This window comes from Zosterops lateralis, assembly GCF_965231275.1.
Source record: "Zosterops lateralis genome assembly, chromosome: 4".
Classification (NCBI taxonomy): Eukaryota; Metazoa; Chordata; class Aves; order Passeriformes; family Zosteropidae; genus Zosterops; species Zosterops lateralis.
This window is the reverse complement of record NC_139765.1, coordinates 3,506,067-3,650,245: the sequence shown is the minus strand read 5'-3', so window position 1 is coordinate 3,650,245 and position 144,179 is coordinate 3,506,067. Positions and strand designations below refer to the sequence as shown.

The following is a 144,179-nucleotide window of genomic DNA, read 5'->3' as shown; positions in this document are numbered from 1 at the left end:
AAAACTCAGGCACTTCAGTGGCAGGCAAGAGCAGGGTCATTTTTTAACCTCCCTATTTCAGCCCTGGAGTTTTTTTTTGGATTGCTATGACCTGGGGTCTTTGGTTGCTGTTAATGACAAGTGCAGGCAGGCAGAGTTCAATGTGCTGTGGAGTGTGTGGTGTTTGAGATGCTCCAGCAGTGCAAGGACTGCTGAGGAAACTTCCCTGTTTCTTTGGAAACCAGGCAGCTCTGGACATCAAACTCTGGACACCCTTCCCAATAAATTGTTCCTGAATAAAAGTAAATTTGTTTCTCCTGAGGATTAGGTGCTCCCTTTTGCCTGCACTGGGGGTTCAAGGTGTTAATTAGATTAATGTGGTGCTGCTTGGCTAAAGTGGGTCAGCAGTGAGGGAAAATGTAAATGGAATGGGTGGCTCCAGCACCCACATACATGATCTAAAAGAAGAGCCATTCAGAAACAATTTTTTTAAAAAATTTGAATTGTGATTTTTGAGCCGTTTGGTTATTCCAGTTAAACAGCAGGTGTTGACTAGACAAAGCACAGGGCAGTGCTATCAGTGAAGGATAGTGTTGTGGTTTGAAAGCAAAAGGAGTGAGAGGCTCCAAGTCAGAAATACAATTTAATAAGAAGAAAGGTAAAAATAAAATAAAATAAAATAAAATAAAATAAAATAAAATAAAATAAAATAAAATAAAATAAAATAAAATAAATGCAATAACACAAAGGATCACTGACAGAGTCAGAACACAACCTGAGCAGGGTGGTGGGAGCAGTCCAGGTGAGGGGCTCTTCCTGAAGCAGTGATCCCACAGAAAGGTCTGGGAGCTCTGCTCCTCTGGGAATCCAGTGGGTCAGGGCTGCTTGTCCTGTCCCAAATCCCAGATTCTCTCCAGGTGGGAATGCTTGGCTCCTCCCCCTGGGCATTGGGAGCATCTCCCAATGGGATGATGAGTCGTGCAGTGGCTCCTTGATGGCCCATTAAACAGAGAGAGCTCCTGGAGGGAGTTCCCTGTGAGTCCTGGGCAAGGCATTGATGGGCCATGAGCAGAGGAGCCCAAAGGAGGGGCCTGGGAAAACACTGCCCCACCTGGTTCCAACAGCTCGTGAAGATGGTGATAGAATAAATACTTTGTGTACATCCTACACTGCAACCCAGGAGAGACAGCATTTGTGGTAGAGAGGCGTGGTCTTAAAAACATTACAACCAAATCTGAAATAAGGCACCTCCCTGATCTTAGCATTACTTTTGGCCAGCAGAGAGAGAAGATTCCCTCATCCTCACAGAATTATGCTGCTATTTCAGCAGTTTTTTCAGTTTTTTCAGTTATCACAAGATGTGTGATCTCCAAGCTTTTTTCCAGAAATCTGACGTGGAGGGAGGAGGGTGCTCCTGAATGCAGGTCCTCTTTTTACAGTCAGAGATTCACCTTTTGGGTCCCCTCTGTGTGCAGCTCTTTCAGCTCTTTCTATCAGAACTTGACCCAAAAGGGGGTGATGAGTGGCTCCAGCCCCATGAACATCCAGAGAGTTGTTGCACCCTTGTCCCATATCAGCTGTCCTTCACAAAAGAGACAAAGGTGGAGGCAGCACACGGATGGAAATCCCCTCAAGACCCAGGAACAGAGACAGGCTCAAATTCAAACCTTGGATCTGAAAAAGAAGAGTGGGATCCCAGTCTCTTGCACAAGTACTTGCTTCTACTTGCTGCTCCCATCTTTTTTTTTTTTTTTTTTTTTTTTTTTTGCTTTTTACTGGGAAGATTGGAAATCTCCTCTGGCCAGGCTGATGGAAGTCCAGCACCTCACTGCAAAGTGATAACAGCAAAACTGTGATAGCAAAGATGAGCAGGAAAATTACTTTTTCCCTTTTTTGTCAGGGATGAAGAGTTATTTTTTAATTCTACATAGAATTATGTAGGAGTGTTTGTGGAATGAAGGTGGTAGGAGGGGGAAGAACAGAGGGAAGGAAGGAGGGAAGTATAAATAAACTTAATTAATGATGTGCACAGTTTTTCTAGTTCCTTAATGAAGCTGCTGATATAATTGACTTGAAGTCTGTCTCTTTTTTCTCATTTGAGCCACATCAAAGCATCTCTTTCTATGGCATTCCTTGCTTACAAAGTATATAAATTATCACTGGCCAACTTCACTTTTCTTAAGCAGCAAATATTACTTCACACTGAAAGCCTTCATTATATTTAATGGAGGTTATGTCTGGCAACTAAAGACATAGATGCAATATTTCACTTTAGCCAACAATGCTGGGAGTGTGTATAGGAATTTAAAGTCAATAACTGTAATAAATATTTTAAATGGCAATCATAAGTAGCAGTGATCATATATGTTCATATAAAAGATGACATAAGAAAAGAGAATTTTAATTTTTTATTTTTTTTTTGCTAGGATTCACATAAGGAGTCCATGTCTTTGGTTCCAGGTGTTTGATCATGATCAAAGTTTTGGAAATCTAATAGATACTATCAATGCTGGGGTTTATTAGGCCTTAATTAACCTAAATCTCTCACTTCGTCCATATTACTGAAGTTTGCAATTCCTTATTCTAATATTTTTTTACTTTCCCAGTCACCACACTTCACTATTGCTTTGTCTTGCCACTTTCTAGCTCTATCCAACCATTCTTAAATTTTTATCCATTATTCTGCAGCATTTTGTGTGCTGGGCAGGAAAAAGTAATATTCAAAATACAAATGTATGTGTAGGGAAGGACAGTAAAGAGCATCAGTGTCTGCTTCCAGTGCCACTGGTCTTTGGAATTCATCCTTGCCAGCAGATTGTTGATTTTGAGTCATGAGTAGGTTAAAGGTCAATATCAGTGCAGTGTTTCTTTTGGTTTTTAACAATTATGGTTTAATCTGAATAGAGGATGCACATAGTTACAGTTCTGGTCAGTACCTCTCCTTGGGGAATTATCAGTTCTCTTTGAAGGGGCTGTAATCCTATAAAATCTATTTCAGCAGCAATCCCAATGATCCATAGACAGTGGAGTCTAAATTAAAAATTTCCAGAGAGGGAAGAAATCACGGATATTTTACACAACCCTTGGAATGTGACAGCTCAGAGACAAAAAAGTAGAGAGAAGTAGATGACCTGGGACATGCAGGTTTTCTCCTGCAGTGCTGCTGCTGCTTTCCCTGAGCTGCACAAAACACAAAACCTGGGCACTGCTCTTTGCACGTATTGGTCATTTAATCTCCTCCGTCTCCTGAAACTTTCTCTGGGATGGATTCAAGGAGCCAAGGACAATCCCCAGGTTTTCTGCAGAGCCAGAATGGCTCCTCAAGTGCTTAGACCTCACAGTCCAGAGGACTTTGTTGGGCCACCTCACTGCAAAGCTCTCGGTTTTCCTCTCATCTCTGGAACAATCCTGTTCATCTTCTCTCTCCAGCATTCCCAGTGCATCTTTTTTGCTGTCAAGCCTTTCCAGTCTTTTCATTATCAATTGTCTCATTTGGGGAATTCCAGAAGCTGGTGGCTTGTCATGTCTTGACAGTTTTTTTCCAGGGATTTCTCAGAAATCTAAGAGCTTTACATAAATTTTTGCAGGTCACTCTGGCCTTGTCACAGGTGTTGGTTTAAGGTTATGCACTTAGGATTTGAAAATGCTCATTGGTTGAAAGGAAGGACAAAATTCAGAGGGTTTGCAAACAGTCAGAGGGTTTTATTAGTAAATCACACACTTGGCATGTTTGTTCCTCACCTACTACACGGGCAGCAGGCTTTGGATAAAGGGGCAGGTTGAAGGGAAAAGAGAAATTAGAGGGGTTAATGAAAGAGGGAGAAATAAATTAAAGGAGAAGAGAAAAAGAGAGGAAGAGAAAAAAGAGAGCAAAAGGGAATCAGGCTGCAGGCTGCTTGCTTCTGAATGCAACAGTCTGTTCAGATGAAAAGAAGAATTGGATTTTTTAATCCTTGCTACTTAATTGTTAAATGGGTCTTAACCTTTGGGTGGATTTTGCATTGTAAAAATTTTATGTTTATTCATAAAGGTCCCAAGGTTCTTACAAAAAAAGTCCTTTTCCTCCCCCATACACCAGTGTCTTTTGTTTTACCTACTGTAGAAGAGGGATACTTGTCTTTGAATTCTTTTTATTTCTAAAAAATTTAATACAAAGGTTTTGGTTTATATTGGCCTTTTTAGAAAGTTATCTGATTCAATTCTGAAACTGTACAATTCTGACCTTAGTTTCCTCATCCTGCATCTCAATTAGAGAAATATTCTTTTCTAGGAAATTAACCTTTACTGTCGCTTTTCTGACTGAGTCATCAGCAATTATTTTGTCCCTGCAGAGTGTTTTCATGGCTCTCCAGAAATTTATGGGTAACCACCTTAGAGGAACACAGTCACAGAAAGGGCTTTATTTTTCTACTTTTTGAAGAATAAATTGGGCATACATCACCTAGGGAAGGAGTTAATGAGCCTCCAGGAGCTGGGAGATGAACTGGTCATTTTCTGCAGGGGTAGGTAGGGCAATGAAGGAACACTTTGCAACCTGACGTTGTTCTGTGGGTCCCCTTCTGGTGCTTGGGAGGCAACTGTTTTCAAAATATGTTCTGCAGGCAGCTAAAAAAACCCGGGTGTAATTCTTCCTTTTGGCACTCGTGTCACTGTGACTTAGTGATTTCATGAAATTAAGCATCTGTGAGCCCTGTCTTGTGAGTCCTCAGGGAGCAACTTCTCTGTGATGGCAGGGGAGGATGTAGCCATAATCCCTTTTTTTCAGATGAGGTTATAATTCCCATTCTGGTTGGAGGGCCAGCTAGATAGAGGCTTATGAAATTTAGGGAATAATTATCAAGACATATATTCCATAGCTCGGAGACAGTAATTCCGGATCATAAAGCTCAAAGAGCATTTAATCCAGCTGTGCTAGACAAGAATGGGATTTATTGGCATAAAACTTGCAATCCCCTTTTTCCCAACCTCCAATTCAGTGCAGGAAAAAAAAAATAAAGAGGAAAAAGAAAGGAAAATGACTGATGATCCCTGCTAAATCTTAGTGTTGAGCTTGAAGATGTAATCCTGCTTTATCTCCAGTCTCACTGCCAGAGGTTACCAGCCTTCCAGCAAAGGAAACTGCACTTTTAGCAAGGCAGTTTCCTGACAGATTTCAATATTTTTTCAGAAACCAGTAGCAGGGATGAGGACACCAAGCTCTTTTCTCAACTGGTTCTTTTTTGCTCACTTTATCCTGAAGCAACTTTTCCACCAAGAGAGTTGGGCAGGGAGCTGGGACAATTTAGGGGTAATGTGAACAAGTCCCTTGTCCAAGCTGTGTGTGTGTCATGAGGCTGCATCTTGCTTTTTTTTCTCTTGCACATCCACAGGCTTTGCCACCATGAAGAAACAGAACAGGAAATAAAAGGGGTGGAAAAGGAAAACCAAGGTTAAACACCTAGCAGATGTTTCAGTTCTAATTACAGTCTTGACAGAAACTCAGGGAGACTTGTTTGGGCTAAGAAAATGTATCCATAATTGTAACCCCTGTGACCTTTCAGATTGGGAAAAGAAAATTAAAGGCAGGTTGTCTTCACAAAGAGAAAAATTTTGCCCCTTTTGAAATTCTGTTGCAGTGAGCAGCTGATGTCAGCACATCTGGAAGGAGCCATCACACACAAGGAGGATGAACCCAGCCTGTTATCCATGACAGAGTCATGGGATAGAACCCAGAATTATTTCAAGCAATTTGCTTTTCTTTTACTCCAGTTTCTCTGGTGAAGAGAAGTTGGAGTATTTTTGTTTCTTTGTTTGTTTTATTCTTTCTAACTTCCTCAAAAATATTAATAATAACTTTCTTCTTTCATTCTTTCCAGGAGCAACTGCTGCCTATTTGGACACTGTGAGGAATCTGGATCCCACCTTATTTTCAATAAGATTCAGCCACTTGAATGACCAAACAAATCATGAAATAAGATTTGGGGCCCTGCTTCCATATCCACTTATGGAAGGGTTTAACCTGACCACTTCTTCGGTACTGCAATTATTATCTGCTGAAGTTTTATAATCCTGGTATAAATATATATAATATTATTATGTATAAATGTACATAATATTATACAAATACATTTTTAAGGTATGCCAGAAGTATAACTAACTGCATTGGTCCAAAACTGGGTAATTTTAGTAATTTCTGGAGGGCTCAGTCAGGACTCAATTAAATTATATTTTCAGGTCTTGCTATTTGTAAAAAAGATAATTTTGGGAAACTCATGGGTATTGAACATTTGAGGCCTTTATGGTAGATTTTGGACATTTTCCCTTTTTGTGACAATAATATTTATAACTCCAAAACCCAACATGGAATTTAGATTGAATACAGCTGTACCTGATTATCCTGTGGCATAAGCCTTTGGCTGGAGTAATTAAACTTAGATGGAAATATATTAAACTCTATGGAAATATAGATCTGGAAAAGCAAAATAACCTACCTGGAAGCAATGATGACTAGCTAAAGACAAGGTATATTTTATGACAGACTTTTCAGAAATTTGGTTATGTTGTTTTTACACAATTTTCCTTCTCTTCCAACCGACACATTGAACATAATGCCCAATCCCCAAATGGACACTGACATGAATAAGGTTAAAAAATGGAGCCACAAGTTGATAACTTCTTCCTGTTTTAAACCTGGTGTAGTGTTGGATTTCTGTCCATGCTGGGTACTGTGAGCCCAAATTGGATACACACAAAAAATAACCATAATTTGTCATATCCAGATGATGAGGTGATAGGAACAGTCAAAATTTTCAGATTACAATTGGCTTTTTTCCCTATAGAATTGGGATGGAAATTTTTTTTTGCCTTGAAAATATTAGGATTTTTTGTGGAATAACTGGCAAAGTGGTCACCATGACTCAGTGATGTTACATAGTGACCAGAGGAAACAATAATAAACCCCATAATTGAATTCAAAGGCTTATGTGCTCAAGATTTCCTTATTTGACATTCAACCTTTTAATGGGAATTGTAAAGTGTAAACAATACAATAAAATCAGAAACAAAGAGAAATCGAACTGTCTTTTACCTTTGGCCTCTGGAAATTCCCTTTCTGGTTGCAAAGAAACCCCTTTTTGGTTGTTTTGGGGTTTTTTGGGGTTTTGTTTGGTTGTTGGTTGGTTTTGGGTTTTTGGGGGAGTTTTGGGGGTTTTTTTGTTTGTTTGTTTGTTTTTTTGTGTCACTTTAATAGGTAAAGTGTCAGCCTTTGTGTATGGCAGTGCTGTGTTACCAGGAGATGACAAATTCTGGGTGAGAGAGGAATGTGAGCTGACAGATCACCAGGGTTTCCACTCTGCCCATTCTGCTCAGGCACTTTTGGCTCATCTACAATGTGTTGCCCCAGAAAAAAAAACAGGCAAATTTGTTCCTAAAGATTATAAAGGAACAGCACGAAATAAAGAAATCAGGGAAAACACTAGTTTAAATGTTTAATGCAACGTATTTTATACACTCCTGTTATTTACTTGACCTTTATCCCGCCTGGATCTTCATGTATTTTTAAAAGCTTTTAACAAACTGCATCCAGGACTGGCTGTATCAGCCCACAGCTGACATAAATAGCATGCCTGGGAGTGATAAACTACAAGCTTTCTTTAAAGGCCTTGTAAATGGATGTGTGGCAGAAGCAAGAGTTACTATTAAGCAGCTTTTTTTCTGAGAATTCACCCTTTTTAATGCAAGTTTAGTCTCGGTGTTAAAGGGAAACCTTTTACAACCTCTTGTGCAGTATCTCCACACACTCATTTTCAGGATGCTATTTCTCAGACTACTCAGCCTAGTAGAGGTAATAGTTTCAGACTAAGAGCCTTTTGAGACTGAAATACCTCTGGTGATTTGCTTAGTGCTGCCACTGTCCAGCAGTGTAGGACATAATTATGGCTCATCTTTCTGTACCCACCTTCCCTCTGCTGTGCAGCAGCTGTGAATGGTATGAAATATGTGCAGGATGTGCCAGGACTTCCCCTTTTTCTGCCCTAAAAGAAGAGCTGGACACGTATCTGGCATGTTTTTAAACAGCTGCAAAACATCCTGCCCCAAACACTTTGAACACTTTGGGAGGATCTTTAAGCACAAGGGTAATATTGCAGTGCATACATTGAATTTAGCGCCTCGATCCCCTCTATTTATTTTTAAAAGATCTCTGCCTTTTGATATGTTGTATCTGCATTTTTTTTTTTTTTTTTTTTTTATTTGCTGCAGGTCCCTAAAGCTTCTGGCATGGAGAGAAGGAATTAAAGACTTGAGACACAGGAAGGGAATGCTCCCTTAAGTAAGACCTGGGATGGTTTGTACTTTGCAGAAACAGAATTAAAAGGTCTGAGCAGCTTTGAGTCAAATAGTGGGGGATGCCTGGCACTACAAACCCTCCCCTGGAAATGTGCCTTTTGGGAACTGGGCCTAAATTCTTCACAAAGTGGTAGAATTCTGTGACAGCACACAAAAACCAGTTAAATAATCTAGTAAATTAATAAAGGATCTGCTTAGAGCGCCTATAAATGAGGATAAACTGCTAATGGAGGTGGGAGTGGGGTGGGGAGCTGAGTGCTGCTGGGTTGGGAAGTTCTGTTTCAGAGGGGAACAGCAAAGAGTTTCTGTATTTCCTGTTTGCTAAATAGTTCTGGGATGACTCTTACGGTGGCCTCAAAGAGCAGATGTACGAAATAAACATGGTCTGTCTTGCTAAAAATCACGTTTGGCAATGCCTTTCCCCCCATACCACCTTGGTGTTGTAAAGTTTGAGTTGTAGCTATGAGGTCAGCCAAGAGTACTGGTGGATTTACAGATGTTTACAGATATCTGCATACCTTTAACCTGACAAAATCCACATCTAAGTGCTTGGTTAAGGAGTGATGATTGTAAGATTGCGCTTCATGTTAAATAGAAATAAATGCATTTAAGGTTCCCTGTGGTTATTTCAGAGAGTCATGGCAGGAAGAACCACCAAGTTCCAAACTTACCATGGCGTATTTTTATTTCAGTTTATCATACCAGAGGCTGAAACCAGCCTCAGCTCAGATGGTGGCTGAGGAGCAGCCCAAGTTAACCCAGCTGGAGGATGGACAGAATCCTGGGAGGCTCTCTGAGCCCAGAATCCTGTCTTCAGGGATTTAAAACAAATATGCCTGGCTGCTCATTTATTTCTCCATTCATTGTAAGCAGAGCAGTTGAGGGACACAATCAAAAAAGGGTTTCAGTGCTGGGGCCAAGAGCTGTGCTTTTCCCACCTGAGGCTGTTGGATAGATTGTGAGGACAGAGCCCAGGGCTGACAACAGCAGGGTTAAGAAAGTGCCCCTGGGTGCAGGACAAAGGAAAAGATGATCCCCACAGCGGTGTCTACTGGAGAAAAATGACTTGTGCATGTAGGAGCTGGCATTACAGAGAGAGACAAATGATAAGAAACTAAATTAAGTTGTCAGAATAATGATAGTGTACTAAAAGGAGAAGCCTCCACCATCTCTCTTTCTGCTTATAGCCTGGAGAATTGTGTCTGAAAGGGAACTTTGCATTAATGCTTGACAGTAGGAATGTTCAACTCAGATTTATGAGATGAATCTGTCAGATTTACATTTGTTTACTGTAAATGGGAAAACAATGTGAGGGGGATATAATGTGATGCAAACATCTGAGAAGGGAAAAATAAAGGGGGGAAGGAAATAACTTCACTCTTGGCAGCAAACATACAATAATGGCTAAATGATGGTCACTTAGTGCACCAGATTGGGGCCCAGCAGGTGTCACTCAGCCCTGGCCTCTCTGCAGAGATCTGCAGTCACCCACTTTGGCCCAAGCCTTAGAACAACAACACCCATTTTGGCATTTGACTGCCCTGGAACCAGCTCCCAGAGGAAATTTGGCACCTCCTTCCTGTGTGCCTCACTTCCCAGGAAACTGGAGACAATACTGGGAGAGTCCCTCCAGCTGCTGAATTCCAAACCCTTGGGTGGGAGCTCTTCCATGAGGCCCTTTCCAGGCAGGACTGAGCTCTGCTCCCAGCCTGGGCCTCCTACCACTGTTTAAGGAATAAAAAATTGTGTCATGATGCTGTGATCATGTAAAGCAATATCCAATACTAAGGACATTCTCAACCCTCTTCCTAATTAGTACTTTAATTAGTTTTCTGCTCACCACCCTCATCAGCCTTGCCTTGCTAAGCAAAAGACCATTTGAGTTACTCATAACTCAGACACAAATCCTGTCAAAATGTCATTGCTATTGGCATCTTCAATTTTTCAAGCTGTCTGTATCAATTTCAATTCCAAGGAAAAAAAAAATTCTGATGGCATTTCAATAGTTAAATGCTCTGAGTTGCTACAAATTCCTTCCTTGTATTTGCTGCATGGCTGAGTTGATAAAGACAACGTGTCTTGTTATCTTTAGGCTTCAGTATCAGATAAACAGGATATTTCAGACTTTTGAGCAGCTGCTGTCACCAACACCCACCTGTTGCTGCAGATGAGACAAAGCAATGCTGCTTTGCAGGAGAAAAAGTTCTCCTGGAGGAGGAGAAGAAGATCTCCTGATCTCTGAATCAAGGGCAGACTTTCCCCCAAGCTCAAGATGAGCTGGCCACCAGCAATGTGGTTTCTATGTCTTAAAAAAAACATGAATTTGAGGAGCCAGGTCAGATGGTGCAAAATCATTCCTGAGGTGTTATTGCAAGAGAGAAAAATGGAAGTGTCCAGCTCAGATGAGCTCCCTCAAGCACATTGTCTCGCAAAATCCTAAGCCACACAGAAGAAACAGTTTAAAAATAATATCATGCTGATGCCAGGCTGAGAACTTTAAAAACTGAGGGCTTAGGGCGATGGAGAGGGGAGGAAGATTTTTCAATAAAAAGAAAGGAACACAGGCTGTTTAATAAGCAATGAGACAGGCCCTTGCCAAAGAAAATATATAGCCAGTAGGAATGCAAAAGAAGATAAGGAATACAAAAGAAGATAAGGAATACAAAAGATATGGAATATATTTCACTTAATTGTCCTTTGACTGCAAACTCTCTTTGCTGTGGAATTATGTGCCTGGGATGTGCAGAGCTCCACCAAACTGCACCTGCATGGTCTATACTACCCATGAGTGTGCCCAATTTCCCAAAATTCCTGTTGGGAAAACCACAGGGAGAACTGTGGCTCTCCCACGTCTTCTGATCATCAAAGTCCTCACCCCTCCCTGTGTGTTCTTGGTCCTTTATGAACCCTTACTGCCAATGTGGACTTTGATAGCAGACTCAAAAGGCTCAGAGAACTTTGTGTACCTTAGTGGGATTCCCAAAACACAAAGGAATTTTGTCACCACAAAACATATACATGCATTAAATTTTAAAAAAAATGTATAAACATAAAAATGAAAACAAATGTATGTTGGAGGCAGCAGGTTGTTCGCACCTTGTGATATGAATTTCTATATTGTCTCCTTAGTATGATGAGGAGAATAAAAGAACTAATCACAGGCTGTAGGTGCAGTGTGTTCATGGTAGTAACACAGAACTGCAAAGATAAATGTAACAGTTTTAAAATGAGGTCGTGAAATGTAATAATAGGTTTTCATAACATAGGAACAATGCTAGAATGTAAATGAAATTAGTATAATTGGGCAGTTATATCAACTTGGAAATGAACTTGAAAGTAGAGAATATTTTAAACATCCCTAAATCTTGGGGAGAATGATTTTTTTGGGAGCAGCTTTCAGTAATTTATTTTTTTTAAACAACATGAACAGTTGTGATGATATATAAAATATAAAATATATATAAAATATGTAAAATATATAAAATCCTGAGTAAAGAAAATCAGCCAATCATAAGAGGTCTCTTGAAATTAAAGGTGATGAAAAATTCTGGAAATACATCTTGAACCAAAATGCAAACCTTTGAGAAAGAAACAAATTATCAACTTCCCAGACTGATGAAAAAAAGGCCAAAAAAAAAAGATCTTTTTTTTTTAAGTGACGGAATTCCCAGAAGTTTTGTTTTCAGTTCACCAGCTGCTCACTGCTCACCAAGGTATTTTGGTTTTAAATATTTAAAGATTTTTTTTATCTCTCTTTTGCAAAATTAAAATTCTCTCCTTGAAGCGTTCAAGCTTGCAAGAACAGCTCTAATTTGTTACACCTGTTTAGAGCTGTGTTTTACTAATGACTAGAGATACAGAAAATAACTCCATAATGGGACTTAATTTATTACAAGATCATCTACACGTGAAATCCTCTTGAAGGAACAGGGTCTCTGTGAGGTTTTTTTATATAGATTTAATAGAATCTATTATGAATATGAAGATAGATATTAGAATCTGAAGATTAGTTATCTTTTTTTTTCTATCCTTGTTTAAGAAGGGCTAAAAATTTAAAATTTGTGGAATGTTGACTATAACATCATAGCTATTGTAAAGGTCTCTCAGTCATAAAATCCAGATGCAACCTGACATAAAAGCTTTGACTCTTGCCATTGCTCTTGGCCAGGGCAGTTCTTGGTTTAGCATAGAATAGTTAATTAATTCCCAATTAAACATCTCCCTAACACATAACAGTTTTCTTTTAGGAGGTGATAAATAGTAAAATTCATAGAAATTAGTAGCAGAATATATCAAGGCAGGCTTTCTTTCAGGAAGAGATCTCTCTGATTAGACCTCTATGATCAGAAGAAATAATGAATTATTAAAAAGAGCCTTTGAAAGCCAATGTGGCCTGGAGTGCACCCTGGGGACACAAAAGGCCTTTAATCTCACCTGAAAAGCACAGCTCAGCATTTTGTCAGTGTGAGACTCCTTATCCAAGGATAAACTGATGTTCTGACAGCACTCCCTGTGTGTTTTGCTGGTCGGGAGCCACATGTGCAGCCTCCTCTGGTTTGTTTGCTTGCTCTGAGGAAAAAAAAACAAAAACAGCTGATTAGGAACTCTGCCAGCTCAATGTAGTCTAACTTTCTACTCTTGGAAAAATATGTTCTTTCAAAGGCACTAACAGATGGACACCTAACAATATTAGTTACTTTGGGGAAAATGAAATTCCAGGCTGAAAAAAAAATTATTTAAGGAGGAGCACACAGCTCTGTTTATAGAGCTCTTTCTAATTGGAAAGTACCCTCAGCAAAAATGTTCACACATCAGTGTGAGTGAAGAGCGGAATATCACACACAATAAGCTGGAACCACAAGCAAAAGGACATCAATGCTCTTCTTTTCCTGAGGTTTCTCCCTCTCAGAATAAGGGGATGCTCTCCATTCTCCTCCAGGCAGCAAAGGATGCTGCTCTGAGTGAGGATTTGTCACCCTGGGGGCTTTCATTAAAATAATGCAAACCCACATTGATCTCAACCAAACACCTCTCATCTGAAAAACGGTGAGGAAAAGATCTCCCAGTCCTTCAGCTGCCTAACAGAGCAGAGTACAAAGGCACAGCTTTAATACCACAAACACACACAGCGAGCTTGGGAGCAGATGCTGCAGTGAGAGAGAATTTTCCACAGCTTGGCATGAGGGTGTTAAATTGTTATTGAAAAGCTGAAAACACTGAAAAGTGCTGCAGGATGAGAGAACTATATGAGATGCAAGTCTTTAATTAGTATTTAGCATGGTAGGAATATCATGGTAAATGCCTTCTAGCCTTCCCCTAGCACATCAGGCTGGTGTTTAAAATGATTTAATTGTCACCTGTCTGCTGTGCAGCAACCGCCTCTCTTTTTTCTTTTGTTCATAAATACCTACAGCCTTTTACAGTGTCACCACATTGCTACAGCCAGGATGTCAGCTTGACTCATTCTGAAGGCATTCAGCAGTAACCAGACTTTGGGTACTTTTGATGCACAACCACCTGTTAACCCTCAAAAAGAGGGGAAAAAAAATAAATAAATCCCTGTTTCCCAAGAAACAGAAACTGGTCTGTCAAACCCAAATGAGGAGTGTTTCTCTGCCTGGATGGACTGTGCCAGGGTAACCTGATCCAGCAGCTGCTTTTTCCTCTGCCCTTGGCTCTTCCTGAGAAGGGCAGGAGCTGTGAGCAGTGAACTGCTGAGGACAGGGATTTGCTCCGTGCTGAGGGAAGGAGAATTTTGCACTTTGCCATTTGCAGAACGCCCTCCTACTGAATCATCTGCCTTGCAGCAAAACGACCTGACAGAGCAGGACACAGGTCACACAGCTCAACCAAAGCAGCACTGGCAGCTGGGCATTTTCCAACCCCTAAAGCAAAAGTTCATCAGATCAGACACATGAACTTGGGGGATGGTTTCTTATAAGCCACACCAGCTCTTTAGTGTCTCTTTCAATTAGAATAACTTAAATATACCGAGTTCCACGAGTGACATAAGGTTCATAGTTGTAGAAGGAATCTTTTAGGCACTGCTGCTCTGCCTGGTTCCTTGTGATGCTTTGCCTGATACAACTTTGTGATGTTGGTGGTTCCCCTCAGCTCAGCTCTCTGTGCATAAGTCAGGGAATAAAGGAGATTGTGCCCATCCAGCCCCTCTCTGATGCTTATGAAAATCAAGAGTCTAGAGCCAGTGTTTAATGAAAGCCATTAGCATTTATATGTGCCAAGAAAAGGCTGTGCAAGCTTATTGCAGTCCCAGCATATTAAGTGACAGAAGAAGCAATGTCACCCCTAACAGTGTTTTCCCTTAGTTCAGTATTCTGATCTAATACAGATTTTTCTCTATAATGTCTGTTTTACAGAGAAATGTACTTTAATGGAGAATAAAATCCCTTGTGGGTAGAAAGCTGAATTTGCCTTAAGAAGCATAAGCTCTAATTCCTTGTGCTGAGGTTGTCTGCTGAACAGCTTGATGCACAACTGCATCTCACCAGGTGCCCATCCCTGTCTGTAAAATGGAAACATTTATATGTTCTCCCTCTGCAGAATATTGAGATAACACTCTGGGAACAGTAAGCTTTGCTTACATGCAGCAGATAACGCTTGTTATCTACTAAATCTTGTTTATCATGAGCAGGGTTAAATAACAAACATGTTTACAATAACCATATACTTCACTCCCAAAGCTCCTCACCTTTTTGTCACTTCTCCATCAGTACTCCACAGTGATTTCCTTAAACTGAACTGAAGCAAGTTGGAGAGATCAAAAAATGTGAAATGGCCATCAGCAGGGCAGAACTACTTAAGGGCTTTTTCCTGATGGATTTGTATCTCAGCATCTCATTTATATTAACTATATCAGTGAGCTGAAATGACTTCATGGCACAGAACTTCCTGAAACAGTGGTCCCCTGAAACAGTGGCCAAACTTGACTTTTCTTTTTTTTTTTTTTTTTTTTTTTTTTTTTTTTTTTTTTTTTTTTTTTTTATTTGTCATGAAGCTCAGTTAAAGCAAAAGACAGGAAGCCAAGAACTACAACTGAGTGTTTTCTCCAGTTAACTCCTGGCCAAAGCCTTCTGCTCTGTGTACACAGGAGCTGCAAATGCCTTCACCTCATTGTCCTGATGATTAATGCTTTCTCCCCCTGCCTGCAGTCCCTGAGGCTCTTGGTGTCAGCAGAAGAAGGCAATAACTTCACCAAATAAATCACTGTTTTCTTTGCAGGGCAGCAGTGGTTTGTACCAGTTCCTTCTCTGGCCAGCTCAGCACAGGGAGCAATTTTTCACCCCCTGTTTCTGGTCAGTGCAACGAGGTGATAACTGGGAGCAATCAATATCTGCAGTGTCACCACACCCTGGGGATCACAGTTTGCTTCTTCAGGTCACCAGCCCAAGTCTCTCATCACCAGAGAATCTGTGAAAAAACAAGGCACTAATGGTCACTGGCCAGAATCCAAAGTGAGCTACCAGCTGAGTAAATGACACTCAGCAAAATGATGGATTTAAAATTTTTTTTGCTCACTCCTCTGTTGTGGTTGCTTAGAAAATTTGCATATTATTTAAATGAATGTCTTTTGCAGTTCATACATCAAAAAAATGCTCTTCAGCCAGAGCTTTTGACAAATGGTAACTGCATTTTAACTCAAACATTCAATGTCATACAACGGAACCTTTTAAACATTTTTCACTTTCCTACACAAGTGACAAAAATTCTTTTCCCTGTCTGGCTTTCAGTGCTTTGCTTTCTAATTTTCTTCCTTCCCTACCTCGATTTTCCACACTTAAAAAAGGGAGAAGGGTAAGGGAAAGGAGGAAGAAATGTAAAAAATGTAAAATCTTTGGTGGGTCATTTTTGGCAAAAGTATTTAATAAATTATTGATTTGTAGTGTATGACTTTAGAAAAGGTTGTTAGGAGAAGTTATGAGAATTCAAAGCAGTTAAAGCTCTTAGACCATTAACAAAAGAACTTTAAAAAGGGAGAACATTCAAACTGCAGTAGGTGAAACAAACCCCACGTTGTGACCAAGCTTCCTCCTCTCCTGTGTTCTGCAGGCCAGGTGTGTAGACCTGATATTTTCTGAGCCTGAGAATTGCTGAGCTCTTCCCAAGGGAGATTTTTCTTTTTCCCAAAATGATCTTGTATAAACAATGTTCCTTTCCCATAACAACAGGTGTTGTTTGCTATTCCTGTTACTGAGCCAATGGGAGAGGTGTCAGCCCTATGGACCAATAATGTGCCTTTAGCACAGCGTGTTATAAAAGGGCTGAATGAATTGTAAATAAACCTTCTGATTTCTACTGCCTCCTGACTGGAGTCAGGCAACTTTATTTCATGTCCTGTTGCCAACAGAGGTGCTTTCCTCCAGCCCTGCTCAGTGTCCACCAGCTTTCTGTGGCTCCTTAGCCCACAACAAATCCCACATTGGCACCTCCATGGATCCCTGGGGAAACAAAGTATTTATTCTATCACCATCTTCATGACCTATTGGAACCAGGTGGGGCAGTGTTTTCCCAGGCCCCTCCTTTGGGCTCTTCTGCTCATGGCCCATCAATGCCTTGCCCAGGACTCACAGGGAACTCCCTCCAGGAGCTCTCTCTGTTTAATGGGCCATCAAGGAGCCACTGCACGACTCCTCATCCCATTGGGAGATGCTCCCAATGCCCAGGGGGAGGAGCCAAGCATTCCCACCTGGAGAGAATCTGGGATTTGGGACAGGACAAGCAGCCCTGACCCACTGGATTCCCAGAGGAGCAGAGCTCCCAGACCTTTCTGTGGGATCACTGCTTCAGGAAGAGCCCCTCACCTGGACTGCTTCCACCACCCTGCTCAGGTTGTATTCTGACTCCGTCAGTGTTTTTTTGTATTATTGCATTTATTCTATTTTTACCTTTTTACCTTTCTTCTTATTAAATTGTATTTCTGACTTGGAGCCTCTCAGTCGTTTTGCCTTTAAACCACGACAAAATAAAAATAACAAAATAACAAATGTTACAGAAAACAAATTAAAGGCGCCCACAAGAAATCTCTTGCACCTTGCTACAACACTTCAAAAAACGTGAAGTTTCTTTGTTCTTTCTCTTCAGTATTTAACAGCTTAGGTGGGCATTTTGGCCCTTGGCCCAATGAGATGAACAAGAGTCTTTGAGTTTCATCCTTGGAGTCCAATCCACACTTCTGTCCTGGCTCCAGCCAATTACAATGAGAAACCCACAGAACTTTCCAGCTAAACTTCCTAACACGTTCAAAGGTAAATTGAGACTCTTTCCCTATTTGGAAGCACCTTCTGGGGGAGTGGGGTGCATCACTACAATCTCCCTTCCCTCTCCAGAGACTCAGGCCACATGGATCAAGTCGCTTCTCAAATATTATGGCAAGGAACAAATGATGCTTTTGGGAAGGCAGAACAGAGGATAAAGCCTGGGATGTATCAGATAAGGGAAAGGGACAAAAGAATGTGATGGGAGTGAGCAGAAACCTGCATGTGAGAGGCTCAGTCCATCTTTTTTATTTGGTTATTCCCTCTGCCACTTTTTTATTATTTTATTTTTAATGTGGTACTTCAGTGAAAATCTTTTTTATGTGATGCAATTGTCTTGCATTCTGTTTTGACACATGACAATCCATAACAGCTTTCTATTCCTTGTAGATATATTGCCCCTCTATATTTTTCTTATGTCAGTAGTTATTCAGAATAAAGGAAACTGGATAGTATTGAGACATATTTTAGGCAGAATGAAGGATTTCTTTTCAATGAAAAGCCACTTCTGTGTTTTAAAGAACAAATATCTGTGTGTCTTGTGATTTGGAAATTCTGTGACAAGTTCAAGAAGGTTTTTTTCATGATTTCCAGTTAATTTATGGCCCAACCTAAATCCATCAGAGCTGGTGGGAGCCTTTGCAGTGACGTTAATGTGCTCTGAGTCAGGACCTTGGGCCCCAGATTATGTCTCAGTTGTACAATTAATTAATTCTTGAGATGTCTTGTTTTTATCCGGCATATGTTTTTTATATTAAAAAGGGTTTAGAGAGGTAGAAGAAAAGCTTCGTTCAGCCTCTGTTATCTGATATGTGCTATACCAATTTACCCTTGCTGTGTAAAGCCATCAAGTCTAATAGGAAAGAAAAGTCTCACCACAATGAGTGACACTAATCTCAGTGACTAAATTTAAATATGCCCTGTATGCTTCTGCAAGATCTTGCATTTTCTAAGAATTCAGGTATTCACCAAAATGATGTTCTAGAAACTCGTGGTCAAGTAAAGAGGCCAAAGACCACTCAATGAATAAGGACATGTAAATTTGAATTTTTGTTTCTGTCAGACAGCTAAAAGATCCATCTGGAGAATCCTAAACTGACACAGAAACTTCCAGGGGTTCAAAACACTTTAACATATCCTCTTCCTGCTGGCTTCCTTTCCTTATTTCCACTTACCTTATTTTTTAAATTCTAAAAAAATTCTGTAGTTTCTACTGGAAAATGTTCCTAGTAGTATAAATCATGGTCACTGCTTATATAAGCTTGTTTTCCTATTTGCATATTCATAACAAGGCTGAGAAGTAAGGAGCCATTAAAGCCAAAGCTAAATGAAAATATTTCAAATTTATAGGCAAAATATTTTTCAGCTTGCTAATAGTGTGCAGCCCTTCTTAGCAAGCAGTGTTGGTAAATTAGAGATTTACATTAACAGCCTTGCTAATAACTTAATTTCCCACCCTCTACCCAGGGGCTCTGAATCCATAAAGGGAGTTAATTACCTCTCTACTGCAAACAGTGGTTTGGAAAAGGAACTTTGGTCTAGTCAACATTTTCTTGGTTTTGTTTATCAGTAATTGAAAGGGATGGAGCTTAAGAAGCAAGCACATATTACTGCTAAGATTCCCACAAGGAAAAAAATATAAAGTGTCTGGGATTTTTTTTTTTTTATTTAAGTTCAGTCTGTCAAGGAGAAATTTAAGCTGGAAGCCACAAAATGTTATGCAATTAAAAAAAATAAAATAAATAAATTAAAAAAAGGAAAGAAAAGAAAAAGAAAAACAAACCAAAAAACCAAGAGACATAAGTGGGTTGAACAGTACTTAAAGTACAATTATATTCTTAGAGGTGACTTTGGGAAAAGTCATGATCTGACTGAAGAGTCCTGCTATTGAGACTTCTTTGAATCCCGTCTTGTTTTAGACCAAAATTATGTGTAATTTTTGAGTCACTTTGAATATATTTCTCTTCCTCTCATATAATTCAAGAAATTTACTCAGTGTTTTAAAATGAATGCATTTATAATGAAAAAAAAAAAAAAGATGAGTGTACCTAAATAAGTAGTGTCAGTTGAACCCCTAATATTTTCCTGCTGTTTTATCTACCTTTGCACACACAAGAATTTATAAATAACTATATTATATATCGTTTATAAATTGTGATAACTGAAGTGGTACAAGGGCCCACATATAAACTGTATATCTTTGATCATATCACCAGCAGAAATCTGGTAAAAACTCATTCTCAGTTACAGACAGGTCTTTCTGCACAGCTGAAGCCAACTGAAAGCACAGGCACTGCCAGCAGTGTGGGCATAAATGTAGCCCTGGTTTGTGCCTGAGGTGGTTTGCTTTTTTGGAATTCTTTTCCCAGGGAATTTTCTGTAAACAGGAAAAAAGATTTGTAACTTTATTATTCACTCCTTTCCCTAGGAGGGACTTCTTCTTGATGTCCCTCTGGTCTGACCAATGTGGTTGAAGAGGTTTGTCTTTATGTCACCAATCAAATTGGTCTGTGTAAAATAGTATAAAAGGGAGACACATCTTAAAAATGAAGGAGTCATTTTCAGCCTTCTGGTGTTCGGAGTCTGTGTCATTGTGGTGTAAAACAGCATCAGACAAGCACCTGGAGCTTTCAGGGGCTGTGAGTCAGGAGAGAAATCCAGCTCACACTTGTCCTCCAGCAGAGCAGCCAAGCCATGCACACCTTAAAATTGAGAACTCAGCACCTGCACTAGACTGGAAAGAGTCACCCACACTGCTGAGGACAGTCTCAGATCTGTACAGTTTCTCTAATGTTAATTAATCAGTGTATCTGACAAATATTGTCTAGTTAAAAGAGCAGTTGGTTAGGTAATTTCTGCCCCATTGGAGCTGCCCTCTACATTTTAGCCCTACATTTTATTATGTCTATCATTTATGATGGAAAATGAAGTGTCTTTGCTGGCTGAAAAAAAGCAAAACAAAATTCCAAGAAGGTGGCATAACATGTGAGAGAGTGCACCTGCTGTGCTAAGGTGACAAAGACTTAGAAGTATTCAGCTATAAATTAAAATCTATAAAGCCACAGATACACATAAAAAGAGAAAAAGGCATGTGTCATGCCAATCCCCTGGTGCTTTTGTGATGCCCCAGGCTGCCTGGGATATCACAGTGGCAGGAACTCTCCTGGGGTGGCAGCTGGTGCCCAGGCAGGTGGTCTGAGGGCAATCCAAGAACTTCATTGCTTTAAACTTTCTTTATTTGGACAATTTCAAAATCAGATTGAGTTTTAAAAGCCTAATCTCCTGTTCTTTGAACATCATCTTTGAAACACTTTCCACAGTGAGCTTCAAACTGCTTTGGATGGGGTGAGTTGGCATCCCTGAATCTGTCCAAGCAGATGTGCCAAATATATCCCAAATTTAAAAATCCATTTGTAATAGAGCATTAAAAAAAAAATAAATAAATAAAGCTGACACCCCCGATTGCAAATAACACTAAAGAGTGAAGTCTTCCTACTGCTGAATGTATTAAACACAATTACAATGCTCTCACTAACACAAACAAAGTAAGTAAGGACAATTATGGGAATTTTTTGGCTTGCATTCTTGTGCAGGCCTCTCCATCTCCTTTTCAACCAACAACTCAACGCTGATGTGTTGGCTTCAGCTTAATTTGGATGTAACAGATCCATCTGAGGAGTAGCTAAGGCAACCAACCAATTGCAACAATTGCCAAGAAACTGAATTAAATTTTACTTCCCAGAGATTCTCAAGGGTTTTAGCATCTTGAACTATCAGACAGCTACAAAAAATGCTTTGTAAATAGCATACATCTCTCATTGTAGCCATTTAGTGCATTCCTAAGTTGGCATTGTTATTTTTAATGACAGTGACACAACAATTGAGGACTGCTCCATTGCAATATCTATCTAAAGTGTTGCAAAGGCTGTTTAAAGCCAGGAATGGAATGTGTCTAAGCATGGTTTGTCAAAATTTAAACAAATGAAGAGACATTCAGCCAAGACAATTGAACTCTACTGTACATAAACTGATTTATTTTTATGAGAAGGCAATTTAAATCTGTTTCATGTATGGTGTGAAATGTTCTCTATTAAGATATTTGCAGGACTTACGTTGTTTCCAAAGTCTAGGAAGAGCAATTAGCATTTGACAATTAGCACCAAGAGGGTTTTACTCATCACACAGGACCTTTGGGCAGCTGTTCCTGAAGTCACAACCCTGTGGCAAAGACCTTCCAAACCAAACAGAGGTGATGGTGCCTCTGAGGATGCAGAGTCCCCTTCTCTGGACACAGTGGTGGTGGCAAAGGTGTCCCCTTGTGCCATTACAGCCCCTCTATCAAGGTTCCTTTGAGGGGATAATGTGGGGACATTTCCCTGGCCATGCAGACCCAGGGAAGGCAAGGTTCCCCAAAGAGAATTGCCAGAGTGCTTCAGACTTTCCAGTTCTGAACTGGCCAGCCACAGCAGTCCACAGCCATCCTGTTCTTCCATCTCTCATCCTTGTTTTGTCCTAACTCCTCTTCCTCACATCCTTCTCCATCCTTCCTCCTCCTCCTCTCTGACAGGCCCATATTTTATCTTTACACATTACCCTTTTATGTCCCAATGGGACACAAAATAAAGATGTTTGACTCAGTCAGGAGGCAGTAGAAATCAGAAGGTTTTATTTACAATTTATTTAGCTCTTTTATAACAGGCTGTGCTAAAAGGCACATTGTTGGTCCACAGGGCTGACACCTCTTCTGTTGGTTAAGTAATTAAAAATAGCAAACAACCTGTTGTTATGGGAAAGGAATATTGTTTACACAAGGTGAAAAAGAAAAGAAAACTGTTGAACAGTTTCCCTTAAGAAGAGTTAGCTCTTCTCAGCCTCAGAAAATATCGAGTCCACACTTATGTAAAAAAAAAAAAAAAAAAAAAAAAAAAAAAAAAAAAAAAAAAAAAAAAGCCACCTCATTGCTTAAATAATTTTAGAGACGTGATTTCTTGAGAGATCTCTTGCCTCTTGTCCTGACACATCTGTGTGTGGGGCTGGGGTGCTTTGTTCCTACACTGTGCAGATATGGCCAGATATGACCCCTGGGATACAGGGACAAAGCCCTGTGGGCTGTAAATCAAGGGTGATACACTCAATCCATGGACTCCAGAGAGGGATTCCAGCTTGTTCAACTTGCAGTCCCATCTCAGAATAAGTTTGTGCCAGCAAACAGTGAAGTGCTGTGGACCCGATATTTTCTGAGCCTGAGCTCTTCCCAAGGGAAACTTTTCAACAGTTTTTCTTCTTTCCCGAAACAACCTTGTGTAAACAATATTCCTTTCCCATAACAACAGGTGTTGTTTGCTCTTTCTGTTACTCAGACAATGTTAGAGGTGTCAGCCCTATGGACCAATAACGTGCCTTTAGCACAGCGTGTTATAAAAGGGCTGAATGAATTGTAAATAAACCTTCTGATTTCTACTGCCTCCTGACTGGAGTCAGGCAACTTTATTTCATGTCCTATTGTGACAAAGTGCTACCAAATAAATCACTTGTTGCACGCCCAACACTCCCACTTTGTTTCATCCCACTTTTCCCATGCAGGGAGGGATCACAGCTGAATTTCCAAATTTCCAAATGAAAGGAAGGCCACCTTGCAGGTGGTATTTTCTATAACAGCAGTAACTGTGAGTGGGCTGAAGCCTCCAATTAATCTATCAGCATAGCAGAGCACAGCTACACAAATTATTGCACAGGCTCATCCCATTTATAACCAGGTACACCACCTTCTCCTAGTTCCTCCTGTAGAGAAAGCCTACTACTGTCTTTCCTATTTTTATGTAGATTTACCTGTTTGGTAGCCCAGATAAGTGAAACAATCCAAATGAAAAAAGGAAAAGTTGGTGTAATCATGGGTTTATTGAGTTTTTTCCAAGCTAAGCATCACACAATCCATTCTCTGTTCCTTCACCCATCCACACAGATCCATTATATCTGCTGGCAAATGTCCTGGGCACTCAGGTTGTATAAGCTTCTCCACCAATTTCTCTGCTCTGCTCTGCAGCATTCCCATCTTCACCCATGACACTGTGTTATCTGGAATGTCAGATTCTGACCATCCTGACTCAAGGTTTATCCATGGATGGCACTGTCAGCCTCCAAGTCAGTGTTGGAGGAAGAAATGCTGCACAGTCAGCTGGAATATTTTCAAAAGATGGAGAATTTGATGTTCTCAGTGTTGAAATCTTTTTGCCTGCTCTGCTGGGTTAGAAGCTTCCTACCCAAATTCATCCCAATGACAGACTTTGGCAGTTCAGGGCTGGTCTGGATGAAGCTCCCCTGTGACAAAGCAGGCTGGGGATTTAAAACACTGCTGCAATTGCAGTGGGTCGGTGTGGCAAGAGAAGGGAGGGAAGGGACTCACTTACCTCTGTAATCCTCATAGTGCTAGGACATTCCTCTTCCTCTTCCCTTTCCATTTTTTCCTCTTTTTTTTCTTTTTCTTCCTATTTTTTTTTTTTCTTTCCTTCTGTCATTTTCATGCTGTGCTTGTGGCTGCATGAACAGGCTGTGTGCAGGCTATTTTGTGTACGTACTGCATCCTTCCATACAATGACAACAGTGTAATTATAATGTTCAACAGGAAACATTGGCTGAGCAGACAAGGCTGTAATAACAGCCTGAGAGTTGTGAGTTTATCCACTCCCTCTGCTCCACCACCACATCTGGGTCTATTCCCAAGAGAAAAAAAATGTTTTTATCAGTCATGTTCACCCTTTCCCAAAGACAAACAATCAGTATCTCCCATGATCTAAATCAGATATTTAACCCAAGTCAGGAATTTACCAAAATTAAAAAAATAATAATAATTTCAGCACTATTCAAACAGCAAAAAAAAAAAAATGTTCATCAGCATTATGATTTCAAAAGCCACACCTCAGCTATATTGACATTTAGATGCTTGTGCAGGTGTTGCACCATATGCTTTTATATCACTCTTGCCTCACTTTTAATTGGGACCACATAAAAATTCCTGTCCTTGGAGGGTTTGAAGGTCCCAGCCCCTCTGATGCTCTCAAGGAGTTAACAGATCTCGTTAACAGTTGCTCCATTATCTTATCTAACAGAGGACTTTATGGCTATATTTAGTTTAATTGAAGAACATCCTAGAAAAGGACTAATAACACTTTTCATTATAAATATACCCCTTCACATACCAAAAAAAAAAAAAAAAATTTGCAATGAAAGAAGACAGGAAGAAAGTTGAATGGAAGGAAAAATTACTTCTGGCAATTAAAAACCTGTAGTGTTTTGTTGATGTGTATCTTGGATCATTTCACTGATATGATCCATCACTCAATTTTTTCATTTAGTCATTTTGAATCTAATGGTCAAAACCATGCTGACTTCCACTGGATAAGTATTATTTCCTTCACTAATCCCACCAAAATGACATTAATTCCCAGTAGAATTAATCATAAAACTATAATTATATATAAAACTATTATATTATATATAAAACTATATTAAAAAATCTGACTTCTAGATAAAAAGGCTTTACCTTGCCCTGAACCTGTGAGAAGACATGTTCTCTTCAGGGGGAAAAGCACAGCACAAATCAGGCACACACTTTTTACTGGTGGGGAAGTAACTCTGCAATGTCATTACCAGATTTCAAAAACAGGTTGTTTGACAGTATCATGGAGAAATTCAGGAGGTCTGTGGCCAGCCTCCTGCCCAGGGTCAGCAGATCTCAGGGCACATTTTGACAGGATAAAGGATGAGGCAAACATTAATCTAACCCATAGGGTGGGAGGTGAATCAGCCCTGAAAAGGAGCATTTTGTTAATGTAGCTCTGCTGCTCTTGATTGAGAGCTGGGTGAGGCTTCTCATCCTCTCTCTCTCCCTCATTTTCTGATTCCAGCAGCTGGGAAGAGGAACTCCAGGGAGGTGCTGGTGGAGACACTGCTCAGCACACCTGACCCTGCAGTGTCTCCCAGTACCAACCCCACAACACATTAGTGGACCTTGGCTGGGAAAAGCTGGGACTGATTGATCTTCAAAGGTTTGGACACTTTTTATAGCTCCTGTAGATGGACATTTACAAGGCATCATCCTAAGCCTTTCTGGATACTCTGAAATTGTTGCTTTCATCTTTTTTACTGGTTCTCCCTGAGATAAGGGCCACTTTTCCAGTGTTTTATACACCTTGTGAACAGCACATGTTGCTTCTTTCTGTAGTAGCCAGGTTTCTATTCAAGAACCCCATGGATCTTGGGAGAGCTGCCTTTGCATTAGCAGAGTTTGTGCTGCAGGTCCTCCTGTTGTCACCTCATTTATGTGATGCTGCTTTACACCACAACAACACAGACTCCGAGATTCAGAAGGCTGAAAATTACTGAAAATTATTTTTGGGATGTGTCTCCCTTTTATACTATTTTACAGAGACCAGTTTGATTTGTGACACAAAGACAAACCTCTTCACTCACACTGGTCAGACCAGAGAGACATTTTCCTTCTAGGAAAAGAAATTAATAACAAAGGTACAGTTACAAAAACTTTTATCCTGTTTAGAGAAAATTCTTTGGGAAAAAATTTCAGAAAACCAAAACATCTCAGGCACAAAACCAGAGCTACATTTATGCCCCTCATGAATGCAGTTCCTGCCCCAGCAGGTGCTCTGCTATTCTGGCTTCACAGATGGGGGCAGCTCCTTCCCCTCACCCCTCTTACTTAGCAGGGAATGGATGAAACACGATGAAAACTGGACACTTGGTGATTTCAGAGCCTGCAGCCTTGAAGCTCACGCTGTGAAAATGTCACAGGCTTTAATCCTTCAATCTCCAGCATCCACAGAGTCACAGCAGAGGAAAGGAAGGATTGATGCTCAAAGAGGATGGCACAGGAGCTGCCACTGGTGGTTCACAGCCTCCTTGTCCCTCCCTGGGCAGCCTTACCCAGCTCAACATGTCCCTCCCTCTTCATGTCACTGCTCAGGCACCAGCTGCCTTTTATTTCATTGTCTAAACAATTAACACATCCAGTCCAGCACACAGAAACCTTCTCACTCTGTTGTGTCCAGCTTTGAAGCTTGTGCCTTCCACCTCATTTTGTGGTCAAAAGCTTGTCTAGTTTTTGTGCCCCTTATTGGCACTCATGTTTCCATAGGGTAGAATCCATCTGGCATTGCCTGAAAACAAAATTCTCATAGAAATCACAGAATCACTGAGGTTGGAAAAGACCTCATAAGTCATTGAGTCCAACCTGTGACTGATCCCCACCTTGTCACCCAGCCCAGAGCACTGAGTGCCACTTCCAGTCATTCCTTGGACACCTGCAGGGATGGGGACTCCAACTCCTCCCTGTGCAGCCCCTTCCAATGCATGAGCACCCTTTCCATGAGGAAATTCTCCCTGATGTCCAACCTGAACCTCCCCTGGTACAGCTTGAGACCCTGTACTCTCATTCTGTCCCTGATTGTCTGGGAGAAATCCTCAGGTACAACTCCTGCTGATCCTCAGGTACAATTCCTGATCTCAGCCTTGTTCCTTCTCATCAAGCCCCTGGCCCACTTAGTCAGGTATCTCATCTCTGGCACTGCTGCTGTCTGATGCTTCCAAGGAAGACCAAGACATTCCCTAAAGGACATTCCCTTCCTCCCTGTCCTTGCAGCAATCATGTCTGTGCCCTGAAATAGAGGGCCCTCACATCCTAAGGAAAAACCTAAATTGCTTTTAAAGTAGTATTAGAGCTATTTAGATATTTATGAAAAATATATAAAAATATATAAGAATATACCAAATATATATATTAAAAATAGAAAAAATATTTTTTATATATATATATATATATAAAAATATATATTTAAAATCTGATATCATTTTACTAAAACAACTCTTCTGTCTCCTGGAAAGGGCCAGTGGAAGCCAAAGATTCCTATTTCCATTTTCAGTGTGGCATTGCTGAGTCGTGTTTTCATCTCCCCACAGAGGGTGGAGGTCATCACAGACTCTCACAAGAAACTCACCTGGCAGCAGGGACATGGGCAGCTCTCACAAACTCCTGACTGGAAACCTGGGCTTGTTCTCACAGCAGGACTCAAGGTCTTCTCTTTGGAACACCAAAGATAAAGTGTGAGTGATGTAACGATAGGATTGTGGGGTAGGGTCATGAGGCTCTGGATGTCAGCACGTTCCCATATCTGCACAGAGTTTTAATGCACTTCAGAAGCCAGAGATAAGCCTGAAACTCATGTGAAAATAGCGATTTTTTTCTTGGTGAATCCGTGGCTGTAAGTAAGACACGTTGCTTCGGCGTCAAACCAAATCTCTCAGGATTTAGCTCACGCAAAGGTGTATGTACATCATCTTTGTGCTGAAGGATTTCTGGACCCCAGGAGGAGAGAACAGAGCTGGGATTGAGTGACATCCCTGTGGAAGCTATTTGGATCAGCTGCCTTTAAAAAAATCTTGATGTGATAATAACCCTGATAGTCAGAATGCTTATCCAACTGCATAAATATGAATGCCAGCCCTACACTCAGGCATAAATAACTCTCTATTCCTGGAGTTTTCTTCTGCGTGTTGTCAGCTAGGAAATCAAATTATCCATTTATTTGTTTTGTGATGCTGAAGCAAGTCAAGACATGGGATGGTGAAGATGAGAATGCAAACATTAATTCTCTAAATTCACTCTTCCTGAAGAATAAATTACTTTAGCTGAAAACTCGCCAAAAATTGAATTATTCCAACAGAATAGAAGCATTTTTCTGTATCTTCGTGGTGACCAAATCCTTGCTGTGCTTCACAGGTGTTGGCTGTGAAGTTGTTATCTCCCAGAAGGTACCAGAGGATAAGACTTCTGGCAATTAAAGCCCTCTCTTACCATGTTTGTGCTGGCAAGGCAGGGAGTGTTGTGTGTGAGTGGGCGGCAGGAAATGTGAAGGATGAGCTGTCAAGGAGTTTGGTGTGAGTAGGCTGCTTTCATGTCCCTGAATTTTGTCTGTCCACATAGCAGCTTTATTTGATGCTGCAGCATCATGCCAACCTTTGGAAACTGGCAGTGAGGCTTCAAGGGAACAGGAGCAAGGTGGGTATCATCAGAGCAGTTCATATTTTCTATTTCCAGCTTACCCCATGTAGTGGAAGATGGCACTGTTGTGTATATGGTCCTTCTGGGGAATTATTTGCATCTTTTGGGGAATTTGTGTGGGTGCATCTTCTAAGGAATAGGGGAGGAAGACAGTCTGCTTTTAATTGTCCACATGAAAACCTGTCCTCTGGAGAAGATGCTGAAACACACACAAATAATGAGTCTTAACAACACAGCAGGCTTTTCCACATAGCAATCAGCAGCACAACCTCTCTGTGTACATTTCAAATAACAAATGCAAACTGGTAGATTAAACAATGAGAAAGCAAAGGTGAATAATTTTAAAGTCACATGAATTGCTCTATAAATGTCTGTTATCCTCAGCGAGGCTCGTGTGTCACTGCAAAATGCCACACGGTGTAGCAGAGTTTGTTTGTTTCCTTCTGCAAAGGCCAATCCTCAAGGCAAGACAAATGACAGGTGAGTAGATCCTGGTGGCCAAATATTTGCCAAAAGTAAAATCAATTTTTTTTTCCCTTTTCTGCTACAGTTCACTTCAAAGCTAAGCAGAAGCTTGAAGTAATGTCCCTTAATTCCTGTGCCCCTGTTCAGGCAGCTTAGTTGTTCTAGGAACCCTTGTTGATTTATGTGGTCAATAACAGTCCATAAAAGCTCCCCAAACACTGCTTTTGAACCATTATCTAAAGGTGGGCCATGGGAACCATCCTGTCCCTGATCTCCCCTCAGAGGAGGAGTTTTCTCCTTGGAATAAGCAGGTTTTATCCCTTCAGCATCTCCATCTGCTCTCTCATGTCATGCAGGACCCCACTCCAGATGCCTCCAGACCAAGGAGAACTCTGGGGACTGCCTTTCACTGGCCTTGTGGCAAAGGGGTAGATGATTCCAGAGCTCTTTCCCTCCCTTCATTATAGTGCTGCCCAATTCCTGAACCACTTTATAGGAAGCAAAACATGAATTTGGTTCAGACTGATGTGGTTCAGTGTCAGGCTGAAAGGTGGGAACACACCCAGAAGTGTCACCAGGTCACAGGAGCAGTGGCCAACAGCCAATACCTTCACAAACCAAACTCACTGGATTTGATAAGCCCAAAATATGTGAGATTTTACCCATTTACTGAGCTCTCAGAATTAAAGCAAGTGCTGAAGTTAATGGAAAGTGGGGGGAAAAACAAGAGAACAAAAAACCCCTGTAGCTTTGTCCAATTCCTGTGTTTCCTGGAAAGTTTGCATAGTTTTGCTTCTTATAAAAGACACCCAGTCCTACCTCACAGATTTACCTTGAAGACATTTAATTTCTGTCATTCTAAATTCCTTTCAAAAAGAAGGACAAGGGCAGAGATGTGCTTGCCATAAGGAGATTAATTCAAGATAGTAGCAGAACATCCAACCCATTTATAGTGAAATGGCTTAATATTAATCTCATCATTAGTAGTGTAATTCTCTAAAAAATGTGTGATAGAGAAGACAGTGAAGTAGAGCAAACATCCAGGGTCTAGAGGTGAATCTTGTAAGCAGCAGTAGCCTTTCAAAGCTTTTGAAATTTAATTAGGAGGATACTGATAATCTCAAATCACCTGTAGAACCTGTGTCTCTTTATGAATGGAACATGGGGAGAAAAATCACCTGAGGGGAGATCACCTCTCCTGTCACCTCTTTGGAAATATCTCATTTACCCAGGTTGGATTATTAATTGACCCTTAGCAAGATGCCTCTGCCACAAAAACAAACCAAACCAAACCACCAAAACAAAACAAGAAAACAAACAAACAAACCCCCAAGGAACAGAGCATCTTCTCTAGCTCCTATATTTGGGAAGCTATGAAGACTTATGCAGTTCTGGATGTTATCACTTGTTATCCCACAAATATCGCATATTTGGGAAAAAAAAATCAAAGTTTCACACAATATATACTGAAAAACATCCACAAACGTTTTCCATTATTTTGGTCATATGAGAGGACATGTATCCCATACAGTAAAGGAAATTCAGTTCAATATCAGAAGCTTCCAACCTTAATTAGCGAGTTAAGACCTTGCTAGCACAAAATCAAGGTATATTTTTTTTTGTTGCATTGTTGCTTTCAGACTGTATAATACCTTTTTTTTCCAGGATTTTGACACTAGGTGAGTTGGGTTCTTGGTTTGCCACTTTGAAATTCAAATTTCTATACCTCCCATGTCATGATTTACAGAGAAGCTTCCCTTTCTCCCAAACCTCTGCCACAGACTAACATTCTTCTCCTCCATCCCTGCTCAAGGAGAACCATCTCTGAGCTGGAGCAGAGCTCAGTGTGTGTGCAGGGTGTGAAGGCACTTGGGCAGCTGCAATCCAGAATAAACTCCCAGTGTTCATTCCACTGTTTATCCACTTCCAGGGCACACACAGTTCTCTGGGGGAAGGAGTATTTAGGCATGGCAGAAAAAGTAGTGTTGATAGATTTTGCCTACCTGCAGATGGCTTAAATCCTGCTGAGTTTTGGGGTCTTTTACAAGCTCTTTAATTGCTTTAGCAAGTACTCTGTTCCATATTAAAATAATCTTTCTCAAGACGCTGGGTAATTGCCCTTCTCTGTTTTAATTCAGCAGTTGTTTATTACTGCAGTAAAGCAGGAGGCTTGACTTTGTTTGACTTGGTGGATACCTCACTGCAAGGCCCTGCCCCTACCCCAAAAAAAGCAATTTTCTTCCTTGGCACCAATGGCACTTCACCCCAATCCTGACAGGAGGAAAAAAAGTGGGATACTGCTTTATGACTTGCAATTGTTAAATTACCACAGCTTTGCAAAATTCCATTTGCATCTGCATTTGTGAACTTTTTAATCCATCCAAGAAGGAAAATCAGCTTAAAGAAATTGGGCTATGAATTATCATGGTGCCCAGGTGATGGTGCAGTAACATAAATTTATTTGGATTTGTTTTGGATTTATGTGACCAGAGGTTTAGAGCTGTTTTAGCAGTACTGTGCTAGTGGAATTATTACAGGTCTCCATGTCTGTAATAGCAGCCTGTGCTTTGTGTGGTTTTTATGAAGTTTGATTGTCTTTACACCAATGAATCCCACAGAACTCTCTTTCACCAAAAAGTTACTAGATAAGCTTGACATTCTGTGACTGGGGGGGTGATCACTGTCCAGTTCTGAACAGCAAAGACAACTTTATCCCGTCTTATTCCCCATCTTTGACAATTGCCATCCCAGCTGTAAATCCTGAGAGTGTCCAGAAACCCTTCTGAAAGGCCCCCAAATACTTTCCTCCTGGTTTAGCTTCACCATCTCAACTTCATCATGTCTCCTCTGGAAAATCTGTTCACCTTTCTGGAAGCCTCTCTGCAAGCTACTCTATTAATAATGCATAATTTAATTTTTCTATTAGTGACTTAAAGAAATAAAATTTTAAACACTGCATTAATGTGTGATGTATGAGACGAAGGGTGCTTAGTGGAAATTCATTAATACCCACCATTAATTTTCCGCTCTTCCCTGCTGCCTCCACTTTGTATCCGTGGCCAGAAGTAATCCTGACCAAACTTTCTTTAACTGGACTTTGTCATGGCAGTGACAATCAGCAGAGATGGACAGAGAAAACTTTTTCACCCTGAAATCTGTGTTTGGGCATAACATGGAACTGAGACCCCCCCAGCCCTGATTTTCACAGCACACCTTGCTCTTTCTAGGACACCCCTTTGCAGGGATGTGCAGCCTCACCAAGCTGCCTGAATGCCTCATGATTTTCACCCTGTGCTGTTAAATGAATTGAGATTCAATTGCAGCTTCCACAGCTGCAACATCACACAGGCACAGCACTTTGTATGCCACAGTTTGAGAGCCCCTGAAAGATCAAGAAGATGCAGTCAGAGGTGAAATCTACTTCAGAGACTCTATTGATTCCTGGGTTTGTTTTGCAGGAATTGGGCCTGGTAGCTATTGAAAGCAATAAAAAAGATTCTCTTCTGCAGGCACTACAGCAGGGTTTTCTGTGTGAGGAGCCTGCCAAACTGATGGCTGTGCAAACCAAACTCTGTCTTTCATGGAGGAGTGACATTATGCACAAGTAGAGGCAGTAGGAGCTCTCACTTCTCTTGCTAATGCACTGCGTTTCACACCCAAAGGGCATCCTTTGCTGGGAGAGTAAACATTTTGCACATACCCCAACTGCAGTTCCTGAGTATTTTTACTGTTTGAGAAGCCTGGAAAAAGGGTTTGCTCTTTCCCTTAGTGTGATCTTTTGTTAGGTTTTGTGGTGGTGCATCCCCCTCCTGCTTGGCCTGCACTATGATATCAGAGTGACTAAAATGCTCATTTCACAACAGATTTTAAATGGCATGTGCCTGGGTTTCCTTCCTTCCATGTGGTGTTACATATCCCTGAAAAGCATCTCTTTTTCTCCCTTCCACCAAACACAAACTGTTAAAGAAAACAGTTTTTCAGCTCTTTATTCCATCGAATGTTTGAGAAGAGATCTTCAATCTTCCATCTTAGTAAGAGCTCAAACTTAATTACACACCTCCTACTCTGACCAGCAGAGGTGAAGAGAAACTCTTCAAGATATCTGGAGTTTTTAAATTGAAATCAACAGCCTGAGGTAAAAATCTCAGTTGGATCTCCAGTGCCCATTGGGCTATGAGGGACTGGGGATTATCTCATGGGTGTGTTGCTCTCCTACAGAATTCAAGCAAGTTCCCACCTTATATTTAATGTAGAAGCTGAGGAAAATCATAAATTCAAAGGCAAGACACAGAGGAATGTGCAGCATGTCCAGTGAAGCCCTGCTCTCGTTCCCAAGCTGTAAGGTGGCTTCATGCTCATAAAATCCAGCCCAGTTTTTCTGAAACTTTTATGAACTTCATTCAGCCGGGAATTAACTCAATTTTCAGCCAGACAACACACCTCGACAGACAGTGTGTGAGTGGGAGGATGGATATGTGGCAATGACATAGGTTTTCATATCTGCTTCAAGTAATATTTTAGAAAACAAGAACATTAATAACAGCTTGAAAAGCTAACTTCAGAATCAATTTTGTTCAACATAGCTTGGTTCTAATATCTGCAGCCCAAAGCTGGTGGGAGTTTGTGTCTTTGATGCCACAGCCTGGAAACTGAAAGCCAATATTCTGAGTGCATCCACAGAGGGATCTGCTTCTTGGCACTCAACCCTTTCTCAATAGCTGAAAATTCCACAAGAGAGATTGCACATTTTTTGGCCAATTTGTTTCTGACAGAGGACCAAATCTCACTCTCGGAGATGATGAAGAAACTCCAATTATGTTTACCAAGGAAATAACCAGTACAGAAGTAAGGAAATTAAGGCAGTGGGAATTCTTTCAGCCTGGTGTTGGAAATGGGAAGCTACAAAACAGGCAGGACAATTCCAGCTTTATACCTCACCTCTCATAGCTGCTCTTTCAGATTGTTCTTTTCTGATAGTAATAATCAGATCCACTGTAGTTGCTGGTGCTGCTGTACTTGCCAAACCCAAAGGAAAAGGACTTTCTGGGTGTGTTCTTGGGGTCCTGGGCAGTGCTGGTTTGTGCTTGTTTTCCAGCCATGCAACCCCTGAATAAACGGCACGGTGTCGTGGTTTGAAAGCAAAACGAGTGGGACGCTCCAAGTCAGATATACAATTTAATAAGAAGAACGGTAAAAAGGTAAAGTAAAATGAAATGAAATAAAATAAAATAAAATAAAAATAAAATAAAATAAAATAAAATAAAATAAAATAAAATACCACTGACAGAGTCAGAACACAACCTGAGCAAGGATGGTGGGAGCAGTCCAGGTGAGGGGCTCTTCCTGAAGCAGTGATCCCACAGAAAGGTCTGGGAGCTCTGCTCCTCTGGGAATCCAGTGGCTCAGGGCTGCTTGTCCTGTCCCAAATCCCAGATTCTCTCCAGGTGGGAATGCTTGGCTCCTCCCCCTGGGCAGAGCATCTCCCAATGGGATGAGGAGTCGTGCAGTGGCTCCTTGATGGCCCATTAAACAGAGAGAGCTCCTGGAGGGAGTTCCCTGTGAGTCCTGGGCAAGGCATTGATGGGCCATGAGCAGAAGAGCCCAAATTAAGGGGGCCTGGGAGGAACACTGATTTCAACAGCTCATGAAGATGGTGATAGAATAAATACTTTGTGTACATCTTACACTGCAACCCAGGACACATGGGACTGGCATGTCTGGAGTGCCCTGACAGCTGACACACGTGGGCACAGCTCAGCCTGTGAAACAGCCTGTGCTTTATGCATATTCAGCTCCTGATTAAATGTAAACTCGTTATGTAAATGCAGAGGCTTCGTGGAGCGTTTTCATTTGCTGGGTGTTTTCTTTGGTAGATCATAAATCACTGCCACGTTAAAAATCAGTCAGTGTATAAACTATGTCAAATCCTTCATGCAATGAAATGAGTTTCAAAATTATATTCGTTGTCATTAGGGCAATTTTTCCACCAAGAAATCATTTTTTTAAATGACATGACTCAACAGACAAAAGAAGGAGTTGCAATAATAAGGCATCATTCCTGTGCAAGAGCTGATTGGAAAGCCAGAAGACAAGAGCTCTGTAATGTTTTAAATGATTGAATTTTGAATTGCAGAAAAGCTATTTTTGCCTGCTACAAAACAAGCTGGTTGGTTTTTTTCAGGTGTATTACCAGATTCTTTCTACAGTTCACGTGTAAAATGTATTAAAACTATTGCATCCTGATTGAAAGGGAATTGTAGCTACTTTTAATTACTGCAGGAAGAAAGGTTGTCCTTCAGAGATATTTTTTTTTCCAAAACTACAAAAATGCAAATTTACTTCCAAGCTTCCCTTTGCTGTGATTTCCAGCAAAATGTTGGCTTTCAGTCATTAAGAAACCATATTGCAAAACACACAGGAAATGCTGTTTTTCTTGCTTCTAAAAGATTCGTGATTGCTTTGGGGTCTTTTTTAACAGACTGGGACACAGGTGGTTTTCCCTGAGAAGTGAGAGGAGGGAGTCAGGAAAAGGATTGTGAGTGTGGCTCAGCTCTGGAGCAACCCTTGTACCATCCTGAAGATGAGAACTCATCACTTTATTCATTCTTTCTCTCAGTGTCTTGGGACACCTTGACTCAGACTAAGGCACAGCTCAGTGTGGTTTCAGAATAGCAAGAGTAATATGTGGTGGGCAAAACAAAAATGGTTTTGTGGTTGGGCCAATGGCTCAGGTTAAACCAGGGCTTTCCACACTTGAAAGTAATTTCAGATTCAAGTGAACACAAATGGAAAAAAGTCATTTTTTGAAGCAATGCCCATGGCAGGTGTCCTTGTTCTGTAACAGGTGTGCCCATTTTGGCATTGATTAATCCTCTTGGAAAACATGCTACATTTTGTGTGGAAAGAATGAGGGCACATGCAGAAGAGCTGCTGCTTAAGAAACAGCTACAGCACAAAAAGGGCTCCTTTGGCTGGAGTCCTGCTGCAGATGGGCACAGGCAGCTTTCCTGGGCTCTCTTCTGGAGGGCTGTTTGCTCTGTTTTTCCCTGTTCCCAGCACACACCCGACACACCAGAGAGTTAATTGTCAGAGCCATCCTTGGGAAGTTGCTAAGCAACATCCCTGGGCCCCGGCACCAGCTCTGCCACCAGGCACTTCTGCTGCCACAGGATGCCTCTGGACCAGCAGATGATTCTGCAGCCCAGCAGGGAAATGCTCAGAAAAACCAGCTCACCTCCTCAGATCTCACAGTCCAAATCGAGCTCCCCTAACCAAAATAATTCAGTCATTTCATTTTTTAACTCCAGCCGCTTAAAAATTATTCCCAGTTCTAAAATTTTTATGGTGAGACCAGTTTATTCAGTTACCAGCCAATCATTCCAGGTGTTCAAACCAATCACTCCCACTCGACATAAGCTGATTGCCTTTATGATTTTAAAGTATTATTGTAGGAAGTGAACACGTCTTGACATTCCATGAGGCTGCAGCAGGGTGAACACCCATTCAGTCACTGTAGTTATGCTTCCCAGAACTGAGCCTGAGATTTTTTCCCAATATTATCACAGATTTTTTTTCCAGCCTGGCATCCTAATCAAAGCCAAGGCTATTGGGGAACTTGCAACCTTTGGATAAATCAAGTTTTACAGTCACTAAGAAAACACAAGGCTGTGTGCTCTTTTCACCCCAGCCTGGTTACAGATCAGGAATTCTGGGCTGCATCATCTGCTCTTAATGGAGCTTGTGCCCTGCAGAGTTTGCCCTCTGTGTGGAAGGTTCAAGTCCTGAATACCCTTGAGACAGCAGCAAAACTCCTAATCAGCCATGCAATCCATTGTTACATCTATTCTCAGAACAAATAATTCTAGGGCTGCCAGAGGTAATAAAAATGACATTTTTATGGGTTAGTGTCCTGCAGTGATTTTGAGGTCTGACTGAAGACAATGGCACTTAGTGGGTTTGTTTTCTGTGTCAATTCTCTGTCATCAAGCGAAGTAAAAGTCACACTGGAGCTTCTCTCCCTTGCCAAGGGGCTTGTGCTCTCTCTTCTTCTTTTTGCCTCACTGTGCTTAAAAAACTTGTAGGAACTTAATTATTGGTCAAGTTTGGCTGAACTTGGACCCCTCAGAAGCTACTGGTGAAAAGATAAGATAAACAAGCACTCAAAAGCTATGACTAAAGGAGCTTCTGATTTCCTTAGGGAACCAGCCCTTGTAGCCAGTCTTAGTAACTCCAAAGAATCCATTCTTGTACCTGTTTCCAGGCTATCAAAAGTACATGGATTTCAGCCTGAAGAAGGGACCTTGATAGGTGGATAGGTTTTCATCCAAATCCAAGCCCCTTGTTAAAATGGTTTGTTACTCTTTCTTTGGTTTTGTCATAAGTAGTATTTTGCATAAATACTACTCATTCTCATTTTCTACTTACAACACCTTGTTATCAAGTTTAGCAGTATCACTGTTTTAACACATTTGATTTTTTTAAATTTCTTTGAATTTTTGGATTCTCAAAAATTCTCATGGTCACTGCAGGCATTGGCAGAGTGAATTTCATTGACTGGCCATATAAATGCTTCATTTAATTGCCATTTCTAGGCTTTTAGGAATATTTTATAGTGATATAGCAGTTTTTAGGCCACAGATAGAAATGGCTACTCTAAAGTTTTTGTTTTGTATCATTTGGTTTTATTATGTTTATAGTAAGCTGCATCCTGAAACTATTCTCAGCTGAAATCTGGACAACATTCTGTAGTGTTAAGACAGAATTTTTTGTGTGTTTTGATTTTTGAGCATATCTGTACTGCCTTAGTCTGAAAGAGATGAAATATGTGTGCTGCTCTGGGAAGTGGAAACACACCTCTGGAAACCAGTGAAAATAATAAGGGTAACAGCAAAATAATCCCAGGGTCAATCACATTTTATTGATGATTACAGCAGAGTTTAATAGTGATCAGCACATTGCACAGTGACAAGGACACTGTGAGAGAAATTCCAGTTTTCTTTAGGTTAGTGGGAGTCTTGCCATCAACTTCAGTGGAATCAGGATTTGCATTTTATTATTTTGGAGTTTAATATTCTTACATCATTATGCTCCATAGAAAACTGACAGAAATTTGACATAGTCTACTTTTGTTAGTTTTGCTTTGCCTCTCTTTTATTCTCAGTGTTTTTAAAAATTCACTGTAACCTTCCCAGTAGCCTTTAGTTTCTTACCTGTACTAGGCAGACTCCATGCACCACTTTACTGTTCACCAGCAGACTTTTTTTCTGTTGAGCAAACAGCAAATATGTTGGTTTTTTCCTCTGTTTGGATGTGGAACCTGAGCACCCCTGAGGTCATCCAAGATCCATGAAGGGGCAGCAATAGCACAGTGCCATGGCTGGCAGCTAAAAACTGTTCTACATCAGCCTCTTTAGTGCACAAGTGGTTTGTTTACCTTGGGGGACTGGTAATGACATGAGGATCCTTCTCCACAAATGTGCTGGAAGGGGCCTCACAAGAGCATCTTGTTAAAATTTCCCTTTTATAAGTGGAAATTGCTTTGCCTTAAAGGTCAGCCCCTTTTCACGTATCATTTAATCATGACTGTGAAGGATGACTTATCTCTGAGGCTATAAAAATGTTTTGCCTCCTGATGTACATTACATTATAATGTTTTGGGTTAAAAAAAAAAAAAAAAAAAAAAAAAAAAAAAAAAAAAAAAAAAGCCAATAAAAATGAGATGCCAGGACACTGTAAAATTACCAGCAAAAGGAATCCAATATTACCTAAAAGCATCAACATTGCAGATTCCCAGATAAATCCCCCCTACCCCTCATAGCTAAAACCCCAAATTGTGAAAAACACCATCAACATGAAGACCATTTCCACCCATAAAATGACTGCAGATTGGTGGCCTTTTCTCCACTGTTTGTGACAGGGAGGTGACAACAACTTTCTATCATTAAAGCTAATAAACAGAGAAATCATTGTCACTATGGTTCTGCTTTCACTAAACAAACCAAATTTGTCACTGATGGCTCATTGAACATTAAACTAAGCAAAGAGAAGGTCCAGGGTGAAATCCTGGTCCCTCTGGAACCACTGGACCTTGGAGCATGACTTGAACATCCCTAAAAGGGAAGTTATTCAGTATCTGAGCAAAATCTCTTTTTTTTTTCTCTTCTGTGCATCCTGATGATCAACACTTGTGGGTTTTAAGTGTCCTTCACAGGCCCAGATGATCAATACTGCTGGAATACTTAATAAATCTTTTCTAAGTATGAGCAAACAGTCATTTTTGGGAGAATGTGAGCAAATGGGAGAATGTGAACAGTCATTGTGGCAATGCGAGAGTGTTGAAAGTACATGTAAAAATTAAGTTGATAAAGACAAAAAAGAATGAGGATTCACAGAAGATTAAATTCATCAAACCCCTTTAAAAGTAGGGTCAGTTTTATAAGACAATCATAAGTCAAAAAATAAAATTTTCATGTCAGCACCTGGGTCAATCCTTGGTGTTTTTTTACAAATAGAAAAGCCTCGTGTCTGCTCCTTAAAATTGAACTCAAATTTATTTGACTCTCCTATTTTGTGAAAAGTGGCTGTCAACTTCCTCAGTGAGTATTTACTCAGTAAAAGCCAACCTGCTATTTAAAATGTTGCAAGAGTGGTTTAACTGAAGTCTTATTTTCAGCCTGTTTAAATCAACAACTGCAGTTTTGTGTAGATGCACTTAAATCAATGTATAGCTGCCATATAAAACTCCACCCTTTGAGGTGAGCTAGATCAACATAAGTGAGTTGTAAATTAATTTAACTCTGTCCACATGTGGATTTGCTTGATGTTTCATTAAATTGGTTTAAAGAAAAAAAAAATCCAACTGAAACCACTGCCACTTTCCTTTGCAGGCAAAACCTGTATTATGTTAATTTATTTGGAACTAGAGCTCCTTTGGCAAATGTATTGAATGACCAGCAGAACTATGTAACTGAAGTGCTGAACATCAACCTCAATTCTTGGTCTTGTTATGAATTTGACTGATTTTTTTTTTTTTTCATGAAGTCACGTTTCTCCCTCAGTGAGATTTAACCCATTGCATTTCTTCCCAAATGGGTTTGAATTTTTTTTGTTGTTGTTGTTGTAGAGTAAGCTGATTAAACTTGATCCAAACAGGATTCCACCTTATGTTTTCACACTGTCAGTAGTTGCAGAGGCTCCTCACATCAGCAGTTATGTTCTTAATGAAATAACCTGGCCTTTCAGTTTGATTTTTGAATATAACCAAGGAAAAATTTAAATTCAGTCAGAAAAACTGTCCATGTATTGTCTAGCCAGGATGTTCTGTAGGGTTTCCTTTCTATCTAGGAAATTGGTGCTTCCATGAATTTATTGCTTCTAATGACAGTGATCTTCAGTCTGGTGCTCATGAAAAAACATTAGTTTGAATTAAAGCTCCCACTTTTTGTACTTCTGAAATGTGTGTCAAGAATAATCATCCTTGTACATGTATCTATCCCTTAGTGAACTGATATTTGTTTTCCTATCCAGAATTCATGGTGTTTCTTCTATAAGTGACTCATTTTGGTGAATACTTTCAAAAGGCAGCAGGAAAGGAAAAGTTCAGACTTGCACAACCCAAATTCCCAATGTCTTATCTGAGAATCACAAATCTACAGCCATGAGATACATATACATAAAAAGCCTCTATGGCTTTGTCTAGACTTTTATTTCTCCCCAAATATGGGTGTTATTCTGATAAAAACTGTTGCTGCTCCCTGCAGACTTCCCCTGGCCAATAGGCAAAGGCAATTCCAGCTACAGTCACACTTCTCTTGGTGTTGTGCTCATCCCCATCCCATGCCCTGCACAGCACTCAGAAATCCAGTAGGAGCATGAGAAATTACTGGCCTTTTACACCCATTTGACCTGGAATAATGTATACATCCAACAGCATTAATTTTCAATATGCTCATTATTTCCTACCTGCACTGCAGGGCAATACCAGATTCCCCAGTGGCAGAGCCTAATGAATATTTTTTGTGGTGTGGAAAGAATTATTTGTCTGTAGTGGACTCCACTCTGAGTTGTGGTTTTCTGTAGGCAGTCTGAAGGGAGCTTCAATAAAAACACAGATATGGAAAGAAAACACACTGAGGATGTACCAAGGGCAAAGCCCTCTCAGGGCTGTTATTCCCAGCACAGGGTGAGTGTAGCCCTGGTTCCATGCCTGAGGTGTTTTGGTTTTCTGAAATTCTTTTCTCAAGGAATTTTCTGTAAACAGGAGAAAAATTTTTGTAACTGTAACTTTGTTTACATTCTTTTCCCTAGGAGCGGCAACTTCTTGATGTCCCTCTGGTCTGACCAATGTGATTAAAGAGGTTTGTCTTTGTTTCACCAATCAAATTGGTCTGTTCAGAACAGTATAAAAGGGAGACACATCCCAAAAATAAAGGAGTCATTTTCAGCCTTCTGAAATCAAAGTCTGTGTCATTGTGGTGTAAAACAGCATTAGGTGAGCACACTGTTCTCAGTGTAACACCACTCCAGACGTCCAAATGCTTGGAGATTTTTAAGGTGGTTTAGAAAATCACCTTGGATTTTCTGCAAGTACTTAAAACCTGCACTAGTACAGTTATTTTCAGTAAAATATCTATATACTGAAAGAATGCAACCAGGAGAATCAAGAATCAGACTTGACATGTTTCATTACCACACGTGGAAGTTCACAATGTCTTGTTTGTTGGCATCAGCTCGGAGATTCAGACCACTCTAACCTCTGGAGACAGCCCTCCATTATTTTGATGCTTTTCTGCCTCTTTCTCACCTGGACTCAGCCTTGCACTTCCCTTAATCCTTGTCTTTTGTACACATTTTTGTCCTATCAGCTCAGTCTCTCAAATCAAAATGTTTTCCTCTTTTCATCTTCCTTCCCGATGTTTTTTGTCCCAGATCTTACTTTTTCCTCTGACAGAGCTGAACATGTAAAAATTTCTTAAGAAAGGATGTTCTTTGTTGTTTGAAACTTTCAAGCCTAACCAACAAGAGTGGAGATTTAATTGGTGAAACAGAGAGCAGCCAACAAGCCGCAAGTGATGCTCAGGTGTTAAAAAACATTTAATTACTTCTGGGTAGAACTACCTTGTTAAGGCTTAAGGTTTAGGGCTGGACATGCCTCAATTATCTCAGCCCAGGGGAGGCTGACAAAGCTTGGGAAGAAGGATGTCCAGTGATAATGGACACAAAGAATACAGAATTTATGGAGCACAGAAACATCTGGCAAAATTCACAAGATAAGGAAATTCTTGCCCAGCTCCTGCTGCCACCTTTTCCTTCAGCCTTGTGCCCTCTAAAAATGCCTCCAAAAATAGTTTGATTCTCACGCTACTGGCCCATGAGGCAATGGTAAATAGTCTAGGAAATAATTTAATTTTCAGATAAAGTATGTTTTTATTCAGATGGTCACCCACAAGGAATTCAGATGGCTGAGAGGCTTTACTGAGCAGCAGACTTAGAAATTTCCTGCTCCAGAAACTGTTTCCATGGTTAATTTGACAATAAACTTTTTCTTGCCTCTTATGTGACTTTCTGAGTATGTAGAAAGACCTTTTTTCAGCCTCAGATTTACAACCCGTTGGGTTGGCAAAATCTTTGATGAATTCCTCAACTGTGCATTTTGGCCTGACTTCATCAATTCTATTTCTGTTCCCCAAACCCATCTATTTTTACATGGGGGCTTTGTGTGTTCCTCTCTGCATGGTCTTGGCTGCCACATCCCCAAGCCTTCACCCAGCCCCACATTTTCCAGAGCATTGTTTTCCCAAAAAAACTCCTGTTTCCCGTGGCCCTATTTCCAAGCTAGCAGCTTCTCAGCTCCTGCTATTGTCTTTAGTCTCTACCTGGCACTTTTCCCACTGCTTCCAGGCACAAAAGTCTTTTCCTTGTCTTTTCCTTTTGCTTTTCAGAGTATTCCTCCTCTTGTTCCTGCAAATTCAGCTCCCTCCTGGTGCAGTTTCTCCTGAGCTGAGCCTCCCTCTCTGCTCTAGCCCCAGCCCTTGATTTTTTATGCTGCTCTTCCCCATCACTTTCAGCAGAAGCGAAGAATTCGTGTGTGATGGCAGAATAAAATCATACATTGGGTTGTTTTGTTTTGTTTTGTTATTGATAAACAAGGTTTATTCTGTTCTCTTTGGAGAATTTTTACTCTAGCATGTTTGGGGAAGCCTTTTAAATTGTTTCAGAAAGGCAAACGGTGCCTTTTCCTCCCTCCCCACGTTCCCAAATGCTGCCTGATTCCCAGGATCTCAGCTAGAACTTTGCAATTAGGCAATTTTCAAACTTGTCAAAGCTGCAGACAATACGAGGCCAGACAATGCAGCACAGACATAACACATTAGAGTGAGTGTTCCAGTTATAAAATAAGACAAGTTGTGCATAATAGGGGAAGGAGTGAACGGGGGCAGAGGGGGAAGTGAAGGGCTCCAATTCCTCCCTCAGCCTCAGTGGTTCTTAAGCAATTGGATGGAGCTGCAGGCTCCAAGTGGGTTTGAATTTGTCTCATTACTCTCAAGGGTGGAAAGCTGCTCCTTCTGTCCTGTTCCCTCCCCAAACACACATTCTTTTTTTCTATTCTGAGCTCAAGTTATTTCTCTGTTCCCTGTGAAATCATACTCTTCATGCTGCCACGATCCCTGCAGGTCTTAAAATCCAGAGTCACGGTGACCTGATGTCGTACAGTTCAGCAAATAAACAAAGTAAATGGGATTTGTTCACAGATGTTTTTCTCCTAAAGGCCATTTTAATCCTTGTGCCTCTCTCTGCTCCTTCAGCTGCCTGACTGCTGGACAGTCCCAGGAAACACTTAACCACTGCCCTATTTCCTTTATTGTGGCACTCTCAGGCACTGGAGAAAAAGGACTGTGCCAGTTCAAACTCTGTATTCTATCTGATAAAATTGATACTTATATTTTTTTGTGCAAAGACATCAGGGAGCCACAAAAACACCTCTTATTACAGCATGCTCTGCCAGCAGGACCCTTTCATGGGGTGAACTCCTCCCTCAAAGAGCCTCAGGCTGATGCACTTCTTCCTTAGTAAAGTGTTGTAGGGCCTTCTGGGTGACTGTCCAGGTGTATCTGATCTAATTTCTTAATTTTAATTGTTGCTACAGGAGCAAAGGCAGCAATTCAGAGCAGTGTTTAGCACTGGGGGAAGGAGAACACATTCCACTTGGCCTGAAATAATTTGGATTTCTTCTTGAACAGGGTGCTAAACCAGAACGGCACAGGAGACCTCTACAAATGTTATTAATTTATTTTTAATATGGTAGGATGGTATATACGGAGAGGCAATAGAAAACACAGAGGTATTTATGCAGAATATTAATTTTTGTATTTAAAATTCTTTCTGCGGCAGCTCAGAGGTAGATGACACTCTCTGCTCACCTCACTGGGAGAACTCAGGGTTTAAATAAGGCTTCTTTAACTAGCTAAAATTTCTTGGCAGTTTATTACCTCGGTCCTTAATTACATTCATTTCCCTATGGAGATTCCTTTGACAGAGATTCTCCATCACACGACTGCTGGAAGATTTCCAACAATTCACATTTTTTCCCCATTAATTTCAGACTCAAATATCGAACTCGTTTTGGGACTGAAGCGACAATAAGACTGAATTTCTGATTTGTAGAGCTGGATATGCATGTCCTGGGGTATCGTATACACCATTAATTCATGCCCCACTGGATGACTGAAATGTCTGCTGTCTAGGAGAACTCTCAAAGTTTGTGCTTCTGCAGCAAATCAAAAGGAATAATGTGATGATGGCTTAATGCCTCTGAAGATAATGGAAGTGTCAGAAACCCTTCAGCTCATGATGTGAGAAGCTGGTGAGAGAGTACAAGACCTGAATGCTGGAACTGAGCACAGGCTGAAACACTAAAGTTTGTAGATGGTGGAGGATAAACCTCCTTTTCTCTGTGTAAGCCACACTGATCACTGGAATTTTTTGCAGTAAGTTTCAATGGTTGTGGAAGTTTTGAACAAATCCAACTGGACTTGGGAGGCAAAATGAACCCCAAAGACATTTTCAGACTCATGGTGTCTATAGCAGTTCCTAAGCAGCTGCCTGCCAGCACTGCTGAGAGGAGATCCCAGTCTGAAGCCACAGCACAGCATCACTGCTCCACCCAGGGCTTTCCTCAACCTAACTCTTCAAAAATAATTCCAAGCACCTCTCAAAAAAAAAAAAAAAAAAAAAAAAAAGCTTAAGGAATGTTATGTGGATTCCTGTGACAGGAAATGTCCTCCAGGCTTCCCTTGCTTTCAAATTACGAATTGCCTTCTCATCTGATGATGAAAGTGCCTGTGCTGTGCTACCACAATTTGTGGTATGCCAGAAAAGCTCCTGGGAATTTCTGGATAAGCAAACCCCCCATGGCAGTGTGCTCCTACCCAGCAGGTGCTTGGGTTCTGAGAATTGAAAAAAAATTCTTTCATTTCCTCAGAAACCTTTGGATGACCTTAATAATTTACCATGTTGTATTATAGAGGGCTACTGTTCTACTCAAAAGGGCTGTTTAATCAGGCCTTTCAACTATAATCGTATGAGAAATGCCTGCTTTTCCAGCCAATTCCCAGAAATCATGACTGTCCATAAAGGAGGGATTGAGCCTGACATGAATGAACTTTTTGAAATCATATTGCTATTAGCCAGAGCTTGTTACATATCTGGAAATAGAGCCTGCAATGCCAGATAGAACAGAATAATAATTAGCTTTTATTTCTGAAGGACTCCTAAAATTTCTCCATGCTAATTTAACTTTTTATTAGGATGTATCTGGTAGTTTCTGTGTTATATAGGTTGAAGGGTGGTGGTGGGAATGCTTGTTTAATTTTCACTGGCAAGTTCTTTTTCCTCTGTAAATTTTTTGAAGTATATTTCTAGCAGGAATGTAAAATCCCCAGTGTCTGTTCCTTGCATGTGTTTCCATTCAGGGGGTTACAGATGCTCAATCACAGGAAACAGTCCTGGCAACACAAGAGATAGAGAACAATAACAAGGCACTGCAAAGAAGGAAATCTGCACGAGTACAGAACCCAGAAAATGGCAAAAAAGACAGATAATCTACATGGATTGGATATATGAACTTCCAAGTATTACTTACCTGTATACCTTGCAATGTAATTCCAACACAGTTGTAGTTTTAGCTGGTTTATGACTTTGGGGTCAGATGTACCCAGAAATGAAATTAAAACACAAAAGCAAACACAACAGCCATGAATGTGATTTAAGGTACAGATAGTAGAAAAGCCAATTAAAAAAGGAAAACCCTGGAAAGGCCCATACATCATAAATATGTATATATATATAATTATTTGAGATGGAGGCAGGGCTGGGATGTGGTAAGCAGATATGATGTAGATGTCCTGATGTCCTGGTCAGGAGCTTTTCCAACACTCAGTACCTTCCCCTCATCACTTGGTATTACACCAAGGAGAGCAAGTACTTAGAAGGAGACAGGGGAAATGGAAACTTGGAAAGCTTGGTGGGTTTTAGCTGATGTCAAATTGTTCCTATCTATTATTTCTTTAGTAAAAGAAATAATAAATAGGAATACCTATTTGCAATATGCAAATGAAGCATATTACTTATAACAGAGATTTAGGCTTGAACTGAGGCATTTGACACTGTGAGAGCTCTGTATCCTCACTAAGAGACTTTACATGCAGAGATTATTTCCTTTCCCATCAGAAAGGCAGAGAGAAATAACTGAATTTAAACAAGCCCATTGCCATGAATCATGACCTTTCCTATTAAGACTCCTGTCCTGTGCCATGTTGTTATACTCAAGGTCTGAGTGTTTTTGAGGAGCTCTGACTACAAAACAGGGACAGGGAATCTCAGATTCTAGGTGAGAGGAATTGGGAAAACAGGGGAAGAGACTGGGTCTGTGAAAAAGAAGGGATGGGCAGGAGCAAAACAGGAGAGTCTGAGACTAAAATGAAAGCTAAAGGTAGTACAGTAAAAAAAAAAAAAAAGAACAGCTGCAGATGGGTAGAAATCACAGTGCTTCATACTCAGTAGTCTTTCTTATCTTTATTTCCTTTCAGCCATCAGTGCATCACTCAGGTTATTCCTGCATCAGTTTGCTTTGATGAGCCCAGGTGGATTCACCTGCCCCTACGGGCTCTGAGGAAGCACACAGGGTGGCACACCAGGTTTTTTTTTTTTTCTCCAGGCACTCCTCCTCTAAAGCGAAGTGAGTTCTTTCCTGCAGGGAAACCATCTCTTTGAGGCACTTCAGCTCGGAGATAACAGCGAGCTATCAGCAAACAAATTATCTTTATTGATCTGCCCACTTAGGTGTGCCTGCCAAACAGGTCATTAACTCCCGGCTAGGGCTGGAGGAACCTGAAACCTGATAGCAGGGTATAAATGCATCCTTCCTGCCACGATTTCATCGCCTCAGGAAGGAGAGCTCTGTGGAATTGGCCTTTTCTCTCTCGCTGGACTATTCCACATCCCAGTTTGCCATACCTGTTCCAGGAGATAATAAAGAAAACGTCCTTGAAGGGGGAAGGTTTTTAGATGTACCAGTCACAGCCACTAGTTAAGGTTTTATATACAAGTAGGTGTAGCAACTAGAAGGAGCTTGGTGAGAAACAAACAAACCGGAACAAATATTAAAGTTTTTTTCTGCTTTCTGCAAAAGATGCACTTTGTAACTGGGTTGGAATTGCAGCTGGGTGTAAAAGTTCATTGAGAAACATAGTGTTTTTTCCTGCTTAGCATTTCTCCTGGAAAATCTGAGCTGTCTTCTTGCTTGTTTTGTGCCTAAATTTTTTTAAAAATAATTGTCTTAATACACTGTGTTCCCTAAGAAAATTTCTTTTTTTAACACAGACTAACTGCATTCTCTCTTCTTCTTTTTTTTTTTTTTTTTTCTTTTAAGGGAATTTGTAAAACATTCCAATCAGTTCCAGAGGCTCACAGTTCACTGTTGGTTTAGAAGACAGTAAGACCCATCAAAATTACTTCTATTTTTATCAAACAGGGTAAAAACTTCCTCAGGCAGTGGGGAGAAGCATAGTTGAGAGGCTGCTTTTATCTGCCCTCTCAGGAGCTCTGGCAGCTGCAGGATGACCTCTTTTGAAGCTCCCCAGTATGTTGTATTTAACAAACCCATGTTAAATTTTCATCTGCCTACAAAGATCTTGCCCTTAATCCATCATAAGTGTTCTCCCTTCCAGGTCATTCTTCCCTGGTATTGGTGTTTATGAGCTTTTTTGTGTGTTTTAGCAGCTTCTTCAAGCCAGGCAATTGTGTCCTCTTGAGAAAAAGAGAGAAAAAGGTGGCACCATTCCCAAAGCCTTCCAGTCACTCAGGAGTTTGCACCAGTTACCTCCACATCCTTCAGAGGTTTTAAACCAGGCAAGGGCCATCGAGGCTTCCTGGTGCTGATTGCAGAAGGACTGGGGAACAGAAAACACCACAAAAATCAGAAGAAGCAAAGGGAAGGCCGAATGTGCAGCTCAGCAGTGCAGTTCCTCAGCCCAGGAAAACGTGGGTGACAAGAATGGTGTTGTGGTTTGAAAGCAAAACGAGTGAGAGGCTCCAAGTCAGAAATACAATTTAATAAGAAGAAAGGTAAAAAGGTAAAGTAAAATAAAATAAAATAAATGCAATAATAAAACCTGAGCAGGGTGGTGGAAGCAGTCCAGATGAGGTGCTCTTCCTGAAGCAGTGATCCTGTAGAAAGGTCTGGGAGCTCTGCTCCTCTGGGAATCCAGTGGGTCAGGGCTGCTTGTCCTGTCCCAAATCCCAGATTCTCTCCAGGTGGGAATGCTTGGCTCCTCCCCCTGGGCATTGGGAGCATCTCCCAATGGGATGAGGAGTCGTGTAGTGGGTCCTTGATGGCCCATTAAACAGAGATAACTCCTGGAGGGAGTTCCCTGTGAGTCCTGAGCAAGGCATTGATGGGCCATGAGCAGAAGAGCCCAAAGGAGGGGCCTGGGAAAACACTGTCCCACCTGGTTCCAACAGCTCATGAAGATGGTGAGAGAATAAATACTGTGTGTATATCTTACACTGCAACCCAGGACAAGCAGACAGAGTTTGAAGAGGGCATTTGGAAGATCAGTGTAACAGAAATACAGTTTCAGGTTGTTAACTGCACACGATGCTCACCAGCCACTGACTGTTAAGACATTGGAAGAATGTTGCAGAATTTTCCAAACTTTTGCTCCCCCACAGGGAAGTAATTCTGGCTGTTGTTGAAGACCTTTGGTCTGACCCAGGATAGGTGGTCTTGCACTCCTGAGCAGGTAACCACCCAAACCAGGGCAGGAGGGTGGGGGGTTTACTTTTGGCTTGGGCTCTTTTTCTAGAATGGAAGGTCAGGGGCCAAAATGGGGCACAAAGAATGAGGGACAGAAGTTCTTTTTTGAGGTGTTTAGTTTCTCTTCTTATCAAGACTTCAAACACCAAGTGTGCTTGGATTCTTTGAACACAGCAAGACTTCCCATTTCTTCTTGCCTCTTTTCCCTCTCTAATCTAAACTTATCTATCTACCTAGAGAGTCCTGGATCCCTTTTAAACTAACTTCAAGTACCTGGCTGGAGAATCTATATCTGGATCGAGGTCACTTGGAGGGTGCCTTTGCAGCCAGTCCAGTGGGTGATTCATTTCTGAGGTGGGCTGCACGAATTAACCATGTGGGAAACCTAACCTGACCTTGTTTCTAATTTAAGCACATCAGCAAAGTGTCGAACTTGTCAGGGCCTCAAGTTAGGTAGGATCAAGAGTTACTGCCCTTGTACCTTCTGTCCTTTCAGAGATTTCTTATTCTCATTTGTCCTGAAAGTTATCAGCTCTTTGCAATTTCTAACCCATAGAAACCATGGCACAGCTGTTGTGACATGAGTATAAAATCAAAGTCTATGATAAATAAAAAAATAAGGATAGGGGTTGGGAGTCTCCATTTCTAGATACTTTTCATATACAAAGAACATTATCAGGGTTAAAACAGAACAAGTTTAATAGGCAGAAAGGAGATATTTAATTCCTCTTGAAATCCACAATTTTGCACTCTACAGCCAACAATGCAGGACCTGCCACAACATGTGTCCGATCTTCATTTTCTAAGTAAGGGAAGAAGGAGCCATCAGGATTTTATTTGCCAAACTATTGTTGTATCTGTTTCTATTGGAATTCTTGCCTGATTTAGTAATCGAGCTAATTTTGCACACAATAAAATGTTGTCATGATGACTTAATTTTGCATTTTCCTAGGGGGAAAAAAAAAAAAACAAACAAAAAAAGCAGATGCATAAATGAGGTTTTCTGTAAGAAATCTAATGGAATGGGATTCTTAGAAATGAGCACTTAATTTTTTTTTTTTTAATAGAGTACCACTATGGTTACATCAGCTTTCCTTCTGGAAGCATGCAAGAAATCACAAAATTATTCCACCACAGGCAGCAAAACTCTACAAAACATTGCTATGACTTTTAGTTTTCTCCTCAAGAATTTCATCAGATGAGCAAGAGCAGCTTTGAGTCTTCAGTTTTGGCAGCATCCACACAAACAGTGTGAGAGTTAAATGTCTTCTCTCAAGATTTCACAGTTCAGCTTTCATTTGATGAAGGGATGATTCATATATACTTTATGTTTTCAGAGGGAAAAAGTCCCCAGAAGAGATTTTTCTTATTTTTCATGCTTCTTTTGTCTGGAAGGTTCAAGTATCATCATTTTGCAGGTGAGAAGATTCCTGTCCGAGCATCCTCAAATGTACACGCTGAAGTCTCACCCCTGTTTATTGACTAGTTATTGTCCCTTTCTCTTGGGATGGTCACAAAACACCAACCAGCACAGCTCTTCCTAAAAATACTGGTGGCTGCATGTTTGTGTTTTAGAAGGACCAAAATCAAGGGTTTTACCAGAAGTTGGAAGGAAAACTCTTTCAGCTTGGTTGTTCTGAGCTCCTCTCTCATCCAGCTTTGTCCTCCTCTTTAGAAACCTTTGTGCTCTTGTTGCAAACACCTGGAGAAAAGTTCCATGGGAAAGAAACCAGACTTTACTGGAGGGAAGGGAAGGGAAGGGAAGGGAAGGGAAGGGAAGGGAAGGGAAGGGAAGGGAAGGGAAGGGAAGGGAAGGGAAGGGAAGGGAAGGGAAGGGAAGGGAAGGGAAGGGAAGGGAAGGGAAGGGAAGGGAAGGGAAGGGAAGGGAAGGGAAGGGAAGGGAAGGGAAGGGAAGGGAAGGGAAGGGAAGGGAAGGGAAGGGAAGGGAAGGGAAGGGAAGGGAAGGGAAGGGAAGGGAAGGGAAGGGAAGGGAAGGGAAGGGAAGGGAAGGGAAGGGAAGGGAAGGGAAGGGAAGGGAAGGGAAGGGAAGGGAAGGGAAGGGAAGGGAAGGGAAGGGAAGGGAAGGGAAGGGAAGGGAAGGGAAGGGAAGGGAAGGGAAGGGAAGGGAAGGGGATTTTCCTGACCATTTCCTATGGTTCTACTGCCATTGTAATACTGAATGAGTACAAAACTTTGCACAAAGCACTGAAAATATTGGAAGCAAAACTGATCAGTAGTGTCAAATATTTGATGCTGTTTTACACCACAACAACAGAGACTCTGAGACTCAGAAGGCTGAAAATGACTCCTTCATTTTTGGGATGTGTCTCCCTTTTATACTGTTTTACACAGACCAATTTGATTGGTGACACAAAGACAAACCTCTTCACTCACATTGGTCAGACCAGAGGGACATCAAGAAGAAGTCCCTCCTAGGAAAAGGAATGAAAACATAGTACAGTTACAAAAACATTTCTCCTGTTTACAGAAAATTCCCTGGAAAAAGAATTTCAGAAAACCAAAACACCTCAGGCACAAAAATAGCACTACAAATATTAATTAACCAGACCAGACCCCTGCTTCTTCCTGGAAAAAGGCTCTTGGTGACTGAAATGTGTCTCAGACTGCAGGTCTGGCTTTGTCAGTGAGGTGCATGAGTAAGTTGCTGCATGAGGCATGAGATGGTGCCTAAAAGAGCAGTGTCTGCCTCCTTGAAACAGCTCTTCACACTCCTTCTCTGTGTCACTCTACATGTGATATGGCTCAGCTCAGTTATCATCAACCAAAGACCATAAATAGAGAGTAAAAGCTAGTATAGAGAGTAAAAGCTTGCTTCAGAAAGAGAGAAACACTGATGTAGTGAAAATTTATTTATACGCAGTCTGTGCAGACAGCAGAAATTTCAGATACATTTTGGAGGGAGGGGGGCACAGTTCTTGGATCTGCAATCCAAAGAACATTATCTTATCAGATTACTTTTTTGTTCATTATAATGAAAGGTAAGACTGTAGCTAAATCTCCTTCCCCTACGTTTTTTACTCATGATCTCTTATTTTCTTCTTTTCTCATAAGTAGCTAGGTTGCTTTTATCAAATAAGTGTTCTTAAAAGCAATGATATCCATTCTGTTTGCATGCCAGCTAGAGGAAAAACAAATTATCTTTCTCTAATGTTTCCATGTAGTTTCTCTTTTGTATTTTAGAAAAAATTGTTGGTTTTTTTTCTCCTTTCTTCCTGGGAATTTTATTGTACATCAATACTTGAAATCTCCCAAAGAACCTAACATTCCAAATAGAAAAGAAAAAAAAGAGAACGTATTATGATTAATACCTTCCAAAGAGATTTCTTCTTTTTTATTTTTTTATGAGAATATAAATACAGACCCTTTCATCAGAATATTATAACTCAGATCCTCATAATGCCTCTGAGCCTGTCATTATTTATAAAAATAATGATGTGTCATTGTTATACACTCCTGATTTCAGCTGCAATTTAAGCCCTCCAGGGAGGCACCAGCAGTGCTTAAATCACAAACTCTTTCCACAAAGTGCTGTTTCATTTGGGCTCTTCTGCCTTGTCCTGCAGCAACCTCCAAAATCAGCACCCAAAACGGAGACAGGGGGGATCCTTGGCTCAGCAGCTTCTCCACCCTGGGAGCTGGGGAAGGATGGAATAACAAGTGTGGTGGAATAACAAGTGTGGTTTGCCTTTCCTGGCCAGGAAAGATCATCCTTTTTAGAAAGGCACTGCAGAGGGCCTTGGGAGCCACTGGTTCAGTCTCTGATCTTTACCTATTTCTTGCAAAATGTGAGAAAAATAATTCACTCTGCCTTTGTTTTTAGCACTAAACTTCTGACGAATCAGGTTTTTCCTTCTTTTACTCTCATCTTTTTAAAGCACTCCTATTGGGAAGGATTCTAGGCAGAGAGATTGGCTTTATTTGCCCAAAATTTAATCCAGTGGGAGCCTCCTATCAGTGGGGATGTACTGTAGCAGCAGTTATGGAAATATTAGTGACTATTCAGCAATTGCTTATGTAATTCAAGGTTAGATGTGCACTCAGGGTTTTACAAACAGATGAAAGTCAACCATAGTTCTAAACGAAGAATGATCTTAGAAAATTGTGACAAACAATATCTGGAGTGGAGTGAATCAGACTCATAAATTTTACTAATTACTTATTTACCAAAAATGCATTTGTTGGACAGTCAGAATTCTTCACTGATTTGGCTGATGGTTTAAAAATAGAAACGATGTTATAAATATAAATATGCTGAATTCAAACAAGATTTTTCAACTTTTGCTTTCAAAATCAGTTTGAAATTCCCAACTTTTTTTTTTTTTTTTTTTTTTTTTTTTTTAAACAGAGGGGATTAAAGAACTAAAGACAGCACTTCTCTTCTGGTCAGCAAAAACATTCAGGAATTCCAAATGATTCTTTTTGCAACCTGTGCTACTGAAAAAAAAAAAAAAAAAAAAAAAAAAATTTAGTTTAGCCCAGTGAAAATGTGAGGTAGCAGATATTGAACTCATCTGGCTTAGACCAGGCAATTAGCAATAAATTTGGCATTTTTTTCTTGGCTGGACTGTACAGCTGGCTGGATGTCCATGTATTTTTTTCACAAACCAAACTACTTAGAAACTGTCTCTCCACATTTCCAGAGCTTTAGTGCCATGGATATAAGAGCAAATGTCAAGAACCGAGTCAATTTTCTCAAATAAACAACAGAGTGTCTCAAGATGTATCAGGAGCTGTGTTACTGTCTGGATTTTTTACTCACTGGAGGATTTCAACTTTCTTTTTTTCTTTTGTATCAAAGATGAATTGGATTATCATTTATCACGGTGTCATGTTCCTTACAAAAGACAATGTGGTAATAACAGGATATTTTCACGTCCCTGTTTTATTTAGTACTTCTCTTTCTGAGCCATTAATTATTTTTGACAGTGCCTGGTGTTTCAGGTCATAGAGACAAAATTGGCAGACTCGTCTCACTTTTGCCCAGAAGGGAACCATTTCTGCTGCCAAACAGATCCCACACATTTCAGTGGCTCCTACTGATCCTGAAGTTGGAGACAGGACTGAATTCTGGTCAACAGAAATGGTAGGAAGGATGTAGAGAAGGGAGGAAGGATGATTCTCCCAGGACACCTTTGTCACAGTAGGACATGAAATAAAGTTGCTTGACTCCAGTCAGAAGGCAGTAGAAATTAGAAGGTTTTATTTACAATTCATTCAGCCCTTTTATAACATGCAACGCTAAAGGCACGTTATTGGTCCATAGGGCTGACACCTCTCCCATTGGCTGAGTAACAGAAAGAGCAAACAACACCTGTTGTTATGGGAAAAGAATATTGTTTACACAAGGTTGTTTTGGGGAAAAAGAAAACTGTTGAAAAGTTTCCCTTGGGAAGAGCTCAGCAATTCTAAGGCTCAGAAAATAGAGAACCCACAGACCTTTCTGGTGTCTTGTTCCCCAGGCAAGCACCAAGGCCTCATTCTGTGTGCCTTGAGGTGATGTCCCCTCTGTGCTGTGACAACGACACACCAAAGATTCTCTCTCAGCATAAACCATCCTGTTGCTGACAGAGTTGCTGGCAGAGTCTGAACAACCATGCACCTGCATCTTACACAAATGGAAGGGAATGAGGTTATTTTACCTCTGTAAAGAGGAAAGGAAGTCACTCCATTCAAACTGAAGCATCACCAACCCAGCCTACCATTGTCTCTCTCCCTGCTGAGCAGCTCAACGTGGGACAATGAAAATGGAGTTATTTGAAACACTACCTGCCCACCTTGTGGTCTCAAAACCCCGACACCTCTCCATTCCCTGTCCCCTGACTGCCACTGAGGTTTCTGTTTGCCTGCCAACACTTTTCTCCCAGTTTGTACTAGGTTTGACATTTTGGCAAAGCAAAAAAAAAACTATTTTTTTTCCCCGATGAAGGAAGGAACTGGACACCACAGCAGCTTTTTGTCATGGGTAGTGCAAGTGAACCACAAACTTGAATTTACCATAAACAGCATGGACATGCTTCAGAGAATGAAAGGTCCAGCACTAGCCGTGGCTTTTTGTTGAATTCCCATCTCAGTTGTCATTGTAATGCCAATTTAAGCTACTGCCAAGAGCAAAAAGGAATGAGATCAGTAACAAGATTTGCCTCTAGATGAAGCACATGGTGTAAGTCTCTCCTAGAGATAAACACCAGACTCACTGAACTATGAGTATGACTTATAAAAAATAATGATTCTGTATAGCCTCTAGGTCTTCCTGCTGCTTCTACATTAGTAATTGGATCTTTCCAAACTCAAATAGTATTTCAACTGGTGCTGCTCCGAAACAGCTTTGTATGTGTATTGTCTATAAAAAGGAAAGAAATGAACCCTTAAAAATACATTCTGTAATAAAGGATAGAAACCTCCTTCTTCCCGGTATTATTGAAAATGTAGTTAGGAGAACTTGCCATGAAGGGAAAACAGAAACATCGTTTAGGGGAGATAAAGAACAGAGGAAATCCTACTTATGACTCAATTGAATACAGAAACCTCAAAATTAAAACATCTATCACAATTTAGTCTGAAATCAAAATATTGATTGCAGTTTACGAATGCAGTGAGGGAGTGGGAAAACGGGGGGAATCCTACTACTAAAATACCACTTGTCAGGAAACTGAGGAACCTGAAATTTGGGTTGGCTTCCTGATCCATGCACTGTCATTGCCACATCCCCTAAATACAGCCAGAGGCAATCAAAAGTGGCAATGTGGCATGTGCTGCATGCATCGACTTTATGACAGCAGCATAATCTGCTCACTTTCATCTGCAGCTCTGGTCATGTTATATCACTCAGAAACACAGATCTAGGCATAGTCAGACAAAATCTGGATTCTTGACGCCTTCTGTCTTAAGTTTACAGCTCACCAAACATAAGGTACCAATATTCTATCAACTAACTCAAGGGAAAAAAAGTAGCTGGAACCTCATTTTTTGTCAAAGGGCAAATACAGAAATGGAAAGCAATTAAAGGACATTATTCCTGTGTTATTTATGTTGATATCAGGTTGTTTGGAAACACTGGTCATAAAGCAGAGCAGAAAGCTAAGACTGTTAGGTCTTATTTCTGTAACATGAGGTTTCAATATGATTCAGGGTTCCTTTTCCATCTTTAGCACCTGTGCAGCCACCCAGGCTTCTGCACTTCAGTTCAAGGAACTGAAATCCCAAGGTTGCCTTTGTTCCTTTTCCAGAAAGGTTAACAGTGCTTGCACCCATGGAAAAATGCTTCACACTCTCCCTGGAAGAAGCTTGGGAAAATTGTTTTTCCCATGTGGGATTTTCCCATTTTTCACCTTTATCAGTATTCTCTGTGAATTTGTTATCTGAGTGTTGGAGAGGTTTTTGGTGTTTGTTTTTTTTTCTTTTTTGTACCATTCCCATGAGCAGCTGGATGCTGGAGAAAGGATTTTGCATTCTGGGTGTTTGTGGACTTGTGTTGACATGGTTTATACTTTTCATTCAGACACTCTTTCTTGTTCTTTTTGGAGTGTAATGGACCACAGCAGGAAATCTCTTTTTGAGTTAGGTACACTGGGAGAAGGGCAGGCAGCTGGAAAAATAGGAGAGGAGGCAATTTCATTATAGGATCTTCCTCTTGAATTCATTTAATAATTTAAATTGCATGGGTGTCAGACAAGGTTGCTCTGAGTGCCCAGTCAAGGGAAACTATCTTTGAGAACACGCTGAAGTTCTTGCACAATAGTCAGATGTTTCTTTCAAAAGCTTTGATGGAACAGTTTTCCAGGGAAGTACATTAAATGTACTCCCTTTCTTCCTCACTCACGGACACAAACCTAGTTGAAAAGCACCTGAGAAACAGAATTAGCCCTCACAGCAACTGAAAACATTAGGAAGATACAGACACACATACACATAAAATCCAAAGGAAGTGACTACCTTTAATAAACTCTTCCACTATTTGCAATTCAAATGTTATATTGGTGTGTGAGTGCCAGAGAGAGCCCAAAAATGAAAATGACTGGGAAGTCACTGTTTTTATTGCAAACAGAAAGAACGGTACAAGGTAATCAAACAGCATACACAATGAAAAGCAAATTAGATTTCTGAAACTCTTCCTGCTTCTACTGACTCCCGTGTGGCACTTGCAATATGTGCAAGCAAACTTGTATATTTTATAAGTAGCATGCCAAATCTTTACACCCTTCCCATTCCCCTCATGGAAATCTAACATCACAGGTGATGATAAATTGATTTATGAGCTGCTTTCTCAGCCGGCCTGGAAAGGGATGTTACCTCCCTTCAGCTGGTCCCAGTGAAGAGGGTGAGCTAGAGAAAGGAGGAGGGGTGGGCACAGAGAGAACAAAATTTTCTGGTTTGAGCTGGGTAAGGGGCAAAATCAGGCACAGTCAGCTGGATTTGAAATGTCTGGGCTGCTCTGAAAAGTCAAGGGTAAGCTGAAATTTGAGCTGTTGAAGAAAACAGAGATGAAGTCCACCAGGGATATTAAGATATAATTATTTTCCTGTACAAAAGATAAGATACTGTCATAGTTTGACTATAATACCCAATTAGATGGGAGAGAGGTGAGAAATATTGCAGGGTTTATATCTTGGTAGGGATAAATATGCAAATTGATCACCCCAGACAGATTGCCTGGAAGCCACTTCAACTAATGGTTCTCATTTCTCAGTGTCCTTCAGCACTTCTCTCTTCTAAGTACTTTTGACTTTTTAACATCAGGGAACTTGGCAGTGACTCATGTAATCTGTGTTTTACCCCTGCCTCTCCCATCATCTCCCTGGGTGACCCTTGAACAAGTTACTTCATTAATTTTAATTGGATGCTGTCATGAGGAAAGACTTGTCGGGGCTGGGCTGCGAGTCTGCACTTATTCAATCCTTGTTCACACAAATCCCTGTTAATTCTAGTGGGAATTTCCTCTGTGTGAAGACTGCAGGATTTGCCACGACTGCACGTCCTTAAAAAGGTGGCGACAGTTGGATGATGTGGTGCCTGGTCACTGGTAAAATACAACTGCTGCTCCCTGGATGGAATGTGGTTGGAATGCTCAAAAGCCATTCTACAATGATTCCCACAGCCACAAACTGCATCTACATCCACCTGGAGGGGATGATGTTGGTGTGTGTCCCTGAATAAGTCAGTCCTGATCCAATAGGACTGTTCAGGGAAAAGATCCCCAAAATGGGATGGGACTGGTCAGGCACAAAGGGTCTCAGCTTTCCTGGGTGCTGACAGACAAATTAAACACCAAGGATCAAGGAAATATCCCCTTTTCACATGACACAAGAGGGTGATGGCTCAAAGTTGGACCCAATGATCTTTGAGATCTTTTCCAACTCAAATGATCCTGTGATCCCATGAACCACTGGTTTCTGTTTCATCCCTTACAATTCCATGCGTGTTATTTGTTGAAAAGGAAAAAGAAATACTTTATCCAAGAGAAAGCAAAATTTCCCCAAGAAGCAGCATGCAGAACAGTCTTCTATTGTTATGAAGATTATGGAATTGCAAGCTTAATATTATGACATCAAATGGCTGCTGTCTCCTACTTGCAGACAGTGATATTATTTAATGTATTTCATCCTGAAAAGGAATGTCACCAGCCCTGGTATACAGAACCTCATAGGTTTCCAACCATTCTTTAGCAATGCACAGGAGAACCACAACACCCATTTAGGTTTGTGTTGAACAGCAAAACACTTTAATTTTAGAAGTCTCACTTACAATCCATTCATTTTCCGTCAGTAATTTGTGGTGTCTTAACATAGGTGTGCCATCCCTAAAAAGATATTATTTTCCTCAGGATAAAGAGTGCCCCAAAAATTAGTGGTTAAGGACTGAGGTATTAAGTAACCTATTTCTGTTCCTTTCACAAGCAAAAAGGTTTCTGGTATAAATAAACAGGAAGAGAAGGAGCAGCAGGAAGAAAGCAGATTTGTATTGAAGTTTGACTTCAAAGTGAAGATAACATTTTCTAATATATCTCTGACCCAGATCCTCAAGGATACAGAGCAGTGTTACTCTGATGTTTAAACAACTTCATGGGTATGGACAGAGATAGTTTAGGAGGACATGTGTGAATTTGTGTCCTCCAATCTGCCCGTGTTTGGTGTGTCAGTTTTGGCAAAGGAGAAAATACACAAGTGAAGTGTAGAAGGGAGGACAGAGCAGTACAGTGAGGGAGGAACATGCTGTCAGGGGAGAAGTGGCTATCCCAGATCCCATTTCAGGCAGGAGAAGAATTTGCCAGTGGAGTTAGAAATTTCCTTTCCCAGTCCATCAGGAAGAAATCCTAAGCAGGAGGATGGAATACTGCTGTGGATGTAATCACTCATTAATAGAGAGGGGATTTTGATTATAAGCCATACCCATACAACAATAAAGGCACATTTGCTGTCTGCAAATTCTAGCCCAAGGAGGGCAATCTAAAACCTGTGACCACAGAATATTGTGAAAGAGAAACCTATTTACATTATGTTTTTTTAGGTTATTTTCTCTTGTGTGTCTGTTCTGCACTGACAGAACCCTTGGAGTTGAATATAAAGGAAACCATAAGCAACTCTGCAAACTGTGCTTCAGTCTCTGGGTTCCACTGACATTAAAACCTCTTTCACTGAACTTTTGATGTTCATTCCCACACACAAGAAAAATCCTTTTGGTGGTATGGTTCAGTGTTACATGGCATGTTTCTTAATTCAAATACCTTCTCTCATTTTTATTCCTTTTTTCTTTTTTTTTTTTTTTTTTTTTTTTTTTTTTTTTTCTTTCTGTGCATACAACTTCAAGGACTATTTCCAGTGAACTGCCGAGGCATAAACAATGTAAATCTTTATTACAGTATAAAGAGTAGGGAGATCCAACACCTTGGCCTTTTCCATGCAACACAGCATGTTTTGAAACTTTCCACGTTTGAGGTCCTCTCTGTAATAGCAAGGATTAATATGATGTGCCTACAAAGAGATTACGCCAATGAATTACACGGAGGATTAGAGAGAAATCTCATTTTGTGCGCCCATCAAAATAAAACCTTTTCTGACTCATTGAAAAGCGCCCTTCCTTTGCTCCCTCATTGCACCAGATCCTTAAACATCCTGAAAGAGACCAGAAAACCCAAAGCCAACTTATATTTCCAGCAAACTTCCAACCAATCTGTCCTGAAAAGGTCATTTGTGCTGACAAACATGAACATGAGTCAGTCCCATGTGTCTCTCATGTGCCACCCTGCAAAAACCTCCCCAACGTGAGCTGGTGGTGATGGAGTTGGCCCTGGAAAAGTTCCTGCTGGTTTCTAGTAAGCAAAACACAACAATACAAAATTCCTGCTCATTTGGAGAACCTTAAAGTACTTGACAAACAACATGTTCTGCAGCACATCTGGGAGACCAGATATTTTTGTGTTTATGTTGTGGGTAGCTAAACCAAAACATGTTCTACTTGTCAGAGACCCAGGAAGGGGAAAAAAAATAAAGATTCCCAAGAACTTTGTGCTGTAAGTACAAAAAAGCTCACCCTGCTGGCTCTCTTCCCTGCTTTGGTTAGTATTTTACAGTAAAATATAGTCATTGCACGTCTCCATAGCTTTTTCCATGTCAAGGATCTCAAACTCCTTTAAAAATTGACACAACTCAGCAATAACAACCCCTCCCCTGAAGTGCAGCCATATTTGGAATGAAATGTAGCCACTGTTCAAGAATCCAAACCTATGTAATGATCAGAACAGAAAGTGAACAGTGACAAAATTGAACTTGTGGAAAAACTATTAGCTGATATGTATTGTACAATAATTTAAATCATAAATTGTGAAGAACATTAAACTTGCCCCAGAATTTGCTTTCTTTTCTCTTCACATTTCCCATTTGGTTTGCATAAATCTACTTACATTGCAATTGTTCTTCCACCACTTTTTTTCTCTTATTAAGGATTCCACATCCAAATCCAACTACTGCATGGAGCTGCATCTCTTTCCTTCATAACTGGAGGCTTTGGCTGGACACCGTGGCCACAAAGATCTACTTGCATTTTGCAGAGCCAAATTCTCTTTCCTTCTTTTCTTTTCTTTTCTTTTCTTTTCTTTTCTTTTCTTTTCTTTTCTTTTCTTTTCTTTTCTTTTCTTTTCTTCTCTTCTCTTCTCTTCTCTTCTCTTCTCTTCTCTTCTCTTCTCTTCTCTTCTCTTCCTTTCCTTTCCTTTCCTTTCCTTTCCTTTCCTTTCCTTTCCTTTCCTTTCCTTTCCTTTCCTTTCCTTCTCCTTCTCCTTCTCCTTCTCCTTCTCCTTCTCCTTCTCCTTCTCCTTCTCCTTCTCCTTCTCCTTCTCCTTCCCTTTCCTTCTCCTTCCCTTTCCCTTTCCCTTTCCCTTTCTCTCTTTCTTTTTCTTTCTTTCCACTTCCTCCCTCCTCTCTTCACCAGCACAAAGTTTTCCAGTCCCATCCAAGTCAGACTCTTTTGGAACTGATAACTCCTCTTGCTGTGCACAGAATGACTCACAAGGTTGGTTTGTCTTTTTACAGAGAACTGTGGAGGCACCTTTGGCTTTTAATATCAGACTGTAATGCAGCTCCAGCTCTCCCCTCTCTACTTTACAAGTGCATGGTCACACAGCCTAACAGCACAGGTCTGTCAACCTTCTGGCAGCAATCACACATCCTCTCCTTGGCAATCAGACACAGAGGAAGAGCAAAAAAGCAGCTAAAGGAGAGTGGGGAGAGGGATGGCCCTGCTGAGCTAGGCAGGGACAATCCACAGGCTGTGTAATATTTCTGTGACAAGTGTGAATGTGTTTTAAATGTCATTAAACAGGCACTGTAGCAGAACCCGCTGTCTACACACAGAAGCAACCAGTATTTTTGATTTGCTGAAACAAAAATTCCCCTCTTGCCCTTCTGAGCAGCAGCTGCCTGGAGTGCATTTGAGGGGGAGAGAGGTGCTGCAGCCTGGCTTGCTCAGGAGTCAGGTGGAGGAAAGGGCATTGTGAATTCACGGCAGGCTGCTCTGAGGGAGGAGGAATGAACGTCCTTCCCTCTGGGATAACAGGATTAACGCCAATCCCACACATTTTGTGTGTGTTCTGGGGTGGATCTACCAGCACAAGCCATGGAGTGGCTATCTGCACTGTGTAATGTTGTGACCCACTCTACTTCCCTGGATGTGAGCTTGAAAATGTGTATTTATCTACATGTGCCTATATGCATGCACAGATAAGTGTCCTTATAATTACTATTATAATTAACTATGGTTTTGCCTCTTGTTATTTTCCATTTTTTTTTTTTCCTTTTTGGAAAGCCCAGCTAATTGAAGCAATACCCAAGTATTTATGTTATAGGTAGTCCTTTTCAAACTCACAGCTTCAGGAATGTTTATAGAGGTATATGCCAGAGCTCTTGGTTGTGATCCCCTTTTTTAAGTATAATTCTTTTCCTGAAAATGAAACATACACACATTTATATACACATATACTGCCTGGACAGCAACAGTAAGGCATTTCTTTTTGGAAAACCATCTTTGGCAATCTTCAATGACCATGTGGTAGCCAGGGCTATGTCCAAACCACCTGAGTTTGGACTGCCCTTCTTGCAGTCAGCACTTTGATTGTTAATTCACTCCAGATGCCAACACTTGTCATCTGGAAGGATCTAAAGCACCTTGTCAACATGCAAGTCCCTCACAAAACAAAACCCATGCAGGTTCCCCCCTAGGTGATCTTTAAAGATGAGTTATGAAAGATGACTGAAACAATATTTGAAACACTGTCTTACTCACAGTATTTTCCAAACAGTGTGGAAACAGTGCTTTTCATGTCATAATAGTCCAATGAAAACTATTAAGAATGCTGGAAGGTGAATTAGCCTTTTCAAAAATGAATCTGATACTGGCATGCTGTACTTCTGTGCATATAATGTATTAACAAGATTTCCTGATGTTGCCAAGGAAAAACTTTTTGTGAGACATGAAGTTTTTCATCCTCATACAGAGGCTGAAAGGGCATGGAATTCCCAGGATGGAAAAATAAGGCTTTTGGCTTTTCATCTTTAGTGAATACCTGAGAAAATTGGGGTCAGACCCACAGAGGCTTAGACACAAAGTGCTTATCTTCATGTGTAACTCACCAGGATCTGTACTGTAAAGCCTGGGGTGTGAACTTGTCCTTGCTGCAGTCAGTGAGATGTTCCCTGGGACCAAAGGTAGTTTATGTGAGCCAGCAAAGCTGCCCTCTAAGGGCTAAAATAGCAAATTAACAGCTCAGATGTTGTGAACTTTAAAATAGTGCCTTTCTCTAACTTCAGAATTCTTATTCTTTGAATGAGAGCTTTATGCTCTTATTTGTCATTATTTTACTATTTAGTACTATTATAATAGTACTATTAGTACTATTTACTATCATCCCAAGGCCCAGATGGGGTTCCCATTTAAGGTTTCTTTGCATCACATTAAACAAATGATCACTTTTGGATTCTTAACCATCTTTGGTATTTTTATATAGAGCTTTAACTTCGAAACCTTGAAGCAGTAGAGGCTTGACTGGGAACACTGCCACACCCAGGGTCATTGAATCCTAACACCAATTCCAGCACTGCTTTGGGCAAGAGTGATAGTTAAATCACCCTTCTTCTGTTTGGTGTCACCCTCCACACCAAGGCAGGTACTTGAAGCTGATTTCATGATTTTAAATAGTTTTTATTGCCTGCTAGAGCAAGAAGACTTGTAGGTATTTTAAAAAATAGAAAGTGTCTACCAACTCACTAAAATGCAAGATTAGTTTTATTTTATTTTGCAATTTTGCTGCAAAAAGAGCCACACAACATCAAGCAGATGATGATGAGGCTGTTGGGACACAAGCATTTGGTTGCTGCATCTGGCACTAGCATGGGATGACAGAATCATTGATCGGGATTTAATTTTAATTTCTTGTGCTAAATTTGCATTTCCCTATTACTGTTTGCTGCATTTCAGCCCTGTGGGTTTGGGATCTGACCGAAAGCCAACTGAAAGTTCAAACCATTAAAAGTCCAGCATTTCTCCAAAATGCTGAGTAAAAATAAACACCCTCCATCCTGATCTTTCTCCTCACACTGGAAAACGCCTGCTCCTCACAAAATAAGCATGAGTATAACAGAATTTTTTGTTTCATATTTATAGGAGACTCTGGCCACAGCTTTTCCTTTGGTCACTCACAACAATGAAATGGGTGAGAGTGTGTCGCTCTCACAGAAAGAGAAGCACAGAACAAAAGGAGTAGCTGAAGCCTGAGTTCCTCGCAGGGATGGCTTTGAATCTTTGTGTATGTGTGGGAAGAGCTTCCTTGATACCATCTGCTTGAAAAGAAAAAGAAAAAAAAACCCAATGAAGAACAGGGAACAGAACAGCTTATTGCCCTTTACTCTCAAGGTTTAGTAAAATGGAAGAATTGACAATTCTTACAGGACTGTGAGAAGGAAACAAACACATGAACTGGTGGTCCACCATTTCTTTGCTCTGTAATTATTTCATGAAAAAAATAACAGCAGCCCATCTAGCCATAAGGAGGGTTTTTTTCGGTGTCTGGAACAGAATTAGTCCCGATGGGATGGCGAAGCTTAGTTTAACACAGCCTTGTAAATGAGACATCCTAGTATGAGAAGCTGCCACGAGCTGACAGGGTATCTTCATTTCTGTTAGAAATTGTTGAACTTAACAGTTTTTATCTGCTAATGCGCAGAAAGGCATAGTTTACATTCCTGCCTGATGTGAGAAGTGCATCTGTGATAGTTCCTTTCCACATGTAGTGCAGAAAGAGCACTCCACCTGCTAGGAAATTCAAAATTTATAGTTCCACACAAGACTCTGAATTAAAACTGTGTCAGGGAAAGAGACTGGGGTTAAAAAATTATGCTTTACTGTCTCCAGAACATAATTATAAGGAAACAGTTCAGAACATTCAGCTTAGGTTATCAAGCACCCTAATTTAAACACGGTCCCATCCTCAGACAATAAATAATGTACATGTGGTGGCCATGAGTCATCACTCTCACAGCAGTGTCTGGAGCTCCCTACTTTGCATGATTTATGCATTAAAATGTAAATGAAAAAAAAAAATCTTTCTTTTTTTTTTTTTTCCTTGTAATGTGAATTCATGAGAGAGGTCATTTATAGACATTGCTTAGATTAGCTCGGAACTTCTCTGAGGTCACGGCCACCTGTTGGGCTCTGGAATTGTGATGCAAAAAAAAGGAAGGAGGGGGAGAAAATGAAGCTTTAACCATTTATTTTTTAGGTTTTTTTAGCCATTTTTACTCTCAAATCAGTGTCTATCCTCCTGTCCCCATCTCGGAGATGCTTCAGACCCCTCTGATTAAACCTGGAGGGTTTTCCCCTCCATGCCTGGAGGGGATTGCTTCTTAACACGCCGGGTGGATGGATGGATGCTCGCAGAGTAATTGAAATTCACCCCAATCTCTATTTATTCATATAATGCTCTTAAAACTGAACGCACACTTAATCCCCGGTGCCCGGTGGGGAGGGGAGGGCGGAGTGCGGGAAAGGGGGAGAAGAAGAAGAAGAAGAGGAGGAGGAAGAAGAGAGGAGCGGGCTCGGATTGTAGCCGGGAAAGGACCAGCTCCTGGCTGGGAGCCCGGGGGAAGCCGCAGCACCGTCTCTGCTGTGACAGAGCCCAGCTTTGCCCGGGGAAAGCCGATCCTTGTGCAGCGCTCCGGCCGCGCCTCATCCCTCCTTCCATCCATCCATCCCTCCCTCATCCATCCTCCCCTCAGCTCAGGAGGGCTGGGAGGCGGCCACCGCAAGGGGTCCCTCACCGAGAGCCCCTCAGGAGGAGCAGGACAAGGGAGAAAAGGCAGGGAACCTCCCCGGGAGCCCCGCAGGAGGAGCAAGACAGGGAGAAAGGGCAGGGGGAGCAGGACAAGGGAGAAAAGGCAGGAGGAACGCCGGGTTTCACCTCCATCGGTGATGCCGCTGCCAGCGCCGCCTCCACCCTCGTTCCCGGAGGGCGCTGCCGGCTTTTCCTGAAGGTGAGTGGCCACCTCCAGGCGGTTCTGCCCATCCCTGAGCCGGGATAGAGCTCCAGGCTGTGATATCCCCGGCTGAGACCAGCAGGGAGCTCTGTACAGGACCAGCAGAGCCGGGGAAGTTTCCGTGCGGGAAACAGAGAGGCGGAGCGGCCCCGCCGAGCTCCGGCTGCTCTCAGAGACCCGTGTGGGAGCTGGGAGACACCTGGAGAGCCCAGCCCAGCCCAGCCCAGCCCAGCCCGCCCAGGTGGAGCCAGAGCAGCTGCTTGGAGTGGGGGGGGCGGGGGGAGGAAGAGAAGAAGGTGGAGAAAGAAGCGGGCGGGGACAGAGGCGATGGGGGAGCCGGGGAAGGAGGAGGTGGCAGCGGCTTTTGTGCATCCCTGCTTCATCCCGCCGCTCTCCGGTTAAAGCACCGCGCTTTGCTCCCCCTGAGCTCGGAGGTGCGCTCTCCTTTCAGTGGATTCGCCTCCTCCTTTCAGTGGATTCACCGCGCGTTTATCAGGAAAAGTGTCTGTGCGCGGGCAGCGACTGAGCGCCAGGTGAGAGAGGGGCCGTCTGTCTGTCTGTCTGTCTGTCTGTCTGTCTGTCTGTCTGTCTGTCCGTGTGTCCACGGACTCCCCCCGAGCCGGGTTGTGGCAGCAGCAGCAGCAGCAGCGCTCAGGAAACTTTGTGCGGTCCCTTTGTGCGGTCCCTTTGTGCTCAGGGATGATGCGATGGGCGATGATGCTGCTGCTGCTGATGCTGGTGGTGCTGCTCGCCCCGACCCTCCTCTGTTTGTCTCTTCGCCTCGGGAATCAATGTTTATTTGCGGGGTTCGGGTGTTAATCGCCGGTGCCGTGGGAAAAAAGCTCATTAGCGACTTGTTTCCATGACAACGGGACCCCCTCGCAGCCTTCGGGGTTTATTTATTTGTTTGCCCGGTTTTCTCTCTTTTCGTGTTTTGTCACCAGGGAGAAAAAAAACCAAGCAAATAAACCCTGAGTGATGCTGTAGCTTCTTTTCGCTTTTCCTCCAATGCTCAGCGATTAACCCAGACTTAATTAACGATAATTAATGTGGATGTGATTAAGCAAGTGTGAGAGCTGTGCAAGGCTTCTGAGTACTTTTACCTCCTTTAGCTATAAAGCTCAAACTAAGACATGGCCAGACTTGTCTCGTGTTCAAAACTACTCCTGAGGAACGTGTTAGTGCTTGAAAAAGTGATTTTACTTTTTTTTTTTTTTTTTTTTTTTTCTTTGTATGTAATTTTGGCAGCACAGAACCCTTTGAGGAGCTTCTTGTTGCAGCCTCTGCTCCAGCTGAGCTGGGAATCGCTGGTGACTTTTCTCTGTAACTTTGTCATGGTGCTGTGGTTGTGACCTTGGCAGGTCTCTTTAACTTCTTCCTGCTTTTGACTCTGCTCAGCAGGGAAAGGAAATGTGGCTCACTTGCACCTGTGCTCTGAGCTGATCAAGGAAAACACTTTATCTGAGATGGAGAGCTCTTAGAACTGAGTGTGTGAGTGTGTTGTCCTCTGTTATTAGAAGTAAACATGTGTTATACATTCCTTTTCACTAATGGTAGAGGTAAAACCCCTCCTTTTTAACTCCAGCCCTTGTTTAGCATAGCACAGTCCTGCTGGTCTTCAGGAGGTGTTATCTGTTACCATCCAGCTGAAAAAAGTGGTTCTAATGCCATTTTTAACTGGTTTCCTGGGTTAACTTTATTAGAATCGGGTAAAAACAAGGGTCTAACATGCTGAAATTTGTAGGAATATCCAGTTAGAAAGAGTAAACCTCCAGTGAGAAGATGCTGGAGCGAGGAAAGAAAATGCTGTGAAACTAAATGACAACCTTGATCACTTGCCTCTCTCTCTGAGAGAGACTTAAAAGCATTTTTTAGAGAGAATGAGCAAACACGCACTTCTAACTTAACTATATGTTAAGTTAAACACCTGAAACTCTCCTGCAAATTTTCTTGGTTTTGCAAGAGACAGTTTAACGTGTAGGGTTGTGTTGAGAAGCACTGGGAGTGTGTAAGGAATGGTTTAGAATATTCAGTTTTGAAATACTGCCCGATAGACGTTCAGTTGTGACTGTTTCAGATTGCAGGAGTAGGAAGTTATAATAGCAGGGGAACTTCTGTATGAAGCATACAGTCTTTCTTCTTTCTTGAAACACTCCTCCTGAGTGAATAAACTGTTGTAAAATAACTGTCTCTTTCATGCTGTGAGAGAGAATCTGTGCTCAGCTCAGTCCAGCAATGTGCTAAAACATCTGCCTCGTTCCAACTGCATTAGAGTAGGCAAATCCCACTTCCAGCTTTTACTGAAGCAGCCTAAAGGTATTTTTATTGGAATACCCCTAAAAGCTTGTGGCCTTGACTTCTGTGTTCTGTTTTTTAGCAACTCAGTAGTGAGATACCTGTCTGAAAACATTTCTTTGAGTTGAGGACCATCAGCAACCCATAGTTACGAGTGAAGTAACTTTATGACAATCCCATGAATAGAAAGAAAGAACAGAAATCTTAGTTGTCACCTTGTCTCCTTTGGATGTCATTGACTTAAACTTCCATGTTGAATAATTAAATTTTTATTACTTAGCGCTGCGTGGGTCAATACAAGTAGAGAGAAAGTGATGCAGGTTTTACTCCGTGATTTACATCCTCTGTAAAACTCAATCTTTTATTGTTGGTGGTAGTCAGAGCAACAGATATTCCAGTTCATTTTGCAGACCTTAGGTGCCACGAGGGGGCAAAAAATTTTTCTTAGTTTTATTTTTAAGATAGATAATTTGTAAAAAGCCCTTATCACTTTTATAGATATTTTCAGAAGAATAATCACTTAAGATTGTGAGGAGACATCTGAGTACATAAAGCTGTCACTGATAAAGGGGTTTTGTTTGAGAGAGTGGGGAAAAAAGTACATAGACATGAAGGCTAAGTCTACAAATATGGATAATGATATTGGATTACATTGTATTTTACTCAACATTATACCAAAGTAACTTGGATATAATGTACACTGGAGTAACTTCCAGTGCTAGTTCCCCAGCATTCATCTTGCTGAATATATTTGAAGGGAGCAGATTTCAGAGAAAAAGTTCACAGATCTGTACTCCCAAGGACTTGAAAATAAAGGATGGATCATCAGGGCTTTACCTGTTTGCTGTCAGGTTGAATGTACTGGTTTTTTGGATGGGAAAATAAAGCCATTGTGAATTTAAAGTAGGAATGTTGGCAGCGAGGTGCTCGTCAATGGCAGAGACCAGCACTCAATGAACAAAGTGAATTTTTTAGATTTTATTCTGTGTTTTTAAGAGAGGATTGGGCAGGTGAGTTTCCAGGTATAGTTTTTGACCTTATAAAATGCACAACCTCATTTGACAGGAGTGAGTAGCGGTGTCAGGAAGGCATGAGAGATGTTTCTGTTATTCCAGTTGGAGCAAAATTATGTTCTTTACAAGCTACTGTGAAGTGTTTATGCTTCAAATGGTGGTGTACTTGATGTAGCTATAGGGGTTTTAGTTTTCAAAATCACACTAATAATCAATACTTCTGATAAAACAGTCTTTTAGATGGAGACAGGGTTGTTTCGTATGAAAGATTTGCAGATGAAAAACTGACTTTCAAAGTGGTATCTCTCAAGTATGGTAGATTTTTCCTCTGCTTTTCATCAGAATTTACTGGCCAAACATAAGATAAAAAATATATTTTTACATACCAGTGGTAATGTAAAACTTTCCTGTTGCCCTTCTTTTATTCTTTTAGAAAATGAAACTTTTTTAACCTGAAGATGTCAAAAAGCTCCTTGCTGACCTTTCCACTTACTCGCCGTATTTTTAACAAACCACCTATAATAATTTCAAAACTACTTAGGCTTTTAAGGCCCAAGTTTGAAACAACCCAAAGAAATCTGCATTTTAAAAAATGCATTCTGGAGGGTTGCCTCTCCCCCTGTCTCTGCAATGCCTGATTACACACATGCAAATTCACACACTCAAACTCCCAAGTCATTTTGCAAGTTTTGGACCTGGGTGTGTTTTCTGCTTGTCAAATAGAGGTGTCAGCTCAAATTGCTTCGAAATTCAAGTTCCTCCCATACCTGTGTTGCTCAGAGGAGTGATGGGGTTCACCTCAGCCATGAGATGCTGCTCTGCCTTTTCTCTTCAACTCCCAGGATGGGCTGGCAGGGGGAAGGAGCCCAGGAGTGGATTTGGGATTTTTCTCTGGGGATATAAGGCAGGGAGAGGCCTCCCCTCTGCATGTGCTGCAGCCCCCCTGTTTCTCCTGTGGGAGTCTCTGTATGTGTAGGCTGACCTTTCCACACCAGTGAAGCTTAGCAGGCCCTCCCAATTTTCTCACTTTTATGCCAAGATGTCTGATGTTGCAGACAGGGAGTCTGTTCCTGCTCTATTTGGAGGCAAGGGCACAGAATTCTCACTGATTTCCATAGGAACAAGATGTATTCCTAAACATACTTCAGGAGCTGGAAAGAAACTTCCTAATAAAGAACCAGACTCACATAACACGGGACATGAAGCATTGTTCTGAGCTTCACTTTGCAGTGACATCTCTGCAGACCAAGCACTGCAAGCAGCACATCTCAGGGCATTCCTGGCAGCACTGACAAGGATTATCCACTCTCATTCTGCACAGAGAAACAACTGAGGCTTCAGCATGTTACTGATAAAATCTTATTTATTCTCGTGGATCCTGTTTGAGCCCCTTAGGTCGTTTCAGGAGTGGGACTCGAGCAGTGAGGTGTGATGTAGTAGCTGTTGCACAAAAGGATTTGCTACATCAGGCAGAAAAGATTTTAATTTACCTGAAGAGGCAAAATGCCCTCTCCCACACTGGTGTGGAAGACTCTTGGAAGTTACCAAGGAAAACTTTGGAAAGCAATTCTGCTGCTCTGAGTTGTCATATCTAACTAAAACTTTTTTTTCTTCTTCTTTATTTGGATGTTATTTCTTTTAACATGGAGATGTTCCAGCCTTCATTCTACTGACATTCCTGTGTTGCTGTTTTAACAACAGTGAATCCTTTCCAGTTAAAGGCTTTTTCTTTTAAGAGGGGTTAAAATGAATCACCTAAAGCTGGTTGGAGGCAAAGGTTTCCAAATGTAACTCATAGATATCTTCGATTCCTTCCTTTCCCAAATCCACGTATTCCATTAATTCTGCCACTAGAAAGGCACTGTTCTGTGCAAATAGAGCTGTCAGGGTGCAGGGAAGTGGTGGGAAGATATAGATTAGTGATTTGCCATTTGCGTTGCATTCCCATATGTGAGAGCCTCAGGGCTGCTGCTTTTTCACACAATTTTCAGCTTGTGGTAGTCAGAGTATCATTTCTCTGGTTATCTCCCATCCTGGGCTGGTTCATTTTCGTGGTGAACATTTGAGAAAATGCATTTTTTTTTTTTTTTTCTCTGTGATGTCTTTACAGCATCAACATTTGTTAAATTCTTCTTTACTTGCACCTCTGCCCAATAGTTAATATACTTATTAAAATTTCAAATAGTCTTGTCTTGTGAAGCATGTAGCATACGTGCTTTCCCTTTTAGTCACTTTTCAGGTAATTACTATTTTAACGCTTGAAAATACAGACAAAAGTCTAGAGTGATAAACTTTTCCAAGGAAATTGCATCCACTTCAGACACTTCATCTCAAATGGCAAATATAAGTGTTCAATATGCATTAAAATCCAGAGTTAAGTTTGGGTTCTTTGTTCATGTCATGTTTTTTTCAGTATTACCATTGCATATCATTGGACAGAAAGCTGCCAAGATAATGGACCAAACTTCCTATCCTCAAGATACAAAACATTTCTGTTTCTGAAGGTGGAAATACCCCAAAATGCAGAACTTGAACACAACACCGTTTGAATGATTTATCTGAAAGCTGTAGCCCAAAATTTCATAGTCCTGGAGAACTTTTTATCCCAAAGCAGGGAGTTGTCAAGCGTGTGTGAATGGAAATTAATGGAAACTGAACAACATCTTCACAGGATGGGTTTCATTTCTATTTTGTCATGAAAACGAGACATTTGTTCTTCTAACATTCATATTATCAGTTAAATTCCCCTTATGGATTAGTGGTGGAGGAGCTCTGACCTGAATAAAACACTGGTTCAGTATCTGAGTAGATTCCATCACTGATGGATAAGGCTGGAATGCAAAAGTCACAGCAGAAATCAGTGAGTGGCTGCTCTTCAGTACTGAAACTATTTTTCAGAGGCAAGTTCAGTATAATGCTCAATATCCCTTTTTAATCATGTGGAGTTTTAAGAGTAATTCATTGTGATTCTGCTCTAAAGTGTTGTGATGTAGCAACGTTTTGTTGATTAAGATACTGCTGGAAATTTCATTTTTAGCAATTCTGTTGGCAGGGATTTAAAAACCTGGGCTCCAGCCAGGAAGGGAACAATCACTGGAGGCAGCTCTACCAGGAGATTCTGCACACACACACACACACGTTGGAGATTCGTTAATTATTACTCTGCGTTGCAGCCCCTCTCATCCCTGTTTGGGCAAGTCTGTGAATTTTTGTGGGAAATAGTGTCAGGGGTTTGCTGTAGTGCAGGGACATTGGCCAGGACAGTGGCACTGAGCCATGTCCCCTTCAGAGCAGGTGGCAAATGGACCAGGTCTCGTGGCCTTGGTGCTGTTCTGTTGCTGCCCTGTGGTTTTGGACAAGTAGTTCCAGTGCTGGAAGAGCATCAGGGTGCACAAATCTCTGCAAAGATCAGGCCCTGTCACTCTTCCCATTTCCCTTCTTCCTTTTCACTGTTCACCTCCCAGCAAGAGTGGGTCAAAGGCAATTCCTTGAAAGTCCAGAGGGTTGACCTCAGAAACAAGTTTTTTTATATAAAAAAACAGCTCATATTGTACATTGCTGGTGATAATTGCTCTTTAGGAGCCTCATACATAGAACTATATTGATAAATTAGGAGCTTGTCTTGCAACAATTTGCTTTTATTTTAGAGGTGCACAAGTGAAGAATTACTGAACAGGGCTCTAAGATTTCTTTAATATGAAATAACTGTTTTCAAGACAGGAATCTTACTTTTGCAAGTCCAGGAGCAAATTCCTGTCTATTTCAATGGGAGCAGGGTTAAACCCCATGTGCCTGAGGGCTGCTATTGTGTCCCCTCTGCTGGAATCAGGATGCACTCCTGGGCAGAAAGCTAAATATAATAACGAGAAATTAATGAGGAAAGGAATTGGCAGCAGTGGTGCTACTTTTGCCTTTCTGCTCTTTATCACTGGGGCCATGATCTCATTGCAGCCACAGAGACATGGCAGGAATAGAGTCATGGATGGCAACGTTCCTTCTAGGAAAGCCAGGGCAGGAAGGCAAAAGGTGCTGGAGCTGCTGTTTATCTGGGAGAGCAGCTGGAATGTGTTGAGCTCTGCCAAAGAGTGGGTGGAGAACAAGTCAAGAGTGTGTGAGGGTGGCAGAGCACTGGAAGTGGCTTCCCAGAGAGGCTGTGCAGTCTCCTTTCCTGGAGAGATTCCAAACCCACCTGGATGCAGTCCTGTGGATCTTGCTCCAGGTGACCCTTGAGCCAGGAGTGTTGGCTGGATGATCTCCAGAGGTCCCTGTCAGCCCCTTCCACTCCCTGTTTCAGTGTTTAGATTTCCACACTTTGTCATCCAGTCCATTAATTCAGCCTTTGGTAGACAGTGTCTCCTTTCTCATGGTAACGTGTTAATAGCAGGGAAAGTTCTATCCATCAGTAGTCATTTAAGCCCTAAGGCCAGAATCTGAAGTTTCCTGCCTTTTTTTTTTTTTTTTTTTTTTTTTTTTTTCTTCCTAGAATCTATTGGACAAGAGAGAAGTAAATATGGATCTACATGCTCACATAGCTCTCCTTAAAATTAATTTGTATTACACATGTTCATTTTGTGCTTCTCTATTGGTCTGCTCTCTCTGTGATGAGAGCTGCAAGAAGGTTAATGCTTATGGCAAAATTTGGTTCAGTTTTTAACCTTTAATACTATTCCCTAACTCCATCTGGCTTCTTCCTAAACCTTCTGAGTTTGGACTGCAGTGGGAAATTTTCAGTAGCGTGAACAATGAGTTCAAGTGACTGAGAACTCTTAAGAACACAATTCATTCCTTTGTGTTGAACATCAGTAACATTGCTCCAAACTTACTGCAGTGATGGAAATGAAATACAGAATAAACATGTTCACAAGGCTTCACGGTTTGAAACATTTAAGGCGTTATTTTTCTCTTCTCTGATCACTGAAATTTAATCCAGTAGTCTTAAACCTGCAATGGTAATTCAATTAAAGCCTCAAGTCAGAGCTCCCACCAGAATTTTCAGGAGCATCCTATACTGTGCCTGTGTCATAGAAAGCCCCAGTCACAGCTCTTGGTGCCAATTGCTTTTCAAGAAAAGATAAAATAGGAGCAATATTCTCAAGGAAGTCAACACTTTTCTTAAGCAGGATGTGTTTATGCTACTGTCTTTTATGAAAATTAGGCATAGAAAGCAAGCATTGTTTTTCCTACCTTCTGCATATTACATCAAACAATTAAAAACCCAGTGTGAAATAAATAATGGAAATGAAACTGTAGTGCCATCACTCACCATGATCAAAGCTAAGATTTCTCCTTAGTTTCTGAATTTGCTCTGCCTTCTCTGTTCTGTGTTGTCAGCCCTGTATCCTTTTTCAGGTGGGCTTGGGCAGGCAAATGGAAATCTTGTGATTTGCTTTAGTCACCAAGGTTGGGATTGACTTTTGCAGTTTACTGCTGGCCAGGGCTGGCTGCCAACAAACTTCCAAAATGAACCAGGCTTCAATCTCAAAAGTGTTTGTTGGGCTCTTCTTCTTCTTCATGTCTTCCATGGGAAGTGCTGCTTCCATGTTTCAGGCAGTACTGATCAGACCTTGGAAAATCATTTTCCTGTTGCATAAGCCTAATTCCTCTTTCCTTTGCTTCTTTTCCTTTCTGCCTGGTATGAAGTAAATGTTCTGGTGTTTTAGTTTCAAGCATCAAAACCAAACAAACATTTAGCCCGTTTAAACATTAATTTCTTTTCTAATTTTCTTCCAATTCAACTGCCAAAATGAAAAAAAAAAAAAAAGCCTGTCAGTTGCATGGCCCTCATGGAGAATCTGTGTCTGGCACAGAGTGGCCCTCCACAAGAACATGTTTTTTCCTGTGAATTGAGATGCTGAGCACAGATATGATCGGTTTGTTTCCAGAGCCACCATCATTGCAAGCCCTCAGAAATCCTATCCTCTTGCACAAAAGCGTTTTTCCATGATTGAATAGCCAGAGACTTGGAGTTTGAAGAGTTTAGGAAACCACTGGAAAAAAACCCCAAGGCTTTGTTGAAGGGAGTAGATTACCCATGTCCTTTTCTTGGAAACAAAGTTAAGACATGGTCCTCAAGGAATTTGGTATCTTCACTTCTTAAGTCCCTAAATGGGACCACTTATGACAGAATCACAATTTTTTGAATCTTCTTTCTGTAAGTGTAAAGAGTGTTTTGTGATAAATACCTCTTGGGTTGTAAGGTGGAATTATCTTGCAGGTTGTTTCTGTATCCAAGCTGAGTGCAATCCATCAGAATGATGGTTTTATTCATTTGGGGGAGCAGGAAGAAGGATGAGACCAAAATTGAATTTTCTAGCTATGAGTAGCAAAGCAGACTCAGTCAAGTGAGCCATGTGTTCTACTGCCTGCTGCTGATAAATGTAGTGGTACACCAAAAACAAACTCAGTGACCCAGCAAGTATTCAAAAAATCAGAGCCTGAATTTTGAGATACCAAATGACAATTGGAATTAATTGGAATGGCAGTTTCTTTGGCCTTCCTTCCCCTTTGAATGAGGTCCAGAATTCCCAATAAGGCTAATTTGCATAAAGACAAATACCCTTAAAATACATAAATCAGCACCTAAACCCGAAGTTTGTTCTGTCACAAGAGTGAATGATCTCTGCAAATGTAAAGATATGAGTAGTGAGGAGCAGTTCTGGCACATCAGAAGGATGAAATAATGTGTGAAGAACATACTGCTTTAAGACAGAAGTAGTAAAGTACCATTTAAATTTTTTAAAAATAGATTCTTCTAAAAATAAATTAAATTAAATAAAATTATTTAAAAATTCTGCATAGGCACATGAGACAGGAGAAGGGTGTAAGAGTGGATGTTTGGGTCAGGTTAAGCATCCTTCTAGCTTGTTACTATTGACTAGGTATTTTATTATCTAAGTATAGGGAAATTATATTTCTCCAGATGTATCCTCTCAGCTTTAGGCTGGCTGCCTCACAGGTACATTCTGTCTGGCAGCAGAGTCCCAATTTTGTGTTTAATAGCTGTTGGTGGGAGGTTTTTTATCCACAGAATTTGTCTAATTGTTCTTGAAAGATAAGCAAGCTTCTGTCATAAAGAGAACAGTTAAACTGCATGCTGTGTGGGAAAACCACCTCCTTTTGTTGTTTTTCAAAGTACTATCTGATAATTCTTGTGTTATGAAAAGGGATGCAGGATTGCTGTCTGTTCAGTTTGTCAGTGCTGCTTGTAAATTTTTGAACAGACTTTTTATCAAATTCCTTCCCAGCTGAATCTCCCTAGTCTGTTCAAATGCTTTGCATACAGAAAACATTTTACATCTTACTATACTTGTCATTCCTGATCCTTTCCCAGCTCTAGAGATATAGAAAAATCATACCATGATATAATAAGCTTTTCTTTTCCCCCTTTTTTTTTTTTTTTTCTCATCAGCTTTTGAAATTCTATCTGCTACTGAGCACTAAATCACTCTCTGCATAGAATTGATGTGCATAATTTCATTATAGCTTTCCTGTCTCTCTGAGATGCAGTAGCCCACCCAGTGCTGAGGGAAAGGGATTTCCCTGCATTACTTTGCATTTACCAGCATGAGTTTCATTTACCATTTTATCCCCCAGTTCCTCAGTGAGTCGTGGATCCTGCTGGAATGATTTCTGGATGAAGGCAAGGAAATGTTCTCCAAGCTGTGGATGCTTTGAGGAGGGAGTCAGCTCAGTGTAAGGGAAAGTGTGTCGTGGGACTCATTGTAGTTTTGAGGAATTGGAACTCCTAAATTCTCTGAAATAAGGTTGTTGAAGAAATTCTGCTCAGCCTGTGCAGTTCTTTGCCTTCTGGCACAGTCTTTGAATGGGCAAAGCTTGACAGAGGAACAGTGGGAATGTGGAAGTTCTGCTTTTTTAGCACCAAGGGCAGGAAAAGAGACATGGAATCACAAAAAAAGAGACAGAGGTTGGTCCTCACTGGAAATTCCTTAACTCAGGAACAGCATCATGATGACAGCTGTGGATCCACTGACAGCAGAGACATTGATACCTTACATGCACTCTGATCATCAGGGTTATATTGATGTTTGGCTGTTCTCAGGTGGCTGCACTAAAGCTCTTTTCCACTATGGCCTTGTGCTGTGTTTCTTGTCCAGATTTAAAGTTTCTGTGACAGAAATGACTCTTGGTTTTTGCTCCCTGTGCAGTGTTTTGGTCAGCAGTAGGAATTGGGTTTCCAACAGCTTTATACATAACCTTGTGCTGTCTTAGGATACAGGGAATACATGGAGTCATTTATCTCTCCAGTTTTTTTTCCCCTCATTCTCTTATTTACATATTTGATTGGTTTATATCAGTCAGTATCTAAGTTCTACCTATTTTTGTGCTCTAGGGGCATTCACCATCTGTTGTACAGGTTATTCCAACAGATATGTGACAAAAAAACTTCTGCTCTGTGTCTTAAGGCACACAATGCTGAGTGCTTGAATTTTTGAGATCTCTTCTGTTATCATGTTAATATTGTCCTTGGACCCTGGGTTAGCAATTTGATATGTGCCGGAATGGCCTGGCTAATGAGCAGTCAGTTAATCTCAGTGATGGCTTAATTCCTCCTCCATTATGTGCTGCACCTGTCTCAGTTCATTTACTGAAACATTTTATTCTACATTCTGCTACAGCAAAAGCAAAATGCTCTTGAACCTCAGTTTAACTTCTTTCTGTGAAGTGCTTTTCCTTTGAGTTTGGAGGTCATGGTTTGGCTAACTGTGCTGCTTTGGCTTAGCCAAACACAAATGTAATAAGCAGCCTGTTTAATTTCAGGCTGATAGTCTTGCTTATCTTCCCCTAAAACCTTGTACGTAACTCTGAAGTAGAATAATTTTGAATTAATTCTCAGTCATATTATGTAAGCTCTGGTTCTTAAGTGCTCTCATTAAGAAAAGTAATCCTCTTGTAGTCCCTGTGTCTGTCCTTCACATGGCAGGAAGTTTTAGTGCTCTCTGTTTGCAAGAGGTCCATGGGCAACTTTCAGCATCAGATTTCTTCTGCTTGTAACAGTCTGAGTTCTTTGCCATTTGCAATACTTGCTGTCCATTGTGTATAGCTGGCTTTTCTTCACTTGGCACATCCTCATTTCCTCAAGAAAAAGTTCAACGGTGCATCTTCCAGTGGTTTTCCTGCATTTCCCTGGTCTCTTGTCAGTGCACTATTACTTGATGTTTTCCTGCACAGTGGAGTTCTCTCCACCCAGTGGAGTCAGCAGCACCTTCTTTATCTTCCAAATGGAGATGTTTGTATTGATTTTCATGTGCAAAGCCCCTCTGCACTGAACTGAGTCTAGACACAGATCTGTGTGCTGCAGGAAGTTTCTAAAGATAGGTGTAAAATCTGTAACTTGTTGCCATTGGTTGGTCATGGCTGTTTAATCCTTTGAGTTCTCTGGAGATGAGAGACTGGGGAGAGGGGATATATTGGTAAAAATCACAGAGAGGTGCCTATTGTGTGGTACCTATTGAACAGATATGGGATAAAACAAAGCAGACATCAGTTGTTTGGATCTGAGAGCCTGGGCAGCAAAACTGACACTGTCCCAAGTGCTCAAGGAATTCTTTCCAAGCCATTTGTAAAGCGATTTAAAACTTTCCTCAATTATAAAGCATTATATGATGATTATTATGAAATAAAAAAATACCACCCTTCCTCCTGTTTTCAGTTACGTTCTTCCTTAGCTATGTTGAGTCTTCAAATAATTGGAACAGGCTTTGAATTTTCATTCTGCATGACTGGTTTAAATTTCAAAGTGGATTCAGGACAGAAGACTCTTTTTAACTGTGACAGTGCACAAAAACACCTGCCCCATATCTGGTAGTCCAGTTACCAGTAAGTGCTAATGTTCTTTAACTAAGTACATTTTCCTATACATGTGAAACAAAAGCTTTTTTTTTTATTACTCAAAGGCAGGTACTTGTTCAATTGTACTCCAGTCTGTGTTTTGCATAAATTTGCTTCCTGTGTGCAGCATCCTTTTCATTCCTGCACCCTTATCGTTGCTAAGTGGCTTTTTCTCAGTTGTTGATCCATCTTCCCACTCCTCATTTTTATTAATAGCCCATCTTTTATTAGAGTCTTGCTTCCATTTATATAGTGTGCCGTGATTCAGCATAGTTAATAGGTGATTTTTACTGAAAAGGCAGTAAAAGGGCTTTTGGAATAGCTTTTAAAACGTACTCTAGTACGTTTGAAAATGAGATTTGTCACGTTTAACGTCTTGAGATTAAATGTAGCTTAATCCAGGTGGATTGCAGAAAATCCAGCTATTAAGTGGAGAATTTATATGATATTTAAAGTTTTCACTGAACATGAAGTGGGTATTGTGTTAATGAAAATCACTGCTTTCATGATTCTTCAGGGTCCAGGACTGCACAAGGTTGTGACCCATCTTTTTTTATCTAAACCTATTCCTTCTTCAAATACACAAAAAATCCAGAAAACAGGTGAGCTTAGTCTATTCTTATGAGGATGTCTCTCTCCAAAAAAAGTCCTGTTATATCTCATGTATATACACCATATTTCATATATATTATAGATGTGAAATTAATAATAATGTTTCATATTTCTCACATATATTGTGGATGTAGCACATATTGTATGTGCCATGAATGATTATATAATAGATGGTTTTTGTAATCATATTGTCATATCTAAGATGTCATGTGTCTTGTGTCATAGATCTGTTGTTATATGTGTTGTGTGATACATGTCACAGGTATCAAATCCTGTGTATCATGTCACATTTATATCACACATATCACATCCTTTTCAATCATTTTTGCACAACCAGCTGAGGACAGCTTAAGCAGAAAAGTCTAAAACACCATTTCCATTTTAGTGTGAAGTGCAGCGGAAGAAGAAACTTTCAGGGACAAGTTTTCTGTAATTCAGTTAAACCCAGGAATGTTTCAAAATCTTTGAAATCAGTTTCTATTCCCAGGTGTTGGTTCCATGAAGTGTTTTACCTTTGTCCAACACAGAATCCTTCTGGCTTGACCAAAAGCACTAACACAGTGATAACTCTGCAAAACCCAAAGGGTGAAAGTCAAGCTGCTGTTCATGGGGACTCTTTTCTTAAGGAACTCTGAATTTACCTGTCGGTTTTTTAAAAACCCTTCAGAAATACTTCCAAGGAAAAAGAATATCCAAGAATATTTCTTGTCACTTAAGATGGATGCTTGAAAGCACATTATCTGGAAAGGCTACAGAAATCTTTCAAATAACGAAGGAAAAATCACTTTTACATCACTTGTTCTCCAGAAGTAAAACTTGTGTTTGAGCCCAAGTCGTTCTACTTGTAATTATTGACAGAGCAATTTTTATCTTTAAAAAACTTCACCTTAGAAGAGTGAGGCATCAAAGAGGTCCAAGTCCATTAAGAGAAGGAGGATCTTTGAAATTTTTTTTGCACTTTGGTTCTTAACTCTGCAAAGAGCAGAGGGGATTGTGTTGATGCTCAAGGATTGCCATCCTGTGCCAGAGCTGTGCTTGTACAGAGGAGGAGGGAGTGCCTGCAGTGGCATGTCAGCACTGTGGTGGTTATTAGATAAATCTGTTACACTGATTAACACACTTCAGGCCCAAATTGTTAGTTGCTTCTGGAGTGCTGAGCAACTGGGTAGAATTTTTAACCAGTGCTCAGCTGAGTAATAAAGTACCACTCCAGGCTGTTGGGTGCTTGTCTGCAGACTGGGCTTAAATATATGGAAATTACCTGTATGCACACGTTCAAATTGAATCATAATTGTAACAGTGAAGAAAATACTAATGTTTGCATCAGTAGTTATTTTTTTGTTGTTGTAAAACTGCTGATTTTCCTGATGAAAAGCAGCACTCTTTAATTATTGGATTACCTTATCCCAGTAAGAGGGCTCTAAGGGATTTAAATACTCATTTTTTGAGTTATATTATGGGTAACTTTTGAGGGAATTAAGTTTCTCATAGCACTGAGTCAGTGGGAGAATAAACATATTTATCTTCATGTGAATGAGCAATCTGAGCCATATGTTTACATGGTGGAACAATATAATTTACACAGAATGTACAAAGAATTTTTATTTTCAATAACAAATTTTATTAAAAGCAAAAAAGCTTTAGTCTGGCTTTTAGCAGTAAAAATAGGTGACATTAATATATATATATGGCACAATATAAATACTTAATGCTCATAATTATTTCTTCCCCTTCAGGCACAACAAACCTCTCCAGAATGTTTTTCATGCTCCAAATGCAGAGGCAAATTGAAATACAATGCAATTGCTCTCCTGAGTGGAGAAAAGCTGGGTAATCTAGGTGTTTTCCCTAGGTGGATAATCTAGGTGTTTTGGTTGTGAGACCAAAATGGAAGTTTCCATTAAGTGTTCCTGGAGGTTCTGGTGGGTTTTTTTCTGTGTGAGGAGCCTCAGAGAGCCACTGATGTGCTCCTGTTTGGAGAAAGGCTGAATTCAGTTGGGTCTTGTTCCCTTCCACCTCTAAGACAAACATTTAAATAAAATGAACACTTGACTCAGGTTAGGAAGCACCACTTTCCTGCACTGGTATTTTCTGAAACCTCTCCTTCTGTGAGAGATCTCCCTTTTCAATAGCAATATTTGCTTTCAAAAACATGCTGATCACTCTCTTCCCAGCCAAGTTTGAAGGTGTCTGTGGGTGGTCAGACCCATATGACTACTTTGATTTTTTAAAAATTATTGTTTTTGTTGCAGATGCTTTGTTTGTCCTTCACATGGACATTCTCTTGAACTGACTGCCTTACACAGTTATGATTGAGATGGTTCAGTGGAAACTGCTTGTTTCTAGTTCATTGAGCTGATATCCCCACAGGTCTCTTCTTAAGTGCATCTCTTTGTCTTGTATTTCAGGCATTTAGCAGCCAAGTCAGAGACCTTCAAAAGTCAATCTATTGCTGTCTGGTGTTGTGTGGTTTTACCTGTCAGGATGCCAGGGACCCATCAAAGCCTCTCTTAGCTGGACAGAGGGAAGAAAATTCTCTGGGGTTCAGATGGGGGCAGGGAGAGATCCCTCCCCATCATTGTCGCAGCCAGACTCGACTTGGGGAAATGGATTGAATTTATCAACAAAGAACAGGATAATGAGAAGTAAAATCAATTTTGAAAATACCTGCCCCTCATCACTCCCTCCTTCCCAGGATTAATCCTGATTCTCTCCCTCCTCCTCTCCCAGCAGCACAGGGAGGTGGGAATGGGGGTTAAGGGCAGTTCATCCCATCTCAGCCCACTCTTCTCTGCACCCAATTACAGCTGTGCAGGAACTTTGTTTTTATGTTGTTATTCTTAAATCCATTATCTCCAAGGCATTGCCACCATCTCTGCTGAGCTTGGCCTTGACCAGTGGCAGGTCTGGGCTGGCACTGGCTCTGCTGGTTCTGAGAACTTTTCACAGCAGCCACCCCTGTAGACACCCCACTACCAGAACTTTGCCAGGCAAACCCACTATCTGTGTGGTGGATGCTCACCAAGCTGCTCTATATCACTCCTCAGCTGGACAGGGTAGATAAAATGTGATGGAAAAGAAGGAGGATGAAATAAAGCAGTTTATCAAGGCAAAAGCCAAGATTGGATGTGCACAAGCAAAGGAAAAAGCCCAAAGATTTTATTCTGTTTTCCACCAGCAAGCAACATCCAAAGGAAGCAGGGCTCTGGTGTTGTTAATGGTGATTAATCAGTGCTCCCCCTTCCTCCTCCTTTTCTTAGGTTTTGCATGAATCAATGCCACATGGTCTGGAATATTGGGTCACCAGTTTGGGTCACTGGCCTGGCTGTGTCCCCTGGTGGAACCTTGCCCACCCCCAGCCCACTGCGTGGGGAGTGTTGGATGCTGTGCCAGCCCTGCCCAGCAGCACCAACCAAGTCACCTTTAATTGTCTTATTTGTCTTCATTCCTAGCCAGTTTCATCTCTGCTTGCTTTAAGAAACAATGCCTTCTGGATTTCTTGATGGCTTGTTTCATCTGTTTGAAGATTCCAGGTGTTTTTACACTAGAGAAACAAACAGAGTCACTCTTTGATGTGCAGCAGGGATTCTTAGCACACTCTGATGTTTCAGCTCTGGTTGCCACCTCTGGGCTTCCCTTGAGGAAGGTCACCACTTCTCCACATGAATCTTGCTCTCCTCTCTGAGCATATTTTTACAGCCCTCTTCATTTTGAAGAGCTTCTTTTTGACGAGGAGATGGTTTGGAAGGTAAGGACAGCACCGATGCCAAGCCTGGTTATGGACCTTGCTGGGATGGGCTGACCTGGAATTTGGTGCTCACAATATTGCAGAAGTGTTCCCCTAAGCGTGATTTTTCTTGAATTCCTTTTTTCATCAGTGCTGTGCTTCAAGGTGAGTTTTCTTCTTAGATGGAGAGATATTTCTGTAATTCAGAACGGCCTTCTCAATTACTGTTCATTCTCTTGTAATACAAAGAAGATGACTAATTGCATGACTTGCTTGGGAAATTCATTGTTCAAAATGGCCTTCAGAAGCTGCTGTGCTTAGAGCTCATGAGAATGATGAAATTGCAGGTTTGCCCTTTGGTTTGGCATTTTCAGTACACAATTGAGGTAAAGACAGCAGCGGAGAGGAAAAAAGGTATGACAGAGAAGCATTGTGTGAGATTTCTTAGCTAGAAATACATCAGGTTAAGAACAAGGCCTCCTTTTAATTGACTTTCTTGACTCACTGGATGGTGTTTCTAGTTGATAAGGTTTCTGACCTAGTGTGATGTACCTTCCTTCTCAAAGAAAACACTATTTTTAACCTGTGCGTAAATATCAGTCTAATGTAAAATATTTCCTTGCTTCTTCAAATTAATTGGTGTTTCATTATTTTATTTTCTAAGTGCTTATTTGAAATAAGGATTATGATCCAAGCTTACTTTCCTTATCAAAGACTACTGAGTTTTTTCTCACAGGATGAGTGATACAAGACTTGTCCCAAAGAGGAGGATACTGAGAAATTAAACTTTTTTGGGAAGTGGGATGCAGAAATAGTGATGCAGCAAGGGCAAACCAGCCCTTTTGTAAAGCAAGAATAAGAGAATGTTAATCTGGTCCAGTAGCATTTACTATTTATTTACAGCTGATAATAGAAATCATTGAAGTAAAAGACGCATGATGATTATTTTACATTTTTAGCCTTGTTAGAGGAATGTAAAAGAAATTTATCACTAAGACAAATTTCTCCTCATGCCCACATAGGTGGAAATCAGTTCTGCAGGAGGAAGACTGGACTGATATGGTCTTCTACTGAACTAGATACAGCCATCTGATAGTCCTGCCAGTCAGCAGAAAACTAGGAAGATAAACTGAAGTTCTAGCAGTTGTAAGGTGTAATTCTGCCAATCAGAAAGCCCTGTTGCAGTTCCAGTGATTAGTCTAATGCATTGAGTTGTGTGCACATGGAATAAGATGTTATTCTGGCCTTTGAAAATTATGTAAACCATTTTATGGGCAGATGACTTCTTTTAATTGGTAATCTTACAGTACTTCTTCCTAAGCTTTCACTGTTGTGGCCAGGACAATCAAATTTCTACATTGTCTTAGTGCAGAATGGATAAGATGCTAAATAAAAATGAATTATGTCTTTGCATGAAAGACCTTGGATTGGTTAAGACTTCTTTAGGAGGGCTGTGTTTATTTGTTACATTTTGCTGTAACTACAAATCCAGGTTATATTTCTTAAGTAGAATTTATTGACAACATATTCAGAAGTTTGTTTGACTTGAGGTTACATTTAAGATCTATAGTAGCTCCAACAGCTCTTCAAGAGCCCTTGGAAAGCCTCCTTTGACAGTGTCATGGTTCCTGAAAAGGACAGTAATCCTTGGTGGTGATTATGTGATAAGAATTACACCAAACCATGCTGCAGTCTGTGCCTACCCTTTTAACTGATGTTGAAGTCCAGATAATAAAACATGAGGATTCATGGATAAGTGGTTTACTCAATATAAGGGTTTGTTTGAAGAGGGGAAAAAAAGAAAAAGGACAACAAGGGGAAATGAGAGAGACGTATGACCTTTGCTGAAATGCCACAAACCAGAGCAATATGTTTATTAGTGTAGGAGATAGTTGATTACCAAGGAAACTGAGGAATGGACTGCTGACTTTGATTTTTCGTAAAATAATTATCCAGAATAAAATTCAACAAGGAAAAGGGGTTTTCAGATCTGATTGTTTCTATTCACATCATTTTTGCTGGAGGGACTAAATAATGATATAAGTAGCTGAAAGAAGTAGAAGATGGGAAGGAATAGAATCAGGTTATCTGGCTGCCATTTACTTACTTGGACAACTCTGTTTCCCATTATGTTGTCATTCAGTTTCTTTCTCATATAAATGAGAAAGAAATTAAATAACTTTATAATTTTTCCTCTTAAAATAATAGTTGTCTTTCCCCCAGAGATGTCTGTGTGAGTTGTCATTCCAAGAAAAATAAGGAAGGCAGATTTCAATCCTTTCTTCTCTGTATCAGGCCTCTCTCTGTGGGGAATTCTGGTTTGTTACCTGTAACTAAAATGGGTTAATTTTAAATATAAAAAGCCTCTCTGCTCTTCACAGACTACAATGTAACTGAACTGAATCTAATTAAGTTTTTTGTTGTTGTTGTTGTTTTTTGGGGTTTTGTTGGTTGGTTGGTTGGTTTTTTTTTTTTTTTTTCATTATCAGCTTTCTGTGTTCCCCACTGAAGGGAAATAGCTAAAACTATCTGTGTTACATCGTAATAAAATTGCTGCCTACCAAATGTAATTAATTTCATGTTGCTGAAATACCCCAAAGAGTGGGTCATTAGGGGAATGTGAGAAACTGATCCCTGTATGACTAAAGGCTCTTTTATTTTGGCTTTGATGAGGTAATGCATGTAATGTAGTATTATTGCAGAGAGGAAAACAATTCTTCAGCTAAAATTTCCAGACAAAAAGCATCTAATTTTTAAAATAATTCTTGTTATTTAAAACTCTGCATTCTTATTTTACTCCATTACCTAATTTTGAGCTGTTCCTCACTATCTTAATGTGGCAATTAAGTGTGGTCCTTACTTAAAGTGATGTTTGTATCCCTGAATCCTTTCACCACAAACTTTCAATAAGTTGAGGTGTGTTATTAATTATACAGAGGCATAATTAATTTTTCAGTTCTTTGGGTCAGAGACTTTGTAAAGTGCATCTCAAAGATGCAATGGCTGGTATCTGGTATTGATGATTGGTAGAGAGATGGGAAGATTGATTTGGTGATCAGAATTCAGTTTAACTCAGGTTTTCCAAAAGCTTATACACCATTTCAGGGAGGTTAATAATTTCCCACTGCAAAAATCAGGTTAAAAGCTCATACAGACAACTCATATATTTTACATCATGTTTTGATTGCAGAAGGTTGATTGAAACTGCTGTAAACAGGTTTAATCCCATCTTCTGTAATCTTCAGAGCTCTGCTTATTCCTGCCGTGGTATCTTGGTTATCAGACCAGCCATGCTAATTAAATCCGTCTTACTGTCTGTCTTGTGTATTCCCACAATCTGGTTCCTATCAGGAAGTTGCAATCAACCTGTGACCTCCACATCTCAGCTTTAGGACTTGAGAGTTGACCATTAACTAAATTGGGTGCAGCAGAATTCCCAAGCCATGCTCTCTTCTGTACATAAACTTCATGACAATGTTTTAAACATCAAGTGACTTTGTGTTCTCATAGGTGAAGTTCTTTTTGCCTATCTCTGATCATTTTCCATGATTTTCACATGTTTTTTTAAATCAGTGTATTCTGTTTAAAGCATTAGGTCTAGAAACTTGATGTACAGTCCTCAAGTCTGTTGCATTCCTCCTTTATGACTCTTAACTGCTCTGAGCATCATCATCCTTTCTGTAAACTAGAAATAGTGCCACCCCTCCACTTGTCTTTTTTTTTTTTTTTTTTTTTTTTTTTCTTCTCCATTTGTTTGGACTCCAAAATATCTTTGACAAGGAACAGACTGCATGACTGCAGTCGTGCTTGCTGGTAAATAGCTTTGCTGGGTTACTTATGTGATGAATGCTGTCCTTTCATCCTTACTTACCAAATATTCAGACTTCAGAGGTTCTCTTGGTGGTGTTCTCTAAGGAAAACAGGGAAGTTCATGTAACTTTTTGCTTTTACAAGAACCATTTCAGAAAGTTTTGGCAAATTTGTTCTCTGTGTGTTGCTGTAGTTACACACCTGTTGGTGGGATGTGTTTCAGATGGAGGCCACTTTTAGGGATGGGGCTTTTTGAAGCCAAAATATGATGTTGGTTGTAGTAGCTGGAACACTCTGGATTATGGTCTGTGTGAGAGATATAAACCTTCCCACTGAGCATATATCAATAAATATTAAACAGCTGTGGCTTCAGTCTGATGCTTCTGGTACATTCCATTTGGCTCAGCTGTGCTGGGCTCAGTGAGGAGAGAGGGGTGTGGGAGGCCAAGAATCTGAATTTCTGTGGAATTCTTCTGTACCAGCCTTTGGATGCAGCTCCTCTTGCACCCACCTCTGTGCTCAGCATAAAAATCTGCAGACACCCCAAACTAGACATAAAATGAGCAGTTCCTACCTCTTGTAAAAACAAAAGGGTGTGAAACAACCTTTGATGTCACCACCAGCAGCACAGCTTTGTTGTTGTTTTTTTTTTTTTTAACCTGGTTTTTCAGGTACAAAAATTGTATGCTTGAAAAAAAAGAAGAAAAAGATAAATTGTTGAAAGCCCCTTTTCTGTTGCTCTGCTTGCTTTATCTCCTCCTGCTTGGCAACCTCCACACCTGCTGTTCTGACTACTAAAAATTGTCCTTTCTTTTGTCCTGCAGGTATTTCTGCTTTAAGAGGGGAGGACAAAGGATTCACTAGAGTTTTCCTTGGCTTCTCTCTGTCTTGTCACTTTCAAAATTAAGCTTTTGTTAACAGTCCAGTGTTCTTTGGGTTGAAAATTCAAGGATTTTAATTAGAATAGCTGTGAGTTAGGATGGTTGCAGTAGTACAGCCATGAACTGCCCTTAAAACCAGATTTTTATTGTATTTATGTGTGCAGCAGTGAAAAATGGTGTTTTTTCCTGAAGTGTGAGGCTGGTTGTTCAGTCAGAATGAGGCAAAAGTAGAGGTGAAAAGGAAGTTACTCCCACCCTTCTACTGTGCTTTTTTTTTTTTTATTTTATTTCCAGCAGTTCTTGGTTAAGGCTCCTACACAGTTTCCTTTTTCCTTTGCTGGTGCAGTGACAGCTCCTCTTCCTGTTGGAGTCTGCTTTAGGAACAACCTTCATTTGTGATGTTACTGAGAAACATTTCATCAGTGTGTATGAAACACTTGCAGATGTTTTAAGAGAGGCAAATTCTGAACTTGCTGATGCTTTTGGGTCCCTTTCACCTCAATTCTCTGATTTCTTAGTTTACTTTACTGCAGGTTTTTCATTATTTTCTTTAACAAGAGGGTGAGGAAGATTTGACCAAAATGTTTGCGGGAATTCAGAGTTACTTTCCTCTAGTTTCAGGTTTTAAAAATGAAGGAGTCCTGCCTTTTGCACACTGAGGTGTTATCCTTAGGAAAGGTGGAATAATGTTGCCAAAATATTTGTAGTGCAGATCCATCCCTGTCAGATAAGCTACACTTTGTGTTGGCATGGTTAAATGATCCTCATGGCGGGAAAGAAAAAAAAAAAAAAGTGGGTTTTTTTTGCATTTCAAAATGTTTAATTCGATTGTAATGGAATGGAGCAATAATTTGTATTCATAAAAGGAAACATAAGCTGATGGAAAGAGGAAAAAAAAGTATTTATGAGAATTCTGATTTCCTTCGATGTGATCAAATTAATGCCTGAGTTGACTTCATTTTTTGTTTAACTTGCTCCTCATATTTTTTCACTTTTGAACAAAAATAACATTTGAAAATGTCTCCAGACCCAGAGAAGGTTAGAAAACCATCTGATTAGATACAGATGTTGATAATTGATGTTGAAGAAAGTGAGAATTAAATAAAATGTAGGTGTTAGAGACTTTGCACTGGAAGGTTTCTTTTTCAGAATAGACCATTTTGAAATTAAAAAGTGTCAAAAATGTTCCCAGAGAGACTATAGGTAGTTTTTGTTTTATATATATACACACATACACATATATATACACACACACATATATATATATATACACACACACATATATATATATGGGGAAGCCAAAAATGTGCTCACGTTTTTCACTAGATAAACTGCTGATATATTACTTTTTTTCTCAAATGGATATTAAAAATACACCAGCCAGGTTTACTGCCCTTTTTACAAGTACACACACTGACAAATTTTAGAGCTGTACTGTAAAGCAGAATGAGGGATTAGGTCTGGGAGTTTTATAAAAACTGGATGTTGTAAAACCTCTAATCTTACTGTCAAAACTCAGTTTATTTCTTAGTAACATCATTAAAATTACCTGAACAAACTGTTCAACATAAACTAGTAGAAATTGTGTTATTAATTTAAGACTTGGTAATATTTTAAATTAAAGCACATTTGCTCTGGTTCCCTATTGAAAGTAACTAAAAAAACACAAGCACAAGTTTCCCTAGAGAAGAGCCTTGCATTTATTTCTTCAAAAACTGAAACTAGATTAGGAGTAGAGATTTGCAATCACCTAAAAATGTATCTTATCCTTTTCTTAAACTCTCTTAGAATATTATTACACAACCGTGTATATTTCCTTGTCATTCCTGCCTCATGGGAGACCAAGACCATTCATAAATTCAGAGTGAAAATTCAGTTTTCTCAGATGGATAGCATAGGCTGATGGTCTCACCCTGGGAGATTTATGAATTCATTAACAAAGCACTCAGTTGAGCTCCCACAGATCATAAATGTTGGGTTGTACAGAATCCCTTCAGCTGACTCAGGTGTACATCTGAACTGAGTTATTTCATTAAAAAATAAGGGTTCTGGATGACTACAAAAAACCTATGCTCAGGCTGATAAAGTGCACACAAATGAGAAAATACAAATGTTTTAGTCTCAGTGGTTTAGGGATTGTTGCAGATCTTGGCTGCAGAATGAATCTTGCTTGCACCAAGTTGAGAAAGTTGCCTGTACTAACCTTTAGTTGAAGTTAGTTATCAGTGTCAGTCAATCATCACAACCGCAGCTGGTATTTTTGCGAAGCTGACTGTCCTCCACAAAGTAATTTATGTATTTTTTTCCCCAAAATGAGGTCTAATGTATGCAGTGTAAGGCCAGTTGTAGGACAGGCAACAGTCTGAAATTTTCTGACTTTGATCAGCAATAAATCTAGGCAATGAAGCATTTATTCTACCAAATGCAAGCGTGTAATGAATAGTTATTTGCACTACAGCTACATTATGATATTATCTTTAATATCTTTAGCTGTGCTAAGGAGGCAGTTTAGAATTTGGCTGTAAATAAAAAGTTTGTGCTCTCTTGTGGAACTTTCTCATCAATTAAATTTTGTGATTATAAGGTCTGAATGCACCGCTGACTCTCTAAAATTAATTCTCTTGTAATAAAGGGACCTTTTAACTTCTGTATCAGAAGTGCATTGTGCTTAGGATGGGAACTGCTAAAACCCATTTCCAGCTTGGATGTTTATGATGTGTCTCCCAGGATATGGCTGTGGGACAGCTCCCAGTGACCAATAAATGTGTTGGTGCAAAGGGGAAGGGCTAAAAGGGAGGTAAAAGGAGAGGATTAAGTGGCTTTGACAGCTGACACTTGTGGCATGTGCAGGTTTCTGACCACATCCTGTTAAATAGCAGCTTGAAGTTCACAGGACGGTCTTCAGGCTGTACTTCAGAGCTTTATTTTTTTAAGGTTCATGCTTGTTGTCTCCTCATAACTGTTTGGAGAACAGCTGTGGGAAGTAATAAACACGGGAGGGTGAAATAAAACAAAGCCATTTATATTTTCAATTATAATATTGAAAACAAGGGGGAAGAATTTTGTGGCATAGGTAGCATAATACAAATTTTCTCACCTTCAGCAGTACTAAAGCTCTGACTGCAAAGGCTTTATTTGCAGTTGGGTAGAGACTCACACCTGCTTAACTTCCAGCATATGCGCAATGAGATGTTTTCAGTGAGATGTTTCCAGGGAAAAGGCACTGACTAATGTTAGTGCTGCATCACAACCAAGAAGGTTTTCTACCAGCAGCTCCTTTTCATAGGTGGTTTCAAGTAAGACAACTGTCAATTGAAAGTAGTATCTGTTTTCCATAAGCATTTTGTTGGGGTTGCTGCAGTGTGAAACCACATGTTTTCTTAATAATCAGGTTTTCTTTCATGCCAGTTATATTGCTTCCTCTGTAACAAGCCTGTAATTTCATTGTAATGGCATCCATGAGCACATACTGGATGCATTTTTAAGCCCTCTTTAATGTGAGAAGTGAGCAGAGCTGGATTAGGAGTTAGGTTTGGATCACAGCCTTTTCTTTTCCATCTAATTTTAAACAGCTTTCTCAACCACTGTTATGCTCTGGTCGTGTTACTCTTCCTTTTACTTCTGCCACGATGCACCAGCCTTCTCTCCTGCAACCCTGATCCATTTTTACCTGTGTGGTTTTGTCTGTGAGTAGATGTACCTCTCTTCCTTTAATTGGGGTTTATTTTTTACTTGTGTGTCCTTTGAGTAACAAGATTAGCAGAGGCTCTGTGGCTCTCTGCACTTTGGTAATGCTGTGTTTTTGTTTCTCTTGGAAGAATTGGCAGCTTTTGGGATGTTTGTTTGGACTTTCAGGGCACTAAGAAAACACAAACTGCTGAAAACAAAATGACACTGAAGTTACTTGCACAACCTTGCTATAAGGGATAGAGGCAGATAAAAGAAGGGGGCATAGAGGGTGTCACAAGGATGTTTTTTTAAGGAAAGATTGCAAGAGGTGTAAGCTGTTAGCCTAAGAAAAGGCTGAGTGAGGATACAATAGCACTTCTTGGGTGCATTAATTAAAAGATGGATGCAAAGAGGTGTAACCAGTGTGTCTGTAGGTAAATCATTCTGATTGAGAGGGCTTAAAGCAAAGCAAACTGCAAGGTGGGCATAGGGAAGCCTTCCTAGGGCAGAAAAACACTCCAGGGAATTGCCTGAGAAGGTCAGAAAAGCACTGACCTTCTCAGTGGGAGTCCTGTGAAATTCTGCTGAGAATGGTTTAGATGTTCTTACTCCTATGGCAGGAAAAAGGAATTAAATGATCTCCTGAATTGCCCTGTTTTCTGTTCTGTTTGCCTCACAAACTTGTGAGGCAGTGCTGATGTGTTTAGTAAATTCTCTTGCTCAAGCTTCTTTTGTTCTTTTTTACTAACCAAAAAATGCAAAATGTGCATTGTTTTTCAGACTAAACATAACTTTTCCTTTCCTTCAAAGTCAGGGGAAAATAATCCCTTCCTCAGAAACCTTCCCTCATGAAATGGTTGTTTCTCTTGGCAGCTTTTCTTTGCAGTGATTCACTGGTTCCCTTCAAGAAAAGACAGCTAGATAAAACTATGAGGATAACCAAAAGCAGTGTAGGTAGGAACAGAGTGAGAGCTGAAATGTCACAGAAAAGTAAAATCTGGCATAATGAGCTCACACATTTCCATGGTCCCCTTGATCATAACATTACAGCACCTTTTCCTTTGAATGTTGCTCTCTTTGGGTCAGGCATGGCTGCAACTTCTGCAGGGGAAAGCAGTATTCTGGACAGTCATTATTCAAGAGAACATAGCAAAAATCATGAGTGAGAACCATTTCTTCTATTCCAGATTAGACATGTTGTCATGGTTTAACCCCAGCCTGCAGCTGAGTGCCATGCAGCTGCTTGCATCATCATCATCGTAGTAGTAGTAATAAATAGTGAGAGAGGGGAATAAGACCAAGATGTGGAAAAAAAAAAAAGCCTCTAAAAATGTGATTCCTCAACCAATTTCTTTTGTCTGCTTTGTGGGTTAGCTGCAGAGATACTTGTGATTGCCAGCAGAAGGGAGGAGGTGGTTGTGAGGGTACGAATCTTAAAGGAGGAGGAAAAGGGTGGGCATCATCCTCACCTCCACAGTGACCACAAATAAGCTTAGAATGGTGCATTAAAAGTGAAAATGGGTGTTTCAGACCACCCTTTTAATTGCTGGCTTTCTGAAGTAGAAGAAAAACACAATCACCCAACCTCCAGGCTCTCAAATTCTATTCAAAAAACCAAAAAAAGAGACTACAGTGATTATCTCCCTTTCCTCTGTCCTTCGGATATAATTCTCTTACTTTAAAATGCCATCAGTCTTTAATTAATAACAATGATAAAGGATAATTTATTTATCTAGATCACTGCGCTTCTGCCCTCTCTATTCTGTGACATCAGGAAATGCTGTGTGTGATTTTTGGCTCTTCCTTGTTGCAAATCACCTGCTGTCCTGCCCCTCTCTTCCAGAGCTCAGAGATGTCACCATGGTACTGCATGAAATACGATGGTTTATCCAGAGAGTAGCAAATAATAAACTCAAAACAGTCAAGGAGTGAACAATTATTTGTATTTCTGACCTCTGAAAAATGGTCTTATCACTAAAGCAATTAAGTTATTTCTTAAGTTATAAAACTGGAGCATTTTCCTACTGTCACAAATATATTACCTGGGTGTGTGTGTGTGTATGTTCATTTACTCAGATTCTGTCACTCTGTTGGCTCTTGATGTGCAGCTCTCACTGTCTAGTCCCCCACTCTGATCCTCTCAGCTGACACTCAATAAAATACAACCATTGCATGATTTGGATTAAAATGCCAGTTTCATTGTTGCCCGTTCTGTTGGATATAATTGAATAAATTTTCCCTCCCTGAAAAGCTTCTAGATTTGTACCTTTAGTGCTGTTTAAGAAATTAACAGTGAGGCTTTACTCAGTTATTAACAGGATTGTACATTCCAAGACATGCACCTGATTTCCAGACTGAGTAATTCTTCCACAACTGATAAGAAGCTTTTTTTTTTTTTTTTTCATCATTTCCACTGCTTGCTCAAATTGCATGCTACAGGCGTTTCCTACATTATAACTATCTTTAAGCTACTTTGGTCAACAGCCCTGAGAGAAATAAAATTAACTTTGCCATAAACCCACAGTGATCACCTTAAAAATTATCTCCTTAATTTTTTTTTTATTAATTGGAGTGCATATTAACCACAGCATTAATTTTGTCTGGATCAATATCACACTCACAACAAGCTTGTGATTACCTGGGTTATCTCCTTTACTTCTAAAAATGTTTTTTACCTTTCTTCAGGTCCTCTGAAGAGGATCTGGAAAGTTGCCATTGTTTTCAACAAACTTAAAAAAATGATATATATGTCCCCCAGCCAGCTCTGCTGAAATAAACAGGTATAAATTACACAGAATTGCAAATATTAAATTACAAACCTTAGTACCAACTCGTTAATGTCATCCTGAATTATTCTTGATACGGAAATATTTAATAGTCTCAGCTATACCAAACATCTTTGTCATCCCAGATACACAACAGGAGTTGCTTATTGATCTCTTTTTAATTAACTGTTCTGAAGGCCAAGTTTTCCCTTAGTAATGGATCACTACCAGAATTCCTGCTGCTTTAGTTTACTCAAGAAAATACCAAATTCCTTTTGTTCCTATCAATATTGGTAATAGTCACTTTTTTGTAGCTGTTTTTATTAAATGCCTACATTCTCAACCTCTGGCTTATAGTCATTATTATATATATATATTTTTTTAAGTCTAACTTTAAGTCTGCTTAGTTTTCTAATTAATATGATATTCCTTCTGAAAAAAGAGGAGGCAGTTTTTTCCAACAGTATTCACGAGGAATATTCTTACTTAGCATTCCTAGTTTATTGCACTTTTCTTTTCTTTTCACAGTGTTACAGTTTCTAATTGTTTTCCTCTGAAAGAAGGAAAACAATTTTGAAATTTTCCTCTTGCAGTGAGAACTTTTAGGATTTCTTTACAAAAGTTACACTGATTTTTTAGGTTTGTGATCTATATGCTAAGATAGTTCTTGGTGAATCTGCCTGTGACATACACAACATTTTGTGGCAGAAATCTTTTGCCTCTCAACACTTTGCAGGTAGCACCATGCCTCCCCTCCAGTGCCCACATCTGTTACTCAGAATTCAGCTACTCCTGTGTGTTAATTTGCACCCCCTCCTCCTTTTGTTAGGTGCAGGTGCAATTGTCTGGGGATTTTAATTTGGTTCAGTAGATTGTAGCAGGCACCAACTAGTAAACCATGCAGTATTTATAGGATGCAGCATGTCTTTCATCAGCATTCAGCAAATGTGTCTCTTGAGGTGTTGGGAGCAGAGGAATTTTTACAGAAATTGCCATTTCTCTTTCTTTTTCCACCCAAGTTGCTCCTTTTTGAGCACCTTAGAACAATTTTAGCAGCGCAGGAATTGGATTCACCACCCCAGTTCTCTGCAGCATCCCCTGGGCCCTCCTGGCTGTGGCCCAAGGGCACACAAGGTTTGTGCAGAAGGGAGAAATCACCTCTTCTGTCGTGCCCTGATGTCAGTGTAAGTCCAGGGAACCTCCCAGACCCAGATTTAGTTGAGTTTGTCAGTGATGGCAGGACCAGGTGGCTCCTGCTCACCTGGGTGGTGGCAGCTGGGACAGTCCCTGCTGCTGCTGCTGGTGTTGAATCAACATGAAAAGAGTTTGGACTCACCCAGTCTGGGAAGCACCAAGGAAAGCTGCCAGTGAGATCAAACTGCATCACTTCTCACTCCCTGTCCCAGGAAAACAACGAACAGTAATCCCATGAAAGGCTCTGGTGCTGGTGAAAAGATGTTTTTTTTGAAGTGTTTCTGACCATCTCAGTTGCTTGACCCACTTTCTGAGCGACTGCACCCTCTAATGGGGTAAAACAGATTGACTTTCAAAGCAGCCAATTTATTTTTCTCTTGTTTATTCTTTTCTAGCCCTTACACATCCAGTACAGTGGCCTGTTTTTGTGAAGTAAAATGAGCACAGTTCTGCTGGATGTAGATTACAGAGAACACATGAATATTCAGTAAAGACTTTATATGATTCATCTCTACTCTGGGTTAATGAAAAGTGTGTAAACAGCTGTATATATCTATGGTGAAATGAGAAAGGAATTTTAATCATGGAAAGGAGAATTTATTTCACTTTTAAGTGCAGAAAAAAATTGATTTTTTTTCCCCACTGTGCGAAGCCATCTCATTTTACCAAAGCTTTTTGGGGGAGTGAACTTTTGAAAAAACGCAAGGAGATAAAACAGGCAATTGATCATGATGTTGCATCTTGTCCAACAGGTAATTCTCTAATGGACCAATGAAAGCCAACGATGACAAGTTGTGGTCAACAGTCCTTGAATGTGCTGATGGTTCTGCTCTCGTTACTCTTGTCAACAGGTAACTTTTATCATTTATCTTGTACTGATGTGTGCCACAGCAAAAAAAAAAAAAAAAAAAAAAAAAAAAAAAAAAAAAAAAAAAAAATTGCAATTTAATACTGGATTCCTACAAAACAAGACCAAATGATTGTTAATTGCCTAATAAATGATTCTCAGACTCATAGAATGGTTAGGGCTGGAAGGGACCTTCAGGCTCATCTAGTTCCAATATAAATAAAGCCTCTTTGTATTTAAGAACTGGAAACTGGAATTTGAAATGGAATTGAAAATTCACTTTAAGAACAAAGCAGACTGGAAAGTTGAAAGAGCAGCTTAATTTCTTTGGATTTGCTATTTTTTCAGCTCACCTAAAAGAAAAGAATAGTTTCTATACCACCATAAAGCACATCCATTTTGCTAAATAACCATCCACTGGGAGCAGAGCAGATCAGGTTCCAGTTGTGTGTTTTTTCTCTGTGCACACCAGAGGATATAAAGCACTTGAAAGACTGAGCTTGGAATTGATGTAATTTTTCTAAATCTAAAGAATTGACTGGACCAGAGATGTTTCTCCTGATACTCAGTAGTTCTGCTCTAGATGTTTGCTATTAGCACACAGAAAGGGTTTGTGTGCCACTTGTTAGACTGAGAATTACTTGAGTGCTCTGATTATTGGTTGCATTTGTTCATCAGAAGTCATTTATGGCATTTTAGGTGTTTTTTATAATCATGAGTGAATATTTAAAATAAAATTTTAAAAGGCTCTCAGACGAAATAGATTTGGTCTTACAGGTTCTTAGTTCAGTATCTTTTACCCTCCATTCTTAGGGTGGTTTTTAATAAAAAAAAAGATTTTTTTTTTTCAATCACTGCTCCTTATTCTCTCATAGTACATGACATCCCAAACCACCAGAGTTAAAACCTTACCGGGCACCATGTTTCTTAAAATATCCTTGTGCTTCAGTCAAAATTGTTACTGCTGAGTCTGTGTCTTTAATATTCATAAAATATCAATACTCATATCCTCACCAGTTACTGCAAGCATGTGTTTTGTTGCCCACAGTCTCATTGCTTGTTTGCAGTGTTCAAGTTGATTCTTGCTAATGATAGTTCATTATTTAGCTGTGACACAGCCCTTTTGCTAACAATGGTGTAATATTATCAATTAGAGCACTCCTCTGCTTGCATGAAATCATTGTTTTCCTTTAGAGCTCTTCCCCTGAAATACCCAAGTGTGGTGCTGCATTCCTAATTATGGAACTGTCCTCCTGCTCTGATGGACTGGGATCAGGACAGGGGCTGGAGCTGCTCCTTGGCCTTCCTCTAGGCTAAACAAATTGCAAAAATCCACCTCTCTGGTGTAGCAATTAAATCAGTTAACAAGAAATCTTCAATGAAATTATCAAACATCACAAAACTGTTTCAGCTGCTCCAGCTTCTTCTGTCAATTTTTAAGTTTTCATACCTTTGCCACTCTTTATAGGGGACTTCTGTTTGAGCTGTCCTGGGATCCCACTCCTCCAACCCATTTCCTCAAGATGATACAAATACCTGTGTTGGAGCTGACTGGGGCACTGTGATTGTACTGTGTGTGCAAACAGCCACTGGTGTATTCCCTCAAACCCTTATTCCCTCAAACCCAGACACATTTATTTTTTTTTTCTCTCTTAGAAGTACTGCCTGTGAAGTGCAATGTTTTTATTTGAAACCAATTACACACAGCTTTTACTTCTTACATAATTTATCTATTATCCTTGATAACTATGGGCTTTGTAAATGTGTCTCTTATCATTTTGTTGCTACTTGGCTGTTGGTGTTTTATTATCTGATGTCCTCTGTTAGTGTGTAGAGTCCAGGCTTAATTGGAAATCATCACAAGTCTTTGCCAGCCAAACTCTGCTCCCTCCTTGTGGAATTTTGCCACTGTCATCTGTAGGAAGGGAGTTAGGTCATTGCTAAATTTTACAGGAGGAAATTTATTATGATTTTTCAGCCAGCCAATATAATTTTTTGTCCAAGATAGATCAGTTTCCATAAAGGAAAACTACTGATGTTAGGCAGTGAATGATGGGGTTTGGGGGAAAGGATGCTACTCGCACTGCAATGATAAGAACCTCATTTTTAACCTGAGCTGGAATGAAAATCTAATGGCAAGACTCCTTTTGAGTGCCCTAGATTTACAGACTTCCATCTGTAAGATCTTGCTTTACTTCCAAGTCTTTGGTATATTAAGATTAACAATCTTAGTAATCAGTTTCTGGGTTGAGAATACTGACACTGGAGGTATTTTATTTCAATAGCAGCAAGATCAGTGATGGTTTAGGGGTTGTGAACACTCACCGGTTTTACTGGGCACACAAGGGATGCCCAATAAAGAGAGGAGCAGTGTGCAGTCATGCTGGAAAAACAACTTTCTGACCACTAACTCTGAGATTGGCTTTGCAAATTTTGATGCTTACTCATTTAAAGGATTGCAGCACTTGTAAAATCAGTGCTGACAGCAAGGCTTGTATTAACAAGCAAAAATCATCAAATTATTTGCACGTCACAGCATTTTTTTCTTTGAAATAAGAAGTGAACATCCACACAGCAAGTTAACATGTGGTAAAATGCATACAATGTGGATAATTCTGTGGTTCCATATGGAAAGCTTATAAACACCAGCCATTGAGAGAGTCTTGGGGCTTTAAAAATTTAGTGTCTAAATTAAAAATATACATTAGAGCAGATCTCTAGCTGTGAGTAGAGAGAGAAGTAACAGTTTGTGGTTTGCTGGCTGTGTAGTTTTTAGGTGAAGTAGGTAAGTCTTGTGGTGATGAAGCATGATAAACTATTCTCTTGAAATCAGTTGGAACAGAGAGAGGAGCATCTGTATCCACTGTTCAATAACTGTTTTCAAAAGCGGCATGAGACTTTGCACTTGCAGCTCCACTTCAGACATAGCTGCACCTTTGCAACAACTTAAGGTCTTTACAGGTGCAATGCTTTTATCTGAAGTATTTCTATAGAAATAAGATCCTTTAAACAGGGGGATTTAAGCAAAGTTATTTTCAGGAAAAAAAAAAAAAAAAAACTTGGAAGAAAATAAATCCCACTTTGTTTTTTGGCTCTCTCATCCACAGAGAAGCAAAGACAGCAACAGAAATGACACAGATGACAATAACTTGAGAAAGTGTTTTCTCTGTGTCTGACTGGGATGGGCTCAAGGCTGTGTTTCAGGCTGGTGAGCAAAGCTGTGCTGGTGACAGGCTGGTGACAGACTGGCCAAGGTGGTTTCTATACCATGGGGTGAATGCTCAGCAATAAAATTGGGGTGGGAGTTTATCCAAAAATTGCTCAGGCACTGGCTGGACTTCAGTCTGCTGGTAGTGAGTGATTGCTTTAGCATCACTTGGGTTTTGTTGTTGTTGTTATTGATGGTGTTGTGGGGTTTTTTTCTTATTTTTTATACAATTTTTATCTCAACCCATGAATTTTCTCTCTGCCCTTCTGATTCCCTGGCCCATCCCACAGGGAGGGGGAAGCAAGCAAAGCAGCTGTGTGGTGTTCAGCTGCCCAGCAGGGCTGACCCACCACACACTGACTGCTGAGTCCAGAATGGGATTCAGTCATCACATCACATGCATTAATTTAATCACTGACATATTTTGCTATTTAAGGATTTGCTTAGGGCTGTTTTATTATAGATGTCCCTGCTCCTAGGACATGGTGTTACCTTAATTCTCCCTTCCTTCTGTAATCATGTTTTGCTTAGTTTTCATTCTCAGAAAAGTTTGGGGATTGCTTTCTTCCTAAAATGTGCAGAGGAGCCATGCAGGGATCAGGGGACATTTCCACATGTGCAGTTTAACAAAACCCTTGGCAGTGATGAACAGGTTTAACCTCTGAGTGATAGTGGCAGGACTAGAGGCCATGGGCACAAACTGCAATCCCTCCAAACATCCAGAAATGTTTTTTCACTGTCAGGGGGACTGAGCACTGCCACAGTTTGCTTGTGGAGTATTTGGAGTCTCCATCCTTGGAGATACTCAAAAGGTATATGGACACAGTTGTGGGCAACAGGCGGCTTTGCCCAAGCAGAGGATTTGCACGAGATGCAAACATTGAGGTTTTTCAAAACATAATGCTGGCACACTTTTATTATTGCTGTGTTCATTTAGCAGGGGTGCAGCAAAGTACTTGTTCAAACAAAGCCCTTCCCATGCATTTACGTGCTGTGTGGATTTAGTGGCAGAATTCGAACATGCAGATTTGTTACAAGAGTTAGAGGGTGTAAAAAAGCTAAGTCTAAAGAAAGTTCCTTTACTGACAATAGCATTCTCACATTTGGAACACATGTGTTTTCCCAGGTAGGGCAAGAACAGGTTGATGATTAGTTTTCTCAATATCTGCATTCCTTTAGAAATGGCTTTCTTCCAACACTTTCAGTTCCTGACTGAATTAATGTACAAAAATGATTTCTTCTTTCATGCAAGTAATGATGGCAGGTCTGTGTGCCTACATAAATATTTAGAGTGGGCTTTCTTGACTCAGACTGCAGTACAAGATTACCTTGTTGTCAGTTTAGTACTCTGGTTTTTGTTCTAGGCACTCCTCTCTACACAAAAATAAAATGATCTGCACCGTCACAATCCTTAAAATTTGTCTTGAAATTAATACATTTTATAAATTTGGCAAACAAAAGTGGTAGAAAAAAAAAACCAGAGGATTAGACAGATAAGGTGCACAGATGCAATTGCAGATCAACATGGGCTCTGTGCAGAGGGGTGCAATGCAGTTCAGCTAAATCCATGCAAGTCATTAGGCAAGTTATTATATACAGGTAATTTCTTGTACTGACACAAGTAACATGTTGTACTGGTAAACTGACAGAAAACTCATGCACCAAATTACAAGGGTTAATTCTGTCAGTCCAGAGTGAATATATCATTTATTAATTGGTGTAACCTTATGAACTGCAGCTGTACACAGCACTGCTGAGCCTCAGTTCTCCAAAGGAAAAACATTTCACTGCTGAGAGGATTCAGACTCGGCTTCCACATTTGGCTTTGCTCAGAGCTGAAGCCCTTTGGGGTGTCTGTGGGGTACATGGACTCTTAAATGATGCTGTGAGGCTTACTGTAACACAAACTGTGAATGTGGAACCAAATACTGACTCCTAAAAGTCTTTCAGGAAGCTGCATATGGTTGTTCATGAGCATTTTGGAAGGGATCTCTATCCTGCCCCTCTGCACAATTGGAAAGCTCAGGGCAATTATGATAATAAAAGGGTATCTATGGACAGCTTCTTTTTTTCCCCCAGTAAAAGTGATGGTAAAATCAGTGTGACACATGATTGTAAAAAAGAAAAAGGTTCTGAGAGCTGTAATAAACACTCTAGATGAGAACTTGTTAAAGAAGAAATGTAAGAACTCCCAGGAACACCTGTATTTTATTAGTTCTGTGTATTTGCAAATTCAGAGTTGTTCAGATTTGTTATACTGTTTGTAATGGCTGTTTCTGATAGAATATTCCTTATCAAAGATTGACCTTTAGAGAAGAAGAAAAGAAATCAGGAACAGCAAACCAAGTGCTATAAAACTTTTATTGCAGTTTCTACATAGACTTTTTGTTTTTATTAAGTCATCCCAGAAGAATCAAACATCAACATTGCTGTGTGTTATGGATATCCCTGTGTTTAGAACAGCAGTATGAAAACACTTCTCTGAATACTTTTGTGTCTCTTAACGTGGAGGGTATTTCTGCCCTTCCATTAAAACAAAGAATAGTAATCAGAAACATGGAAGCAACAAAACACAACAAAAGTCTGAAAAATTCAGAGCACAACATCATTACCTTTCAGTTAAAACACTGAAAGTTCTGAACTACTCGTGCTTTTCAGAAATCAACCAACAATTGTTTAGCCTTGAAAAAAAAAAAAGGAGAGTTGATGACGTGCAGGTAACAGAAGTGACTGACAAAGCCAATGTTGTTTTTGTTTTCCAGTGCTGTCCGCGCATTTTCGGGTCTGCGAGCCGTACACGGACTACAAAGGTCGCTACCACTTCGGTTTCCACTGCCCCCGTCTTTCTGACAACAAATCTTACATCTTTTGCTGTCACCATAACAACACAGTGTTTAAATATTGCTGCAATGAGACAGAATTTCAGACTGTTATGCAGATGAACTTAACGGGGAACGCAGATGGATATATGCATAAGTGAGTAAATGAGTTTTAAAGTATTCCTCACCAAACTGTTCCTGGGCTAATAACAGAGTCTGAGGTGCACTTAATGATGGAAGCAATTAGAATAATTGCATATACAGAAAACGGTTACTAAAAGGTTTTTGTTGTTGCAGGGCTCCTAAAAGAAAGAATATTTCAGCATTGCTTTGATGTGGGCTGTAAACATTGTGAGGAGAGTACAAGTTGCGTATCAATGTGACAAATAAAAAGTTACATATAAAAGTTAGAAAAGTCTTTTCCCTGACCCTGATTTGATCCAAACTATGTTTGGATGTGCATCAGTAAAAATAAACTCCAAAGCTGTTCATAGATGGGAGAGGGAGTGAGCTGACATTTTCTGTATCAACCCAAATGCCCCGGATGGTTTTGAATCTTAATCTCTTGTAACAAATTACTGGCCTTGGGGAACAGAATGTATTTGCTTTTATACCAACGTTGTGTGGTCTCCTTGCCTGTTAGCTGGGATACTGCCATGTTCTGCTGAGGGCTATCCCCCAAAATAAATGTCAGTAAGTTTTTTATTTATAAAGAAGTAGCAAGTAGATCTTTGTTACTGAATACCTATTTACAGGAACAAAATCTTCCCTTGTGGTCAAGTTTCCTATTTAGTATTGGCCACACTGATCTACTGTGATTTCCCTTGGTGTAATCCCCAAGACTGAATTCTGATCAACTTTTTTCTGGTATTCAGCCTCTCCAGGACAAGGAAGGGACGGGTTAAAGACAGAATAGCAGTGTATGGATTTCTGTTTACAACAGGATATTGGTATTTCTGTGGTGGCAGTCAATTGATGTGTGGTATATTCCTCCCTATGGGAGCAGGTGCAGGGCTGTGAGGAGATGCTGGTGCTGGAATGCTGATATTGGCTGGTCTAACTCACTGTGCTCAGCTCGTGGAGTCAGCAAAGCATTGCCTTCCTTAACAACCGCTCCTCACACAGACCTGCCCAGAGAAATGTTAGTCTTGCATAGATGTAGAAGTTGCATTCTCTAAATTTACTTGTTGTTGTTAAAGTGTCAATCACCTGCAAAGACAGACAAAAATAGGCTCTACCTGTGTAAGGCGCCTTTAAATCAGTGTGGATCTATACTGTTGTGTTACTTCACATGCAGTTACATCCCTCAGGTGAAATCTCCTTGCCTTGGCTTTGTGCTGCATCTGAAATCATAAGAACAGATCACACAGAACACTGGGAAGATACTGTAGTACCAAGCCCCTTAAAGACCATCCACTTTCTCCACCTTTTGTGCAGCCCAGACAATCCAGTGACTTCCACCTGGGGCTCCCCAAATCTGGCACCATAAATAGTTCCAGGCAACCCCCATAGACTGGGGTGGCCCTGCTCCATCAGCAGCCCTGGATCTCAGAGAGGTCCTCACAGGACTCTGAGAACAGAAGGGTTCTGCAGGTAGTCACAGACAGAGCCATAATCTGCTGCACACTTTAGAGTGGTAAAATGAGCCCCGGGAATGGGCTCGTGAGGCTTTTTCCCAAACATTTTTCCAGATCTTTGTCCTGCACAGAGCAAATGTGTTTTATTTCTTGCCCTGCTGTTCTGTAAACCCTGCAGCAGCAGTCCTGACCACTCTGTCTCACAGAGGTTGGGATGTTGCCATCAAAGGCAGTTCAGACAACCACACAGCCAATGCTTCAGGCTTTTCCCAGTGTCTCGCCAGCTACTCTGTGTAGTCACAGCCAGAGTTTACTCAGGTAAGGCTTTTCTGCCTTTCATTTCACCAGGAACCTGGAATGTAGAGGGCAACCAGCCCCTTTCCCAGGTAGAGGAACAGGTCCAGGCTGCTTGAAAAGATGCCCTGAGACACAGAGCATTTTTCTGCCTCCAGCATTGTTGTCCTGCTCACACCTGCACAGGTGCACACACCCCCAGGGAAGTAAATCCAGGGATCTTCATATCACAGGGCTGTTGTGTGTGCAAGCAGTTTGGGGGGGGGGAAAAAAAAAAAAAAAAAAAAAAAGAGTTTGGTATTCTGTGAACTACAGCATTCATTTTGATAAAAATATTTAGAGCATAAGGTATTATATTAGTTGTCATGTAGGACTATTTTTTGAAAGTCGCCTTATTCAATAGTGATGGAGAAAGAGATACCTGTGGAATTTTTGTTAGAAAGTTCTATGGTTGAGAACCACCTGTGGGCTATTCACCATCCAGTCCAGGATTTCCTAGGGACTTGTGTTATATTTTGCTCATGTGTGTGAAGTTTTTTGCAAAGGCATGTTTACACCATAGTGGATACAGTAAAAAGCCTCTGGAGGTGTAGTGTAGAGAAGTGCAGGAATGGAGCTGGTATTGCCTTGTTCCCCAGACATCACTCCTGATAAATCTGTCAGGACCAGGAAAAGGAAGAGATGCTCCTTCCTACGTAAAATCCCACCCATGGAGCAGTGAGACAGACAGGAGAGAGATCTCCTCACCCTGAGCTCAGTGACATTGGTAGAAAACTTCCTGGTATTTTTAGAAGGAGCAGAAAGAAGTGAACCCTGCGTGCCTACATTAAAAACATTGCAAAAAGCTTCTTACTTCATACTCTGACTTTATTTATCCTACAGGATAATTTGGATTCTAATGCATCCAGGCTTCAGTTTGCAGTGACAAAGTCAGCTCTTTGTTTAGATCTAATTTCACACACCACTGAAAAAAAAATCTGATGAAACCTATTGTACTGTGGCAGGGGAGAATAATTTAAGATATGGGAATAGCAATGAACTGAAAAAAAATGGATTATAGTTTTCAGGGAAGAGTGATTCAGTATTATTGCTTGGTTTATTTCAATATTATTATTTGGTTTATTTTTCCCCTTAGCCATCCTTGTGATCACCAAAACAAAGTTCTTGTTTTATAGTACAGTTGAGGGAAAAAGTTAATGAAGTGACTTGTGACTTCTTTGATATGGCACAGCTCAAAAGGCACATTTGTCTTCACCAGTCTCACAATGCAACTATAGCCACATTCATTTACATTTTTTCATTACTGTAACACAATATTTATATGTTTTTATAAGAGCAAAATATGGGGGTATTAGATCTTTGCAACCATGCAGAATAATCAGCCTAATATTTTTCAATGTGAAAAATTTATTTAGTATTAAATACAGAAATAGAAATTATATCTAACAGACAGGGAAAAGCTCTGTAATCCAGAATATTTTCCCTTAGAACTGTCTAAGAAATTGTTTAACTTTTTAAAAATAGTATCCACTTGAATTTAGTTTGTCTAGTTTTCACAGTCAGGTTTTCTGTTGTGCATATTTTGGTGGATTATCAGCAGTACTGCTATGATGGGGGTCCTTAATCTGGTACTGGAGCAATGTTCTGGCTGTCTGTAGTGTGTCCATGGTTCTCCTTCTCTCTTAGTCCAGTTTGTCAGAGTGAAATGGCTTTAGCTCATCTCATTCCAGCACTGGCACCCAAAGCAATGTGAGAACAGAATAACACCCTCTTTCTCCAGGTACTGAGTATCCCCTGCAGAAGTGGTGTTTGCTTAAATAGCAGACAGAGAGTCATCTTTACAACAAAGGAAACAAATAGTCATCAATCCCACTACCAACTGTTGCAAAAATATGTAATTTGAGAGGGAAGATCTCTCAGGTACAGCAGTTACAGATTCCTCAGGAAAACTCAGGACTGGACCATGGCCTGGAGATAATTATAAAAGAAAAATAGGAGTGGAAAAACAAAATCTCATTTAAAGTGTAGATGCAAAAATTGCACTGTTTCCTCAGTACCAAGGATGTTACCTTGCATTTCCTAGGGGAAACCATTATTGTTACTACTCCAAGGAACAGCCCCTTCTAAGCAGAACCATTTCTGTGACCATCTGCCCACATTTAAACTCTGCAGCTGTAGAATAATTCCACCTGCAACTGTTTAGATCCATTCTTTGTTTCAAACCTGAATTCCAAAACTAGTTATTTTTTGTTTATGTGCTGCACATAAAACCCAAGGAAATCTACTAAAAAGGTACAGGTTAGGCATAACAAGCATGTTATCTGTCTCAAAATGTGAATGAATGAGGTGGATGCAACTTGATAGACCCTGTAATGCAACAAACCCTGTAATTTGAATCCCAGCAAATGTGGAATCTGTTCACACTTTAGTTTTAGTAAAAAAATTGAACTTCTGCCCAAAAGAACAGGAAAACCAGATTGCAAGAATAAACTTTGACAATTAAATCATTCAGGTCACTGAAATGAGAGCAAGTCCTAGAAGTTGTTGGATTCCAAGTTCTCTTCTGTGTTAATAAGATTGTTTATTTTCTAATGAGGACATCTTCTTGAATTGCAAGGCAGTTTTCATTTTAATTAGCAGCCATCAGGAAAATTAACATTTTCTACCACCTTAATAGTTGAAGAAGTAGAAGATATCAATATTCTTCTGTGCACTAAACACACTACTTACTATTCTTGATAGAGCTGTTATCTCATTGTCTGTTAATTAATATAAAGCAGCCTTTCATTTTTTTGTATTTGTGAGAAACAGATGTTTTTTAGGAGGAGCAGATGAATAACTCACATGTTGGCAGGATTAAAGAAGTGCTGCTTTAAATTGGAAACACTCAAAATAGCTCTAATTTTCGCTAATCAAAATTTTGGTGGATGAACTGAAATACTTAAAATACAAACAAATGCTTTTGAGTTAACTGTAAGGAATGTTTTTGCCTCTTGCATTGTTGCCAAAACAAATATTTTTTCTTAGTGTGGGTCAAATACAGCTCCCCTGTATGCAAATTGAGTCCTGTTGGCATAAATGATGAGCAGGAATGGGATTTATCCAAGTGCTTTTCTTCCTGACTTTTCCAGCCTGTACTTGCCTTTTATTTATATTAACAAAAACAATAGAAGAATTTACCCCAAATAGGACTAAATCTACTTTAAGTCAAGAGCAGCACTGAGAAGCCTGAGTTAACCAGATCCTGTTCTAATTTTAAGGGCCTGAACTGCAGATTTTAGTGCATTACTAAGATCTACCCTCTGCTGTGTGAAGTTGGGCTTGCATGTGTAAGTCTTTAAGCAGAGGCAGACTCTGGTGATAAGGGTTAAAAACATTAAATTTTGCCTACTTCCAGCCCTCCTGGAAATTTTCTGATTTCTTTCCTTTTTTTGATTTTAATTCCAGGCTTCTGTAGCCCTAAAGTTATACAGGAAGAGGAGCCATTAACAGCTTGGACCTTCCTCTTGTTACTCAGTTATTTGAAATGGAATCTCATTTAATCTAAGGGGGCATTATAGCTGTGTAGAGGAAAAATCATTCCCAGAAGGGAAGAATCAGACTCTTGAAGTGCTGACAAACAGCAACACTAAAAGTAAAATTTTTTTTCTGATTTCTTGTTCCAAATACTGATTTTTTGAAAGTATAAGATGGAAGAGTCCTACAATAGTTTAAATAGAAATGAAAGTTGAAAGCAGAGACTTGAAATCTTTTGATCCAGAAAGGCTGGGGGACATGTTTTAAAAATACCAAAATATCCTTCTGGCTTGCATGTATAATATGTCTCCTCATCCTTTTTTCTTCTTGCAGCACTTCCATTTTGATCAGTCCTGATAAAATATGATTTCCCCCAATTTTCTCTGACTGGCTGTCAAAGGAGAGCATGGTTGGGGTGTGTGTTGAGTTTTGAGTTCAGCTCCATGCAGATGTGGGTTGCCCATCTATGACTTTGATATAATTTTTCTCTGAGACTGCCTTCCTGATGACTTTTTTTGCCAATATCCTTTCAGCTTCCTCTTGGTTTTACAGTCTCCAGTAAATGCATTGCCACGTTAGCTCATGGATCTAGATCAGCTTTTTTTTTTTTTTTTTTTTTTTTTTTTTTTTGCTTTCTACCTAAAAATCTCATTTTTATACATTTCTTTCCATCTCAGTTCTCATCTCATCCTCCCCACTCACAGTTTCCAATCCAAACTGCATTTACACCTGACAGTCATTTTTCTTTTAATAATACTTCATCTCCAGCAGGGCATTAGCACTTCCTTCCCCTTTTTGATCTCCAAATTTTAACCCCTTACACTTTTCCCCCCTGTTTTTCCCCCTTTTCTTTTAATATCTTTAGTCATCTGTCACAGCTTTACAGCTCTCTGCACCATATAATTTCCATGGCCTTTATCTATATATACACATTATAACTACACCAACATACACATCTCAGTGTAAGTACATATTTTCTCTCCTGTGAAGTGCATTGTCTAACGTGATTTTTTTCAATGTTCTTCCTTCCTAAAATTTAATAGTAGCCCTATTAAGAGGTCAGTAGTAGCCACTGTGGAAAGCCGATGCACAGATGAGAGGGACAAAAATTTTTGTAAGAGAGGTGGCTTCAGTTTCCAAAAATCTTGCCTCTAGCTGTATTTATATTGGAAAAATAAATCATGTTTAAAGATGTGCTTTAGAACAGGATTTTGTTTTGGCCATCTATATAGAATTAATGAAACAAAAGAACCTTGATGAACTAACACAGTGACCACTGCTGAGAGGTAACTTCCTTTTGTTGTCCCTTCTCTTCCTTTCACAGCAACTACAGCGCACTGTTGGGAGTGTGGATCTATGGCTTTTTTGTGGTGATCTTACTGATCCTGGACCTTTTATATTACTCCTCAATGAACTATGACATTTGCAAATTCTACCTGGCCCGCTGGGGAATCCAGGGAAAGTGGATGACACAGGGACAGAGCCGATGGATTAACCCTGCTCAGGACCCACGACAGGCACAGCCTCAGCCAGAGACACAGCCTCAAACTCAGCCCCAGCCTCGAACATCACAGACAGTACACACTTTAAAAGGAGATGCTTTAAGCCCACCCCTGATGTCTTTTCAGAGTACATCTGCCTGGTGAGTAAGCTTAAGCCATGCTGGGATATATTCTTTTGCTGTTTTGGAGTGTGAACAATCACCTGTATTTGGAATGAGGGTTCAGGTTGAACAGCACCATTCCTGATAATTATTTATATCATGACCTGTCTTATCAAATTACTGCTTAGGAGTGATGTCTTACTATGGAATATAATAAGTCATCTTTTAATCCTTTTTTTGGTGCTGCCATCTTTCAGTGCTGAACAGTTTTACTACTGTGTCGTGCAAATAAACTACAAATCTGCATCAATCATTATAAAACTAGTTTTAGTTTGGTCTCAAAGACTAATTGCTACGTGTATCTGTTGCTCTGGTTTTAAAAGTATAAATAGTGATGTTGGAATAGCTTCAACGTGAGATGTCACAGATCCTCCCTATTTGTGGCATGAGACACAGAAACAACATAAAAACCAGGTTAGTTTTTTATATGCACAGCCAAAAAAAAAAGCTTTGCTTGATCTCATTTGACAGAGTGACACAAGTAGGCTACTGTAAGGTTAAATGCTATGAAACCAAGACAAAACCTCCAAAAAAACCACTCAGACCAAAAGGGGACAGGATACATGGGAACAGACAGAACTTGGAGTATAAATAGAAAAAAATTAAACACAGGTAGCCATGGGCCAAAATTATATTGAATTATTTTGGACTGGTTTTGCAAAGAAAATGAAAGAAAAGAGAGAGAGAGCTGAGTAAAATATTTCTCTGCAAAAGGTGTCAAGGAAGGCAGCAACTTTTTTTTTTTCTTGGCAAGAAAACATTAGGATTTGGAAGGATGCAGAGAGAATACAGAGTCACCAGTGTATTTTAGAAGAGTTCCAGAAGGCTGAGTGCTGAGTTTTGGCAAAATAAAGTGATCTAAGAATGTGCAGGGTGCAAAAGATGACAGCAGTTCCTGGAGCTGTGGAGCACATGAAGCCTCAGCACCCAGGTTGGTCTGAAACTTTTGGGTATCGCTGTGTTGCAGATGGGATGATAAAAGTGATGGTCCTATGATTTCAGCATTTGCCCCTTAAGTGTAAATCTAGAGAAAGTAGAGCTGGAGGTTTGTTGCAAAAGGGAAAGAAGTGATGAAAGAAGTTAATTCAGTGATAGAGGAGGTTGCTTGGCACTGGAGCCAGTACTGGATGTATCCAGTGCAGATCAGACTTAAGGACCATTCCAGCAGCACTTGCTCAAACAGAAGAGTCTGAGGCTGCTACTTGAGAGAGAGAATTGCTTGTGCTTTGTTGTGAGCAGTCTTCTTTCCACTTCCTCTTTCCTTTTCCCTTCCTCTTAATTCTTCCAGCTTTTTTGCACATTGATTTCCCATTTCCCAGTTATGCCATGTATGCTAGGAACTGCATTTGTAGTACAGTAATTGTATCCTGGCTTAATATGTGTGTGTACATGTACAAAAACAACTGCACCTGCAAGTTTATATACTATGAGTCTGCCCTAACATCATAAATTGAAACCATTCAGTATTCTTGAAGGCTTGATTGGTGGTCACCTCTCATGTCTGACTGCCATTGTTCTGTTTCTTTGCTTTTCCCAAAGCTTTAAGCAGACAATGTGTGTTAGGATCAGGTGAGCACATCCCAAATGCTCCTCATCCTGTATTAGCAGGAGATGACCACTGATAAGTCACTCCAGTAACACTCATTTCTTCCCCAGTGAGCTGTTTATGCTCCCCTCAAATTGTTCCTTTTTTTCCCTCCTAGTCCTTTCCTTGCTCAGTGGAAGAAACAAGTAGATGCTCCTTTATGAAAACCTTATTTACCCCCTGTATTTCAGCTTGTAAAACACTACATGAGCTTCCATATTTTCATTCTTGTAACCTGCAACTTTTTGGATTTGGAGCCCATGAACCAAGAGCACAGATGATTCAGTCTGAGTTGGATACAGAAAAAATAGCAATAGGCACTGGTGATCACAGGCAAGATGTTTAGCATTCAAAAGAAGATTTTGAGTAAACAGCTCCCTCAGAAAATGACAGATTTGTGTACTACAGCAATTGCTAAAACAGTGGGGAGTGGGTTGCCTGGCTATTTATTTCTCTGTTAGATAATCTGCAGGTTATATAGATGAAAATATGATAATTTTGCCCTACAGAAATTAAGCCTAGTTTCAGAGCCTGATTTTTTTGCTGCAGTCTATATTTGATGAATGACCTCAGTAGTGCCTTCTCAAAATGTAACTATACTATTGTAGTGAAGAAGGGAACACTTACTGGATTTGTAATTTTCGTCTCCATTTTTAAAATTACTGAGTCTATTAAAAGACTGGTTTGAATTTTTCTACCTGCATTTCTATTATTCTAGACTATGACACCTACTTTGGTAACACTCCAGGTCTCTAGTCTAAGAAAAAACACAACTTTTCAGTTTCTGTTGCCATTTTAATGTGTCCTAAACTTATCCCAGCTTTTCTGTTTGTAGGGAAAACGAGCATCTTTCTTTAGCACTTCACAAACACACTATGTGTGTGTAAATATATATATATACACACAGATGATATCATATAATATCATAAGAATGGTTCCTGTGTACAGATGAGCATTTTGAAAATGCAGAATAGATCTTTTAATCCTGACAGGTATGAATATACCCCCAGGCATCAAAACTTAAATCACATTAAAAACATTTTCCAAACCAGTTTGCAAGTTTTCGTGATGACAGATGTTGTTGAAGTTGTTAACTTCCTGTACTACATTCATCTGAGAAGGGCTAAAAATATGCCCATTCTAGAAGACACGAGATGATGATAATAGGAAAGTGATTCTTGCAAATCCCTTGGGTACTGCAGAGAACTGACAGTGTAAGGAACTGTCCCAAGAAGGATTAACCTACAGTTTGTAAAGCAGTTTTCAGATTTTCCTGGATTAAAAAAATGATGTAATTGTTTTATCTTTCAGCATTTCTTTCCTTGCCCTACTTTAAGTGGTATGAATTGGCAATGAATTGGGTGTGTCAGAGGGAAAAATCAAGCAAATAATAGTATAGAGTGGATAGAACCATCCATCCCTATGATGTTTTGTCACAGAGATTCACTTTCTTGTTTACTTGAGACAAAGAGAACCATGTATAGCCATAACATCATTACAAGTGAAGAGGTCTGGAATCCATTAGGCAAAGCTGCTGGCTGCTCTTGCAGCGTTGTGCCAGGATAGGAAGGAAAATCATTAATCTCAGAGGAGAGTCCAACCCCATTTGGACTAAAACGTTGCTTCATCCTGTAGCGTGTGGATTTTGCAGCCCAACTAATGCTGATTTCTTCTTCAGTATGAAAACCATCTGAGGGCTGCCTGAGGCCTGTGTGGGCTGAAGGCCATGGTGGTGGATGCCTGATGCTGTTTTACACCACAACACCACGGACTCTGAGATTCAGAAGGCTGAAAATGACTCCTTCATTTTTGGGATGTGTCTCCCTTTTATACTATTATGCACAGACCAGTTTGATTGGTGACACAAAGACAAACCTCTTCAATCACATTGGTCAGACCAGAAGGACATCAAGAAGAAGTCCCTCCTAGGGAAAGGAATGGATAGCATAGTACAGTTTACAAAAACATTTCTCCTGTTTACAGAAAACTCCCTGGGAAAAGAATTTCAGAAAACCAAAACACCTCAGGCACAAAACCAGGGCTACAGCTGCCCCTCCTACAAACCATGGTGGCTTCTCCCATACTGGGCCCTGCCACACTCCCTGGCCTGAGGGAGGACCTGTACTCTGGTGACCTGAAAGAGCTTTCACAGCTGGAGATGATGGAACCACAGCAAGCAAATTGTTCCTACTGCTCAGCAAAGTTAAAAGCCAGGGAGGCGATAAAATGAAACATTGCAGGTTGGGGAATGGAAATCCTCCTGACTGCTGAAACAACTGGTTCTCACGGCTGTGGGGATGCTGTGAATTATTTATAATAATTAAAATGGTCAGATTAAAGAGGAAGAAGATCACATTAAGAGGTGTGGGCCAGGGCAGCCTGGCAGCGTTCCTCCAGGTCCTGTGTGGCTGTGTTGTGTTCTGAGTGTCAGAGGGAGACCTGATCCCTCAGCCTTGCTCTGCTGATGTTAAACTCCTCCTCACCTCCATCAGGGATGCAAATCACAGGGAAAATACTGCCTTGAATTCCAACATTTGCTCCTGTGTTCCCTGCCTTTCTGCACAACAGCAGGCAGAGGCACTGCCTGTGATCACACATGTGCTCCATGACTCTCAGTTTCAGAAACCTGCTGCTCCCCTTGAATCAGGAAAGGTATCAGCCCTGCAGGGTTAGCCCGTGTTATTTCCTTTACACAGCTGGAATGAATTAGGCAAAGGCAAGTCTATTTTACTTTCCCTTATTAAAGGCTGGAATCTGCTTTTGCTGCGGATCCCTCTGGGGCACTTTGTCTTTTGGACAACAAATAGAATTGTTTCCAGCCTGCTGCTATTCACCTGCTACTTGACACCTCTTCAGAGAGAATAAAGCCTATAAAAATACTGGCACAATTTAGGAGCCAGCAGGTAGCTGAGCACGTCCACAACAACTGTGCAAAACCCCCATAAATATTTTGCTGGTGGCTAGAAAGACCATGTGAAAGAATTTGCTTTGATACCAAATTTTGAAACAGGATGTGAACTATCTCTGCAGTGTTTCCTTCAGTGACTTACTTGTAAGAGGTGCAATCTTAATCTGTGTCACAGGACATTGGTGCTGCAGCAATAGTTCACATCCTGTTTCAAAATTTGGTATCAATGGACTGCACACAGTCCACAAAATCATGAGCCATTGTGGTGACAGAGGAGTTTGTGCAGAACCTGCTCTCACTACAAGTTATTTATAGTGAGCAAGGGAAAAAGAGCTGCTTCCTTCCATTTTAAGTAAATAAGATCTCAATTTTACATTTGCAGAATTATTTTGCTGAATAGGAATAGGATGATGCTGTTTTAAAGGTGCAGAATTTTGCATCATAAGGCCAAGCACAGTTATTATTTAGACCCCCTACCTCAATTTTCATATTAGACTAAATATGGCACGTCAAAGGACCAGTAGTTTGGGTTTTTAAAAAAGATAAAAAGAAATAAAATTGAATACTTGTATTGTGCTTTTTTTGAAAGAACTGTCTGGGAATTGACATTGACATCACCTGAAAAATCTTTGTACCCAAAGATTAGGTATGTGAGGCTACATATACCATTATCTGTGGGCCTCCAGTGACTTTGGAATATATTGGGTTAGAATAACAGATACTGCTGAATGCATTTTCTTCTAAATATTTATCCCTTTCTTGCTGGGAACTGCATAACTGTAAAAATAGAAATTAGCTCTACCCCAGCCCAAACCAGCACATCAGAGCAGGAAACCAACAGCACAAACACACAGCAGGCTTGGAATGAAACACGTCAAAATCTGCAGTGTCTGAGTCTTGTCTGAGTCTTGTTTGCTTACCTTGATACAACATGCAAAAAAATTGGGAGATTTTGGTTCCATCATTTGCATTTAAATAATTCAGGTTACTCAGTACCTGCTTTCTTCCTTGTGTTTAGAAATTTGCTGTTAAGATGTGAAGTTAAGCCAGGATAGAAGGTTTTTGTCCCATTCAATCTAAATCTTTGTGTACATTGATATGCATAAACTGCATCTTTTGTTGATACATATGTAGTACACACATTGTTCATGTCATGCCATTCTCCTTTTTCCTCTGGCTCTGTAAATTATAGACTCCATATTGATTTCTCTGAATTCTTAACTTCAGATCCATGGCCTGTGGGCTGATTGATGTTCCTATTTCAGCTGTTTCTCAGCCTTTTCATTGAGTTGGGACTGTTGCATTCATCAGCTTCAAGAAAATCTTTCTTTTAAAGGGACTGTACAGTTGAAGCAGTTTAAGTTAAATATGATAATGGATTGTGGGAAAATAATAATTAGGCCAAAAACAAGTGGTTAAAAGGTTATCTGAGTGCTATTGCTGAATGAATTCCTCATGCTGAGAAATGAAATCTAGTAAAATTACTGGAAACCAGATCTGAACATTCGTATTTAAATTTTCTCATCTCTTCAGGATAGAATTTTTTTTGCAGTGAGATCATTATCTCATCTCCATGATACAGATATGGAATGACACTACTGAAGTAGCATAAAATTTATGTGAAATCAGAACACTCCAATTAAGCCCACAATTTCACTGCATAATGTCACAACACTGTGGCATCACACAGGAAGGAGTTTGACATCCCAAACTGTATCAGCCAATTCCATCTCCTCTGTCACAATAGAAAGCAGTAAACTTGAAAAGACTCCATAAGTATTTTGGTAGTTACAGAAGTCCTACCTACCCTTGGCATCCTCTTAGGTGTGAGATGCTTAGTAGTAATTGAGTAATGTTTTACACATTTTAAATATTCACAGAAAAATAAAATAACATCCTCACTTGGGTTCTGAAGTACAACAGAGAAAGTTTAGCATCAGCCAAAGGTATTTCCAGGGGTGGACAGAATAGAAGGGGAGGTGCTGAGGAGCTGTAGATAATGTTCTAAACACAATCCTTATTTTGTGCAAAGTGGCAACAGGATTTCTAAGTAGCAGATTTAGTGTAATTCATTGCTCTGAACTGAAAGAAAGCACTTTCCAAAAATAAAAATGAAAAAAAATATATAGACAGGATGTTGCCCATCTTCAGTAGTTTATGCCCCAGAGAACTACTTAAAATACCTGCAGAACAACTATCTCTGTACACTTTTGGTGCTTTTAACAGAACTGGGAAAAGAGACTCTGAAGTAAGATGCCATTGCTTTCACCTTGGAAAATGAACTCCCAATGTATATTTCGGATGTTGAAAAACAAGTAACTCCCCAAAGTCAAGGAGGAACAAGCAGGTAATAGAGCTGAAGATCCTGAGCTGACCTATTTCTTATTCTCAGTTGTTATTATTAAACAAAAAGCCACATGTCATAAATAATCCTCCTATGGGGTAGCAGAAGATCTTCTAAGTAAGCTAAAATTTCTGTGAGATGATGGCATATTATGGGATACCAGACATTAATGAAATCATCAACAAGTTACATGATAATGCTGAAGGCAGGACCATAAATGGTAACAATGTCAGACAATTATTTTCAGTGAGAGCTGAGGTCAGGAATCTACCACATCATTACTTTTATTGTCTCTGTCCCCTAATGAGACCATGATGAAAACAACCACAGTAGTCATTTCATCAGCAAAGTGCTAAAACATGTCTCTATGACCTTGGTTTTTATAATGATGTTTCCCTGAACAGTTCAAGAAAAGAACTAGAAATTAGACACAGATTTTCATTATTTGCAAGATACCAGATATATCTTGGCTGTTTAAGTCTCAAAAGCTGAGTAGATCAAGAAGCATTGAAATTTGTGTCACTACACTCTTCACTGAGACATGAGACAATGCTGATGTCAATCAGAAAACAATTTTCAGGAACTTGAAAGGTTTTTGGGGAAATTACATGATCAACACTGTCAGAAATAAATATGCACAGACACTTCCAATTCACTGCAGAGAAAAGCTGTACCTCTGAGGAGAGTTTGAAATCCACTCAGAAAGTTTCTCAGAAATTTGCAATGCAGAGAAGATAAAACCAGCTGGAAGACATGAAATGGCAGGAATATGACATGTCACTGGAACACAATTGGAAACACTGCTAATGTTAATCCACATGATCCCAAAACAGAACAAGGGAGGCACATTGCCTCAAACAACTTAAAAATTAATTTAATCAGCACACAAGACTATGCAGACCTCACAGAGCAGCAGAGGAATAATTGGTTGGAACTTGGCACCCATCATAATATACAGGAAGGTGAAAAAGATGTGTAAAAAGTGGTTATGTGTGGAAATCAGCTACTCACTTCACTTCCCAATGGGGTTATCTGTTTCCTGCTGTTTCTGTGCAATGGGATCCTTTACTTGGGCTCTACAAGAATCTCACAGGTGGAATGACTGAGGAGACAGAACTATTGACAGTAAACGTTGAAGGCAGTGATGGGAAGGTGTTTGCACAGCAAAAATGACTGTGGGGCTCCAATCTGGAGAGGGAACAAGCTCCACACCCACAATTTTCCTCCGTGAAGAACTGGTGCTCTGGTACATCAGGGTGGAATTTATGCACTAAGTCATCCCAGTTAAGGAAATTGTGTGTTTTAAGGAGCTGATCACATCCCTGAGCTGAGTTCTGCTGAGCACACTGCACACAGCCTGCCTCCTCCTGTCTGCTGGAAATCACAGCTGGCACGTGGGAAAGGAAACTGCAGTAGAGCTTCATCAGGAATTACAGAAAAATTAATTAAGCAGTCATTAGCTATATTCTGCGTTGATTAGCGATACAGACTTTAGTCACTCACGCAGAGGAGGGGGAGGGAGGGTAATTTTCTGTTGCATTCACAGGCTTTGGGAAGTGGTGAGTCACAGCGAGCTGCAAGAACCCAGCACCTGTTACCTGCTCATCCCTAGCACAGCCTCACCAAAATCCTTCTGAAGGAATTGGGAGTGGAAGGCAGCCAGAGATCAGCCTTTCCCTCACCAAAAACCTCCCAAACTTCTGGAGTTAACAGCAGCCAGAAGAAACACCTGCCTAATTTGCATTTTAAGGCATTTTAAAGAAGATTACATGATGGACTGAGAGTTGACTCAATTTTTTTTTTTTTTTAATTCACTGAAACCTCTCAGAGCACAACAAAAACAGGCATCCCAATTAAAAAGAGCCACAGTGTTTGCACGAACAACAAAAAGACAAAAATGGGGTTTTGTGTTACAAATATTACCCTAATTGAGATGGTATTGAAAAATAAAAAAGAAGCTGGTTTTCAGCCTCAGATTAATTCTTCCTGTATTTTCCTTGGCAATACATAAAGCAAAAGTAGAAATACCTGAAACACTCCAACAATCCAATACTTGGATGCAAGGGGCAGGTTTTGAAGGAGTTGGAGACAAATGAGATAATAAGAAAAAAAACCACCTTATTAAGCATTAGGATGGTGAGGAATAATCCCTGTCTTCCCATTCTGACTCTTAATCTTCCAGTGTTTATTGCACTAATAAATTTCAGTTGTGAGGGCAACAGCTGCATCAGTTCCTCAGTTAAATTTTTTTCCCTTTATTCTAGTTAAATAAGTGCAAATGTGGTCTGGAATGTTTAAAAAAAAAATGAGTAAAAAAGAGCTAGGGGATTGTCTGGCTTTGTCTTTCTCAGAGACTGCTGGAATTAGTGCTGTTGTTTCTGTGGGAGTCTGTGAGTCCTCAGAAGGTTGTGGTGTGTTTATCTGCGCAGAGCTCGGGTGAGCCACTCAGCTCCTGGTGCTTCCATCTGACAGAGGAAACGGAAAACTTGTCTGGGTACAGAGGGCCACACTGAAAATATTTGGCAGTGCTGCTGCTGTTGTAATTCGTGTAAAATTTTGGTTTGGGTGGCAGTACAGCTCCCTCCCCAGTGCTCTGCTGATAGAGAATATCCTAGAACTGTTTGAAACACCCAGTGGCACAACAAGTAACTCTCCCCACCATCAATTTTCCCCACACTAAACACACAAAAGGAATTCTGGAGTACACCGAGAGGAGAGGAATTATAAATTCCCCAATTAGAAACAGGGAATCGTTGTCTCACAAGTAGTGTGAGAGTTTGCTAGAGGGAAACACCACCTTCCCTAAGGCCTGCAGCAGGAAAAATCCCAATGACAGATGGGAAACATCCAGCAAGAGCTGCAGAGCTTGTCTGACTTCTGGAAAGTTTGTCAGACTGAGGAGTTTAAGAAGCTCAAGGCTAAGAGAACATTAAAAGGCAATTTGAGCTCAGTCTGTAAATTCTTCATGGCAAGGAGATTTCAGATAGCAGAGGACTGTACAAAGACAGCAAAATATCCAATACCTGGAAGATCTAATTATACAAATCTTTACTGGTGATAAAGAGCAGGATAAGCTCAGTCAATTTAGCCATCTAAAAGTCCTGTACCTACTAGTTCTCCTCACTAACACATTGAAAGAGGCATTTCCAGAGGGTTATTCATTCCACCTATCTTAAAATGGATGAAACTGCTTGGAAGCCTGGCTTGATTAATTTTTCTGACATTATGCTGGAAGATGAGTCTATAAGAAGTCATTTATCCAGCTGAAAGTTGCCAGTGGGACTCATCTCCTCCAAAATGTGCATTTCTTTTAATGTTGGCAGTTGATCAAGGAAACGTCTTGAGATGCAGCAGAACACCCATTACTAGTGATTTTAAAATTGGCAAGGGAGCTTGTGGAACATAAGCAACAGTGGGAAGAATGGGAAGCTATGCCTGCACAAGTGGCCAAACTGAGGACCCTAAGAGAACAGCTCTGCGAAATTCAGATTTATCTGGAGAATGGGTGAGGCTGCACACCCAGAAGATTTACACCGACATCAGTTTTCTTAGAATCGTTAGGCTGGAGAAGACCCTTAAGGTCATTGAGTCCAACCATTCCACCAGCACTGTCAACCCCTGCCCCAAGTGCCACATCCTTTGCCACATGGCTTTGAAATCCCTCCACTGCCCTGGGTAGCCTCTGCCAGTGCTTGACAGCTCTTTTAGTGAAGAAATTTCTCCTAATATCCAACCTAAACCTCCCCTGGGGTGACTTGAGGCTGTTTCCTCTTACCCTATCAACTTGTTATCTGGGAGAGGAAACTGTCCCCCACCTGTTTCCAGCTTTCTTCCAGAGAGTGGTAAAGAGCAACAAGGTCCACCTGAGCTTTTTTTACTCCAGGCTGGGCCCTCCCAGCTCTCTCAGCCCCTCCTGCTGCTCCAGCCCCTTAATGTCTGTCTTGTGAGAGCCCAGAATCTGACACAGGATTCAAGTTGTGTCCCCAGCAGTGCCCAGCCCAGGGGACAGTCACTGCCCTGGCCCTGCTGCCCCCCCATGGCTGGCACAGCCCAGGTGCCATTGGCCTCTTGCCCCCCTGGGCTCCTGTGCAGCCCTGTGCTGTCCCCAGCACCTTTCCCAGGGCCTTTCCCAGCTTTGCAGCCCCTCTGGCCCAGCCTGAAGCTGCAGGGGAGCTGGTCTGACCCAAGCATCCCGTTTTCCCAGCATGGCAAACTCATCGCGCTCACTGAGCAGTCAGAAAACACAAACCAACAGCTGCACATCAAAACTCTCTCAGTGCTTTTCTCCACTTGTATCACCCTCTGCCATTCAGGACTGCAGGGGACAAACATGTGGCCTTCTTCCTTCCCCACCTCTTCCAATAAATGCCTGATTATGCAGCTGCTGTATAATAGCTGCTGATGCCAGTGGGGCTGTGCAGTGATTGCATAATCACTCCAGAGAATGGGAATCTCTGGGCAAAGCCTCATCCTGGCACCACCTGCCCAGTCCTCATCTCTCAGGTTCTCTGGGCTCAGAGACCCAGTGGTGGTAGCAGCAGTGAAGAGATGAAAATTATTTTTGTATGTAACTGGCTTCCAACTTTTTATGTGGAAATGCTGTGGGATGATAGTGGACACGAGAGCATCCAGCAGTGGGGTCTGTTACAGTGTGTGCATGTAAAAGCTGGTGTGGAATTAATAATTAATCATCCTGAATCCTTACAGCCTTTCTGCTTTTCCTCTAATGTTAAGGTGCACACATGATAGCTGCAGTTATCACTGGGCAGCTCTAAAAGGCTTAAACTTCAGTCATTAAAAAATGAACATCCAACAGATCCACAGTGTGAAATGTGCACACAGATGCAAAAAGAAAAAAAGGGCAAATAATGAAGAGTAACATAGAACAAAACAAGAATAACCCACCAGCTGGCAGTCATAATGGTACACAACAAAAAAAATCTCTAAGCTTCATAAATTATCATTCAAACCATGCCATAGCAAGTGGAATTCCTCAGTCCTGTGCCACCAACCAAGCACTGTTTTTTCTTTCTCTGTGACTCAAGAAATGCTGCTCTGCAGGGATCATACACTGTCACTGAGCCATGCACAAGGTTCCTGTTGCAGCCACAGGACATTTGATGGCCCAGCACACCCATATCTGGATGCAGCTGTGAGACAATTTAAAAATAATAAACCAGTCACCGTTCCAGCACTGGCGTCAAAACACGTTTCTGTGTAAAACCAGCCACAGCTCAGAAAACCACAGAGGAGAAATTGTTTTCTTGCCTTTTGCACTCTGCTGAAATTGCCCACAGTCCTTGGCCCCTTCTCTTTCCCCATGTCACAGCACACCTCAATTTCTCCTATCACTTTTTTACATGGGAGGAAAGAGGGAAGAAGCATTTCTGCATAAAATTGCTTTTCTAACATCACTCCCAGTATGTGGTGCTGTAACCAATGGTGGTGTTGTGGGTGCTGCCCTTCTGCTCCCAACTGCAAAGAACCAAAGTTAAAAATTATTTATTGCTTGGATGATTGTGTGCAATGAGACATACACTGGATCTGCAACAGGAAGCCAAACAGGATTAAATTTCAAAGGCTTTACTCCTGTTGATTTTAGCTATTGATACTTTTGTTAATGTTAAAAGGCTGTTCTGTTTTTTTTTTTTTTTTTTAAGTATCTGCAGAAACTTATTTTAAAAGAAGTAGTTTAAATTTTCCTGCTGCTAGAGAAGCCACACAAATTCAGTTGTGAAAAGAAAAACATACACAGAAAGAACAGTTGCAGGAAACAGGACTGGTTTCATCCTACAATGAAAGCTCTCAACACTGTAATTACTACATATTTTCTCTTGAGCTCTGACTCAGAAGACTAGCCCTCTTAATACTGAAAAGTGGGAGCAGAAAATAAAGCTCTTGGTAAAAGGAATAACTATTTCAAAAAAATACTTTTTCTCATGTGTCATTAATATGCATTTTATTTCCAGAAATGACAAAATCTCCTGTATTGTGCAGAGGTAAATAAAAAAAGCTAATTTAACTTGGAGTAAATACACAGCTCTGGGCTAAACCACAGGTTTGGTGCTCAAAACTCAAGTGCTGAAACTGATTCCTCCCTCCTAAACTAGATGGTTGTGCAGCTGGAGCAATTTGAGCCTCTGGCAAGGCAGAGGGAAGCAGCACATGCATCTTGTCTCAGAAGATTATTCCTGCTCAGGGGAGAGAGATGGAAATGGAAGAAAGAAAGAGGAGGGGCGTAACTTCCTGAGTCAAATGAAGTGCAGAGGCTGAGGAGCAGTTCCAGCACCCAGAGGGGCTCCCTGGTTGTTGGAGGGCACACAGGAATTGGGCACCTTCCTCCTCCTCTCTCTCCACTGTTGTGTCCCCATGTCCCTGCAGCACCCACCCTCCTGCCAGGGCAGCAAGAGCCTGGAGTATTTATTGGTGACCCAGCTGGGATCCAGTTTAAGCAATACACTCATTTAATCTGCCTTGTAAAGCAGCATTGTCACCTTCTTTCAAACCAATCTGGGAGAAACTCTTGTCCTGCATCTAACATAAGTCCCCTGAAATCTCAGTGGCTTTTAGTTTTCCCGACTTTTGTGGGCCTTGAAAGAAGTCAGCTCCTCAAAGCTCTGCAAATGGTACCAGAGCATTCCAATCTAATATTTGGCTGACACCTTTTCCCTTGCAGTGTGTTTCAGCAGTTCAATTTCCACAAAAACTGTTGTGTTTTAGCCTCCCTCAGATATCAGGACAGGCTAGGCAGCGATTTTAATAGATTGAATTTTGCTGGTGCCAAGATTTTAGGGCAAAAAGAGCAGGACATTCACCTGATGTAGGCTGGCCTGAGCTGTTGTTTAACTCAGTAGGTTATTCTTGAATTTTACACAGAAATGAAGCTACACCTGTTTAAAAAATGTCAGATATTATATAGAGGAACTGTGGGCCAGATGAATAGATACATAAATAAACACATCCATTCCTTACATCTGGCCACATTTCTCCTCTACTCACTAACTTTTCTGTCCAATTAATGCCAAGGTACAAACCACATTGTCCTGCATAACTGAGTTTCATTTACCCTCAGCTGTAACTTGCAAAGACCTGTTACAACACTTAGAATTGACCATCCCCATAAATAAAGATTCTCTGAGCTGTACTGAGTACAGCTTGCACAGCCAGCCTTTTAAATTATGTCCTTCATTTATAAATAAATTGATTGAAAAGAAATTAAAAGTTACCAGACTGCTCTATAAGTGCTCTTCTTTCTGTGTCAAGAAATACTGTTCAACCAAAGTTTTGGTGTTCGTGGGTTTTCAAAATATCCCTGTCAGTATTTTTGGTGCATTAGGAGCAGGGGAGGGCAGTGTCTTTATAAGCTGCATCATAAATCACATACCAAGTTTTATTACTTTTTTTTTCTTAAACCTCACTTTCAATTTCTGGAGGATCTATTAAAGTCACATTGTCAGTCAGCACAAAAGGAGGCCTTTTTCCCCTATCCTGTACCTGAATTTTAACACAGAAGGGCACACTCTTGTGCAGCCTCCTGTAGTTTCCACTGTGCTCTCCTGTACCTGAGGTGAATGGTTTGGCACTGCTGTGTAAGAGCTCAGCACACATGGAGAATATTTGAGTGCCTGAGGTATGTCAGAACCACTCTCTAGGAACAGATTTTGAAAGCTGGTGACACCAGCTTTTGGGAAATTGGGATAGAGCTGAAACCAGAGATAGCTCAGTCCTTACCACTGATGCAGAAATAATTCAAGCTCACAGATTTTTTTTAAGGGCTTTTACAGCAGTACCAAGAAAAAAATTGAGTATCAAGCTCTGCTCCAGAGAGTGCTCATATATTACTCCAGCCACAGGGACATGCAGCATCTCTTGGCAGGTCATGAGCCTCAGGGATTCACCTTTCCTGCCACTGAGTTTGTGAAATAGGGGAAAAAAAATAAATCCAGGACTGGAATTCCAGGATAGAAATCTGCTGCTCTTTCCAGAGGTGGCTGTGTTTGAGGAAATACCCTACAGGCTTTGGGTTTTCCATCAGAATCTTTTAGGATGTTACAGGATGTTCATCAAATCTGGTCATGAGTAAACATGAGGGAAACCAGAACAAGGAGATTACAGAAACCCTTCCACTTAGGGATACTGGATGGTAAAACAGAGTTGCATGTATTTACATAGGAAATTGGATATTTGCAGGTGGCAGTGTGAGAGTGAGGATGATGTTAAGAGAAATCTGTACTAGTGCAGCACATTTTTATATTTCAGTTTTTGGGGCCAGTGGGGCTTCTCATTTCCTAAGTTAGGCTTGGGACTCTGAGGTTCCTGCACTATTGGGGTTTTTTTTGGAGCCTGTCTGAGGAGCAATAATGTAGCTCTGGAAAGTTGCTTTCTGTTGACAATAAAGGACCCTGAGGTGACTCTCTAGAAATTAACTCATCTTCCCATTCTGATGTCTGCTGTTAGGTGAGATGAAACTCACTTGGAGTATCATTAAATTAAAACTACTTGGAGTAGCCATTAAATTATACTACACACAGCAATAAATCTCCTTTCCAGAGGAACACCCTTGGACCTTAAAGAAGCAGAGAAAAAAAAAAAAAAAAAAAAAAAAAAAAAACAAAAAAAAAAAACACTCTCTTGCCTCTAGCAATAGTCCCTCTGTTTTTAAATACCTTCCTTTATGACAGGAGTGCAATTAAAGCTATTTGGTCACTCCAGTTATATGAAAAAGATGTGAAAGTGAGTACAGTCTCAAGTGGAATAATAAGTCTGGAGTTCCTCCCATGACATCCACATTCAGCTTGGCCTTATGATGCATTGGGGTCTTGAAAAGACTCAAAAGCAGCTCAAACTGTTTACGTAACAAAACCAGAGCTGGGAGTTTTTTGTGAATCACACAAACAAATTTTGGTTCAGGTGTATCTGCTGTTAAAGGACTGCCACATATTAGCAGGAAAAGTAATCAACAGGATGAATTTCAGCCTCAGGTGCCACATCTGATTCAGGCAGCCCAATAGTGGCATGAGAGTTTCATAAATATCTGCAGAATTAGTAAGTCCAGCTAATTTTCAGTTTTACTTGTAACTGGCCATCCACTCTTTTAAGACACTTTGGAAGGCCTGGGGTGTTTTGAGTATTTTTCTGAAATGATCTTAGGAGGAAGAAAACATTTCAGATCATGAAAAGTCAGACTGCAGCTCTTCAGTGAGGAAAACCACAGCTTTTCAGTGATCATCTTTCAGTTTATATCCTCAAACCTTCATCTGTTCATCCATTCAAAACTTGTAAATCAAACTTCGAGTGCTTCATATTTCCATTTAAAATAAAAACAAACCTCAGAAGTTCTCCTGGATGTTTTTACTTTCCAGAACAGTGTTCAGGAGTATCAACCAATTCAGGAACTACCAAATGAAAAACACTGCTACTAATTGAAAAATACTTGACTTTCAGGAGCATAGGATTACTTCAGAAACCATTATTTACAGTAAGTAATGTTTATTTATGTTAGCAACCCAATTGGTTTCACATTCACTGCTCTTTGCAAGTGAGTATTGTAAAATACGCCTATTAGTAAAAAAATAGAGAAAATTATATCCTGTTGTGGTTTCATTCCTCTCCCACCCAATTCAGCTGATGGGACAAAAGATGTATCTAATTTGCACAATTATAGAAATTCCAGAGACTCTACAGGAAACCAGTTTCCCTCTTAGCTTTGGTCTGCTGGCCAGGCAGCCGAATGAACAACAAAAGTTGAGCCAGCTGCTGTTTTAACACCCACAGGTCAGGGGAAGGAGCTGGAGGAGGCCAGTCCTTGCCTGCAGCAGCTCTCCAGTCTCACTCCAAGTGACAAATCTCCTCCTGCACCCATCTGTAGGACAGACCTTGGATCCAAGCAGATCCTAAGCCCCACTTCCCAAAAGAGCAGCCAGATCTTTGGTTGTGTGACCATAGTGCTGTAACTAAAACCAGTTCCTGACTGGCTGCAATTTTTTCCCCACTGTCATGGTTTGAAAGCAAAACGAGTGAGAAGCTCCAAGTCAGAGATACAATTTAATAAGAAGAAAGGTAAAAAGGTAAAATAAAATAAAATAAAATAAATGCAACTATACAAAAGACCACTGACAGAGTCAGAATACAACCTGAGCAGGGTGGTGGGAGCAGTCCAGATCACAGCACTGCCCTAGACACAAGTCCAAACCAGTGTGAAGCCCAAATACATCCTATAGGCAAAAAGTTCCTCTAAAAACCATCTCTGGACTCAACATTAGCAACAAAAAGTCACAGAATCAAATTTAAAAGTAATTTTAAAGAGGCAAACAAAGCCCCTCCACTGGTGCGATAACCCACTCATAACTCATGAGTGAGTGCACACCAGTGGGAGGTACACAGCTGTTAATTAGAAAGTCTTAGTATTGGTTTCAGATTTATCTGGCAAATAAGCTTTAAATCTTTGAAGTTCTTGTCTGTCCCTGTGACACAGAGAGCAGCCCTGAACCACCAACCTTCCTCTGCAGGACCAGCAGGTACCTGCCTGACATTTGCCAGCAGCTCTCTGTGCCCAAGCCAGCCTGTCCCTTGGCAACACAGGATCTTCCCAAAGTGTCTAAAGTTCCTCCAAAACCAGGGAGCAGCTCTCAGAAGTGATATGATATATAATATATAATATGATATGATGTGTGTGCAGTTTGGGTTATATCCCCTGAGCCCTTATGGGAGTTACACAAGCTTAAACAAGTCTGTAAGAGGTGAGAGTCTTAACAAATATGGGTAAACAATTTAAAAAGCAGACTTACCAACACTCAGAACAAGCTATTCAGTTGGAAACCTCTTCAAAATTATGCTGCTTCACAAGTTGTTTCTTTTCTAGTAATGCATGTAAACAGTCAGTGCTCCATGTCAGACACTGCTGACAGCAATCACCTTTTAATACATGATGCCCTAAGGTGATAATTAGCTCCCATTACACGGACAAGCGATTCAGCTGGTGGAAAGTCAGCACATGCCTGTTTGTCACCCTGCATCTCCTGGGTGGAAGGGAGAACAGCCTGGCAGGTGACATTCACACCTTGTGTCTGCCCTCACAGACACTGTGCTGATGATGTTGTGAGCAGATAGGCTGCTGTAAGCATAAAGCAAGGGAAATTTAAATAATCCAAATGCTTTCTTCACACCTGCAAAACAACATTGTTAACTCTGCTGAATCAGGCATGTATTGCACATTTATTCCCTTTAAACCTTAACACCACCCTGAGGTATTTGCTTTCAAACATTCTGACATTTCTCTCATTTTTTTTTTTGCAGAATTGTCAGGTGCAGTAGGAACAGCACTGGAGTTGGAATTTCAGCCTGTTTTTCAAGTTGAACATTTCCAGTACCTGACACTTGTTTAAACTCTTAAGCACCAGATATCTGTCTTCCCTGAGCCAGCTATTATTTAGAAATATCAGCAGTGGCTATCAGTGATGGTGGTCATTTTACACAGTGCCTGTGACAAAATTGATTTGCAACCACTTAAAGGTCCTCCTCTCATCTGAACCTCATGCAGGTGTCAGGATGCATTTCACAGCTAGACCAGAGGAGAATTTGTGATCCATCAAAAGTGAAATAGTTCTGCCTGGAGATGAAAATAGAGGTAATCCCAATGCTCCTTTAGGGTAAGATGGCAGCACCCAGGGGTACTGCTTAATGCTGGGTTGTTCCTTGTCCATTTAGAAAGTCCTGAACATTCAGTCTCTTGGGTACTGAGCCAGCCTGAAACAAATTTTTCAATTTTTCTTGTTGTTTAAGTTTCCTCTGCATTGGAAAAACCTGAATCATGCAGTTATTTTGATGTTCTCAAAGTGAGAGGGGAAAAAAAAAGGAAAAAAAATATGAGCCCCACCAAAAAAATCTGAGATTTTCCACTTTCTTTCATGCAAACAAGATGGCCAAATTGAGATTGAACCAGCAGCATTCATTCTGGAATTTTGTAACTTTTAAGAATTAGTGTTGGTAACCCAAGCAACCTTTCAGTATATATTTTGGATGTAATGTTACATGCCCTGTATAACACAGCCATAGGAGTCTACAGATGCCAAACTGTGAAAATTATTTCCCTGCTCTTTGGCAGACTTCACAGGCAGAGGGATTAGATTATATTCTATTTCTTTCTGGTTTGAAATACATTTAGACAACTGAATGGCTTTTCATTTAGTGCTTGTCCTGCAATTAATTTCTTGTGTCCTTCCTTTCAATCTGGTGAGGCTTTTACAAAGTCTGGTGCATTGTGCTTTGTCCTCCCTCATCCTTCCTTTGCTGGGGAAGGATTTCCAGCAATTCCAGCATTCCTATTTCCTGTAACAATCGGTGTAGCCACCAAGAGTGGCTTTTTCATTGCAGAAAGCTGTTGGTTAGCCTGGCATCCCACCTCTGCCTGTGACCAGAGAGAGCAAAAGCTTTTCTTCCCAATCCCACTGACCAGACTGGAAGGCACTGCAGAAGAACCTCAACAGACGCAGATCACAGCAGCCCTGCTCAGATCAGTGTAGTGCTGTTCTATGCCAGAGTAAAACCTGAGTTTAATCAGCAGTTGGAGACACTGGTTTCTTTCGTGTGAGCTTTGTGTGAGCCACAAAACTTGTGTCAAGTCATGGGTCCAGGGTGTATCTGAGGTCTGAAGTGACTGTGCTGATTGAAGGCACTTTTATGTCAACACCAACTTTAACCAGAGGCCTTCTGATGGTGAATGTGGCAACTGTTTACCTCATTTGTTAGAAAAATGGCAGAAATCTCTGGAAAAACTTGCCTCCAGAGGCTCTGAATCATTCCTTCATTACTAACGGATGGCATTTCATTCCAGCAGAGCTGAGCCACCAAACAGTTACTGCTGTCAGAGAGGAGGAGGTCTTTTAGTTGGCTGCTGCCTTGTCAGGCAATGGAAACCACAGAATCACAGAATGATTTGGGTTGGAAAGGAGAGCTTAGAGCTTACCCAGTTCCACCCCCTGCATGGGCAGGGACACCTTCCACTTGTCCCAGGTTGCTCAGAGCCCCATCCAGCCTGGCCTTGGACACTTCCAGGGATGGGGCAGCCACAGCTGCTCTGAGAAACCTGTGCCAGGGTAAAGAGTTTCTTCCCAATATCTGATCTGAAATTCCCTTCCCATTGATGTGGCTTGAGTGTTCATTGAGCAGCAGTGACAGCCTGGCATGTTGTACAGTGACAACAACCTCTGCCAGGGAAAAGGAGCAACCTGGGCCAGCTCCAGAGCACAGGCTTCAACTCTAAGTGCATTAAAACCCTGTAGAAGTGACCAGAAGTGACAAACAAAGGGTTTCTGTTGCCAAGCACGCTGTGTTGGGAGACTGGAATATAACACTTCTGCAAGTGGAAATTAGCATTTGTCTTTCTTAGGAAAATGCAGGTATTTTTACAGCATCCTGCTATTGCAAAATTATCTGAAGCAGTGCCTCTCAACCTTACTGATCCATCCCCCAGTTAATCAATCAATCAATCAATCAATCACACACCCTACCTCATTTTTTGTAGGGAAAGGGGAACTTCTAGCCTAGCAACTGTCCTGTCAGGGTTTGGTTTCAGGGAGAAGCTTGTGGATTTGGCCCAGACTCATCCAGCCTGGAAAATGCAGGGTTTCCTACTTGCTGGAAGAGGCTTTCAGAGCTGAGTGTGTTGCTGGCTCTGCTGTCCACATCCTCCCACTCATTCTCCCATAGCTTTAAACAGATGAGAGGAGCTGGCAGGAAATCCAGGCTACTCACAGGAGGGATGTTGGAGCTTCTGTGCTGCAGACAAATATTAATGAACTTCACTGTGGTCTTTGGGTCCAGTAACTCTAGTAACTCTCACCTTGATGACACTCTTGATTTTACATTAACCTGCAAAAGGACCTGGCCAGCAGCAACTTTGGGACATTCAGGTAGAGGAAAAGAGTAAATAAAACCCCATTTAAAATTGCACTCTGTCCTGGGACACACCAATGCCTGCTCTATCTGCTTCATCTCTTAACATTTATTTAAAAGCAAAAATAAATAAATAAACTGCATCCTGTCAAACAGTCCAGTGATTTAAATTATGCAGATAGATTAGTAAAGCATTTCACAGTAGGGGAAGCACACGTGGCAATCTACAAAAGAGTGAGAAGAAATAACTGCAAGCCATGGTATGCACTCACAGTCTTCAGTTTCTCTCTCCCCAGGCGTTTTTTTAATTAGTTATAGCTAAGTCTCCTGAGACTCTCTTCTAGATAGGAACAACTCATTTTAAACTTCATCTGTGTGTGCAGACCTTACAAGAGGCAGGTTTGCATGTTGTGTTAATATGCATTTCTACCAGTATCAAAAAAGGACAGTGACAGAACAAAACAGCTTTTTTTTTGTAATTCTAACATGGATAAGGCTATGTAGGCTATTTGATTATTAGAAAGAAATTAGCTGTCAAACCTTGGCAGGTCTCTGAGTTTTGGGTGAAGGCTTCAACTCTCAGAGTTGTAAGAAAATTGCATATTTCTGTCTGGAGGTTCTCCCTGGTGGACAGTACTGTGAAAAATGCCTCAATCTGAAATTAAGGTAACACTGTTGAGCTTAGGTATGGCTCAAATGGCTGCATAGTGCACTTTGCACTCATTACCTTCTTGCACAAACAGATTTATTTCTCTAATTTGTTACTATGATCAGTGATCTTAGTCTGCCTCAAAACATTCCCTAGCCGGACCTGCAGCCCAGTGCTCTGCAGCCTGCCACAGCTGTCTGTGGATGGATCACACAGTCAGTGGCACACTCTGCACAAGATTTAAAGCAGCTGTAATGTCCAGAAAGCTGAGAGCAGAAAGCTTAGTAAGACTTAAAACACTTCTGTGAGGAAAACACAGAAATATATTATTTACCCACATGTATGTGTGGAAATAGAAACGCATTTTCTCATCATAGGAAAGGAATAGGAGTCAAAGCAGGCAAGAGCAGTTTAATATGAACAAGCTTAGCCTCCCACTCTGGCTATGCAGAATCAAAAAAGAAAAGGAGAATTCAGCCATCCATAGCACACACAGGGTCACACCAGACCAAACAGAACTAACAAGGGAAGGTAGAGACCTCTTAACACTTCCTCTTTCTTCCTCATGCTTCTCTTTCCTCTTTCTTGCCTCCACAAATTAAATCTGCAGCTGAGAATACTGGAAGTTTTTCTTTACAGGAAATAACTTCAGTGTTGGGTGCTTCTGAAACATTATGGAAACCATTTGTGCTTTGTGTCTTCCAGAAAATAATATTGATGTGCCTCAAGATGGGAGAGGTAAGACCAGACTTCAAGGAGCAGCTTTCAAGAAAATCAACTAAATTACAAGAGCTGAAAAAAATACGGAAAAGCAGGAGAGAGCAGGACTACAAGAGGAGGACTGAGCAAGTCACCTGAAGACAGACACCATTCAAACAACTTCTACAGGCAAATGATACAGAAAGAGTCTCCAGGAGAAAGTAGTTGTAAGCAATATTTTAATTCTAGACTGACACTGTTATCTCTGAAAGGAAGCATCATATTTGTGAAAATGCTCAGTAGGAAGAAAATTAAGTTGCTCTGGCAAATCCACACAAAGTCGGGAAACGACCACAAGACAAACCTTTGGTAGATAACTTTTCTTTGCCTCCCCATCCATCAATTGCCATTTGAGCCTAATCTCAGCCTAAGTGTCAGAATCCTGAATGTGAGTTTTTCCAAAGTTCTCTGGTGAACATTTAGTCACAATAGGGTAGATGCTGGCAATCCACATCACTGTTAAAGCACATTGTCCTATGCATTGCAAAGGTAAGCAGAGCCCTGTCATTGAGTCAGACTGCAGGGTAGCAATCACTCCAACCATAATGCACATTTTTAGATCACTGGCAATGATTCTGCTAAGACATTTGAGCCCACCTTAAATTCAGGTTCTTGAAGAGGGCAACTTTATTAGGATGCAACACCATTCCACCCCCACTCTCCTTGAAGCTGAAAGAGAAACAGAAAAAAAAAAAAAAAACAACCCCAACAAACTGTGTATTTCAAAAGCAATAATGCCACTGTCCCCTTGCTTTACAAGGCAATAGAATATCCAATTCCCTCAGCCACTGACTGGCTGCAGAGTTTACCCCATGCAAGTCTCAGAATCCATTTGTAAGGCAGGAAGACAATGACTCTGCCACAGCAGCGTGTGGGGCACTTGATCCCTGGGTTGCAATAGGTTGATGTGACTGTCCCTGGGTTATTTTAAAATCATAGAGTGTCAGTCACACGAGCAAATCCTGTGAAATTCATTTATTTAAGATATTTGCATGGAGAACCTGGAAATCAGAGGAGTTCATTTGGAAATCATAACACAAAGCCACGATAATGGCAGTTTAATCCGTCACATCTAATATTTTGTCCTGCAAATCTCAGTAACTTTAAAACAACCATGTAACATTTTACCGTGTAACCATAACATGAGGAACACCTTGTTAATGAATAATCAAATGTTCCTTTTGTACCTCTTTGGGTGAATGAATTTTAGTTTTCTGTTGAGCTCAAAGGGGACACTCTTCTCAGTGACCTGAGTCAGTTCATGGCTGCTGGAGTTCAGGATGGTACTTGACTAAAACCATGAAGGAATAAACAGTGTTGGATGACCCAACAAGGCTGGAAACCACAGGAGTGGAAGCCCAGTCTTCAAATAAATCCCAAATTGAGTAGCACACCAACATACATTCCCCTTTTCTCAGTAAACCAACAACTAAACCTGCTGGGTATCACTGAGCAAGGGCAGGCAGTGCCTGAGAGAACAAATTCACAGGTGGGAGTGCCACCCTGCAGGCATTAAACGCCATCCTGTCCCCAGGAAAGCCTGAAGCCTGCCCCAAATTCACTCATCACAGAATCTCCTGCACACCCCTCATAGCTTGTGGAGACCTCAGGGGGCTGCCAAAGTACACCTGGGGTGTTCAACCTGTGTCACACCCGAAGAATTCTCCAAGAAAAGCAAAGGAAACTGATTAGCTGGAGGTGATGCCAGCATTATGCCTCCTCCACCCTTCCTCATTGGCTCCAAGATCCATAATCCCTGCAGACACCCCCCCAAAAATACCCACAGTAACCAGTGTGGTGCTGTGCAGTGACTGCCTGGCCCTTTAACCTTCCCGCAGCACCTACTTTCATTGTGAGGTGATGACTGCCACAGAGAGCTTTGGAAACAGCTTATGTTCATAAAGGAATTTGTATTAGATACTGGTTTGTGTGACTTACTGTATTTTGTAAGGGTTTTTTTCCCTTTGGGAATTGTGCGTTATTAATGAGCAGTTTTATGCTTTACTTCTAGTACACGTATACCTTGTAATGGATGTGCTTTTTTTTTTGTTTGTTTTCTTTTATTCTCTATACAGAGCCAGTTAATATAAGGTAGATACTCTCTGGCTGAAATTCTGATTTTGCCTACCAATTAATTTATGGATAAATCCATGTCGTAGCTGGTGAACAATTTTTCATCAATTGTGTTGTTACACTCACCTGATAGTCTCTCTACTTGGGCAGAATAAAAGATCCTGGATAAGACTAATGCTAGTTGGGCCTTAAATTAAAGGGAAATAGTGCACTACGTTTTTCCCTACCACCATTTCTTCTCAGCCCTTCTTCTTTGGTGTTGGGACACTGGAGAAAAGCCACCTCTGTAGCTGTGCTTTGATATCCCCCTGCATTTACTTGATCAAAATTCTGGTGGACCAGATAAAATGCAATGAACTTTTCAGTTATTTCTGCACAGAGACCGGTTCAAGTGCAATCCTTCTCTAAAAGAAACTTTCTGAATTAAAATAATTGTGTTTTCCTCTATGTCCATCCTGATATGTTTGGAAAATTAAGGGATCTGAAATTAATACTTACAAACATTACACCCCCTATGTGACAATGGCAGCTGTCTCTCTCAGTGGCTAATAGTGACCTTCCTGCTCCAGAAGCCTCTTCCCCTGTCCAAATAATTTCCTCTCTTCTGTTTCACTGGGAACTGTGTCCAACTTCTTAGTAATTGCTGTGTATAACATAGGACATAAAGAGATAAGTTATAAAGCTTGTGCAGGACTTGGTGTTGTAATTTAACAATCTTTCGTGCCTGGTTATGGATTTTACAAAAAAAACAGAGTGAAAACAATCTGGCCTCTTAATGTATAATTCAGCATATTGTAGCAGCTATTTTAGACACCTGGTTTTTATAGTTTTACTACAGCTGTGATTTCTGTATGAGGACTGTCCACTTGAAGAAGAGGTGAAGTTAAAATGATTTCATAAATACAGTTCTATTCCACCACCTGTGATTGTGTGTGGAAAATAAAGCAACAAAAACAAAACCTCAACCACTGGTTGGGAAGAAAGACCTTTTCTCAGCCTCAAAAGTTCTCTTCTGTAAGACAGGCACTTCTTCTAGTCCTCCTTTTACAAAAGTAGTAAATTACTAAGAAGATAATACATATAGAGTACAATAGTCTATTTTCATAGTCAGCAGACTATTTTAGGCTAATTAAGCTAACTAGAAATTCTAGGGTTGCAGTGATTTCTCTTTATTGATGATGATGATACTGTTTACATAACACTTGATGTTTGAAATCAATACGTGCCAGTGTCCAGTGATTTGCTAATCTAGTTTCTGGTCTAATCCTGTCCTATTTTTTGCAGCATTCTCTGACTTCATACTATGAATCATGTTGTCTTTCTAAAGTGATTGCCAAGTAAACCAAAAAATGTGTTTTACACTGCTATTGCACTGCTCTCGTCTTTATATACAGTAGTTTTTATAAAGATGTCCTTAGGTTTTAATAAATGAGTGTAACGTAAACCAATCTCTGTAATAAAACTTGCTTTAGTGTTTCAAAGGCTGTCTGGAATAGCTGCAGAGATTTGAGCTTACAAGTATTTCAAAAGCTTGGAAATTCGTGGCTTCCTTTCCATCTGCAGGAAATCCCCAGAACTCCACAATCTGTACAAGAGTAAAATGAAAAAGAAAGATTATTGAACCAAAGAATGGATTTAGAGATGGGAGGAAGGGGCCAAGGCCCCAAGAAGCCAAACCACACCACAAAAAAACAACCCACTAAAGCCATTGCATAAATCAATACGTGTTCCATTTAGTTTGCATCACATTTCCAGCAGTTGCTAATACCAGATATTTAAGAGGGAAGTGTGGGACACTGAACAGAGACTGCTGAGAAATAAACATAATCTTTCCACTACTCAAGGCAAGCTGAGAAGGCCAAACTGCAGCTGAGCAGCAGAAAAGCCACATTTTGACTTTCACACATGAAATACTCTGTCCCACTTGGCTCACCTCCCCAGTTGAGGCAAACACAGTTTAGTTTGCTCTGCACAAAAAGGCAGGACCAACAGTTCTCAGGGGAAAGAGATTTAATTTGTTCTTTGCTTCCAGGCTGGAGGATCTGGACAGTTTCCCCAGATAGGTTTAGATTTTGTAAACACTCTCTTGAGTCTCTCTGTCACCTGTTGTTTAGGAGGCATCATTGCCAATGTTCCCAAAACACTGAGGATGTTGAGCTGAAATTTCAACTCTCCCATTAGTAAAAGGGAGCATTTTTGACAAAATCACCTCTTGGGATGGATTGATTCCTTTTACAGGAAGAGTTCTTGCTCTGTTCTGCTGCCTCTAAGCTTTAGTTTTCCTCAGCTGTTTTCCTGTCCAGCACTTGCTGTCCTCTTTGACCCATCCCATTTATACACAGCAGGTACCTTTTCAAATTAGAAATTATCCTTCAGCATCAGATCACCAGCCTCAGACTAGAGGCTGTGCTGTAGGAATATACTTAAACAGTCAAAAGTAGATTTTAAAGCCAAATTTTAAAGGAAGAATGAGAAATCCTTTGTAATGGCACTTACCTCACGTGTCAGGGTGCATTTCTGGAGCTTCTTTAACAAAGCACATCAGCTTTTAAAGTAGAAAAGGGTCCTTTTCATTAAAGCAACACTTCAATAATTCTTAGGGGTTTTGCAACTGTAAGAGACCACAATTGCACTCCACTGTGTTAAAATTTATGGAATGTATTGCAGAAAGAAAGAGAACAAAAGCACCTTTAAAAATACTTAAATTGGTGAAATTACAAATAATTGCAGCCCAGTCCCCTTCTCAAACTGCACCTGCAATTGTGAAAACAGTAAAATATAGAAGACAAAGTAAATTTATGGATTGGGTGTGTTACAGCTCCCTCACCAAATTTCAACAATTTTTATGATGTGCTTCTAGTAATTGAGTAAGGTATATATTCAACACATTTTGCTCAGCAGGAACAGCTTTTGTATACAAAGCAGAAAATTAAATACCTCTAGAATTTCCAAAGAAGATGTTAAAACGTTGATAGTGACTTACAGGCTGAGTCAAAAACAGGAGCATCACAGCCAGTTCCTTTTAAACTGTTTATCCTTCCTGGAAAGCAGAGACTTCGTTGATTTGCTGCTTGTTCACACATGCAGAAGGACAAGGAGAGAAAAGAGAGCTGATTAGATTTTTATTTCCAAGAAAACAAAAGCCCTGTCGCTCACCCAAGCTATTCCTAACAATTAATTTAATTTGGGAAAAAAAAAAAAAAAAAAAAAATTACTGAGGGTATGAGGGGGAAACACACCAATACATTAAGTATAAATAGCTGCTGCTGCTGCTTTGTTGTAGTGAGAGTTAGCAGTGACAACTTGGTTTAAATCCTTGTCTTTGACAACATACAAACAAAAAAAGTTTGATCTAGGTAACATTTGGGAATACTCTCCCCTTGGCCAGCTACACAGATTTAATTTAAGGCATTTTTGTGAATTGTGTGGGCTTTGTTTGTTTTGACTGCCTCATAGCTGCTGCATAAAAATGTCATTTTTTTTTCATGTAGGGCTACTGAAAACAGTTGAAACCTTTGAAACATGAAAATGTTCCGTTTTACCTCCAGGATTTTGCTCCCCAGCATAAGGCCTGCCTTCTCTGCTCTCCAGTATTAGCTGTCCTGAGAATTAGGAATATTGCATCCTTACTACTATTATTTTGCAGCATCCAATTGTTCCCTGCAGAGCCACCTTCCTCAAGCATGCCTGGCTTTTGTTGGAACAATTCATGTTGCAAAATGCTGCTGGGGTGGGTGGGAGCACAGTAGGAAATGCCACCTCCAGTGAGCCAGTGATAGCTGGGGTTTGCTGTATAAACTCCATTATCATTTTAACCACACAGTCCACCTCCTGTTTCCCTGAGTGAATGTGCTCCCAGCAGCCACCAGAAAAAGCCAGTTGGGAATTTATCTAGCAAAGAGACACAGCATCCCCTCTACTGGATCTGCTATTATTATGCAGATAGAGTAGCTCAGAGATATTTCACAACCTCTCCCTCTTTTCTTTACTAGCTGCATGGATGTTTCTTAATGAAATCATCTCCCGCTAATAAAAAACCTTAAAAGCCCCAAACCCTAAGGAAAGAAATCATGTTATACCGTGAGTCTCACAGATTTTGTTTTGTTTTACTACCCACAGAAATGCCACATAAATAGAAGGCACTGCTCAAGCCACAGTTGCATTTTTATGGAGTTTCTGGGCTGTAGCTCAGTGGCACAGGAGTGACACTGTTGTACACCACAATGACACAAAGATTTTGATTTCAGAAGGATGAAAATTACTTTTTTATTCTTGGGATGTGTCTCCTTTATATACTATTCTACACAGACCAATTCCATTGGTGAAACAAAGACAAACCTCTTCCATCACATTGGTCAGACCAGAGGGACATCAAGAAGAAGTCCCTCCTAGGGAAAAGAATGTAAACCAAGTTTTCAGTTACCAAAATATGTCTTTTCTTTGGGAAAAGAATTTCAGAAAACTAAAACTAATACTCAAAAAACCACGAACCAGGGCTACACAGGAGGTGACTTCTTTTGGTGCCCTTCAGTCACCATTTCTCCTTTTCACATCTTCTCCCCCCACTGCCCATAAACGAGGAGCACTCTGAGCATGGCAGTCAATGCTTTTGGAGGTGCTCCCACCCTCCTGAGACCCAGCCCTGCCTCAGGGTCCTCAGCAAGCAAAGACTTTTCTGCACAGACCAACAGCTTCACCTTCTAAAGCATTGGCCCTCTCCCAGGCTCTGCAGGGAGGTGTCTCTGCCCAGTCAAGGCATCACTGACTGCTGCCTTTGGCTGGGAACCTGCTCTTTTCCCTCAGCTCCTTCAGCATCACATCCACAAAAGGGGAACCACAAACATTGGGAAGAAGTGCTCAGGAGTGGAGCTGCTTCAGGACAGAAATAAAACGGGAATACTTGGACTACTTGAATACACTTTTAACTCCTCCTCCGTATCTCCAGTGTTCAGACAACAGGAATTCAGACCATGGGAGAGCCACTGGTATTAAGAAATCTCCTTTCTACCTAACTATAGGATTGTAAGCACTAAGGCTCCAGCAACCTTTTGCAGAGACACACATTCCTTGCTGGCAGGACAATTTGGGAAAATCCAGTTTTCTGTTAAACTTCTCCTTTGCTACACTTAAAGAATCTTTTGGCTGGACTGAGCTCTTTCCTAACCAGCTGCAAAATGCCATTCCCTGCTGCAGCCCAAACCTGTGTTTGGGTTAAAAACCTAGAGGCTGCCAAATGCATTTCTAACACCAAATACATTTCTAACATCAGCCCATGCTGGAGGTCCAGCATGCTCTGGACCAAGCCTTGCTCCTGAAAAGACTCTGTCAGAGCTGTGTAAAACCTGCAACCTGATGGTATGGGCAGATTTTTACATGGCTACTTCCCCAAGGTTTCCCTTGTGCTTCTCTTTCCTCCAGGGCACAATCCCTGGAACACTTCCCTTTGCCATGTGTTCCCATGTTGCAGGTGTGGTTTTCCAGCCCCACCACTCTCTGCCTCACTCCATCACCAGGCAATGAGGCATTTCCCTCTGTTTTCCAGGGAGCCAGGAACATCTGCATGCCCTAAGGGAAGGAAGCAGTTTTTTAAAAACACTTTTAAAGTGTGAGCTTTCCTTTTGTGATTCAAACCCACACTGCTGCCCCAGTGCTACCCAGTTAGCACCACAGGGTTTAGGCTTTGGCTTTGCTGCTGGAGGTGAATTGAGGAGACAAACCTCGGGGAGGTGGCAAAGCAGCAAATCACCTTGGAGCAGAGAAGGGTAAAAATAGCAGGGTCTGAAGGAAAGCCAAGCTGTGTGCCTGGTTTCTGTGAGCCCCTGAGCCAGAGGGAATCCCAACCCCCCTGTTTGCACATACCAGGCAGCAGCCTCATACCTCAGCCAGGCTCCTTTCCCAGGAAAAGTCAAACATCCAGAGATCAGCTCAGATCAAAGGGAACCGCTGCTCACCCAGAGTGTGTGAGCACATACCAAGGATGTGTCTGCAGGCATGAAGAATGGCCTGGCCCAGACCCAGAGAGTTCTCAGAGCTTGGCTGAGAGGTTCTGGCTCTCCTTCACTGTGCCATGTCCCAGCTCGAGGCACTGGCTTGGCCATCCCCTCCAAGCCTGTCTGACTTACATCATTAATTCCCCCAGTGCTGCTATAGGAAAAGGAGTGCTACCAATGGCTGCTCACTGAAAGACACACAGAAAACTTCAGAACTAACAGGAAAATATAAAACTGAGTGGCAGAATGTTTTTAATGCCTGCAAAATCATGAAGCTTTTGCCAGAGCAACTGCAGGATTTTTTTATTATTATTTTTTGCCATTTCTGCCAGAAGTTTCTCGTGCAAGAAAACCAACCCTGGTGTACCCAAGGCCGCTGGTTTTAGCTGAACTACTCATGGGTTTCCATGTGCTTTGTAGCCCCAAGGTACAGATCAGAGAGGTTGGGGGGGATAATTTGGTGGCAGCCAGGTCTTAGCAGGTCAGCATCACACCTGGAGCTTGCAGGGCATTCAGAGAAGGGAGTATGGAGCAAAAGGTTGGGCTATTTCTCTCTTTCAGAGAGAAGACAGCAAGAAAATTGCCCCACCTGCAGAATATTGCACAGTCCCTAGTAGGGACTTCTTGGGTGTAAATATGAGGGGTTTCTTCTAATGCCTTCATCTGATCTCCAGGTGAAGACACATACATCACAGAACAGCAAATTCAAGTCCTCGGGGGAATCTTTATGAAAACTGCTGTGGCTGATGCATTCCCAGCATCTGCTGCTTTAATCCTCCCTTGTTGGAAAAGAAAGGAGCTCAGTAACAGGCTGGTAATTAATTTTGAAACAATACTCAATAAGGAAAAGTTTGGTTTTAATAAACAGAACAGAACTGCTGATTTAACGCAAACATGTTCAGTTAGAAGGACATCTCGAAAATATTTATAATAGAAGCAAGAACAAAGCAATAATAACCACACTCTACAGGAAGTATTGCTTGCTGTCTGGTGATTAATAAACCCCAGGAAAGAATAAAATGGATGGTCTAAATTTGTCTTCCCTGTTTTCCATAAACTGAAGCACACAAAGGAAATAAATGCCTATGGCGAAACCAAAGCCAAAATTTTGCTGTGAACTTATGTTATTACAGGAGTGTCTTGAAATGCCCCTCCCCAAGGAGCTGAAGTGATTTCTTATAATGGTGATAGAGGAACAATGGGGAAGACTTCTAAAACAGTGAGGACTTATCCAGTTTTTATAAACCCTGTGTCAAGCAGAGGAACATTTCCTCCCCTGCTGGTCTCTGTGGCCACAGCTCCAGCAGAAAGCAGTGGGGGCTCATGCACAAGCAGCCTCAGCTAGCAGCAGCAGTTATCCCTACCAAATACATGCTAAAGAATGTGCTAAAATCCAATTGCAATATTTCTCATCAAAACATTTAGTGTAACAGGAAATACAATGTCATACAGGCAGTAAAAGTTTTCATTTCTTTTCATTATCCTTTGTGTTTCAATGAACTGTTGGAAAACAAACTGCAGAACATCCCTGGATGTTCATCTCAGAATATTTCTTTTATCTAAAATATCCTCTCTCCAAATCTCCCTGGCAGTATGTTCTGAGAGATCAATCTGTCATTAAAAATGTGCCCAGACACATTTTACGACCCAAATGCCAGACCACAACTGGAGGTGGTGTGGAGTTTTGGCTGCCAGCAGCTTTCTCTGAGCCCTTGGGCTGCACAGTTCAGCTCTCACCATCTCAGGTCCCCTCGTGGTCTAACCCCAGCCAGCAACCAAACACCACAAAGTCACTCCCACCAGTGGGATCGAGGGAAGAACTGGAGGGATAAAAGCCAGGAAATAAAGACAGTTTAATAGGGAAAGCAAAAGCCACACACAAAAGCAAAGCAAAACAGGGAATTAATTCCCTGCTTCCCATGGGCAGGCAGGTGTTCAGCACCTCCAGGAGAGCAGGGCCCCTTCCCCTGGAAGAGTGATTTGGGAAGACAAACACCATCACTGCAAACATCCTCTCCTTCCTCCTTCTTCCTCCCCCTTTACATACTGAGCATGATGTCACAGGCTCTGGGGCATCCCTTGGGTCAGTCATGGTCACTTGTCCTGGCTGTTTCTCCTCCTAAACTCCCAGGGGCTCCCCAGCCCCTCCCCAGTGTGGCCTTTGAGGGGCAGGAAAGGCCTTGGCTCTGTGCAATCCCTGCTCAGCAATAACAACAACATCTCTGTGTTACCAGCCCTGTGTGCAGCACAAATCCAAACCACAGCCCCTTTCCAGCCCCTGGGAATGAAACTAACTTCAGCACGGGTCCCTAAAAAGAGGCATCTCTCCAAATCTGAAACAACCTGGAAAGCTTTATGAAGTTTACAACTGCTCTGATGAAGATGACAAAGAAAGAGAGAGTCCATATGGATTTGCAGTCAGACACTGGTTTAAAAACAAACAAAAATATTGCAGTAATTTAAATATGTTTGTCCAGACCTCTTTTCCACACACCATGAACACAAATCTGTCCCCTGCACCATATCAGGAAGTTTTGAAAGGAGTCATTAAATCATCTCTGTATTTGATGTGCCCTTTTTGGGTGTCAGCTTCCTTTCCACAGGGAAAATCCCCCAAGGCCAGCTGTGACATTCCTGTGCTGCATCCACCAGCCACTGCAGACACTGCTCCTGGCTTGCACCACAGCAGCTGGAACGTGGAATCCTCAACTGGCATGTGAAAACTGCCTTTTCTGGACAGCTGGAATTGCTGGAACAGCCTGCTCTGCTCTGCTCCCAGCTTTTCTGAAGGCTGACTGAAGTGTAGAATTCACAAATATATAAAAGAGGAGGTGGAAACACTGAGGATCAAAGCAAAGGGCAGAGGGGGGTTCTTTGCTTTTAAGTTTGGAGTTGGGGGTGTCCCTGGGGTTTTGCTTTGTTTTCTGCTTTGGATTTTGAGCAGCACACAGACAGTGGGGTCTGTGTGGGATGGTTCAAAGGCAAAAGAGTTGGCAAAGGTCCCAAGAGAGAAGAGGGGGAGTCATGGCAGAGGGGCAAACTCCCTTGTGCCCATTGATTTTACTCAAACAAGTTGTTCACCTGTCCCCCACAGGTCCCTGCTTATGATTAGCCCTGGGAATGCTGCAGGTTTCAGTGCCAGAGTGAGCAGTGGGAAATGCTCAAAGGATCTGTGCCCAAAGTAGCTTTTCTGTGGCAGAGGAACTGCTGGCACACCTGCACAATACCATGAGAGCAAAAGACTGCTCTGAGTCTAAGACGAAAAGGAGTTTTTTAGTCACTTTGCTCTCGCTGTTTTCAGTTTCTGCCTCAAAAATGTAACTCTGACTCTGTATTTCTCATTCTTTAGGTGCTGGATGCTCAGTAGTCACCCCTCATACCCCCATGAGGGCTTTGGCTGTACTCCAGGAACAAACAGAAATAGATGGAAACTACAGGACACAACAAGAACATTGTGCAGCACAAACACCAGACTATATATATATGTCCCAAACTCCTTGATTTTAGTCTTAGGTCTAATGAATTCCCAGCATATTTGCCATAAACAGATAAAATCCCTAACAAATCAATGGCAGTCCAGGAGAGAGACAGGAAGGATTTGGGAAATATATTTCATCAACTTGACAGAAATAGAGGTCTACATTAAGTTACTCTTCTGACACTTATAAAGGCAAGTCTGAGAAAAAGCAGGAGGAGATAGTTTTGTAATTCTCACTGTGAATCCCCAAAATAAAGAGCTTTATTCTTTGAAATAAAAAGCAATCATTTATTCCAGCT

The 144,179-nt window shown here is 40.7% G+C and overlaps 1 protein-coding gene and 1 long non-coding RNA gene across 5 annotated transcripts in view; both read left to right on the top strand.

Moving 5' to 3' along the window:
• LOC310908274 overlaps positions 1 to 713 on the top strand; it is a 260,105-nt gene extending 259,392 nt beyond the window's left edge. Inside the window, exon 2 of the long non-coding RNA XR_014589824.1 lies at positions 638 to 713. This is a non-coding gene — a long non-coding RNA (uncharacterized lncRNA). The remainder of the gene's footprint in view (positions 1 to 637) is intronic.
• A 66,088-nt stretch (positions 714 to 66,801) lies between these two features.
• Positions 66,802 to 135,851, top strand: SHISAL1 (shisa like 1). 4 transcript variants are annotated; one of them, XM_083860550.1, is made up of 5 exons: positions 66,802 to 66,995; positions 97,030 to 97,128; positions 103,095 to 103,308; positions 109,863 to 110,180; positions 132,286 to 135,851. In XM_083860550.1, coding segments are annotated over exons 2-5 (600 nt in total). In that variant the 5' UTR covers positions 66,802 to 66,995; positions 97,030 to 97,061; the 3' UTR covers positions 132,287 to 135,851. The 4 variants fall into 4 exon arrangements, with proteins under 4 accessions (XP_083716676.1, XP_083716677.1, XP_083716674.1 ...); XM_083860551.1 differs by lacking the exon at positions 132,286 to 135,851 and adding an exon at positions 110,956 to 111,028; XM_083860548.1 differs by lacking the exon at positions 132,286 to 135,851 and having other exon boundaries at positions 109,863 to 110,277.
• The last annotated feature ends 8,328 nt before the right edge of the window (positions 135,852 to 144,179 follow it).

Bases quoted from the DNA above. Each gene is read 5' to 3' on its own strand.
- SHISAL1 (XM_083860548.1), top strand. From the start codon at position 97,062: ATGACAAGTTGTGGTCAACAGTCCTTGAATGTGCTGATGGTTCTGCTC. The intron at 97,129-103,094 runs GTAACTTTTATC...TTTGTTTTCCAG, and splicing joins CTCGTTACTCTTGTCAACAG to TGCTGTCCGCGCATTTTCGG. The intron at 103,309-109,862 runs GTGAGTAAATGA...TTCCTTTCACAG, and splicing joins GCAGATGGATATATGCATAA to CAACTACAGCGCACTGTTGG.